This window comes from Lynx rufus, unplaced genomic scaffold (genome assembly GCF_022079265.1).
Source record: "Lynx rufus isolate CCGP_SWC_20201006 ecotype Redwood Valley unplaced genomic scaffold, mLynRuf1.p SCAF_5, whole genome shotgun sequence".
In the NCBI taxonomy this organism is placed as follows: Eukaryota; Metazoa; Chordata; class Mammalia; order Carnivora; family Felidae; genus Lynx; species Lynx rufus.
In genome coordinates, this window is record NW_025814867.1 from 103,213,471 (window position 1) to 103,325,293 (window position 111,823).

Sequence of the window (111,823 nt, forward strand, 5' to 3'; positions counted from 1 at the left end):
GGGTCACAGGGAACAGTGTATGATTACCTCTGCTGGATAAATCGCCCAGGGCAGCTTTCTCAAAAGCAACAAGTGGAGATGAGATACCACCTCACACCTGTCAGAGTGGCTAAAATTAACAACTCAGGAAACAACAGATGTTGGTGAGGATGCAGAGAAAGGGGAACCGTCTTACACTGTTGGTGGGACTGCAAACTGGTGCAGCCACTCTGGAAAACAGTATGGAGTTTCCTCAAAAGGTTAAAAACAGAACTACCCTACAACCCAGCAATTGCACTTTAGGTATTTATCCAAAGGATACAGGAGTGCTGATTCAAAGGAGCACATGCATCTTAATGTTTATAGTGGCACTATAAACAATAATCAAATTATGGAAAGAGCCCAACTGTCCAGAGACTGATGAATGAATGAATAAAGAAGAAGTATACACACACACACACACACACACACACACACACACACAATGGAATATTACCCAGACATTAAGAATGAAATCTTGCCATTTGCAGCAACATGGATGGAATTAGAGTGTATTATGCTAAGTGAAATAAGTCAGTTCAAGAAAGACAAATACCATATGATTTCACTCATATGTGGAATTTAAGAAACAAAACAGGTGAACATAGGGGAAGGGAAGGAAAAATAAAATAAGATAAAAACAGAGAAGGAGGCTAACCATAAGAGACTCTTAACTATGGAGAACAATCTGAGGGTTGCTGGAGGGGAGGTGGGCCGGGGGATGGGCTAAATGGGTGATGGGAATTAAAGGAGGGCACTTGTGATCAGCACTGGGTGTTACATGTAAGTGATGAATCACTAAGTTCTACTCTTCAAACCAATAAAAATAAATAAAAACAACAAACACAAACAAGCAAAAAAGCAGCAAATGGATCAGGTAGAGGCCCAGAGAGTAGATTCTTCTCTAATATGCTAGGCAACTCTGTAGATTTGCAAAATTTTTATAGATTTAAAAATAAAATCCTCCCATTGTTTTTTTGACTGTTATATCCATATACGAGCTACTCAGCCTACACCTTAGAAAAATGGAAACAAAATCATGACTCACCATTTATCAAAGGTATCCCTGGCCTTTTTGACTTTCTGTCCAGTAGAGGACTGAGCTCCTTGAAGAACTTAAGAATCTATGCAATAAATATCAAATAGTTTGATTTAAGTCAACTTTTATTTTTGAATTGAAATTGAATTTCAACACAGACAGACTGAGATGCTTTCCTTTTAGGTTTATACATTGTCAGAAAAAAGACAAAAAAAAATACACCTTTGCTTTGCAGCATATCCTGGAGAGGACCCACGAAATCCTTGCAAGTTCATGGGTGCTATGGCTCACATATTATGGCCCTTCGAAAAGTACAAAAACAAAGAGAAACATCAGAACCACCTCCTGCCCAGCATGACAGGTAAGGAACGGCAGTTTGGAATTGGTGTGGATTTAGATTTTTTGTGAGAATTCTTTTCTGGCCCTACTTGGGAAAAATCTGTTTCTAACATACAGGGCATAATTAGGCTTACTGTATAATCTCTCACTTTTTATATGACATGATAAATACATTATAAAGAAACTGTTCCGTGACAAGCAGCTTTCAAAACACAACAACAAAAAGATGAAAAAAATAATATTAAGCAGATTTTCTTCCCTAGAAAATTCCTATCACACCTAACAGCCGTTTGTTATTATGTTGTTTGGTGGGTTTTTCTCCCCCTATATCTAGAGATGAAAGGAAAAAGCTATTATGGATAAACTGTGATACAATTACTAAAACCCAAAGAACCAGTGTAATGCCTTTATATAAGTACATTTACTTTTGGAGAAATGGGACCAATTTCAAATTTCAGCAGAAGCCTTTGTTTTCACTTTTCATCAGAATCTTGTCCTTTTCCTTATTGAACACAAGGTATCGATTATTAAACAAACGTTTATTCACTTTTCACTGAACACCACCAAAAGCAGAGCCGAAGAGTTTGCCTTTTGTTGGTGACACGAAAGCAGGTGCTGTTATGCAAAATGCACATACAGATAGCTCAGCCTTTTCTGCTCTACCTTATGGAACATTCCTTTATAATTGAGTATGCTTTTAATTCCCCTGATTAGAGTGCAACATTACCCAAATTGAAAGGAGGGAGATTAAATAGTAGCATGTCTGAGCTAGATGAATTATCTGCAGATGAGAATAGAATGACAAGTGATTACCATTCTTTTTTTTATCTTTATTTGCCCAATTATCTTTATTTCTTTAATTATCCTGGATAGAAAATGAGGCCAATAAAATTTTCAAGACAGAAATTTGTATCATTTTAGTATAGCTTATACTGATAAACAGCAGCCAAATAAAATAATCAGGCCACAACAATGTCAACACTGAGAAAGTCAGGTTTATTATATTGCTTTGTTACTATTTAGCATGCTGTCAGAGCCATCTGAGGGATGGTGAATCTGGGGCAATCGTTAAACAAAAGCCTTGACAGAGTTCGAGCTCCATACTTTTGCCTCTCCCTTCCTTCTGGCTCTGATAATACCTCAAGGCTATAAATTCCTGAGAAATGAAACACCAAGTTGCCCAGAAGACAGACAGAAGAATGGAACTCTTCCCACTTCTGCTAATGAAGCATCTGAGGCTTAGAGGTAATTCAGCCACGCCCCATGGACGGTACTGCATTGAACTGGAGCTTCTTGAGGGCAGAGAATGTGAGATTCACTCTTAGTGACCCTAGTGTCTAGAACTGTGCCTGTCACATTGTAGGCAAGTGCTTCAGTTTGGGCTAAAGCGAATACATAGGAACAAATTCTCTTTCTCATTCCATATTATAATACACAGCCCTCTCTTTTGACAGCTTTCCTCCATCAAGAAAGGCTTACTTGGGGCGCCTGGGTGGCGCAGTCGGTTAAGCGTCCGACTTCAGCCAGGTCACGATCTCGCGGTCCGTTGAGTTCGAGCCCCGCGTCAGGCTCTGGGCTGATGGCTCAGAGCCTGGAGCCTGTTTCCGATGCTGTGTCTCCCTCTCTCTCTGCCCCTCCCCCGTTCATGCTCTGTCTCTCTCTGTCCCAAAAAATAAATAAACGTTGAAAAAAAAAAAAAAAGAAAGGCTTACTTAATGTCAACTCTCTAGTATAAAATCGCACTGCTGGAAAATAGGGAACTGCTGGCTAATAGTTGTAAGAAAGTGCATGGTGTGATTTATTTCTACGAGAAGCCCTATTCATTTGGTTTAACATTTCTGCGTAGATCAGATGGTCTTGATATGGGTCTTTGCAGGCAGTGGTAATAACTACATGATCTTGGATAAAATATGAACCTCTTTCACTCTTAAGTTTTTTATTGGCATAGTCCATAGGAGGGCTGGTTTTGAAATAAAATAATGTAAAATCAATCAATTATTGAAGACGTTAATGTGCCGTTGTAGTGCGGAAGGTATGGATGTGTTCTACAACACTCTGGGACAAGAAAAGGTGTATTGCTTTATTCGTGTAAATCAAATTAATCCTGGCTCTATGCCTTTGCTTGTCAAGGCTGTGTGAAATTCAATTCTGACTCTGTTTTTGGAGGATCCTCCGCCTCCCTAGAGGGAGTCTTTCATATTCATATTCCTGCAAATATAAGTGAATGCAAATGTATGTATGTTCGTGTTTCTTCGCCCTGACTTTCTTACACAAAAAGGGGTGTACGTTATGCATTCTTACACACAGTGCTTTTTAAAAATTTCTAACATATGTCCTGAGATGTTTCCACCTCAATGTACAGAACATGTCCTTGTGTCTCTCCGGAACCTTCATGGTGTTCCATTTAGTGGTAGTACCTGAGTTCATTTAACAAGATTCCTATTGTTTTCAAACTTTCGCTATTACAAATAATGCTGCAATCAATATATGCTGTGTGGAAATATCATTTTGTATGTACCAACATATCCACAGAATAAACCCTAAAATAGCAGAGTACTGTGTCAAAGAGCAAAGGAATTTGTAATTTTTGAAAGCATTGCCAAATTCCCTCCGGTGTGTACCAAATCACACTCTTTAGCAGCAGCGTGGAAGAATGCCTGCTTTCAACAGGAAGATTGTAAACTATTGAGTCAATTTAACAGTTACATGAAATCTTTTACTTTTCTGTTTTTTCTTTGTTTTTAAATTTTTTTTAATGTTTATTTATTTTTGAGAGAGAGAGACAGAGCACAAGTGGGGGAGGGGCAGGTAAATTGCTGCGGCTAAGAGAGGTTTTTTTCCTGCTTTCTCCTCTAGGGTTTTGATGGTTTCCTGTCTCACATTCAGGTCCTTTATCCATTTTGAGTTTATTTTTGTGAATGGTGTAAGAAAGTGGTCTAGTTTCATTCTTCTGCATGTTGCTGTCTAGTTCTCCCAGCACCATTTGCTAAACAGACTGTCTTTTTTCCATTGGATGTTCTTTCCTGCTTTGTCAAAGATTAGTTGGCCATACGTTTGTGGGTCTAGTTCTGGGGTTTCTATTCTATTCCATTGGTCTATGTGTCTGTTTTTGTGCCAATACCATGCTGTCTTGATTACATCTTTATAGTAGAGGCTAAAGTCTGGGATTGTGGTGCCTTCCACTTTGGTCTTCTTCTTCAATATTACTTTGGCTATTTGGGGTCTTTTGTGGTTCCATACGAATTTTAGGATTGCTTGTTCTAGCTTCGAGAAGAATACTGGGGCAATTTTGATTGGGATTGCATTGAATGTGTAGATTGCTTTGGGTAGTGTTGACATTTTAACAATGTTTATTCTTCCAATCCATGAGCACAGAATGTTTTTCCATTTCTTTATATGTTTTTCAATTTCCTTCATAAGCTTTCTATAGTTTTCAGCATACAGATCTTTCACATCTTTGGTTAGGTTTATTCCTAGGTATTTTATGATTCTTGGTGCAATTGTGAATGAGATCAGTTTCTTATTTGTCTTTCTGTTGCTTCATTATTGGAGTATAAGAATGCAACTGATTTCTGTACATTGATTTTGTATCCTGCGACTTTGCTGAATTCATGTATCAGTTCTAGCAGACTTTTGGTGGAGTCTATCGGGTTTTCCACGTGTAATATCATGTCATCTGCAAAAAGTGAAAGCTTGACTTCATCTTCCAGACTCATTCTATGAAGCCAGCATTACTTTGATTCCCAAACCAGACAGAGACTACAGGCCAATATCCCTGATGAATATGGATGCAAAAATTCTCAAATCGAATTCAACAGCCTATAAAAAGAATTATTCACCACGATCAAATGGGATTCATTCCTGGGTTGCAGGGCTGGTTCAACATTCGCAAATCAATCAATGTGATACATCACATTAATAAAAGAAAAGATAACCGTATGATCCTGTCAATCGATGCAGAAAAAGCATTTGACAAAATTCAGCAGCCTTTCTTAATAAAAACCCTCGAGAAAGTCGGGATAGAAGGAACATACTTAAACATCATAAAAGCCATTTGTGAAAAGCCCACAGCTAATATCATCCTCAATGGGGAAAAACTGAGAGCTTTCCCCCTGAGATCAGGAGCACGACAGGAATGTCCAGTCTCACCACTGTTGTTTAACGTAGTGTTGGAGGTTCTAGCATCAGCAATCAGACAACAAAAGGAAATCAACGGCTTCTCTCTATTCTTAATCTATCCAGCTAGACAGGGCTTCTCAACCTTGACATTTTGGGTCAGATGACTCTTTGCTTTGGGGCTTGTCCTGTGCACTGTAGGATGGTTGGTAGCATCTCTGGCCTCCACCCACTATGTGCCAGTGACACTGCCCACCCCAGGTTGTATTTCCAATCGCAGTAAGTCTGCACACTTTGTCAAATGTCCCCTGGGAAAGAAAGATTGGGGAGAGGGGAGCAGAACTCTTAGATGCAAACCACTGATCTAGAAGTTTTGCAGTATTGAGCCTTTTTGAAGAATGAACTTTGGTTTTGTTAATTCTATTTTTCCTTTTGGCTGCTCTACTTACCTTTGTGTGTTTTCATTCTGTTTAGACTTATTGATGTTTACTTTCCAACCTTTTATGATTAGTATCGAACCCTTTAGTTTTCATCCTATCTTTCCCCTAACATAAGCATTCTAGGCTCTACATTTACCTACAACCCACGAGTAAGCGGAATTATAGTATGGTTTTAGCTTTCAGTTTTGACTTTAATGATTTCCTCTTGTATCCATGGGTTGTTTAAAAATACGTTTTTATAATTTCCAAATTTATGGATTTTTAAACTTATTTTTTAACAATTAATTTCTAACTCCGTTTAATTCTCAAGGAATATGTCTGTGTAATTCTGATGCTTTGGAGTATATTGAGATTTACTTATGGCTTAGAATGTGGTCAATAATTTCCATAAATGTTCCAAGTGTTGTTGAAAATGACATCCAGTTGCTGAATATAGTCTTCTGTACAAGTCCTTTATCCCCGTTCTTCTCAAACTTTTCTGATCATGTCTTATTGGGGCAAATGAATGAGATTGGTTGAGGACAGATGAGACAGATCTGCGAGGGTGAAGGTCACTGCCAGCTATCCCAAGAACAGAGGCAATTAAGGTCTGGTCTGACTTGTAACCCTTTCACACTATAACAGTTTGCCATAGCACAGCAGCTTATAAGTTTTGCATTAGGTCAATGTCAACTGTGTTTTCCAAATCTTCCAAATCCTTACTGATTCTTTTGTCTATTAATCTATAATTACAGAGAAAGTTTTGTGTAAGTCTATTATTTTTATACTTTCTCCTCGTAGTTCCATAAATGTGTGCTTTATATATGGTATTAGGTACATACAAATCAGAATTCTTACATATTTCTAGTAAATGTCAGCTTCATTAATTACAGTGACCCTTTTAATCTAGTATTGCTTTCTGTTTTCATGTCCATTTGACTAACGTTGATATAACTATGCCAACTTTCTTGTACGTTATTTGCTTATTGTATTTTTTCATCTTCTTATTTTCAATTTTTGTATCCTTATGTTTTAGATATATTACTGGTAGGCAGCACGGAGGTGGATTATTCCTCCATTTTCATAATATTTGTGACATGTTGTTCCTGATAAGTTAGTAGACTCGGTATCTTGTTAAAACAAGAAAAAGTGCAGTCATATGCTGTAACTTCTATCATGCCAGTGATTCTTTTCTGATATGAAATGATGATCTTCCAAGTATTTACGTTGTTTAGAAACACTGAGTTATCAGTTGTAATAATATTACCAGGTCAAGCAAGATAACCAATCAGAATTGCAAGTTTCTTTTGGTATTGTTACGGGGCCTGGCAACAATCTCTAGAGTCTTCAGAGTGTTACAGAACATTTTCTGATACTTCCAAGGACAAATTTATATTAATAGAAGAACAGTACAAGTTGGTAACAGTTATGAATATTCACACAAGTCTCCTTATTACAAAGGAAACAAGATTGATATTCTTGTGAATGTTCTCAATTTAATACCTTATCAAATCAGACTATTTGAACATGTTTTATGATGCAGAAAGCTCTTTCTCTCTGTAGCTTCAGGAGAGGGGATATCTCTTTGTCTCTTTTAGACTTTTTTTGTTCATTGTAAAGACTTCTACTCTTTTTAAGGTGAGGCTCTGTTAACTTCATTACTTACTCAGCATAGAAAGAAAAAACCAGGCTCAAGATCTCATTTTTATTTGTAGAAGTGGAATAAAGGATGAATAGGATTTTATTTATTAACAGTGAAAGAAGGTGCATATAGCATTATCCCCCCACATTCTGATTTTGCAAATGAGGAATGTGTTATTCTTCACTGAACGCAGTGAATGCAAGAATGGCAGAATGGACAGACAATGGTATTTTCTTCTTAATGTAATCAAAGTTTAAAACGTAGGGAGCAGTGGGTACTGCAGCACTCTTGGTGAGAAAGGCAAGTTTCATTGCCCACCAAAGTCCCCTACAACAAGAGACTGCAGACCGGTCTCTTGGTTAGGATCTAACTGTCCCACTTCTCCATTCCTTTCCTCCAACCTGTAGCAGAGGTGAAGTTGGCAGGCTACTTAATTTATATCTCGGCTGGAACCTTATCTCCCAGGGCCTGCTAGGTTGAATGAATTAGGTCAGACTAAAATCAACTGCCTAATTGAAAATACGGCAAGAGATGTCCTTAACAATTTGATAGTGAGATTTAGAGAGTGAATGAAGTATAAATAACCAAGGGATTCATTGTTAGTTTCTTAAAAATAGGTTTTTTAATATTCACTTAAGATATCTCTAAGTCTTGCTGAATATTTTCTTTTAAGTGATCTCCTAAAGGCACCATTTTATTCTTTTGGTTGTGTTTCCTCTGAATTTGTGAATATAATAATTATAACCATGCAAATTTAGTTTCCAAAGTCATATATAAAGTATTATAAATTTTAATGGAGGGGAATAAGTTTATGCATTCATAAGGAATTTCATTATTCACCTTCCTGAAAACTAGCTTTTACAAAACCTCTAAGAATATTCTGAGTGGTGGGCAGTAGATTTAGTCTGTAAGAAAATACAGTGGATCTCATTCTGCCAACCCCACCTCACCCCAAATGGCACCATCTTAACATTCTTTATTACCCTTTGGAAAAAGGTTAACTAAAAAAATGAAACCAAGGTATTTGTAAGAAAATTAGTTAAATTGGGTCCATGCACAAGCAACAGAAAACACAAATAACAACGGCTTAAATCAAACAGAAACTTCTCTCTCACGTGGTAGAAGCAGGAGATCCTTGGTCCAGGGTTGGAGTGTGTTTCACGTGTGAGGGAGTGAGGTTCTTCTTATCTTGTTTCTCTGCCATCCTCAGCCCACGGCTTCTTTCCTGCGATCTAATATGGCTGCGTAAATTCAGCCTCCATATCTTTCTTCCAGCTAGAGGAAATGAGGGCCAAAGAAGGCCACATGGAGCTACAGGAGGAACATTGTTCCTGCAGCTATACATTCAGTGTCAATTGCATGAGACAAAGTTAAACAGGTAAGGAAGACTTTATTCGAGACTATAAGAGTAGAGAAGGGAAACTGAACTTTACTGAACCAAAAATGTGGAGAGATTTGAAAAGCTGGGTGGAGGTAATCTTAGGCCACTTATGTTTACTAATTGACCTTACCCAGAGGTAAAAGTAGACCTCCTGTCTTTATGACAGGAGGTAGTTTTACAAATTGGAGCAAGGTAACCACTGAAATTAGGCCTCTACTCTCCCATGGATACTGGGAATTCGTGGCCCTATCTTCCTTTAATGTTCACATTGCAAAGAGATGGTTCCCAGGTCCTTGAGAAAGAAAGACATTGGGTCATCAAAAGCCCAAGAGGCTTTTAAAGAACTTGCATACATTTCAAAGGAGGCAGAGGAATAATCTGCAATTACAAGTGTTTTAAAGGAAATACTCTAAGAAAAGGGGGTTCAGGGGCCTATAGTGAGGAAGAAATCTGGCTAAAGTTTGTCAAGCCAAGCACATTTAAGATGCCCTGGTGACCCAGTAAACTCAAGATTCTGTACTAAGGATGAATGGAAGAATGGACATTGGAGGACAACTCGCAATCTGCACCAGTTGGCTTAATAGTTTTTTCTCTTTCAGTTTTTTGAAGAAAGACTACAAAAACACAATCATATTTAATTCAATAATTAATCTTATTTGTGGAATTTCATGTGCTATTATGATTTGTATGGTAAAGATTTTGTGGGTGTGGGAGACCCTTTCAGTGTTCTAAAAATTCTTTCTGTAAAGTTGACTTGGATTTGTAGTAAAACATTTGTTAAGTGACCTCCTCTTACATGAGCCACTCTCTCTTCCTTCTATCGACAGACTGACTTTTGACCACAGCATGAAAAATGCTCAGACCAGTAGATACTCTCTTATAACCTGCTGAATTTCTTCCAGCCTCAGCATGGTATGCTTTCCAGGAGTCAGTGGTGTTCCTCTCTAAAGTTGATTGGCCTAGCTATGCTTGTTATTGTAATTACATGAGATAATTAATTGTTACAAATTCTAATGAAATATGGAGGTGGATAGAGCATTTTCTATGATAATTAAGGTCAGGCTTTGTAAAGAATCAGTAAACATGATGGCTTAAAAATCACAGTCAATTTAGATGGTAGCAATACTTATAAAAGTCTTGGAAGAAAGACCAAAAATCTGGAGACATTCTGCACCTAGATTCCATCACAAATGTTTTAAAGTTTTATTCTGCTTTAAGGAAACTTAAACTGGGGTTATAGAGAGTGTTTAACAGTCAGTGAGATTTATACAAAAAAAGATGGCATGAAATTCCCATCACAGACATACTCAAGCAAAAGCTTTGGCCCTATGTCAAAAGGCTAACCAAGAAAAGCTTATTACATTTGAAGTTAAAATGTTTATGGTACATTTTCATTATTCAGTACTTGGATCAATTTTAAAAATTAATCTACTAATTACTGTTTCAATCAATTGGCATGAAAACAGAACGAAATAAAAGCCCTACTAACTGTCATGTTTTATGATGGATACTGACATGTTAAGATAAGTTGTCCATTGCGTCAGAGGTGGCCAAGGATATTACTGATTGAAACACTTACTCCCACTGGGTGTTATATGTAAGTAATGAATCACTAAATTTTACTCCTGAATCATTATTATACTATATGTTAACTAACTTGGATTTAAATAAAATTAAAAAAAAATAATAGATTAAATAAATAAATAAGAAACACTCCATTTGCTTTTCATTTTGGATTCAGCAAAGAATTCTCTAATTTTAAATGAGATAACTTTAACCCCCACAGATAAAATTAGACAAAATTGAGCACAAAATTAGGTTTTAGCCTTAACGCTGATTTTTTTTTTAAGTTCTAAGTTTAGTCTTTTATGAGGTATGAGCGTGACCTTTGTATCCAATATCATCGAAGCAATGACTTCTATCTTTTAAGTCATTTAAAAGCAAGTGACATTAATAAAAATACTTTCCTGGAAAAACACTTTAATATGAACATTTTGTGGTAGATGTCTTAGTGTTTATTGAGAGCAACAGACTGTCATTTAAGTTGACTTCTATTTGAATTCATCCTGAACTAGAGAGGCTCGTTGTGTGTGAAAGCTACTGTAAATTGTCATTATTTTTCAACATTTTAAAGAAATATTTTTTTTTAATTTGTCTTAGTAATAGTTTTGATTTTAAGTTATAGAAACCCAGTCACGGTCTTTTTATTTTAAATAATGGACACCTAGTCTATTTGAAGTAGAGATTATTATGACCAAATAGATAGAGCATAAGGCCAACCCCAAAATAGGGCTCAAAATACTTAGAACCAACTGAAGAGAACACTAAGAGATCACTACTCTACAGAGACAGCTTTGGACTTAGACTATCTGTTCAAATCTTGAATCTACAATTTATTTGTGTAGTATTAGTAAGTTAATCTTCATCAATCTCGGTTTTCCCATATGTAGCATTGAGATTTTAATAACATCAATCTTTTAGGGTTGCATGTGATTAAATTAAGTGCACTTATTAGCCCAGTGTATTTCACTTAGCAAATTTTTAATAAATATTAGTTGCTGTTATGAAGGTTATCTGGTTAGTCTGATTAGTTATGAAGTCTTACACTTCACCCTTTAGAAATTATCATCTTGTGCTTACTCTTGGTTTCTGTCCTCTGTAATTATGCCCCATTTCTACCTTATGGCACGCTTATGGCTCTGCCTTCTGTGATCACTGTTCAATCTGTTGAGTTAGCTGTCTTAATTCAGTTATCTGCCTTTGATCCAGGCAGCCATGATTTCGTAGGTAGTGGAAGGTAGTTTAGGGTGTTTTCCCACAGAACAGGTTAAAGGAACAACAAGCAGCATGAAAAGAGTACCTCTCTTGGCTTTGTATTCTTTCTTGTTCCCTTCTCTAGATTTTGATTTTTCCTGGTTTTAGTGTCTTAATATAAATTGTCTGTTCTGTTAATCAAGTGAAGACAAAACCTCAAAGGAGATTTAGAGCATATTTTAAAACTATTCACCCTACCTTTACTTTGTCAGAAATAAGCCCTTTAATACCAAAGGGAAATGAGTTATTGCTCTTTTTCTTGAGATTCGAATTAAACTTGTTCAAGCTTTAACATTCTCAGTGAAAATCTCAAGAGTTTGGAATTCATCTGTTTTCTAGTCACAAATTTTCTCTTTATTTCCATCTGTACATCTTTTTTTTTTTAGTTGAAATGTGAAAGCTTATAATGAGACTCCCCTGGGATATAAGCCCTGAGAACTGCCACAGGTAAAACATATATGTTCCCTTAATAATTGCATAATGATCAGTAATTCATAACTTATTAATTAACATTTAAAAGACTACAGGTTAGGTTATAGAATACACTAAATCCCACTAAAAATATATTGTAGAATTACACTAAAGTGATATGAGGTACTTGGAGTTTTGCTTCTGGTCAAGATGAAATTACATCTTGATATTCCATGTAGATATTCCATGTAGATATTCCATTGATCGCCAGAACTTAGAAGATGAAGCTTCATGTCAAGAGAAGCCAAGAAGTGGCAATACTGGAGGTGAGAGAACTGTACACAGGGTTCTGAAAATATTCAGAGTCCCCTTTGAGTATTCAGCTGAATATGGATTAGTGCATGCATGTAAGGAAGCTACAAAAAGCCTGGGGGAAAGACCCACCTAAAAAAGATTAGAAAAAACAGTGCCCAGGGCTCACAAGAGACTGGGCAGAGTACCTATTTTCAATAGCCAGAGTTGAACACCTCAAAATTCCTGAGGGCCAGAGTAGCTTTTAATCTATGTTAAAGTTAGTCTACTACTGAGGCAAGACCCTGCTCTGGTCCTATTTAACAAAGTTAGTTAGTTTAAAGTTTGTTTATTTATTTTGAGTTAGAGAAAGAAAGCAGGGGAAAGGTAGAGCGAGAAGGAGAGAGAATCTCAAGCATGCTTTCCACTGTCAGCACAGAGCCCAACGTGGAACTCTACCTCACGAGCTGTGAGATCACGACCTTAGCGGAAATCAATAGTCAGATGCTTAACCAACTGAGCCACCCAGATGCCCCCTGTCTAACAAAGTTCAAAAGCAAGACTCTAAAGGATCAGATTGTATCCAAGTAACATGACCACTTTCCAGAACAAAGCTCAAGAGTATATATGGGATTATAAAATATGAATCTCCAAACAGAATAAAATTCAGAATATCTTCTCCCAGTAAAAAATCACTATGAATTTTTAAAAGTAGGAAAATACAATCCATAATGAGGAAAATCAGTCAGTTGAAACTCAGAATGACAGAGATGATAGAATTAGTAGATAACATTAAAACAGTTGTTATAGCTGCATTCAATACATCCAAGAAGTGAGAAGAAAGGTTAATCATGTTTGATAGAGATGTGAAAAATGAGAAAAAAAAACTCAAACTGAATTTACAGAGATAAAAACTAAATTGTCTGAGATTAAAAAATATCTATCTTAGATTACTGGCAGACAAACATTTTAGAAACAAAGATTAATGACTTTGAAGACATAGCAAAAGAAACTATCCAAAATGAAACTCAGAGAAAAGACTGAAATAAACATATCAGTGAAATGTGGGATAATTTGCAAGTGATTGAAAATGGGTGGGTTAGAGGGCACAGAAACTTGAAAATGGGTGGGTGAGAGGGCACAGAAAAAGTATTTAAAGAAATATTAGTCATTTTTGTCCACATTGGTAAAAACTATAATTACACAGATTCAAGATGCTAAGCAGTCTCCTACTACAAGACACATAAAAACAAACAAAAACTACTCAAAGGAATATTGTTTAAAACTAGTGATAAAGAAAATCTTAAAACAATCAGAGAAAATTAACAAATAACACAGGGACCAAGACAAATATGACACTAGATTATTTCTTTGGAAACAATGTAACTGAGAAAATAGTAAAGCAGTATCTTTAAATTACTGAGAGAAATATATAGCCAACTAAACCTTAAAATTTTTTGCCCAGAGAAAATAGCTCTCAAAAATGAAGGCAAAAAGAGACTTTTTCTGATACATAAAAGCTGGAGGAATTCATCACCAGCAGACCTGTTCTAAAAAAAAAAAAAAAAAAAAAAAGTTTCAGAAAGTCCTTTTAGCTCAAGAATGATGGTATTAGATAGAAGCCTGGCTCTACAAAAGTATTGAAGTGTCCTGGAAATATTAACTACAGAGATAAACATGAAGACGCTTATTATTGCTACCTAAATCTCTGAAAATAAGAATTGACTTTATTAAAGGACATAGCGAGGAGAATTCCTTATTAAAGGAAAAATTAATAACATTGTATAAAATAAATAAAACCCAGAGCACAAAAGCCAGAAGGGCAGAAATGGAAGTACACTGTTTTAAGGTTCTTATACTATACCAAAGTAGTAGTATATCATTTAAGTGTAGACTGTGATAAGTTAAAGATGTTTATTATAAACTCTAAGCAACCACTAAAATAACACAGCACACTTATAACTACTAATCCAACAATAAAGATAAAAAAGAGTCATAAAATATACAAATGTATAGTTGGCTCTTGAACAACATGGCTTTGAACTACATGGTTTGTTTATATGCAGATTTTTAGAAAAATATAAATACAGTATAGTCCTGTAAATGTATTTTCTTTTACTTGTGATTTTCTTAATAATATTTTCTTTTTCATACATACTTTGTCACAAGAATACAGAATATATATATAATACATATAACATACAAAGTAATGTGTTAATCAACTGTTTATGTTTATTGGTAAGGCTTTTGGTCAACAGGAGGCTATTAGTAGTTAAGTTTTTGGAAGGGGGTCAAAAGTTATATGTGGGGTATTTTTTACTATTGAGGAGGTCGTATTCCTAACCCCTGTATTGTTTAAATGTCAACTGTAATATAGAAGAAGTCACAAAAAGAGGAAAAAGATGAATGAAGAATAGATGAGACAAATAGAAAACAGATAATCAAGACTGTTGCTTTGAACCTAACCATACCAATAACTGCATTAAATGAGAATGGTCTAAATACCCCAATTAAATGGCAGAGATTTTCAGATTGGATTAAAAAAGCAAACAAACTACATGCTGCCTATAAAAATGAATTTTAAATATAGAGGACATAGAAAGCTTGAAAAGCTCTATCAACCAAATTAATCTAATTGGCATTTAGACAACATTCTATACAACAAAAATAGACTATGCACTCTTTTCAAGTGCATATCATCATTTACCAAGATAGACTATATTCTGAACATTAAAGAAAAGCTCAATAAACTTAAAAGGATTCAAGTCATATGTTTTCTTACTACGATGGAGTTAAATTAGAAATCAATAAGAAAGAGATCTGGAAACTCTTCAAATACTTGGAAACTAAATAACACACTTCTAAATAACCTATGGATCACAGAAGAAATCAAAGGGAAAGTAGAAATATTTGAAATAAATAAAAATAAAAACACAATATATCAAAATTTATGGGAAATTCATGAAACTAAATGCCTATTCTAGACAAGAAGAAAGTCTCATTACTGAGCTCAGCTTCCACCTTTAAAAGCTAAAAAAAGAACAAATGAAACCCAATAAACAGAAGAAATAATATAATACAGATCAGAGGACCAACCAATGAAACACAAAATATAAAAACAATGGAAAAATTATGTCAACAGTAACTGGTTCTTTGAGGAAATCAATAAAATTGATAAATCTCTAACTGGAGAGATAAGAGGAAAAAAAGAAGCAAATTCCTAGTATCAAAGAGAGGTTAAATCACTAGATTTAAGATATTAAAAGGATAATATGGGAATATTTTTATCAACTTTATGCCATAGATTTAACAATTTAGATGAGAGGGACACATTCCTCAAAAGACACAAATTACCACATTCACTCAACAGGAAATAGATAAACTTGAATAGTCTTTTATCTATTAGGGAATTTGAATTCATAGCTAAAAACCTTCCAAATTATCGGTCATCAAGTATATTTGATGCATAAAACTCAAAATAGAGTGGAATTCAAATGATATAAACTAGAGGCAAAAGATTCAAATATGTCTAGGGGTTAAGTGAATAATGTAGGTGAATGATGTAGGAAAAACTAACTGCCAAAATACAATCAAACTTTATTTTTACTGAACCATGCTATGTACAGAAATGTAACATAAACATATACAATAACAAAGATTTTATTTTATTTTGAAAATTAAATTTAAAGTCAATATATCATTGTTAATTATTATTTCCTATGTTTCTGTGGTTCTCTAAAGTCAGAAACCTGATTCTTTTTTCTTTTGTCCTTAGACACTAACATTTTTTGGATTTTTTATGGCATTATGGACAACTTAAAATATTTTACTTTGGCATTGACATTTAGTTTTTTACCAGTTCATAATAGGAATAGTTATTGACAGAAGCTGTTACTTCCAAATACGGATAGAATTCTTATACAACATGCTCTTCCTTCCTCTCTCTTTACATTGGCGGCTCCTCATTGTTCAGTTCTCAGAATTAAAACGTTCTCTTCAGAGATGCTCTCTCTCTATTATTATTTCTCATTCTTCTATTTTCTTAATAATATTTGTTTTTTACTAGTAGCTATACTTTGTTAAGCTGATACTCATCTTTCCTACTCATCTGTAAGTTCCATGGAGGCAGGGACTCTGTTTCTCTCATTGTACACCAATGTCTAACTTGGTACCTATACACCAGTAGGAGCCCAATAGAATTGAAGAAAGAATGAATAAAATCCATGAAGCTCTGGTCAGAGGGCAGGACTGACAGCTCACATGTACACTTTTCTTGGTCAGTGATGATTTGAAACCCAGTTAAACTCCTATTCCAAATGGAGAAAGATAACAGAAAGTTTTTTAAATAACTTTTTGGAGGGCCTTACAGGAATTTAAATTGGACACATACTTTGAACAAACTCTTGACCTTTTAGAAGTATGTTCTATGGAGACTCACTATGCATACCTTTTAGAGCAGCAATTCCTTTCCTAGGCATGTAGCCTCAAGATGAAGTCAGATAAGTACTTAAACACGTGTGGAGATGCATTCTCATTACAATAATTATATGTAAAAATGAAAAACTCGGAAATTAGCTGAATACACTTTCAAATTATTTAAATAAATTCTAATGTCATCAGTGAATTGCTATGCAGGCATTAAAATTATAATATGTAACTGTATTTAGTTATAGTTTAAAAAAACAAGAAAAATAAACCCCCAATATATTAAGTGAAAAAAGTTTAAATAATATGTATAAAATAATCACTTCCTTTTTGGTATAAAAGAAAGAACAAAACAATGGATGTATGCACATAGGCATGTCCAGAAAAATTTCTAGAAGGGGATATAGAAAGTTGCTCATAGTGATTATCTCTGGCTAGTGAAATATCTAAATTCTTTGTTATAGTTGTTTATTGTTATAAGGGACATGCATTAAATTTATAATAATTTTTAAAAATAATAAAGGTAGTTCCTCTGGGGAAAATACTTTTTAAGAAGATTCTTCTACTTCTATTAGGAATATATTTGATGTCCCGTGGCTTTCAATCAGAAATTTCTTTCAATTAAGGGGTATTTCATATTGATGAGACAGTAAAAATGCCTTTTAAAAAGTGACTTTTACTTTTCTTTCAACATGTTGTAGAATATACTTATGCTTAAAAATTTTTTTTAAATTTTGTTTCACTGAGTATTAAGCATTGTTGGTGAAATTGTGACTTTGTTATTAGGCTCAGTTGGCGAACTTGATTTTGTTTTACATTTTACTACTTAGGCATTTGTTAAGCCAATTCAAATAACTAATTTTCATGGCACTACATTTGGTGTGCATGAACATAAGCTGTGGATAAGAGGTAAGCCACCATCCCACTAGCAAATGATTTAGATTGTCACCCTCCCAAATCATGTTATTTTCTTTAACATTTCCAGTAAGAGCCAGATTACTGAGCTATATCATAGTCCAGCGAGTTTATAGGTTCTCTCTTTGCACGAATCAATCCAAATAGTCTGATGGGGTCATCATGAACATTTTCCTCTACTTCCTGGCTCTCAAATGGGAAGTTGTCTACTGAAGTGGTGTTAGAAAAGATGGCATCTGCAGCACATAACTGGGTTTCTTCGTCCTTGTGTGACAGATCGGTATTCTGTTTCTTGGGCTTTCTGCGCTTCCCCTCAGAGTTGTGATCCACGAAGGAATAGAATACCTGTGCTTCCTCGGTTGTCTAAAAAGAAAGGCATGTTAATTTTTTATCGTTAGCTCATTCTTTAACTTTGATGACTTCTGGGGATTTCTAAGGTCTATGAAAAACAAGCAGCTTGTTTTCTGGGCTCTGGCTACCTTGTTTTGCCAAATTTGGCAGTTAGGATGAAAACAAAAAACAGTAGTCAACTCAAGCCTCAAGACTTTCGAGATGAGATTTTTGTGTGCATATTTTTATTTCTTTCTTAGACACAAAATAGACATGAACATTTTAGATGGACCTTTATGTGCATCTCCCCCTGCCTTTACCTTATGTAGCTCTTGTCCTGTGTTGCTTTTACCAAGTGACAATACTCTAATTTGTTAAACCGGGAACAAGCATGATAGGAAGGAATTTAATGAACCTCAAAATGTACTTTACCCATGTTTAATAACTGGTCATTTGATGGTACCCATAAAAGTCCCCAATTTTTCTACTTTTCAGATTCAGGAGTATAAAGATTCAGAAGTATAAAGATAAGAGTATCCATTTATGTGAGTGGCATCTGGCAAGAATTACATTTTCCAACTTCCCCCTTTAATTTCCTCTTTGCCTTCCTTTCCCCAGATTCCCTTTGAGCTCATTTTAAGTTGTCCTTGGAGTATTCATTTGCATCCAAGAGGTCCTCTCTGGCCTAGACCAGGGTCAATACTAGAATAAGAAAAACAGAAGACTGCAGAAACTTGGGGGAACAAACAGGCTGAAGGCAAAACCTTGAATTTGGTGTTGGAAAGCCTAGGCTTGAATCCCTGCTCTATAACATGATCATGAGACTTTGGGCAATTTTAGAAAACTATTTGAGCCTCAATTTTCTTGCTTATAAATTGAGAGTACCTATCTCACAGGGTTCGGAAGAGATAATATATATGGAAGCTATAATCATTGTCCAAAGATAAGTTGGGGGATTATAGTTATTTGAAGTTGTAGGCTAAAACTGTAGGACAGCCATTGAATAAACCACACATTTCTGTATTAAGGATTCACCTTTAAGAGTAGGCCAAAATTATATAAATTCATGGAGCATGGAGTAAGGAAGCGACACTCAGATTAACAGACCTTTGAATGTATCGGTAAGCATGTCCCTGTTGCACCCATTTTCATGCTAAGAATTACATGTTTTATCTTTGTTACCAGGCGGAAGAGATGGTTCTCTTTGCAACCTCTCTAGTATCTTTGACTTTTTGTTCCTAAAATAGTAATTCCTGGTAAATTGCAATGACTGCCTCACTGGTATCCTGGTTCTAGTCTCTTCCCTTTGCCAGTTAGCCTGTGTGCTATCTTCAGATTGTCTTCTTCAGGTGCAACTTTCATATTTTTCCCATTCTGTCTCCAAAATTTTAGCCTATAAAATCTGAATTTCATATTCTGACATTCAAGGTCTTCCATGTTTGTACTTCACCTTTTTATTTTGATTCTCACTACCTGCCCCCTCCTCAAAAGTGTATTCCAGGGAAAGTGAACAATTTACTGCTTTCTGCACACACCTTGTACTTCTACTTCCTTTGCCTTTGCCCAAACAGAGAATGAGACATCAGTGATGTTCAATAATAACTAAAAGGCACTCAGTGATACAAAGGGATGGATATCTTTTTTGTCTGTCCAGCACTTTGTTCTATCATTTTTCTTTGATAAATTCCCCACTGTCCTTTGGGAAACTCTTTTCCTCTGTCTGGTCCGAGAGAGGCTGTCAATTACAGTGCTGTACCCCACTCCTAGGGCAAGACTAAGCATGTGACCCAGGCTGGAACCAATCATACCACAGAACAGAAGTTGGCAACAGAAGTTGGTCCAAGAATGGACATGTGATTTAAGCAGAGCTAATTATATGGCATCTTTGGGATTTATGTACAGATGTAGGAACAGAAAATGTGTTTTTTCCTTGATACTGGGAGGAAGAAAATCTGGATCTCCCCATGGCTTGCCCAGTCCATGGAAGAGTCCACTGGTAATAGAAGAGAAGGAAGTCATTAACCAAGAGAAGCAGGGAAGAGAAATGGAGAGAGTCCTCATATTCAGTCATCTCAAAAACAAAATACACCCTACATCTCCCAGTTACATGAGGCAGTAATTTCACTTTTATGCTAAAGTCATTTGAATCTGGTTTCTGTACTTTTAACTGAAAGCATTCCAAATAATGTATGTCCAGTCAACAGTTGGTCAACTTTATCAAGCGCTAAAGAATTCAGAAAATGGGAGTCCCAAGAAAGGATCACAGATTGTACATGAAGAGTCACTTCTGGGTGTTCCTGGTTGGTTCAGTTGGTTAAGCATCTGACTCTTGATTTCGGTTCAGGTCATAATAGCGCGGTTCATGAGTTTGTGAGTTTGAGCCCCACATTGGGCTCTGTGTTGACAAGGTGGAGCCTTCTTGGGATTCTGTCTCCCTCTTTCTCTGTTCCTCCCCCACTTGTGCTCTCTGTCTCTAAGTAAATAAATAAACTTTAAAAAAATTAAAAATGATTCACTTGACTTCCAGAGTGTGGTTTCAGATGAGTGGATGGGTGGGAATTATATAGCCAGGAGCAAAAGAATGTGTATCTATAGACACAGCAGAGGAGAGTAAGAATCAGTTTAGGGATTATAGAGAAACACAGGTTGATGGCAAATTTTGTTGGTTTGTTTGTTTTGTTTTTAAATATTGGGATGATTTGTGCATATTAGTAGGTAAATAGTAATGATCCTTTAAAGAAAAAATGGAAAATGGAGACAAATTAAATAATTGAAGATGCAAGATCTTGAAAGGAGAAATGGTCATGAGCATAAATAAGGTATTGGCTTTGGAAAGGAAAGTAGATACTTCTGACGTAGGAGGGAAAGGCAACATCAGTGGGAAACTGTGACATGAAGAGAAGAGGAGCAAGCTCACACTGTGGTCCTCAATGTGTTTTAGGATATGGGAACTGTGTGGACTCTTTTTACTATTAGGTTTCCTGATGATCTCTTCCTAGTTAATGGTAGACTTGGGTATTAAAATTACAACTTCTGAACTGTATACATCATTTTAAAGGGCGAGGAGCTTGTTTCTTTTTCCAACAGACGCTTTATCCGTAATGCTTTCTGCATAATATTGTAGGCTCCTTATGCTTTTGTAATTGACCAAAGTTAACAAAGTAAGTATTGTAGTAGCAAATTGGGTAATGGTTTTGATGATAATGATCATTCTAATAAAATAGAATTGAACAAATATAAAGAAATTATATTTAATTTGTGAAACCAAATTTATGAGAAGGGCATAATAGAATAAAGGCTAACCTCTTTAGAACTGTCTTTAAATATATCATTTACAAAATAGCAGACTGTTAAAGGCATTTTAAACTTGCCACAATTTCCACTTAAGTAAAAGCCAGATGTGGCACAATTCACATGTACTAAATAGCGACTTTTATTAAGAATTTTCTGTTCTTTGGGGGCACCTGGGTGGCTCTGTCAGTTGAGCAGCTGACTCTTGATCCTGCTTCAGGTCATGATCTCCCATTTAATGGGATCAGGCTTCACATCAGGCTCCATGCTGACAGAGGGGAGCCTGTTTGGGATTCTCCCTATCCCTCTCTCTGCCCCTCCCCTGCTCATGCACACACACATTCTCTCTCCCCCAAAATAAATACACTTAAAAAATAATTTTTAGTTCTTTTATAGTTATGGTGCTTTGAATCTCTACATTTATGATGGTGTGGTTATATTTTAACCTTTGAGAGATTTTCTTTTTATTATGGATTTAGCAGATCCTATTATAACATGAAGTTTTTTTTTTAAGTTTATTTATTTTGAGTGAGACAGAAAGCATGAGCTGGGGAGGGGCAGAGAGAGAGGGAGAGAGAGAATCCCAAGCAGGCTCTGCACCGTCAGCATAGCGCCTGACTTGGGGCTCGAACTCACAACGGTGAGATCGTGACCTGAGCCAAAATCAAGAGTCAGGTGCTTAACCAATTGAGCCACCCAGGCACCCCAAAATGCACTTCTTCCTACCTTTTATTAAAAAAAAATTTGCCCTTAATTTAGCATCGGGTAACAGGTTTTGCATCAGAAGATGATTTCACATTTTGCTTAAACCTTACCACATCTTGGTTTCTTAAAAACTCCAAGAATTCTGATTTCTTAACTAATTCATAAAAGGAAAAAGAGAAAAACTCTGTATTAATGGGAGGTTTACAAGATATGACCCATCTTAGGGAGGAGAATACATTCTGTTATATAGGACTAAGTTTAGATCCTCTTTGTATGTAGTATCTGAGCACTTTAGAACATGTTTTTCATCCTTCTCAAGCCTCTGTCAAATGGGAGAAATAATGCTGCTTCCCTCATAAGACTCCAAGAAGATAATGCATGTAAAGCACATATGATAAGGTCTGACACATAATAGCTGCATTGGAAGTGCTGGGCCTATGACAATTTCTAGAGAGTAGCAAGAGAGCACAAAATTGAAGAGACAAAATCTGGGAGGAAAAAGAACTCTTTTAACTGAAATTTATGACATGTCAACAGCATGTAGACTAAGAATTGTGAATGGCTTTTGATGAAGTCAGTGCTATGTCTGAGGAGGTTGAACTGATTGTGGTACAAAAGGGAAAAACAATCCATTTCTTCTTGGGTTTTCATATGTTCCTGCTTACACTTTGTCCTGCCTAACCCTATACAAGCTATGTGAAAATCTCTTGCCATTAGCCCACGCCCATAGAAAATATACTAAAATTTATACTCATTTGCCTTATAAAATAGAAGCATGGTCTTTTATATCCAGCTCATTTATCTTTTAAGTAAAGCCCTCTCTGTTTCTCTTTCCCTCCGTCCTCCCGCCTCTCTCTCCCTATCCCCTCCTCTCCTCCCCTTGCCCCCATAAATTCCTGACATCTAGGTCTTTTGAGCATTATATATGTGCCAACTTTTGTATTTATCTTTGTGATGCACATAATTTTTTTTCAATCTGAAAGAAAAAGCTTCATTGACTAAGAAGAGAACCACTTTTCCTTTCAATCTATTGCCTTTGTAATGGTACACAATTCTGACTTTTCAAGTGTGTTTCCGAGCACTGTTTGCTTTGCCTTTGAGGTTCCCTTTAGAGCTCAGGTCCCAGAATTTGACGTTAATTCAGCCTGTAAAATCTCGGGCTGCTTCAGGTGTGAATCAGCATGTGCTGCTTTTGTGTTCTTGAAACATGTAGCTGTGCTGTGATCTAGGCTGAGCTTGATCCATAATACAGAAAACAAAGCTCACCTGTGCAGGTGCAGTGGCTTTTTGCAGTTCATTTGCAGATCTCTCAGGTCGTGCTTTCATTTGTTCATAACAATTTTCATCCACTGGTTCTGATGAGTTGAAAAGATCATGATTTACAGTGGAAAAATGAAAAATGCTGGTGCCAATAAAAATACACAACCCAAACATCATATAGCTGTAAATGTGAAACCCCCAAGAGTCATTTGATTCGTCATTTTTTGGAGATGCAAAAAAGTAAGGAAGCACAAACCATTTTATGCTTCAGAATGTGGAGAAGTCTTTTGCCCTGCAGCATTACCAATAAGACAAAAGAATGTCACTTAGGATAAGGACTAGATCATATTAATTTATGCCATTTCAGGACATGACAGGCTCAACTTAAACTACCATTTAGCTGTTAGAGATCCCATGTGTTCTATTTAGCCATGATTGCAAGTGGTGCACGGTGGTGGTACAGTATAGTGCACATGCACTGATGATTGAAATTTGGCAATTCTTTCCATAAGTGAGAAGTTTTACTTAAAGGCATTTTATTTATTTTTTATTTTTTTAAGTTTATTTATTTTGGAGTGGTGGGGCAGAGAGGAAGGGAGAGAGAGAATCTCAAGCAGGCACTACACTGTCAGTGCAGAGCATGATGCAAGGCTCAAACTCAGGAGCTGTGAAATTATGACCTGAGTCAAAGTCGGATGCTTAATGGACTGAGCCACCCAGGCACCCCATACTCAGAATCATTTTAAAACCTATGTCCTATTTTTTTATGTTTCTTTAAATTCTTATTTAATTTATTTTTTCAACTTTTTAAAAAATGTTTATTTATTTTTTGAGAGAGAGAGAGAGAGCGCGAGCAGGGGAGGGGCAGAGAGAGAGGGAGACAGAATCCCAGGCAGGTTCCATGCTGTCAGCACACAGCCTGATGTGGGGCTTGAACCCATGAACCATGAGATCATGACCTGAGCCGAAACCAAGAGTTGGACGCTTAACCAACTGAGCCACCCAGGCACCCCTTTAATTTATTTTTTTAATTTATATCCAAGTTAGTTAGCATCTAGTGCAACAATGATTTCAGGAGTAGATTCCTTAATGCCCCTTAGCCCATCCCCCCTCCCACAACCCCTCTAGTAACCCCATTTGTTCTCCATATTTAAGAGTCTCTTATGTTTTTGTCTCTCTCCATGTTTATATATTATTCTTGCTTCCCTTATGCTCATCTGTTTTGTATCTTAAAGTCTTCGTATGAGTGCAGTCATATGATATTTGTCTTTCTCTGACTAATTTCACTTAGCATAATACCCTCCAGTTCCATCCACGTAGTTGCAAATGGCAAGATTTCATTCTTTTTGATTGCCGAGTAATACTCCACTGTATATATACATACACCACGTCTTTATCCATTCATCCATTGATGGACATTTGGGCTCTTTCCTTACTTTGGCTATTGTTGATAGTGCTGCTATAAACGTTGGGGTGCATGTGCCCCTTCGAAATCTATGTCCTATTTTTGAAAAAGAATGTTTAGATTATGACTTTTGTCCAATATATCAGTGACAGTTCAGCCAGGCTGTTTTGAGGGTATGGAACTATGAAATGCTGGTCCTAAGTACTTAGAGTTTTTGTGCAACAGCCAGCAGACCTGTGCTCATTTCATCCTGTAGGGACATGCATAATAAATTATACATCCCTTTCTTTCCCCCCAGATAGGCCTATATGAAAGGGAAAAGAAAGAGAGAAAGAGTGATTTGTAGGATGGCCTGTCACCTGACATAAATGTGGATTGCACCACTTTGATCCCACAGAAAGAAAGATACATTTACTAGTATAATGCAAGTTATCTTATAATCATTCAACCATTTCTGAAAAGCAACACAGAGGAGTGATGTTTCTCAAAGAATGGTCCATGGAAAACATGCATGACAATCACCTGGAGATTTGTCAACTAGCAAATTCCTAAACCATATTCTGGCCCTACTAAATCAGAGCCTGTGGGGTGGCACCTGTGTTCCCTTAGATACAGAAATTGCAGATATGGTGGGCTTTGCACCACCAGAGTACGTAACAATTGAAACCTCAGATATTATAGGTGGGTACCACGATTCTGCAAGGTGAAACAGGAGGGCAAATTATAGGATAGTCCTAAAAAGTCGTTTTGATTTCTCAGAGTCTAGAGACTAGAAGACACTTTACAAAGAAGGGAAAGACAAAGATTAAATAATATCTTGAAGCCTTTAATAGTCTCACATTCCTAACTTTAGGAGAATTGCATGGTGTTTTGATACACAGAGATTCAGAGAGTTTAGTCCATTCCTGGAAATCTCTGTTAACCCCTAACTTTCCTATCAGGAATTAAGTGAAGGACTTGTAGGGCCAGGATGGCGTTAAATACTAGCATTTACACTTATGGCTTCTCTAATCAGAGCTCTGGGATCAGATCATTGTTATCTGTTTTAAGGAGTTTAGTGGCATTTTGTTTTGGAGTGGTTGGGATGTTTCAAGGAATACGGGAAGCTGGGACTTGAAAAGTACTTGTTACCTAAGAACAAAAAAATATAACCCACTCAGTGGCGATGTAGCTCTTTTCTTTCCCCGTTTGCCCTCAACGTAGCCCTAGATTCTCTACTTAACCTGAGCAGATAAAATACAGGAAACCAGAGTACGTGTTCATTGTTCCAGATTATTCAGCGTAGATTTGCTTTTGTAGACAGTGCCAAGCACTGTTTCCCTGAGCTATTTTCTGTTCTAGAAATAGCTTTATTTCATAGAATTGTGTGTGTCAAAATTCATAGTAACAGGGTCTTCCTGTATTCACATTTCTTCCAGAGTAAAACAAAGAGAATATAGAAAAACAGGATGTTGACTTACACTGAGTATTTCAACACAATTTACAATATGTAGCTTTGGAAATATATACTAAATAAAATGCTAAATATTGTTGAATTTATGGTTGCCATTTGGGAAGTTTAAATGTGATTGCAACCAAAAATAAGCCACCTCAAAATGCTGTGGGAGTAAGGGGAGGGATATTAATTTGTAGATAAATATAATTTCTGGAAACATAAAACTTACCTGGGACCACATCATCTAAGTTACCATAAATTGGTGTGTCTTCAATATAATACTCATCCTCCCTATAATAATGAAAAATAATTTATCTTATTAGAATCTACTTTATACACAGTTCTTAACTGGTTTCTCAGCTAAATTCAATATATGATTATATGTTCTTGTTTAACCTCAGCCAACCACGATAGATATATTTATGATGCAAGAGCACATGTGTGCCTGCGTGCCTGTGTGTGTGCTCATTTGAACAGGGTTCGTTTGGACTGTTCAGATAATAACAGCAAATACTTATTTAGCACTTAATGGTTGTCAAATGTTACTGGAGCTGCAAGTTCATTTATTCATTTATTCCATTCTCAAAACAATCTGACCAGATAGGCACTATAGCATTCCATTTAATAGATAAGGAACTTGAGGCACAAAGAAGTCCTATAATGTGAAGGTGAGAAGACTAGTCAGTGTCAGAGCTGTGACTAGAACCTAGGTTATCTATGGTCTTAATTATACATTGTACTGCCTGTTTACGTCCCCAGACTATTACTCTGAATCATCTGCTGAAACTGTGTTTACTAAATACTAATTGACAGTGATGCTTAGGAAATAAAAGGCCGAAGAAATATTGTAGAGTCAGGTTGGAAGGTGTAGCAAAATGATTGATTCACCTATTCTATCCAGATGTTGTGCTAAATGTTTTATATACATTATACCAAAGTTCTAGGGAAATTCTGCAGAAATATTATTTCCCACTTTACAGACGGGAAGTCTGAGAATCAGCTAGATTAACATTATTTTCCCTAGCCTTATGTGTAATGCCAGCAATAAGTACCAATTCTGAAAGCTTTTCTTTATGCCAGTGCTCATTCAACCCTCAGAACAATTCTGAGATGCTTTTTCTTTTTAAATCCCCACTGTGCATACAAGGAATTTGCAACTCCTAGAGTTAAAGTGGCCAAAGACAAGGATAGTAACTCGCAGTGCAGGTCTGGTCCAAAAGCCCCAAATATTATTTGCTCTTGATGTTTGATTAAATTTCCTTACAGCTTCATCTGAGTAATCCTTTTAGGATTAGAGTAGACATCTTACCATTGTCACCAGACAGTGACAAGGGCCCTGGTGACCACCTTTCACAATGGCAGGCTGGCAACAGAGGAACATATCAGGCAGTGAGAGTGGCATTTCATAAAATAGTAGCAACTGCTTTAACTTTGAGATTACATATCATCATGAGCTGGAGGGAACTGCATGAAAAGAAAAAAAGAACACTTAACTGATCTCAAGGCATAACACCTATATTACTCCCTATGCTTCTGAAAGAAGGCACAGTGTATGTAAATAGTAAGTAGGTGTCCTAAAAAAAATCAAATGACACCTGTATGAAATGGTTTGAAAAGTCCAGATGCTGGCATGTTTTTCTCTTATCTGATAACAAAGGAACTCATCTGTAACCTTTCTTTCCATCAGTAATTCAATACAGCTTAATATTGGGATATGGAGTAGTCCCTGTTCATGGTTTTTCTCTGGCTATGCAGAGAATATAATAGCAAAAGGTGAAGAATTTTTAATAAGACAATCCATCCATTTTCCTAGCTTACATAGATAGCAGATACAACCTGCAAATGATAAATCATGTCCAAAAAATGAATATCATTTCATTCCCTATGAATGAAAATAAGATGTGATTTATAATGCAGTGCCCTATGTCTACAGGCAGGTCTCAAATGATTAATCATCCGAAATAAACTATTACAAAGGAACAGTTGCCTAACCAACAAATTAAAAAATATATTTTTACTTGGCAATGCCAAATAGCTCCAGCATATTGAAAATATCTAATAAACTCTAAGCACAAATATTTGGCAGTGTTTTATGTAGAAGATCAACTACTATTAAAAATAGATTAATAAATAAAGTCATATCCTAGAGGCTAGTCCATTGTTCTGAACATGTCTGAAATGGTCCTCTGACCAATAAGCACATTTACTGACACTCCAACGTCTAAAATAATGTTAATGATATCTTTTACTGGGGGCCAAATTTCTACTTTAGCATATATTTTCTATATTCCCTATTTTTAAAGTTTTAATTTCATCATTATTTTATTGTGAAGAAGTCCTTTTAGAAAAGTGGTTGAATACTTTATTATCTAAGTAGATTAAATAAGTAAATTCAGTTTTTAAAAAAATCAGTACTTCCATCTGAGTGACTTTGGACATAAATTCTCTAAGTTTCAATTTCCTTATTTATAAAACAAGTTTATTAAACTATTTAATCACTATTTTTCTTTTCAGCTCTGAAATTCTATGATATGAATGTAGGGTTCCAACATCCAAATAAAAATGGAAGATATTTCTATAAAACTAAATAAAGCTATTTTAAGGGGCCAGAAAGTTGTGAGGTTGCAAAAAGAGCAAGCTTAGGGGTCTATCAGGAATTTTGCTAAGTGTTACCTTGATTTGCTTAGTAGGCATTTCTTCAAATTGTCAGATATATATGTTAGGCTCCATTAGTGTGTAACGTTTTTTAAAGCCATAAGAGGAGATAAAACTACTTTATGGAATGAGTATAGATAGAGAAGAGTTTCATGAGATTATCCCTGAACACTCTGATGTCAAAGGTTCAGGAATCAGCAGAGGAGAAGGAGCCGCTGGTAAGAAGGAAAATCAAAGATGGAGGTGGGGGGGGGGCACCCAGAGCCTAGAGAAGTATGTGTCTCAAGAAGTAGAGAGCATCGATGTATCAAATGCTACAGATGGACTGCATACAATGACACTAACATTTGGCCATGTGGATTTCACTGGTGACCTTGACAAGAGCTGAGTTGGTAGATTACTGAGGGCAGAAAATTGAATAGAGTAGGTTCAGGAAAGAAGAGAAGAGGAGGAGAAGCCAGAAAATGCAGACAGAACATAGATGGAACTTTCATGTTTTGCCGTAAAAGGTGCAGAGCAATGAGGATGTAGCAATCTAGTATTAAGTATCTAGTATCTAGTATCAAGGAAGCTTTTCTTGTTTTCTTTTCTTTTCTTTCCTTTTTTTTTTTTTTTTTTTTTTAATGAGACAATACTCTTTATACATTGAAGGGAATAATACAAAAAGAAGAAGCAATGATACAGGAGGAAAAAGGGAAAGTTGCTGAAGGGATGGGTCCTGAGTACATGCTTACTGAATTTTTACTTTCTTTGCCAGGGACTGTGCCATGGCTGTAGCTGTCTTGAACTTGGGGTGAGAGGACCAAGCATAGACCCCTGGTCCTGGGGAAGAGTATAAACCTTAGCAGTGGCTTTGTACAGTTAGAGACTAAGAAGTGAATCCAGTGGTATTCCCTGTGAAGGGGATGGTCAATGGATTCTCAGAGCAGTGATATCTAATACTAAATTTTTATTCTCTTGCTCAGTGTTCCAATTTTCTTCTAAAATATCCATTCTTTGTAGCCTATTAAAGATACGGCACTTGTATTGCCAGTGCTTTGAGCACTTGAAAAGAAGGATCTTTCACCACGTTTTTGGGGAATGGACAATAGAAAGATCTGCCAGCATGAAGAATTCTAAAGATATGGGGAAAGACACCTAGAGCAGTGACACAGAGTTAAGTGTGACAAAAGGACAATCAAGAATAAGATTTGATTTTGGGGGGGGGGCGCTGGGTGGCTCAGTTGGTTGAGCGTCCGACTTCAGCTCAGGTCATGATCTCACGGCTTGTGAGTTAGAGCCCCACGTCGGGCTCTGTGCTGACAGTTCAGAGCCTGGAGCCTGCATCAGATTCTGTGTCTCCCTCTCTCTCTCTGCCCCTCCCCTGGTCACACTCTGTCTCTCTCTCTCTCTCTCAAAAGTAAATAAAAATATTTAAAAAATTAATAAAGAATAAGACTTTTGAAACCTATCTGTACTTCTCAAGGATTTTTTTTTTATTAAGTTTATTTATTTCTTTGGAAAGAGAGATAGAGACCGCATGAGTAGGGGAGGGGCAAAGAGAGAGGGAGAGAGAGAATCCCAAGCAGGCTTCCTGCTGCCAGTGCAGAGCCCAATGTGGGGCTCAAACTCACGAAATTGTGAGATCAGGAACTGAGCTGAAACCAAGAGTTGGGTGCTTAATGGACTGAGCCACCCAGGCGCCCCTCAAGAATTCTTAGGAAGAAATTCTTAAGAAGGGTTAGAGCATGGCTTACAGTTATTTGTACATTAAAACTAATAAACAGAAGGCTGGAAAATGTGGAGCTATTTTGGTTACAAGTGTGGCAGTGATCACGGTGAGGGCCTCAACTCCCTATCCACTTTGATGTCTGGGAAGGCTACTCAGAAGTTCTCTTGTCACAAGGATCCTCCCTCTTGAGAATGGATGAGGACAGCTAAAACCAGAGGTCTGGTCCCGGGCCCTAGGTTAGTGTATTTAGTAAAGAGGGGAAGTGAATGGAGCCTGCAGAGCCCCAGAAATCCAAGAAGTCATCTTAAGATGGAAGAATGGCTGAGATGAGACCTGTTTTGTCATAAAATCATGTTTCAGTGTCACCCAGAAGCAGACCGTGCAAAAAGCTGCTGAGAATCTGTCCTAAGTTTTTTGCAACAGACTCTGAAACTAAGGAGTCATGATGTGTTTAAAGTAGTCATAAACCTGAACTGATTTCTGAAATTAGAGGGTAAATATATCGTAAACGGGCAGGAATTTTCTTAGACCTTAATTTTCATCTGATAAAGCAGTACCTTTGTTTTTAAATCAATTCTGCTTTGTATGGAAAGCATTATATTATAATCTGTATTTTTCAGATGATACAGCTGAAGTTCACCAATGCTCATTTTCCTAAGACTACAAGCCTAGTAATTACAAGAGTTTGATTCAAATCCAGAATTGTCTAGATCTCAAATCCATGATATACCCACTGTATAATACTTCTAACACAGATCAAAAGACCAGAATTGTGTAGAATTCTATTTTAAAGGAAAAATAAAGTGGACCAGAGGTAAATGCCAGGATGTGTGTATATGACTTTCTGTTAAATATAGATGCTACATTGTCTTTAAAGTGATCACATTTTTGACCTACTAGTGCAGGAAGGGCAGGGATTTGGGGAAGCAGGAAGACAAGATCAGAGAAGCAAAGTTCTTTCCCTTCTAGCATGGCTTCCCACCCAAACCACTGTTGGGTAGGGGTGGAAAGAGGGTGCAATGGGGGAGCCCTAGCCTCAAACCGTCTAAGAACTGAGGAGGCGTCACTAATTTCACTTCTACCTAAGAAAGATAGCTTTTATTTCCGCTTGCTGTTTTCATGCTGAAGTTTTAATGGCTAGAGATAATTTCACATATTTTGTTTTTCCTGGAGCCTCCATGCCCTTCCTACAGTGGTGATTTTGGCTCCCAGACTACATAATCAGAAATAGACAAGCTGTGAAGTACAGACATAAACTTGTGAATTAACATGCCACCCACTTTTCATAGATAAAATCTGCATCACATTTTCAAATTATGCTTAAATTGAGACTTGTTACAATAGATAACAGATTAAATCCATGAGGGAAGGATCTACATCTTTGCATCTTTGCATCTCTTGTCTACCACAATTCCTATTTGTTGAACCAATATTTGTTCAATGTATGAATGAGTAAGTGTTATAAAAGAACCAGCCTCTTTTTCACATTTGCCCTATAGGTAAGGGCCTACTTACTTTGAGATGGGTATTTTACCAATTTTCCCTTCTGACTCTTAGCGTCCTGATCCAAGAGTACCTACCCAGTCTTTAGCAGAATGATCAAATCGCTAGATGTTCTATCACATTGCATCTTAATTACCTCTCAAATGATAATTATCATATAAATCTTCTAAGAGATTAACTTCTATATGGTTATATAGGATTTTCTTTGTCATGTTGTTTGTTGTAACCAAATCAGCAAATCAATCTTGATATGAGATAATGAATTGAAAATTATCTCATGTTATAGAACCAATGTTAAACTGTAAAAATAAAGATTTTCTTCTTTGTGTGAATCTGCCTGCAGCTTAGATCCTGAATCTGCCAGAGATATTTCCACATGGAGAAAAATTTTAAAAAGATCTTTTTAAAGGCTAACAAAAAGCTTATAATCTTATCCTACCCAGTGAGAAAGCTCTGTGTTTGTGAAAGACCTTTCTGCCTTTCAGTCTACTATTTCAGAAAGGTCTTGAAGAGTCCTCTAGGAAATTCTCTATATTTAGATGTTTTTTTTTTTAACCTAAAGGAGAAATTTCCAATCTAATAACACAGTTGGGCCAGAATATACTGTGCAAGAAAATGAAAATTCTTTACTATTGTTTATACCATAAGCCTTTTTTTTATAAGGAAAAATCATACAAATTTCCCTGCAACTAATTCAACAGGTGTTAAAGAGAATAAGTTATATCTATAACCATATATAATTTTAGGGTTGATTTATCACAGTTCCCTATTGATTGACATCACTTTTCAAAGGAGCACACCACGAAGCATCTTCATGTATTTGTGTATGTATGTGTATCTTTTTTTAATTTTTTAAAACATTTATTCATTTTTGAGGGAAAGAGACAGAGTGTGAGCGGGTGAGGGGCAGAGAGAGGGAGGCAAAGAATCTGAGCAGTCAGCCCAGAGTCTGATGCAGGGCTCAAACTCATGGACCATGAGATCATGACCTGAGCCAAAGTGGGATGCTTAAACTGAACCACCCAGGCACCCCTGTATATCTTAAATTTTATTAGGTATTGCTAGATTCCTTTTCCACCCTGGTTTCTTAAGGGCCACACAATTCTATATATAATCAGACTGAATTCTTACAATCTGATTTGAATCATAATTTAGGATATAGCCTTTTGAAATTGACAAGAATTCTGTAGATACCAGGTTAGAGTCTCACTTCGTCCCTTAACCAGCTCTGTTATTGACTCAGGATGAGTAACTAGGGAAAATAATAACAGTATAGTTCTTCATCTTCAGATAGGAGTAAAAATAATTAAAACTCACTTTTCATTTTATTTTTATCCAAATGTGACAACCCCAAGCCAAACCTAAAAGCAATATAACATTTATTACTTCCCCTTATTAGTTGGGAATCATAATATGGAACTTATTTTCTACATACCTGGGAATGTAGTCTTCGGTGCATCTGTACATTTTACCTGAAAGATATTAAAAATAGACAAATTAAAGAAGTTGACATACATTTGTTAAATCTTCTTGAGAATATTGTGAGGGGAGCTTAGCCTCATTGTCCTCAGTATCAGTTAATATCTTAAATCAAGACAGTTGGCCACCACTACCAGATATATGATCTTATCTCATTTGGGCCATTCTTCTCTCTTGGAAATTTGAGGTGGAAACACAACACAGTCTGGAAGTGATATAGAGCCTTCATGTGTGGCCATTTTATGCAGGGGAACACCAAGTGATGAACATGGGGACCTCTACCCCTGCTTTTCCGGTGGGCAATCCAAGGTAGGTGGGGCACACTGTCCCTTCTGTCTTCACATTCCATGAAACAGCTCTGCCTCCTTCTGTCATATTTCCCTCATTGCCCTTGGTGATTTGAATAAGCTTTTCTTCCCTACCAAAAACAAACAAAAAAATATGAAACAAAACAAATCCTAGAAGACTTATGTATTTATTTCTGAAGTGTCTGTTAACACTTCTTGTCACATGAACAGGAACATAAAAATTATGTTCAGGAAGTTGCTCTGGATGTGATTCTATCTCATCCACATGGGCAAATGCAAATAAGGGCAGATGAAGATTCTAAGGAGAAGAGAACTGTAAAAAGTTGGGAACACAGTCTAAAAGTAACCAAAACAGTAGAGTGGGTTTTTAAGAAAAACAGTATACTGGTCTGCAGTGACAATACTGACCAGAGATCTAATGTCGGCTTATAAAAACCATGAAAAAATTATGTGTCAAGTTTCCAAAAGGAACCCACTGTTAAACCTTGAAGATGGTGGCTCAAATGCAAATAAAAGGAAGCATTCTTACTTCAAATTAAATATGTATGTTTAAACTGGAAAAAAATAGTTTTAAGAATTTTTTTGGTGAAAAGCAATAGACTCATAAAGAATTATTGAGAGAAATTAAGGGAAAATTAGGACACAGTGTTAATAATTAAGATTAATATTATGAAGAAGTCTGTATTATCTGTTCATCAGTAAATTTTCTTAGATGTTTAATTGAATGGATATAGCAAATACTGTGATATGTGGTATATTTTGACTGTATGTTATTCAACCTGGCATTAAATAGAAAAATCTTGTGAAAGCTATTTCTATAAAAATGAAGCCCATCATTATCTGAGTGTCTGGCAATATCACAGAGAAAATAGTGACCAAAGGGTGATCTTTCAGTTTTAACACACACAAAAAACACCGTATTGGTAGGGAACTGGCAAAAATATTTTCAAATGACTGAGTAAGTCACCAAACAACTAGGTAGATTATTTTTAGTTAGATTTATGTGTGACAAAGCTAAGTTATTCTTCAGAGAGGTCATTAACTGTTAGAGAAACATTATTGGGACAAATTATTAAAATCATCACGTTGGGAGATGAAATGGACCTGTCACATGTCAGTGTGTTTGGAAGAATTCTGTGAAGGACCAAATGTAGGAACTTTTGCAGAGCATGTGTATGTAGCATCTATGGGGCCAAAAATGATTAGTGTGATCCACTTAGGATATATCTGAAAGCCTCCTCTTCTTCTAGCCCACAGGCAATGCCCTAACGTGACCTGCATATAAAAGATACAGTCATTTCGACTACCTTCAGATTAGTCTTGTGAACATGAACACAGATGGATGTTGAGGAAGGCTAGAGAAGTCTACTGTTGCACAGAGCCACAAGTTAATGGAAACACAAGATCGGAAAGCTTCAGAAACATAAATAATATCAATAAACATAAGAAAAATTAGCTAGTATAGACGAGAATATTGAAAACTGGAAAATACAAAATATGTGTTGAGTTCTTTTTAAATGACAGAAATGTTTATACCCAGGTCGTTAATTATTGTTCATATTTGCCTGGAATTAAAATGCATATACAAGAATTTAGTCAAATGGTAGCCTGATGTAACATAGAAAAATTCAAGGTGAGAAATCAGAAGAGTGGATATGGGTAGCAGTTCTTCAGTGCATTTGCCATGTGCCAACATGCAAATCACTTTTAAAACTCTGATTCTCGGGGCACCTGCGTGGCTCAGTCGGTTGAACATCCGACTCTTGATCTCATCTCAGGTCATCATCTCACAGTTCATGAGTTCAAGCTCCATGTCGGGCTTTGTGTTGTGTCATCACAGATCCTGTTTGGAATTCTCTCTCCCTCTCTGTCTGCCCCTACCCCACTCATGCTCTGTCATTCTCTCTCTCAAAATAAATAAATTAAAAAAAAAAAAAACAACAAAAACCAAACCACTCTTCATTAAAAAAAAAACAACAAAATACCTGTGATTCTCTTTATCCATAAAGTAGAGATAATAATGCCAACAGCATGTGAGTAGATGTAGAAGATAAATGAAATAATTTTTGTTAAAAACATTTTAGAAAATGACAGTTGATTTTCAATATTATACATTCTAAATCCAATCATATAATAAGCCACAACTTGACTGTGCTGATTTGAATTCAATCTCTTCATTAAATGGATTAGCTGAAAACAACTTGGTATAATTAAAATGCAATTTTAATTGCAAGTAAAGCTTGATTTGTAGTGAAATGACCGAATCTCACTTCTGGCAAGAGGATTGTCATCAAGTAAGTGTTAAATTGAAAGAAAAAATTAAAAATAAACAAAGAATTTGAAGGCAAAAATAAAGAGTGACATTACTTAAATAGAATAAGAAAACATAGGCATGGGGTCAAAGGTTACCCCACACAGACTAATAGTTTTAAATGTTTTTTATTTTTATTTTTTTATTTTTATTTTTGAGAGAGAGAGAGAGAGAGAGAGGAGAGGAGGGACAGAGAGAGGGAGACAGAAGATCCAAGCTGACAGCAGAGAGCCCAATGTAGGGCTCAAACTCACAACTCCTGAGGTCATGACCCAGCTGAAGTCAGATGCTTAACTGAATGAGCCACCCAGGAGCTCCCAGACTAATATTTTTAAAAGATAATGTGGATTTTACAGTTGGAGGTGCTTGGAGTATGAATATTGGTACCTGGAAACTATACTGACGTGATGTGTGAAAGGATAGCTCTATGGAAAGAAAATGTTGGATGGATTATCAGTAGAGAAAAGGAAAACTAGGTTTGGACCAAAAAGATTTGTGGGAAAAAGAAAACAGAAGCCACTATATGAAGGATACAATATAACGATGTGATCCTTACATGGAAGGAAAGGAAATTAAAACAATGTGGGGAAAAAAGTAAGTACTGGGTAAAGGACATGATACATCAAGACCAATCATATTGAAGAAGCACCCAGAAATGGTCCTTAAAAAGGTCAAGGACACCACCTTCTCCACTCCTCTTAGAATTTAAATGTGTAATCCGGAGCTGGAGATCTGTACTTGTGTGGTTTTAGTTTTACATCCTTAATATAAGAAGTATGGTAGTATATGATTTCTTTAAATAGGGGAGTGGTAGGGGCGCCTGGGTGGCTCAGTCGGTTGAGCATCCGACTTCGGCTCAGGTCATGATCTCACATTGTGTGAGTTCAAGCCCCAAGTCGGGGTCTGTGCTGACAGCTCAGAGCCTGGGGCCTGCTTCAGATCCTGTGTCTCCCTCTCTCTCTGCCCCTCCCCTCCTCACACACACTCTCTCTCTCTCAAAAATGAATAAACATTAAAAAAAAATAAATAGGGGAGTGGTAATCAAAAGTTTAGAGGTTGGAGCTAAGGAGAAAGGTCAGCAAGCTCAGGCTCCTGAATAGAGTTTGCTCTGTCATGAAGGCTTATAAGTTTAGTTAAAAATAGGGGTGCCTGGGTGGCTCAGTCAGTTAAGTGACCAACTCTTGATTTTGGCTCAGGTCATGATCTCACAGTTCATGAGTCTGAGCCCCACATCTGGCTCTGTGCTGACAGTGTGGAGCCTGCTTGGGATTCTCTCTCTCTCTCTCTCTCTCTCTCTCTCTCTCTCTCTCTCTCTCTTTTCTCTCTCCCCTCCCTCTCTTTCTGTCCCCTCTGCCTCTCTCTCTCTCTCTCTCAAAATAAACTTAAAAAAATGTTTTTAATAAAAATAAATGACATGATTTAAAAGCTACCCAATTATCTCAGTGATATTTAGTCAAATAAAAAACAGTTTTTATGTTGCTATGAAGCAGTTGCATTTGCAAGATTCTGTGTGAGAAGAACTGGGTGAGTTTTCATAATCCGTTCTATGATTCAGATACAGACAACTTGCGGTCAGGTTCATGGTTGAGAGGATGTAAGCAAACATTTGCTTTTATGTTTTCCCCTTTATAGTGTTTACTCTTCCATATGCAATACATAACAAGAAAAAACAGCACATGACTTAAACTCCATAATAGCATTTTTTGATACATTCTTCATGTGAAAATGTGAAAAATGTGCCATAATTTTCAAGCATATAGGAAATATACTGATAGGACTTTGATGTATGAGCAAACTATGAACTTATTTATCCTTCTTCTCAAAACAGAGAAGAAAGGTTGGATAAAGGATATTTTTTGGTTTTAAAGGAAGACAAAGCTAATACATTCCTAGCAGAAAAAGAAATAAATATAATCCTCCCAAAGAACAGACAAAGAATCACATAAAATGTAGGGTTTATTTTGGGAGGAAGGGATAACTCCATTACAAAGCCTCTACCTAGCACTGCTACAGAAAACATCAAGGAGAGGCTTATCATGTCTACCTGATTGAATGTGTAGATACTGTATTGTTGCTGGGGTGGAGATTTTCTTTTGTAAGCTATTTAATACACCAGCAAAACTCATTCACTGACTCTTTGCCTTAGGTGGAGTCATATCTTGCAAGTTTCTTAGCCACAAAGAATAGCACAAAGATGCAAAAATAAAAAGTTCCATGGGGACACGGATACAGAGGCACTGTATTCCCAGACCACGTGGCAGAAAAGCTGGCAAACATAATTGAATCTCCTCTGCTCTGTCTGGCTAGGAGAAACAAAGCCGGAGGAGTCTTTAGCAGGACTGGGAGGAAGTCAGTTGGCAGAACTAATCCCAGAGCCCTCTGGAACCCCTGTGTGAGAAAGCGCTATTTGCTCATGTGGACTAGCAAGGGTGGCAGTTACTACTGATGCTTGGGGGAAACCGTCAGGAGAAGTGGAGATGTTCGGGAGAGGGCTGCAAACAGAAAAAGGGAGGTGGGATGAGAATAAAAGGCATTTTGGCATCAGTGAGCACTGTGCAAAGCTAATTTGAGGTTTGTACGCTAATAAAATGCATGACCCAGGGTTGTGTGCTTACCTACAAAGGGCAGGTTTTGCTCAAATAAAGTAATTTGCAGAAGGCTAATGGTTAGAACTGATTCCATGAGAGCCTGTGGAAAACTCTCTAAAATGAGCCTGTATGTGACTTAAAAGAACACAGCAACAGAGGTTATTGCATAGACGTGTTAGATAATATAGAGGTGGGGCAGGAAGTGACACAGGAGCTGGAGAGGACCTAGAGAATACAGAGTTGGTGGGAGCGGTGAGAAGCCAGAGGAACTAACATTCCCTGAAATAACCAACACTAAAGTTAAGTGGGATAATACATAGTCATAGCAAGCCTTTAACAAATATTTGTGGAAGGAGGGAAGGAAGCACCAGGGCAACCAATAGTGGTGATGTGGGCTATACGCCATGCAGGAATGACCTCCTCAGCCCCCAGCACTGTGCCGAGGTATCTGTATAATTTTGGCAAGAGCCCTATGGTATAGATGATATTCTCCACATTTTGTAGACAAGGGAACTGAGACTATGAGAAGTTATGCTTCTTGTATAAGAGATCTCCCAGGTAAATATTGAAAGCAGGGTTCTAATTCATGACAGATTGACTTCAAAAGCCATGATGCTAAAAACAAATTGAGAGAACTGAAATTGATTTTAAAAATACAACAATAAGTGTAATTTACTATTTCCTGCTTTTAAAAAACTGTTATTTCCTACCATACTGCTTTTAGACAAAGTAATTTATGGCATGCCTGAGGCAGTAAGGGTTTGTACAATTGAAAAGAAAAAAAAATAAAATAAGTCTGTTTTTTTTTTTTAAGGAAAAAGTCTTTCTTTTCTTTTCTTTTCTTTTCTTTTCTTTTCTTTTCTTTTCTTTTCTTTCTAAAAAATTAGTCTACAGTCTTTTAGCAGTGGTCAACTAACCACTATAAGAAAACAACTCTCAAAAGGAGTTCATATGATGGCAAATGGTATGAACACGGATAAATAAATTCCAATGGACAAACCATCAAAACTGAGAACTAAAAAGCCCACTTGTTCCCTGGTCCCACACAGATCTCTGGATGATTGTCACTGGAATCAGTGGAAGAGTGAAATACCAGTTCATGATGGTTATTCTTGCCCTGGCTTCCACCTGCAAACATTTCACCTCTGTGGCTCTACGTTCACCTTTTTCCAACTCAAATGACAATATTATCTGCATTCGTAAAACATTTTAGTGAAGAAATTAAAGTATAGTCATGTTAAGCTATTATAAAAAGAAGAATTCTAATGTTAGCTCATTTTTTTATGAAGAAAACTTTTTTCGAAGATGTTGGATGGTGGGTCATTGATGTATCTGACTTATAAAAGGTATTTGAAAAAATATTTGATAAAAAATTAATTGCTGAAATCATTGCTAATGAAAAAGCATTGCCTGCCTGGAGTTTCAGGCATAGAAATGATAAATAGAGATCCTAAAAGAGTGTTGGCTTTCTGGCCAAGGACATTTGATCAACAGTGTAAAAACAGAATGTGCTCATGGAAACCAATTTGGACAGAGAATTAGACAGACTGGGCCCTTATCCTTGGCTTTGCTATTGAGTAGATGTGTGACCTCAACTATGCCACTTCACTTTCTAGTGCTTCTTATCTTTTTTGAGAGGAGTGACAATAATGTCTTCTTCTTTATATTTTATATTTGTGTTAGCAACACTGAAGACACTCATAAGAGGATCAAGGCCTCTCCCCAGAATCTGACTGTTGTTCTAAATTAGCGCCCTGCAGTTTTTCTGGGTCACATGTTTCTAATGTAATTTTATTAACTTCATCTTATTTTCATCTGTTAAAAAGCATTGACATTTTGTTTTCTATTCATTATTACCACAGAAATGTCCTGCCCCCAATAGAATTTTGGCTCTAGCATATTAAGACCTTTCCCAGAAATAGGTGAACTTGCATAACCATCCATCCATCCATCCATCCATCCACCCAACACGCTTGTGTTGAATGCCAATAGTGTGCAAAGATTGTGCCAATTGCTGCACACTACACTATTTCAGTCATGCCCATGAGGATGAAAACCACATGGTTAAAACTGCTGACCAGCTGTCGAAAGGAAAAGCTGACCCTGGGAGTGTTAGATAATGCCTGTGGGTCAGCCTGTTGCTTTTCTAGTTCTCTCCTGATCCCAATACAGTCCTACTGCACATTAGAGGCTCTGACTTGATGCTGAGGGGTTTGAGTAGGCATGAGTAGAAGCTTGAAAAGTTAGTCTTCACTCTTCCCATCACGTATCAGTGAGAATCTTTATGGCTGCTACAGAATAAATTACAATTTCTCAACTACTGTTGAATTGGAGAAGAAAAACTACATTTTACCAGGACAATTCTTTCTTACTCTGTAACTCAGGGCAGAGATAAAGCAAAGATTGGGAGTCTTTTCATATTCTAATATGATTGTATTTTTAAAGTAAAAAGAAAACTTTAGAGTGGAAAAAAGTATCAGATAGATTTTCTACAGATAAAAATATCCTACTGCATCTCATTTCATAAAATTGTCTTCTTCTGTAGGTTTTCCAGTGACTCAGTCTCCATTCATGCGGGAGTAGATGTGTGGCTATTTCTCAAAATGTCTTACCTTGTCGCTGCTTTTCCACATAGTGGGAAATATTGAAGATCAGTGATACAATCAGAGCTAATCCCAAAAAGGCTAGAATTACCCAGACATAATAGTGGCATCCAGGGTTTTCTGGAAAACAAACAAACAAACATACCTATAATATATTAGCTGCTTACCAATTTGTTTTGAATTGGGTATTCCTACAATTGAAACCATAGTATTTATTCATAATGAAGAACAAATCCTCTGCCAAGAAATTAATTACCATTGAAAGACAAAGGTTTCTTATACATTTCAAATGGGTATTGGTAAGTCCCTGCATTCAGCATGAAGAAAAGGAAGCAAGTTTCCCACATTCTTAGTGTTGATGAAAGACATTTTTAGTGTTGCTGCTAAAATTTGACAACTGGTGACTGATTATAAAAACTTTGGTTCAAAATCAAGAACATCCAGATTCAATCCAAATGGAATTATAATTGTTTTCTTTGAGTACTTGTTGGCCTTGTAGTGGTTGTTGGACTGCCCTCAGTGGTCCTGTGTTTTTGAATAGATCTTTCATTTTCTTTCTTCCTTGCTTTCTTTTCTTTTTCTTTCCTTTTCTTTTTTCTTTCCTTTTTTCTTTCTTTCTTTCTTTCTTTCTTTCTTTCTTTCTTTCTTTCTTTCTTTCCATATTTAGTTTTAAATGAACATAGGCATATATATAATCAAATATATAAAATATATATGCATTTATGATATAGATGTACATATACATATATGCATATGATTTGCATATTGTTTATTTATATACACTTTGCTTTTGTTTGAACTAGTCTGTGGCTCTTTAAACACCAGCAAATCTATTCACTAATGTCTGCTACCTCCTCTCTAATTTTGCACCATGTTATTTAAATGTCCAGAATACCATAAACTCCACAGAGAATAGGACCATTTCTGTCTTCTGCTCTGTAGTATCATATATAATGTACATAATTTACAAACATTTTAAAATAATTAATTAGTAAATGGGAAAAGTTAACTGATGGTGGTGGTGAAATGGGTGGTTTATTTTCTTTAAGGGAATTTTTATGTTTCATAGAGTCTTAGAAAATTGAGAAGACTTGAATAGTCTTTTATCCTCCAATAAACCTACAAATTAATTTGGTTAAAAACACTAAGGTTTGGAAAGGCCTTATTTATTCATTATGAATATAATCCCATAAATATTTATGAGAATTCTACAACACAGTAATCATTAACTATTTAAAATATACTACTAATTCTAGGTATCGCACGATACTGCCTACATTCCTAGAATTGTTTATTTGGTTTTTATGTTTAACTGTTTATGAAAAAAACACAAGTTCATACTAAGTCTAAATTTTAAAAATTCTAGCAATAGCAAAATATAGAATAACATATAAGGTTCTCCACTAGAGCATAAATGGGTCACTAATATTATACTAATTAGCCTTTTAAAAAAACTTAACCAGTGCGTCTGGAGGATTTTTACCATGTTATTATGTTATCTGTAGTGGCGGCATAGAATAACACAGTGCTGTTTTAATATAATTCATCTACCCATTTTTCTAAGATGGATATTCTGATTTTTTAAAACGTTTTTCTCTTACAAACAATAATGCAACAAACTTCATTGGACAGGTATTTAACACATATGTGAGCTTATCTGTAGAAAGAGGCTCCTGGGAATACAATTGCTGGGTTAAAGGGAATTTTTAAGGCATGCTTTCAAAGAAAGATTGTTCTCTACCTCCCATTGATAATAGTCCTTTTCAGGTGGTTAATGTAACCAGAATTGTGAAGAATGAGGCCAATAAGCCGTCTTAGTTCCCAGATGGGTCTCAGTTTCCTTCTTTGCTATATCACAACACAGAGGTTTTAATTTCTGCTTTGTTATCAAATTAATGGTTATATACATGAATTCTGTTATTAAAGACTTCTTTTCTTCTAGTAAAGAAAAAGTCCTAGTTCTAGATTCTTTCACATTTTAAGGTAATTTGAGGGCACACACTATGTTTTCTATCAAGATAGCTCACAATTATCATTTCAGGTTATTCAGTCTAGTACATTCTAATCACTCACCCTTTACAGTCACTGTATTTGGTGACAAACAAATGAACTTTAGTTGTTACCCAGAGGCCAGACTTATATATATCACCCATGTTCAATATTAAAAACTATTAGTGAACTTAGACAAGCAAAAAAAGAAAGCTAAGAATCAACCATAATCCTATTATCAAGAGACAATCACTGTGAATACCTTGGTTCATATACTTCGAATTATTTTTCTCTGTATAGAAATGATTATGGACAGAGACATAAGATTCAATTATACTGAATATACTGTTATCTCCTTTCACCCCAACAATTTATAGTGTGCTTCTTTTCCTATAAATAAAATATGCTTTCATTTCTTTTAGCGGCCTTATATTCCACTGAATGAATTTTCTATAATTTATTTAAACAATCCCTTATCATTAGACATGTAAGTTGCTTGTGATTTTTAGTTATATAAGCAGTGTTGTGATGAATATCTGTAGCTAAAACTATATATCCAACCTTAATTTTTTATTTCAGGTAAAAATTCTTTTTTTTAAATTTATTTATTTTTGAGAGACAGAGAGGGTGAGCGGGGGAGGGTCAGATAGAGAGGGAGAGAGAGAATGTCAAGCAGGCTCCATGCTGTCAGCATGGAGCCCAATGTGGGGCTCAAACTCTCAAACCATGAGATCATGACCTGAGTCAAAACTAAGAGTCAGACACTTAACCAACTGAGCCACCCAGGCACCCCTCAGGTAAAAATTCTTGATTTGTGAGGTCAAAAGATATACACATCTGAAAGGATTTTGATGTCTTGATGGCCCAGGTTTTAATTTTTTTTATGTTTATTACTTATTTTTTGAAAGAGAGACAGAGTGTGAGTGGGAGAGGAGCAGAGAGAGGGAGACACTGAATCTGAAGCAGGCTCCAGGCTCTGAGCTGTCAGCACAGAGCCCGACAAGGGGCCCAAACTCATGAACCCTGAGATCATGACCTGAGCTGAAGTCAGACATTCAACCAACTAAGCCACCCAGATGCCCCGTTGATGGCCCAGGTTTTAAAACACGATATTAAGGGGTGCCTGGGTGGCTCAATCAGTTAAGCATCTGAGCTGGGCTCAGGTCATGATCTTGCTGTTGGTGGGTTTGAGCCCCCTGTCGGACTCCGTGCTGGCAGCTCAGAGCCTGCTTCGGATTCTATGTCTCCCTCTCTCTTTGCCCCTCCCCTGCTTTTGCTCTGTGTCTCTCTCTCAAAAATAAACATTAAAACAAAATTTTTAAGGGGCATCTGCGTGGCTCATTCAGTTAACCAGCAGACTTGGGCCTCAGGTCATGATTTCACGATTCGTCGGTTCAAGCCCCGCATCGGGCTCTGTGCTGACAGCGCAGAGCCTGGAGCCTGCTTCAGATTCTCTGTCTCCCTCTCTCTCTGCCCCTCCCCTGCAGGGCTCTCTCTCTCTCTCTCTCTCTCTCTCTCTCTCTCTCTCTTTCTCTCCTTCTCTCTCTCTCTCAAAAAGAAATAAACATTAAAAAAATTAAAAAAAAATTTAAACACAGTATTAAGAAGACCCTTCTCAGGCTGGTCTGGCCTCTGATCCTATTAGTTAATTGGCCCTGACTTTATGTTTATGGCTCTTTTGGTTCAGCCACACTACATCAACCCCCATCCTCATAGTTACTATCTTCCCACACACTGTCTCATGTCTCCTCCTTCGTGGTTTGTGGAGGAAGTTGTCCCTTTGTCTTTTCTCTGGAGCCTGTGACATGAGTACCTCATGAGAAGGCGCCTGCTCTTATCTCTGCCCTAAGCATAGAGAACATCACACTTTTCTTTCCTTACCATGAACTGTTTCCACAAAATGTTGCTTTAGGTTTTCTAATTTTAGGACTTATCTGCTATACTTTCCCAATAATATGCCCTGCTCCAATCATTCTGAAGCACTTATGATTCTCAATAGATACCATACTCACCATTTCATGTCCTTATGTCTCTGTATATTTGCTCCTTTGCCTGAAATGCCTTTCTCCTCAGCTGTTTGACAGATTCATAGTCATCCTTCAAGACTACCTTTTCTTTGAAGCATTTGCTCTATGCTGTCTGTCCCTCACCAAGTGACATCTTTTACACCCCCCTACGTTTCAACAAATATTGAGATGATCATCTATGTGTAAAAATCTCTTCCTACTTGACTGTGAACTTCCCAAAGGACAGAAAGAACGTCATATTCATCTTGGTCTTCATGCCTCAATTTCCTCATTTTACTTATTTTTGTAGGGATTCAGTGAGTTAAGACATGTAAGGAGATTTGTAGAAGAGTGTTCCTCGCCAGTAAGATGCTCCATAAATGTTAGCTATTGTATCGTTTTCAAAAATTTTTAGTGTAGTTGACACACAAGGTTACATTAGTTTCAGATGTACGTTTCTATACATTATACGGTCACCACAAGTGTATCTACCATCTGTCCCCACACAACACTATTACAATGCCATTGACCGTATTATCTATGTTGTACCTTTTATTCCCATGACTTAGTCAATTCGTAACTGGAAACTATCGTTATTCTTATTCTCATCTCACTACTAGTGAGACTCCTGTTATTATTTCTGTAACCTATTCAGCACAAAGTAGGTTCTCACTAAACATGTGTCAACTGACTAAATAAAAGACAAGTGGAATAAAGACAGACAATGTAATGACTAGGGCCAACAGAAAAGTTCTGATCAAATATGAGGTCTAGGCACACTCACAATCTAGGAAAGACAAGTTGAAGATCATAGTACATTTGTCTCTAGTGCTGTTGAGAAAAGACCTACCTCCCAGCAGCTATGAGATAGATCCTGGTGAAAAGAAGAGTAACACATTAGGCCGCTGTAATCTTGGTGAAAGTACTCATGAACAACATCCTAATTCTCTCTGCCCTGAACCTACAGATTACCAAAAAACCTACAGATTATTATATTTTTTCTAAGAAACTTGATACAAGGAAGTTGGTGCTAACAGCTAGGTATCTAATTAAATTTATGGGGTGTCCACCACTATGAACATAAAATTTTATTTTCTTGTTTAAAAATCAGTCTTTGGGGAGTTTGGTTGGTGTCAGTGAATTCTCTGGGAAAGGAATTTAAACAATACCACTAGTTGAGGTAAGCTGTATGAGCCAGCTACAACCCTAGGAAATATATGCCTGCATAAAACTGGGATGTTAATGACTTAAGAGTCAGGATGAATAGAAATAATCTCCTCACAGAACACACAATAACTTTCAGAAGCATGAAGTGGGATATGCCTTCATTCCTCAACTTTTGCCTTGAAGACCCATCAATATCTTTACTTTTACTTATTAAAAATGCACACTGTCCTACTATGAGAAGAGAAAAATAAGGGTTTTCTTATATGCTGAAAACATGGTTCTACCTTCACAAATCAAGAATGGCCTCATGAAATAGTTGTTTTGTCTGGTTATTGTTAGCAAAAGAATGGGCAAAGTATAACTATTTATAATTATTGTTTTAGGCAAATATTTGTTATTATTTTTTTCAGCCTACTAGTTATATGCCACAATATAGCACAGTTTACCTAAGAACACATATCACAGCTAGTTTATTTTAGAGTTGACCTGAAAGTTGCATTGTTTTAAATGAAGCATTTGATAGATGTATTAACAATTTACCTTTGGCTAAATTGGGTGACTTGTAGTCTTGTGTTAGAAATAGTCCAGGGGATCCTGAGTGGCTGAGTTGGGTAAGTGGCTGACTCTTGATTTCAGCTCAGGTCATGATCTCACAGTTTGAGATCAAGCCATGCATCGGGCTCTGTGCTGACAGCATGGAGCCTACTTGGGATTCTCTCTCTCCCTCTCTTTCTGCTCCTCCCCTGCTCATATGTGTGTGCTCTCTCTCTCAAAATTAATAAATAAACTTAAAAAAAAAAGAAATCATCCAGTCTAATTTTTCCAGAAAAAAAATACAGATGGCCAGCAGACACATGAAAAGATGCTCAACATCACTCATCATCAGGGAAATACAAATCAAAACCATAATGAGATACCACCTCACACCTGTCAGTGGCTAAAATGAACAACACAGGAAACAACAGATGTTGGTGAGGATACAGAGACAGGGGATCCCTCTTACACTGTTGGTAGGAATGCAAACTGGTGCAGCCACTCTGGAAAACAGTATGGAAGTTCCTCAAAAAGTTAAAAATAGAACTACCCTATGACCCAGCAATTGCACTACTAGGTATTTAGAGGTATTTACCCAAAGGACACAAAAATACTAATTGGAAGGGACACATGCACCCCAATGTTTATAGCAGCATCAATAGCCAAATTATGGAAAGAGCCCAAATGTCCATCAACTGATGAATGGATATAAAGAAGATTTGGGGTGTGTGTGTGTGTGTGTGTGTGTGTACTCAGCCATCAAAAAAAGAATGAAATCTTGCCATTTGCAGCGATGTGGATGTAGCTAGAAAGTATTATGCTAAGCGAAATAAGTCAGAGAAAGACAAATACCATATTATTTCATGTATAGGTGAAATTTAAGAAATAAACAGATGAAGATGGGGTGGGGGGAAGAGGGAGGCAAGTCATAAAAGACTCTTAACTACAGAGAACAAACTGGGGGTTGCTGGAGGGGAGATGGGTGGGGGGATGGGCAAAATGGGTGATGAGCATAAAGCAGAGCACTTGTGATGAGCACTGGGTGTTGTATGTAAGTGAAGACTCACTAAATTCTATACCTGAAACTAATATTACAGTGTATGTTAACTAACTTGAATTTAAGTAAAAACTTTAAAGAACATTTACTTTAGAAAATTTGTAATTAAAAAAAGAAGAAGAAGAAGAAATAGTCCAGTCTAGAATTATTGCATCAAATCCTATGACATACATACACTTTGGAACCTTGATCATTCAATCATGCACATGCTGAAAGGATGCAAAACTGATTTTGGAAGGAAATTTTGACCCTGCCTATAGGTTGTCCCTGGATCTACCTCTGAATGAAAGCAGAATGGGCTTTGATGGCTTTCTATTCTGGGAACATGTCCCAGTTATGTTCCCAAAATGTTTTAAGAGAATATCAAAGTGGTTTCCCTCTCAGCTGACAATCTGCCCTAAAATGGCAACAGAATACTGAACTTCAGGTTATAGTCAGAAAATAAAAATTTAAACACTGTCACTCTGTTTGTTCTCTTACATTTTGTACATTTTCTGTCTATGTTATCAGGGCAAAATAAATCTTGTTTTAAGAAAAAGAACCAGCTGTATAAAACTTGCTACTGAATTAATTATAAGAATTTTATGGACTAGAAGATATTTTTTTTTTTCAACGTTTATTTATTTTTGGGACAGAGAGAGACAGAGCATGAACGGGGGAGGGGCAGAGAGAGAGGGAGACACAGAATCGGAAACAGGCTCCAGGCTCTGAGCCATCAGCCCAGAGCCCGACGCGGGGCTCGAACTCCCGGACCGCGAGATCGTGACCTGGCTGAAGTCGGACGCTTAACCGACTGCGCCACCCAGGCGCCCCTAGAAGATATTATTTAATATGTCATTCAGTATCTCAGGTAGAAGAAGCTGAGGATCTCCTCAAGGACTGTCACATTTTTGCTCTTCTAGTTCATGTGAAAATTGCTATTGGCCATCTATCTATATGTATCATTTGATACACAATCTATCTTAAGAAAATCTCTTGGATAATATGATATACTTATTTTTTGTGACTTAATCGTATCCCTTGCTCCTTGTTTTCCTTTGTCTTGATCTATTTGGTTACCCTTTATACTGTGCTATATACGTCTATTACCCCTCTTTCTAGGGGAGAGGCGAGAAAGCAAATAAATAAATAAAAAGAATAATAGATCTCTAGAACTTATCCTTGAGAGAACTAACAATTTACCTTCTATTTAGTGTTTTTTTTTTCTTTCTAGTTCTCATAGCATCTAGTATTTAGTATAGATTCAATAAATGGTCATGGTTTGGGTAAATAAAGTAGAGCACAGTGTAAAAAGGTATACTTCAAGGCAAAACCCTTAATCTTATTTTTATAATTACACTGATTCTAGCTATAAAATATCCTATCATTTGCACAAAATTGTATTTCAATTAGAAGTTTCCCTTTATTCTTTGTAATTAAAAGGAGCACTGAAAAAGTTCTATCAGTCCATTAATTGGGACAAGAAGATAATTTGTTCTCAACTACAAAGAAACAACCAAATCAATGTCATGTGCCTACATTTTACATAAAGGGTTTAAGGAAAGTCCTGGTAATTTTCATAAAATGTGTCAGGAACAGTAAGGCCAAAACACAGGCCAAATTCTGAAGGGTAGGGTATACTTAGCATAGTTTCTGGTTTTCCTATTGATTTGAGGGGTCTGCAATTCCCTATCTAGACTTCTGTTTTCCAAGATTTTTTTCCTTGTGTAATGTGATCTGAGTTTTAAACAGGAAGCTTTTCATTTAGAAGCTTTGTTATTTCATGACATTCTTGATAGCTTTAATAGTTTTTTTTATATTTTAATTTTAAGTAATCTCTATACCCAATGTGGGGCTCAAACTTACAACCCTGAGATCAAGAGTCACATGCTATAATGACTGAGCCAGCCAGGCATCCCAGCTTTCATAATTTTTTGATTGTCAACAAATGCCCCCATTTTGAAAAACAAAAAACATACACAGATGAGAAGGTATTGAGTAGCTACATGGTGGAGATTTTCAACTTGAATGGCAGATCCATATAGATGCGAATACACATGCACACGCACTTTCATACCTCCCTTTATCCATATTCGGTATATCTCCAGATGCATGTGGATATCTGTTCAGTACAGATAATGTTTCTTACAATGCTGGATTCACAAAGTGCTCAAATATTCTTGCCCAACAAATGCAATCTTTACTATTATTATTCCATAATTATAGTTACTTTCATTTAAAAAGCTTTTATCAGTTTAAAAAGAACTCCCACACAATTTGAATTTAGCTATTACACTGTTAAAAAGCCAAAGGCCTCAAGAAGTTATTAGTGAGGCAATGACAGCTAGGAAAACCATAATTTAAGTTTCTATATAGCATTCAACTGCCAAGGGTTAATAGTAGTAGCTTTAATTATAAGACCTCTGACTCCCTTAAAGCCAAGAGTACTTGGCAGGCACTGTATTTAGAATTCACACTTGCGTGTACTCTGGAGGGAAGCCTAGCTAAAGCAAATGTATTGTCTTTCTGCTGACAGATATGACTCCTACAGAAGCCTTTATTTAAACAATTAACAACAGAAAAGCAATACATATAATGCCTTAGTTGTTTCTCCTTCAGGGAGTCTGTAACTGAGACAAGTGCATACGTTTATAGTATATAAGATATGGCTTTTCATGACGGTTTCTCTTTCTTGGCTTGCAAACTCTGTCAGAGCAGTGACCTTCTCCTTTTTGCACCCCATGAATGTGTATATCTACTTTAGACACCCCAGAAAGTTCAAAGAAAAAGTTCTGATATAACAATCCCCATGGATTCTACCTATACAGCAATTTTCTTACCGTGATGATAGTTTGGTGTGGAACTAGATGCATTCTTGATGACTCTTTGTGACACATTGTCAGTATCCACAAATCCCACCCCCCTCCCCCACCACTCACATCACAATCACCCCATCAATAAAAGGCATTAGAGTCATAGATAGAAGCACTGGAAGGGATTCTCAAATCTACTCCCAGGCTTTTGAGTAAATAAAATATTGTTTTTAATGGCAAATTTGAAATCTGTCAACCTTCAATATGTGTCTTTTGTGACCAGAGGGTTATTTGAAAAGTGGGTGGTGTATGTTGAGGAAGGACTATGATGGAGAGAGGGACGACAGCAATATACGGCATTGGAATGTCTGCTTTGAAGTGCAGAGAAAGAATGAGTGTAGTCACTTATGAGCTGTGTGACTTCTTACACATCACTGAACCTCACTAAACCAATTGTAAAGTTGGAGGTCCGATCCCCATCTGTGTGACATCAAGGTCCCTCTTTCTAGTACATCATGGTTGCTCTTCAGCAACACTTACTGAATTTGTTAGAGAGCATACATGTGGAGTGAGGTGGGGGCAGATTTTAAGACCGTGTAATTCCTCCAATACTGGGCTACTTGGCACTTTTATAATTAAACTCTAATTAGGATTGGTCAACTTGAGAAATCCTATTAAGATTGAAGTGTTGCCAAAATCCCTGCTGTTGATGAGTCTTTCTTTTCCTATATTTACTCCTTCATTTTATTTTTGTACTTACTGTTTTCTGTTGGAGAAGCACCTTGGTGATATCCTCGGAAGATGCCCTGGTTGTTGGGAATTTTCATCCAACAAAATTTTAACTACTATGTTACTTTAATGTTTTAAGAAGGCCTGTTAATTTTTTATCTCTTCTTTCTAGTTTGGGAATACTGAGAAAATTAAATGAAATTTAAAATGCCTAGAAATGTGACCAGTAATGATGCTGATGATAATGACAATGATGATGATTATTTTGTTTTTTAATTTTACAAACCCTTGGATTGAGGGTAATGATATTTATTATTAACTAGCAATTTGTGCACATTTATTTCTCAGAGTTATGATTAGTAAGTGACAATCTTTCCCGAATTGACTTTCCTTAAAATCACTGCAAACATTAACTAAATTAAATGATGAAACACATTGTCTTTGACCCATCTTTAATTTAAAGAACATCTCAGTTTAAAAGATGATTCATAAATTAGTCCTACCTAGTCTCTAAAGGAAAGGCTTACTGTCCTCAAAAAAGGAGATTGAGGCTCAAGGGAAAAGAAAACTGAGTAAAAACAATGAAAATTCTTTTTTTGAAAAACACCAATGTGTAACTAAATCGTGGCACACTCTTTAAACCAAGGGTAGCCCACAGGAATTGTTTTTGCCATTTGATTCAGCTAATACTGATTTTATGAGCATGCAGAAACACAGGAGGAATTATGATACTGGCCAATTGATTGATGCAGCGAATATAAAGCATGTAGGTAGAAGAAAAGGAAAGATTTGCATTTTTTCTTTTCATACCTCGTTTTACTTAACCAGGAATAATTTCACTTTTTCACACCTATTTTCTTTTTTAACCTCGCCTGTCTAAATGTAAAACATATTATCAGCTGACTCTCTTCTTTCACATTGTTCTCCCCCTCTCCTTTTAAGATCTGAGTCTTTAACAGCAAACATTTGGTATTTTTATCTCTTCTGTGGAATTGCAGAAGCTCTCAACTGACAATGGAGGAACTCCTATGTTACCTCTAAAGGGAAAATCTAAACTTGGAAATGGTATGAAAGAAATTTTGTCACATCTATCGTAAAATTAGAATTAAGTAATCCTGGAAATAGTTGAATGCCATATTCACTGCCTTTGGCCTTCCCACACTTCCTGAGTTCCCCAACACTATCAGCTCATGGCCACTGTTAATAGTACTGCCATGTCTGTTTTTTCCAGGGCATAGCAAAACTGCAACAATTGATTTTGTTCTTTGCTAATCTATGAACCTGGAAAAAAGTGAAGACAGGTGCGAAAATCGTATGTATCCTACGTAGGTATCATGCGATTAATCAGCTGTGTGATTAATCCAATTAATTGTTTTTAAAATTTGGCAAACCAAATATTGGAAAGCAAATTCACGGATTATATATAATATCTTTACCCTATAAGTGGCTCATACAAATTGATCTTAAAAGTATGATAAAGCACAATAATTAAGCAAAAGATGTATTCGGACAATGCACAAATTGTATGATTATAGTTTAAAAACCCATGTGAAGGTGTTCAACCTTATTTTAATCAAAGTAAGTATTATCAATAGGCTAGCATATTACACTTTTTCAGTAAAGATTTTTTTTTTTAGATGATACCAAACTGTTCAGGAGACACACGCTAGGATCAAAGTTACTTGGTAGCAGTCTTAGAAAAGTATTTTGGTAATAATGAGACTTAAAGTGTTCATAACCTCTTGCTCAGTAATTCCAACTCTAGAATTTCCAAGAAAATAACCTTTAATATAGAAAAAGCTATAGAGATTTTCAACTTTCTGTCATTTTAAATATAATACAACTGGATACAACACAGATGTCAAACAATAAAAAAACAACTAAGGAAGCTGTTATTAACCCAATGAATGTCATAGTCTGCATTCATCTAAAATGATTAGGCAGAAGTTTTCATAAAAAGGGAAGTAGCTACGTTCTAATGTTAGCAAAAAATCTAGACATATGATTTTATGTTCATTATTATTTCATGTAGGAAAAGCAAACCATATAGAATGTATAGAAATAAAAGTAGGAAGGAAATACAACATAATATCTTATAATTTTTAAGGTGATGGGAGCTGTGGAAATTTTTTTCTTTTTCATGTATATTTCATAGTTCTCCCACTTTATATGTGTGGTTTCTTTTACAACAAAAAGATTTTTATTAAAGAAATAAAAAGTATGTAAAACAATGAAAGAGGAATGAACTATCAACATGGAACAGACATCCAGCTAATCGATGGGGATTCAACCCTTGTAATCCATGCTGCAAGCAATCGAATTTTCACTGGCCTTTGCAGAATGGTCAGCTCTCTGATATTGACAATTGGATTAATGTTTGGGAAGGTAATAAAATCCCTAAACTCAAAGGAATTAGAATGTCGTTAGTACTAACCAGCTTTATAACTAAACTAAAGAGGAATACGCATGATCAACAAGTTTCTTTAAAAATAACAGATACTTTAAATGGCATAGTTATCAGTGAACACCAGTGAAAGCTACAACTAGCTTTATATTATAAAACCTCCCATTTTTTTCTTTTAAGAGAAAATAATCAACTTATATTCACTAAAATATTTCAACGTATTTTCTAATTATACTAAAGGCTATCTCACACTTTAAAAATAACATGTAAACTGATTTACTTCCCAAATGTTAAGTGGTTTTTGGATGGGGACATGGAAATTATTTAGTGAATTTATAGGCATAGGAATAGAAAAAAGAATTAAAAATACCGCTTACCTGGCATGCTTCTTTTCTCAGAGAAATCCTTATGTAACCATAAGGCAAATATATGGATTAAAAATGTTCCCACAAACTTCTTTTCCCCAGTAATGTTGCTCTGTTGCTTTAGAAGTAGTGTGCCAGTAAAACTTGTCTTTAACTGTACCTCAGTTTTCTCTCTCTTCTGTGTCTTGAAATCTTTCGTGTGTACTTTGTTCAGTTACAAACAGGAAATGTGGTGATGGAGGCTTCTAGAGTTTTGATCTGAAACCAGTACGCTCTTGAATTTTTGTGTTACGTGACAAGACCAATCTCACAAGCCTCTGCATTCTGGTATTTGGATTTCTATCAATACCTGAATCTAATTTAAAAATAATAATGAAAGCAAAGCCTGGGGGTGGATCTCCCATCTCTTTGGAGAGAATCCAGGGATCTCCTCACAAGTGAGTTCACATGGAAACAAAGTAAAACATCTGACACTAGGGAGGAAACAGTGAGAAGCCCAGGTGTGCACAGCTGTTAGCTGTGTTTTCTTTGAGGCACCATGGAGGAAAAGGGATTGGTGCTTTTTGAACATTGCTATGTTGCAGGCGCCTTCTTTACCTGGTCGCACTGGGAGACCCGGTGCCTGCCTTCTATCCTGACAACCCTCACTGCAACCAGGGTGAGGTAAGTCCCTCTGTCCAATCTAGGGCCGCTTGGCAACAAGCTCCCGCTCTCAGTGCACAACCAGTAATCTGAAGTTCCTAAATGTTGGTGTGTATAAGTATGTTAAGTGGCACTACTTTAGCATGCATATTCCTGAGCCCTACTGAATCAGAATATTTGGAGCAGAGCCCAGGAATCTGCATTTTCACAAGTTCCCCTGGTTACTTTAAAATATAGGTGTTCTGGACAGTGCTCTAAAAATAGCATGTATATGTCAATGGTGTGTTTTATTTTTACCTTTACTCAGATATAGATGATCTCGGCAGGATCTGTGAGTATGGTTTGTATGTGTTTTGGTGTACATATATTTGCTGCATATTGTGTGCCTATGCATATTTGCTCATGGATTCCCCCAGTTTTCTTTAATTATAGAAGAATGATGAGCCTGAATCCAGTTTACTACAAAAGGGGATGTACACAAACTTTAAGAACTTGAAGGAAAACTTAAAAATGAGACCTCTGACGCACAGACTCAGCACAAAATATTAAATGACATGCAGGATATCTTACTCTTGTTGATTTCTCTAAGATTCTTGGGGGCAGGGAGAGTACTGATCTAATCCATCATGAAAACCCCAGCATCGACAGTAATGTCTGGCATGCTGTTAAGTCTCAATAAATATTCTCACAAGGAGGGACTAAATAAAATAATGTTAATCTTCTGCTTTCTCCTTGCTCTATTATAGAAAACAACCTCCAAGTAATCAAAATACAGTGCTTCTTTATTCTTTGAATGGGGTTGACTAAACACAGACTTTTCCACTTCAATCACTTTCCCCCCAAATATTTCTTGTGAACCATTATTGAATCAGAATATGTAAAACGGAAAGAGACCATAGTCTAATCTAAAAAAGCATTTTCAAAATGTGTTTCATAAAACACCAGGCCTTTCAGAAATTTTGGAGAAAAAATGCTCCTTCAACAGATATATTTAGAAGAACTATTATTTTCACCTTCATGGATTCATATTAGTATATTAAAGGCTTAGGTAAGTCTTACAAAAAGTGAGCCTGAGTAACCATTTAACAGAGCTTTTTCTGAAGCTATTTGGCCAGAGAACTTTTTGTTCAGCACTACCCATTAGCAGGGTAACAGGTTGTAGGAAGCAGGCGTGGATACCCACAGACTGAGAGCTCAAGGGAGTAGAAGTCTCAGGTTCATGTAGGGAAGAGAGGACAACAAAGAATTAGAAGGATTCATTCAAGAATTAGGTAGGACACAGGACTGGAAATTTATTCAAAAGAAGAGAGCCCAGCTGTGTGGCAGTTTTGAGGGGTTGAGCTTTGGACCTAAGATGGGATAACTGGTCAGGAGGATAGAAGCCCCAGGCTCAAAAGGGAACTGTGTAGATCACCTAAGCAGGAACATGGAACCATGGGCAAAGTAGATGCCCATTTGTATTAGCTGGGGCCTCCAGAGAAAGAGAGAGAGAAGGGATCTCAATACTGGAGATTTATGTGCAGGCACCCCCTGTTAGAGCAAAAACAGTGCGGAGGGTGGAGAGAAAAGCAGCAAGGATGCCCTGATTGACCATAAAGCACAAATCCAGAAACAAGGGCATTCAGTAATTGGCTTTGGATATGAAGAAGGTCAGCTTTAGGAAGAATAATTCAGGTACAAATGCAGGAATCCTATGGTTAGCCCAGGAGGTGTATATCTCAGGATAGTCCAACAGGGAGATAGATTCAAACCAAGTGAATCAGTTTGTGACAGTACCCAAAGCTGGCTAAGGGCTTCCCTGCCCCAAGTCTGTGACCTTCCACATACCAGTCTGCAGAGATCTGGGGAAGTCAAGAGCAGAGGAGACAGGCAGAGACCAGGAAAGAGTATATCCTACTCCTTCAGGTCAATAAGGCAGCCTGTGATACATGCTGAGTGATTCCTTAATGGCTTAACAGAGTTCATGAACATGATGCATGATTGGCATCTCTAAAATAGTACAACTTAGGTTGATAAATCCAAATCACTGCACTATTTCTAATTATTGTAATATTTTTGAAAAGCAATCTGCATGACAAGGTTCCCCATTCTATAGATTTATAAAATCAGGAGATAGAGCAAGATTGTCCAAGGTCACAATTTGAAATTTGCCAGGGGGGTGGGAAGATAGCTTTTCATTAAATATAGGTGGCTGAGCACATGGAGACATTATGAGAACATAAAAAAGCCTAGGTATGGATTTATGTGTGTTATGAAATACATTAGTGAGTACAATCAGATATTTGAATGATGCCTTCATGAGTCATGTTCAAATAATAAATATATATGAGGCTTCAGTAGTACTTTTTAATGAGTTGGGTTATCAAAATGAAGTTTAGCAGATAGCTGGACTAAGCAGATCTGTCCTGACAAGCTTGAAGCAGTTAAAAATGTAGGAAATGTGAGGGGAAGGTATGTAGTTCTGATGGGCACCTGTCAAGAAGGGAGAATTTTAAGGCCAACAAAATTGAGGTCTTGTTGCCAAAAGAAAATGAAAAGTACGTCAGAATGACAGCTGCCACTCAGAGCTTACACACTCAGAAAAATGGGTCATAGAGTATAGAAAGAAGCCCAGTTTTCAAATCTCTTTTTGGATGATCATCTATATTTTATTTTAATCTTTATCACTTCAGTATATTTATTTATATCTGTATATATACACACAAATATATATTATATACACACACATACATGAATATGTATTTTAAAGTTCAAGGGGTTTCAAACCATTAACAGTAGCTACTAGCAGGGGATTACCTGGGACTTACACTTTACACTTTATAAATTTGTCTACCGTTGAAATTGTTTACAGTAACATGCACTAAATAAAATAGTTGGAATAAAAGACGCCTCCTTATTTTGAAGGCTCTTTGGAATACCTTTGTTTTATGCAAATAGAACTTATCTCTCTGTGTGATTTTTCCTTATTCTGGTAAATCATTCTTTAGCACGACTGAAGCTGGTATGCAAACCACTTTATGAAAAAAGGGGAGGGACCCTTGTCCTTCCAATTATGCTGTTGTAAATTATGAAACTATTCCAAATTAATTATGGTGTTACAATTGCATCTGATTAGACTATACTGATGATTCATATTTTCATTGACTTTACACTGTAAGATCCTCCAGAAAACAATTATTCCAGTGAAAAGTTAAAACAAGTTAAAAAACAATAGAACAATGCGTGGATTTGGCATAAGATTCTCAGCTCTTTTTATTATACTTATCATAACCCCATAGGACCAGAATTCTTGGAAAATCAAAGGCTAAAATAAAAGAGTAAATAAAATTCAGGAACAACCAGTAATGGCTAATAGGAGATACAGTCCATCTTCCTACATGTGAAAGGCTTAAGTATTCAAATTTTCTAGAAGAAAACAATGTGCCCCATTACAAAAATTTCTATGTAATGCCCTGGAGAGAGGGCTATTAGTAAAGTCAGAGCATTCTGAAAAATTTTGTTCTTACTTGAAACACAACCGGCTCAAAGTAAATCCAGGTTATTTACCCAATACAACTTTTATAGCTTTAGTGAGCTAATATACAATTTCTCTTCTCAAGAGGAGGATATACTCAGTATTTCAAAAAATTATTTCATGAGAGAAACATCCTTTTATTTTATTATTTTTTCAAAGCCTTTTGCAAGACTATTGCTCTGAGGTATGTATTTTAGGAAACACTGGATCAAGCAACTTTTCTTCTTGTTTAACTGGCTCTTCTGACCTCCTCCCACATTCAGAGCCCGGCTTACTTGAGGGACACCACAGATAATATCAACTTTACCACCTATATATGAATTTACATGTCTAGAAATGTTTTGCCTGAAATTATAAAGGGCTAAGCCCTTAAAATTCAGATGTCCCAGGACAGATAACACAGTTAGCATCCTCAGAATAACCTTCCCGGTAGGACTAGTTCTAGTGGATCTTCCACCAAATAAGACATATGGTAGACTAAATTTTGATCAAAAGACGAGATTTGAGTTGAAGACATCTCTAGAAGGTAAGCTCTAGTTGGAGGACCCTAAGAGCTAGAAACATAGAATGGGAGCAAGAACACCAAGAAGTGGTGCACCGGTCCGTGTCCTGGCTGGAAACAGATGCAACCACCAAAAGGGTTAATTGAATGAGTTTAATGAAGGAATTGTTGGCAGAGGTGCAACCTGGCCTAATGAGAAGAACAAGAGATGGTGAAACACATCCAGGTTAACAACAGAGAAAGCCATGACAACTCCTAGGCTTGAAGGTATTAGAGAAATACCCACTACTGCAACCTAGTGAAGTAAATAGCTATAAGAAAAGTAAATAGCTGCCTGACAAGAAGTATGGCTTTCGGTTAAAACAAAACAAAACAAAACAGGGGCGCCTGGGTGGCTCAGTCGGTTAAGTGTCCGACTTCAGCTCAGGTCACGATCTCGCGGTCCGTGAGTTCGAGCCCCACATCGGGCTCTGGGCTGATGGCTCAGAGCCTGGAGCCTGCTTCCGATTCTGTGTCTCCCTCTCTCTCTGCCCCACCCCGTTCAGGCTCTGTCTCTCTCTGTCTCAAAAATAAATAAACGTTAAAAAAAAATTAAAAACAAAACAAAACAAAACACACATCCATTGCTGGTCATGACCAAGCAAGAAAGGAGTTGTCGAAAAACATGCTCATTTTTTTCTTCTCTGCCCTCCAATCTCCCACCCATTTTCCTCATTAGTCAAACCCAATGATGTCAGAGAGAAAAGCAGCCCTCATGAAGTAGTCCATAGAAGTCAACCTCCCATGGGTCAAAGAGGAGTGGAGAACAAGAGCATGGATCTGGAGGGATAAATATGTGAATAAGGGGTGCTGAGAATGAACTTAATTTTAGATAGGTATTATCTGTCCTGTCAGACATGGACTTTATAATTTAAAATTTTTTTTTTTTTCAACGTTTATTTATTTTTGGGACAGAGAGAGACACAGCATGAACGGGGGAGGGGCAGAGAGAGAGGGAGACACAGAATCGGAAACAGGCTCCAGGCTCCGAGCCATCAGCCCAGAGCCTGACGCGGGGCTCGAACTCACGGACCGTGAGATCGTGACCTGGCTGAAGTCGGACGCTTAACCGACTGCGCCACCCAGGCGCCCCTAACATGGACTTTATAATTTTATAAGTAGGTTTATTCTCCACAGTACAGAAGTGTAAATAAGAGCAATTAATTTCAAGATTTTCAACTATATTCTTTAGGACAATTTTATTGACCCTAAAATAATACTTGAGATATCCTAAATAATATTAAGTTGGTTCTTCCAAAGTAAAACAAAACTAAGGATAAAAGCAAGTATAAAGGGGGAAAATGCCTAAAACCACCATCTGAAAATTAAGAAATGCTTGTTCCTAGAAAATTACTACAGTTTCAGGTAAGAATGGTAGCAGTCCATGGTCTTCTGGCCTCAGCTGCTCTCTTTTCCTGTCTTCTTCATCCTTTGTTGCTGTGTAGCTTATTGGCCTAAAAATGGCAGAAAAACCAACAGCTTTAAAACCAGGGTGGCAGAATGATTTAGGGTGAGGGGGAGGGGAAGAGAAGAGCAAGGGGAAGGGGAAGGATGGGTGTGAAAGCCTCAACGTTGCTGTCTAAAAGTGGAGCCTCATTTCGGAATGAATGGGGAAAGCCCACAACTTTGCAAGTCCAAGATTGCAGGCCTGGTTTAGGACAATGATCTTCCAGACAAAATTTAACAGTGAAAGCCATAACAGTGCTGAGAGAAACTCTCCACTCATCCCTGCCTGTCACTTAACCATGGACGCATGGTGTTGGGGAGACCTAAGAAGGACCAGAGAAAAATGAAAGCCAAGGTAGATATGAGAGGTACCTACAACTTTGAAGGTGTTCTTCAACACACACATACTTCAAACAAGGAAGCCTTAGAAAATTAACATGTCGCTCAAATCATGGTGGGCCACTCAACTATGCAGACAGGGGAATGGGGGAGTACAAGGAAGGAATGCAAAGAAATGAAAACAAAGCAAAACAAAAAACCTGAGCAGACACATTGTCAGCTTCAGAGGAAGAGAGAATCTGCAATTTAAGTTCAGGCAATTTACTAAAACAAACAAAGAAGGAAACAACAAAACCCCACAATGCAGTGAGCCTTAGAAAAATGAAACAGTGGGGTGCCTGGGTGGCTCAGTGGGTTAAGCGGCCGACTTCGGCTCAGGTCATGATCTTGCGGTCCGTGATTTCGGGCCCCGCGTCGGGCTCTGTGCTGACAGCTCGGAGCCTGGAGCCTGTTTCAGATTCTGTGTCTCCCTCTCTCTGACCCTCCCCCGTTCATGCTCTGTCTCTCTCTGTCTCAAAAATAAATAAACGTTAAAAAAAAATTTTTTTTTAAAAAAAGAAAAGAAAAATGAAACAGAATGCATAAGGGCTATAATATATTATCTAAAATTTTTATTTTCACATAACCATTACAAGATTTACAAGAAATAGAAGAGTGCAAGCCATACTCAAGGGGGAAAAAAAGCAGTCAGTAGAAATTGGCTTTTGGAAACCAAGATGAAAGAACCAAATGGAAATTCTAAAGTTGGAAAGTATAATAACTGAAATTTAAAACTGCACTAGGTGAGCTCAACAGCAGATTTGAAACAGTAGAGGCCTTAATTAAAAGATATATCACAATAGAAATTATCTAATCCAAAGAACAAAAATAAAAGAGATTGAAAAAAAAAAAGGAATAGTCTCAGAGATCTGTAGGACAATTTCAAGAATTCCAGCGTATATTTATTAGGACTCATTCAAAGAGAGGAGAGAAAGGAGAAAATTATTTTAAAATATAATGGCTGAAAACTTCCCATTTTGATGAAAAACATTTATTTCCAGACTCAAGAAGCTCAGTGAACACCAAGTAGATACACACATAAAAGAAAGTGCAACTATACACATTACATTCAAATTCCTGAAAACCAAAGAAAAGAGAAATCCTGAAAGTAACAAAACAACTCATTGTGTAGAAGGGGACAACAACGTGATTAATAGTTAACTTCTTATAAAAAAAAAAAAGTGGAGGCCACAAGAAGAAGGGGTGACATTTTTAATGTGCTGAGAAAAAAAAAAGTCAACCAAGAATTCTATAACCTAGTGAAATTATCATTAAAAGAACAAAAGCAAAATAAAGACAGCCTCAGATGAACAAAAATGGATAGAATCAACTGTTAGCAGACCTGACTTGGAAAAACTAGGGAAGTCCTTCAAGCCAAAGGGAAATGACACCAGATAGTAACTCTGATCTGCAGGAAGGAATGGAGGTCACCAGAAATATGTGAGCAAGTGAAGACTATGTGTGGGCATGTATAATTTTTTTTCTTTTCCTTCCTTAATTTTTTTAACATCAGAACATTATTTAAGCTCATAATTCTAACACAGTATTATTAGGTTTATAATATGCATGAAGGTTTTATGTATGTGACAACAACACAAAGGAGTGGGGAGAGATGAAGTGGAGTTGTGCCAGTAGGCTATATTTCATTGAAATTAAGTCTGTGTTAGCTTTAAGTGAATTGTGAGAGTTAAAGATGAATATTTTAACCCCTAGAGCAACTAACAACAACAACAAATCTCAATACATCTAAAATATTTGGGAATTAAAATAGCATCCAAAAAGTTTTTTTAACACAAAAGATAGTGGAAGAATAGAGGAACAAAAAAGAAATGAGCTAGGTAGAAAACAAATAGCGCAATAGTAGGTATAAATCAACTGTATCAATAATTACATTAAACAGGAATGAGCTGAACACTCCACTCAAAAGGCAGAGGTGGAATGGATAAAAACAAACAAACAAACAAACAAACCCTAAAAACAAGATCTTTCTGTCTACAAAAGAAATACTTAAAATTCAAAGATACAATTACGTGACTATAAAAGGATGGAAAAAAATGCCTGCCTATGGTAATCATAATAGAGTTGGAGTGGCTAGCCTTACATGAGATGAAATAGGCCTCAATACAAAGATTATTACAAGGGATGGTTTTGTTCATAACATTTCATAGTGATAAAAGGTCAATACATCTGAAAGATATAATCATTATAAATACATACTAATAACAACAGAGCCCAAATATGAAGCAAAAACTGACAGAATTTAAGGAGAAATAGAAAATACAACAGCCATAGTTGGAGATTTAGTTACTCCTGTCTCAGCAATTGATAAAAGCAGAGAGAAAATGAATAAGGATATAGACCTTGAAGAACACCATTGACCAAAAGGATCTGACATTTATTTATTTTTTTTAATTTACATCCTCTTAAAGTCCTCATTTGAGTGAAGTCACATGGTATTTGTCTTTCTCTGACTAATTTCACTTAGCATAATACCCTCTAGTTCCATCCACGGAGTTGCAAATGGCAAGATTTCATTCTTTCTGATTGCCGAGTAATACTCCATTGTATACACATACCACATCTTCTTTATCCATTCATCCATTGATGGACATTTGGGCTCTTTCCATACTTTGACTATTGTTGGTAATGCTGCTATAAACATGGGGGTGCATGTGTCCCTTCAAAACAGCACACCTGTATCCCTTGGATAAATACCTAGTAGTGCAATTGCTGGATCATAGGGTAGTTCTATTTTTAATTTTTTGAGGAACCTCCATACTGTTTTCCAGAGTGGCTGCACCAGTTTGCATTCCCACCAGCAGTACAAAAGAGAAGGGATCTGACATTTAAAGAATACTCTCCACATGGCAGCAACAAAATACTTTATTTCCAAGCACCATGGAACAATATTCAGGATAGACTATACGGTATTCCCTAAAGCAAGTCTTCAAAACATTAAAAGGTTTGAAATAACACAAAGTGCTTTTTATCATAACAGAAATAAATTAGAAATATAAAGTAGAAAGGTATTTGAAAATCCCCAAAGATTTGGAAAATAAACCACAGACTTCCAAATAACCGAGGGTCAAAGAAGAACTCCCAAGGGAAATTGTACAATACTTTAAACTGAGTAAAAATAACAATACAATATATCAAAAAGAAGGAGTTGTAGCTAAAGCAATGCTTAGAAGGAAATATAGGTCATAAAATGGTTACATAGTTAAAGATGAAAAATCTAAATCAAAACGTACCTTCTACCTTGACAAGCAAGAAGGCAGAAATCAAACTTAGAGTAGATAGAAGGAAATAATAAAGATCAGAGCAGAAACCAATGGAACAGAAACAGAAAAACATTAGAAAATATCAGTGGAACCCAAAGCTGGTTCTTGGTTAAGACCCATAAAATTGGTACGTGTAAGTACACACCTTACAGGAATTAAAAGGATTATAAGGAAACATAAACAACTTTATATGCCTGCAAATTTAACACTTAGAAGAAATGGATAAATTCCTAGAACGACACAAATTACCAAAACTGACTTGAAAAGTAATGGAAAACCTGAAGATACCTATGCAAAATAAGGAAATTAGTGACTGAAAACAAGAGAGGAGGGAAATTGAAGTGGAGAGTTTACAAAGTTCTCTATTATTTGAATCTTTTACAATGAGAAGGTAGTCCTGAATTGTTTGTGTGATAATAAAAAGGTCTGTTTCTGCTAGCTGAGGTCGTTGTACATTTCAGCCTAAGCAAACTCATAGGACATTGACCCAGCACCAAATGTATTTAGTTTTTAAAAGGCAAACAGGATGCAGTGCAGCACACAGAACAGCAAGCCGTGGTCTTGTACCTCCCAGGCATGGCTTGCAACGTTCCTCACATGCTGCTTAGAGAAAACGCATGGTCATAAGAAATGCAGCTCAAAGTGTGCACACTCCCACAGCTCAGGGAAGCATTCGCTCTGGATCCTTTAAGCTTTTATTCCTGGTAAGGCAGCCTGCTCTCTCAGGTGTGTACTACCAGCTCCATTTCTCTGCGTCAGCTCTGTCTCATCAATACCAATTACTGATTACTTGGTCAAAACAGCGCGGTATGATTTGGTCCTGTACCTATTCCTTGGCCAGATTATTTTTTAATACAGATATGCTCTAGTTAAATTCTTAAAATTGCTTCGGTTAATATTGCAAGGAGGATGGCACATGGGTCAGATCTTCAGACTTTCCTTGAGACTAAAGGAAACGAATGTCAAAGAAACAGCTGTTAACTCCTTTGAAAAGTCTGGACGGATATCACTCAGAGATAAATAACAGATACGTGATAAGATTATAAGTGAATTATTTTCTTTTTTAATGTATTTTTGTTTTTGTGATTTTACAATGAGGAGTAATTCATTTTATATTCAGAAAAGTAAAGCTGTTTCCAAAAAATACATTTGTATAAACAAAACCATATGTCTTTCAATTAGGGACATGAACAGTTGGTGCAAATGGTAAATATTTTCATATTTGCCATTGTTGAAATGACAAAGAATTTCATTGACATGTGGCAGTCTTAAAAATTGCATTTTCACTTTAGTAACTGATTTTTAAAAAAAATTATGTCTTTAAAAAATTCCAAATAAACTTTAAAACTAAAATAGAGTACATGTTTTGAGTACATTTAATTTCCTATTTTGTTTTTGAAGCACGTTGGGTTCTCCAGGAAGGAGGCTCTGAGACGGACATTAGCATGGAGGAGGTTTACTAGCAGAAGATAAGAGGGGAAAGCTGGCTCGGGAAGAGGGAAAGGTCAAGTTGTAATGTGATCTCCACTGAAGCTTTAGCTGGCCTCTAGCTCCGAAGAAAAGAAGACCTTCCAGTGGTGTTCTGAGTCTGGGAAGAACCGAGGGGAGAGAGGGAAAGAGGTAAGAGAACGGGGTGGGGGGGCATGAAGGGGCAGAGGAGTCAGTAGGGCCTCTATAGTCTCATGATGATGGCCCCAGGGAAGGGGGTGAGTCCGTGGTGAGGTGACTGTCTTCAGTCGGAGCGATACCTAAAGGGAGTTGGTAGCTTGAGGCCTGTCTTCTAGCAGTCTTCCTAGCAGCGGGTGAGCAGTGCTTTATTCCTGAAGGGGAATGTGGGCAGTATATTAGAGTGTGCATTACAATTTGTAAATGATGAATGAGTTACACCAAGTGTGTTTTGTAACACAGTCTATATAGCAGACCTTATTAGTTGCCTAGCCAAGATCCAACTTCCCCCTTGCGGTCTCATTTGTTTGAAGCAATGATGTGCCAAGGCCAGGTGAAATAACACGCATGTCTAAACCAATTCTAAGAATCCTGTTCGCTGCTTTCGTAGAGCTTCCACCTGCTCTCCCACGCTCTGCAACAGTTACGTGTGGTCAAATAGCTTGATGTTAATAAGATAATGAGACTCAAGGCAGTGTCTGCTACAAGAATTCTGAAAAATTTGGTTTTTTTCCTTGTTAAAAGGCAAGGATGAAGCTGATATCCCCTTACTACCTCCCGATTCCCTCTTTCTTTTCTTGTACGCAGCTGTGGTACTTGTAGCGGCAGAAGTTAGCTTGCACCTGAGAGAAAAAGGTCAAGAGAATTTTTATGAGTTTGTTCTGACGTTTGTGAGCCACTGAATAAAGCCACAAACCTACTTCTGGGTTTCTTGCTCTTTAAGGAAAATAACCCCTCATTGTTTAAGTAGCTACAATGGTATTCTGTCATTGGTAACACAGCGTAATCTAAACTGAGTTATAAGATAGGATGATGACTCTATTGAAAATATATAATTGATATATCTAAAGTATGTATGTGTGTGTGTTTACCACATCATGGTATGTTTTCAACAAGTTTGAAGACACCAAATACAGTATTTTCCTTCTGGGATTTCATACTGAATATTAGCATGAAAGATATTATTAGCCTTAAGATGTTCTGCCACAGGGGTGCCTGGGTGGCTCAGTCGGTTCAGCGTCAGACTTCAGCTCAGGTCATGATCTCACGGTTCGTGAGCTCCAGCCCCGTGTTGGGCTCTGTGCTGACAGCTCAGGGCCCGGAGCCTGCTTCCGATTCTATGTGTCTCTTTCTCTGCCCCTCCCCTGCTTGTGCTCACTCTCTCAAAAATAAATAAATAAACATTAATATTAAAAAAGTTATTCTGCCATAAATCTATTTCAAAGTTTATGCTTCTTAGACATATTTGACCAAAAAACACCCATTAAAACTTCACCTACTACTGTGGATTGGATTAGGAGACATGTAGCACGTGTTCTGACCCCATGGTTCATTACCCTGTTCCCTATTTCTGTGCTTATTTTCTGCAGTAGTATTCCTAGGAGCACCCAGTTCAAATTGAATTGAGCAAAAGCAGTAAAACATGGTTACTTTTTTTTTCCGCTTATGCCTATGACTGGATTAATCGAGCAAACAGACTAGCTCTGAAATATTGACACATTGAACTGTGTTTTAGGATGTGGTCAAAGCTTAGCAGAGAAACACGTGTAGCAGCACATTTGTAGGTCACAACTAGCCTGCAAACTTTGTTTGCTGGTCACAATTAACATCCTGTGTCTTTGTACACTATTTTTATCTGCCTGCAATCAGTCCCCTTTCACTCCCCGTTAGGCTTGCTTATTGCAGAAACAGACATGATGTGGAGACACTCAACTTATGCTGAAGAAGGAGGTCGTCGTCTATTTTGGCACAGGAAGTAATGGTGGTGGCCACTTCAACAAATGTCCTGAGTTACATTTGCTCTTGCAGCTTCTCACCCTGGCCCCTCTAGAAGGGGCTGTGGGACACTCCCTCCAGAGTCACTCTAGTGGGAATGACTGGGAACTGGCCTTGCTTCTCTTTGACCTAAATGGTACATCTTTTCTTGTAGTGATTCAGTCATCCTTCTTCTGTCTCACAGACACGTCAAACTAAATGTTCCTGAAACTGAACTTTTGATTCCTTCTCCAGCTGCCACATTTTGATAACAGCGCTTTCATCACCCGGAAACCTAGAATTCATCCTTGGCAGACCTTGGCATGTCTCTTACCCTCACATCCAATCTATTTTCATATCCTGACTTGAGAAGAATTATTAATTCATTAATTAATTATTAATTCATCTTTCTGCTGCCCCCTGTAGACGGAGCATCATGATCTCTTGCCTAGACCGCTGCCTCTCCACTTCTACACTGATGACTCTTATGATCTATTGCCCATACATCATCCAGAATAACATTTAAAAAATTGAATTAGACCAAGTCACTCCCTGCTTCATGGGAGCTCTCAATGGCTTTATATTGCCCTCTGAATAAAATTACAAATCTTTACTATGCCCTCAAGCCCCAATTGTCTGGACTGTGCACAGAGTTCCAAGTTCAACGTAACACTTTTCCTCTTGCTCTATAGAGCAGAGCAAATTACAACCCACAGGGCAATCTCCCCATCACCTGTTTTTCCAAATAAAGTTTTGTTAGCACACAGCCATACTCCCTTGTTTATAGACATCTATGGCTGCTTTTGTGTTGCAAAGCAGAGTCGAGTACTTTCCACAGAGAACATATGGTCTGAAAAGCCGAAAATAGTCACTGTTAGACCCATGAGAGAAAAAAATGTGCCAACCCTTCTCTAGAGCCTCACTAGCCTGTTTTTTTTTTTACCCCCTTGATCAAGATAAGCTCCTTATTACCTCCAGCCTTTGCACTGCTTGGAGAGGGTAAAATGTTTCCTTATAAAGCTTCTTTTATCTCCTCCTCAGTGGCTCAGCTCAAATTTAAATATTCAGAACAGCCTTCCTTTAGAACTCTAGCTGAAGTAGGACACTCATCTCCCCAGGTACACTCTACTCTATTATATCCTATTTCCTGTGCAACACATTAGAATGGAAATTATTTTGCTTATGTTTTTGTTTATGGTCTACTTTCCTCCACAAGTCTCTAGGCTCCAGGAAGTCAGGCCCCATGTCCCTCTTCTTCAGTGCTGCTTCCCCAGTATCTAGAGAGTGATTGCACATAGGAAGTGCTCTGCAAATACGTGTTGATTTTAAAAAGTAACCATTATAACCAGCAGTCCTGAATGCCATTCTGTCATTTAGTTGGATATCCGGTATAAATTTCCCACAGGAAATACATGCTTTTCCTTTCACTTCAAAACAGCCTAGAATGCAGGAGAGGATAACAACAAATATTATGATTGCTGTTCCTAGAGGTAGTCCAGTTGCTCTTTGTATTCATTCATTCATGCATTTATTCATTCAACAAATATAGATTGCCATCTGTGGGAAGTGTGGGGCAAGACATGATTTAACAGCCTTGCCTATTAAGCACAAGTATGATTTTCATTGTCTTAATTTGACTAAGAGATTTCAAAAGTCAAAGGAACACCATTCTGAGATTTCCCCAACCCACTACCCTACGCATCCAGAACAACTGCCTCAAAGACTCAGCAAGAATTTTGCTGTTAAGCCCAGGATGAGAGTCGTCAGTTTTGGTCTTACAAGTCCCAGTGGAAACTGCTCTGTAGAACTCAGCATGGATGCATAGATGTGGCTGAATAATTCTGTAAGCTGGGATAAAGTAACTGGTGTTTCCTTTAGTGATTATGTGCCTGGTTAGCTATGGAGAGGTAGGAGCAGTTTGAGATGGAAGGCTTTTCTGGAGACAGGTGATATTGGGTTTGGATGTGGCTCTGTAGTAGAGAGCTGTGGGCAGTGTAGTCACCTGGGTATTTGTGGAGCTAGACAAAATGTCATCTGATAGCTAAGGATAGGGGTGGGGAAAAAAGCAAAAGCTTCATTTTTCTACATTATAACAATTGTTCCATCTCCCACTGCCAATCATTTAATCTCTTCTCTTTAGCTATGGCCAACAGCTTGTAGGTCTTACTTATTTATCTTTGTATCCCTCAAAGTGCCCAGCTCAAAGATTTCACACTATTCTCTTACGTATTTGCTACATTGAATAGCAAGTGTACTTTGAGAGAAGGGATTTTCCCTATGATTTCATCTACAGTGAATACTCCAAAAGAGCTTGCATGGTTTTCACTCGAGTGGGGTTGGTGTTCCATCCTACCAGACCCATTCAGTTTCTGAAACTCTTTGTGAAGTGTATGTGTAAGTACATTTGCAACAGCAGTATTGAAAGATAGGCCTCAGGTCTTTTGGTGTTATGAGATAAAGCTGCCTGATAATTGCCATCTTGTTTGGAAATGGCAAAGGATGGGTTTCAGGATGATTAGCAAGCTGTAATCTCATTAACCTGCCCTTGAAATCAGTTTTACTACAAGCTGCAAGATGGATTTCCTGTGGGAAACCACCACTCTGCCCCTCACCCTCCTCTTGCCACCACTGAGTCTTAACTGGCATCATTTCCAAGAAAGCTCAACAGAGTTAGCAAACAACAACACTAATGATGATGATTTTTAAGCATCTACATTTCTAGACAAAAAGAGGAGAGAAGGAAGGAGCATATAAGTGTTATGTGTACAGTTACTATTCATTTAGTCTTATTGAAGTGCTTTGCATACAGTGGTATAAACTCTTTCCACTTTAGCCTGTTCTCACTATAGAAAGACTTAAATTTTTAAAAAGGCTCTTTTGCCTATTTTCATTTAAATACTTGAGAGCCACCCCTTGCTAATTGTTCTAGTAAATATTCACACACGTTGTTCCTGTTTGTCATCATTCTTCTATCAGTGAAGACTTTTATTAGAAATATCAAAACAAATTGCTAGCAATCAATAATTCTACAATAAGCTCAATATTGCCCCATTATTAATAAAAGCAAAACTATTTGCGTGAAAGAGATCACGGCATAGGGATATCACTTTGCTCATAATCCATGTCCTCATTTGATATAAAAAAGTTGCCAGATTGAAGCACTTAGAACCATCCAGACAATATAAAAGGCTAACAAATCATTTGGAGAATTGTGGCTAAGGGTAAATATTGGCATTTCACAGATGTTTTAGAACGTATTTTCCACGTATTTGAACAACACTGAATTAATTATGTCCAAAAGAAAAATGAGAAAATAGTTTTAGGTAAGCAAATGTAGATAAACTTTTTAAAATTAAACAGCTGTATTAATAGCTCAATGTCAGCTGAGCTATCACGTGGTTAGAGGAAATCAATACTGTTTCTCCCTTACAGGTGAACGCACAAACTCATTGTCTAACAAAACCCTGTGAGGCAAAGTCTCCAACTTATTTAGTGACTCTATTAGTATAAAAAGAACCTGGATTTGTAGGAAAGGATAAATATTATAGAAGTTGTATATAAAGGCCTTTAAATTGTATTGTGTAAACTTCTTAGGGCAGAGACTATTTCTCTTGTATTTTTGTGGTTCTCCATAATGCCTGAAACAATTCCATTAACATGGGAGCTGCCCAGTGTTCATTTGCTAACAGAACGGATTTAGTGCTAAATCAAAGTACTAAACCTAGACAATCCTAAATTATACAGTGACTTATTGTCTCACATTTAAATGTTATAATGGACTTCATTTTGTTACATACTTTTGAATTTTATCTTTCCTGAAATTCAGATGTATAGAAATGGGTAAATTAGTATCAGTTCTTGGTGAACAATAAGCAGATTTTATGGAAGACTGGTTTTTGAATTATATATATATTTAGCACAACAAGCTAAAGAGATGCTGTGATCTTTTTTTAAAAATATTTTCTCTAATGTTTATTTATTTTTTAGAGAGAGAGAGAGAGAGAGAGCACGAGCGAGCGAGCATGAGCGGGAGAGGGGCAGAGAGAGACAGAGGAAGCTGACTCCAGGCTCTGAGCTGTCAGCACAGAACCTGACATGGAGCTGTAAGATCATGACCTGAGCCGAAGTCAACCAACTTAGCCACCTAGGCGCCCTGAGATGCTGTGATCTTTAAGATGCACATTTTAGAGCAACTCCTTTATTTTTTTTTTAATTCAAGAGTATTTTATTTTTAACTTTAATTTTTCATTTAACTCTTTTGCCTTATTTCTCACTCAAATAATTTATTATATGCCTATTTTTTGTAAACTTAATTTTTGAAAACTTTTAGATTTATGGAAGTATGACAAAAATAGCACAGAGGCTTTTCACATGCCTCACACCCAGATTCCCCTATAGTCCTACATTACATTGGTACCTTTGTCACAATTATAAGTGCCTTCATGGTGTATCTTTCTCCAACTCTTACCCTGATCTATTGGTGTCTTTATATTTAAAATGATTTCTCCTAGACCACATATAGTTGGGTATTGCTTCTTAGTCTACCCTGACAGTCTCTGTCTTTTTGTGAGTGCCTTTAAACCATTCACTTTTAAAGTGATTATTGAGATATACGGATTAACATCAGCCAATTTTGGAGCTGTTTCCTACTGATTGCCAGAGATTTCTATTCCTGCCTTCAGTGCTTCAAACTGAATGTTTTGTAAGTATTTTCAATTTCACTCCTCTCTTAGCATGCCAGTTATACTTTTTTAAAATAAAAGTATTGTTTACCCTGGAGTTTGTAATTACATTTTTAACTAAATCTGCCTTTATTTTTTTCAATATATGAAATTTATTGTCAAATTGGTTTCCATACAACACCCAGTGCTCATCCCAAAAGGTGCCCTCCTCAATACCCATCACCCACCCTCCCCTCCCTCCCACCCCCATCAACCCTCAGTTTGTTCTCAGTTTAAATCTGCCTTTAAAAGAACTATTCCACTTCATGTGTAGTGCAGGAAACTTAGAACAAGAATGTTCCCAGTTCCCCTTTCTCACCCCTTGTGACATTACTGTCATCCATTTATTTCCCCATAGTGTTATAAATACCCAATACATTATTACTATCATTGTTCTAAATACTTATGTTTTAGATCAATTAAGAATAAAAAATATTTTGGGCACTGGGTGGCTCAGTAAGTCAAGCATCCAACTCTTGATTTAACAGCTCAAGTCATGGTCTCACAGTTTGTAGAATAGAGCCCCATATCAGGCTCTGCACTGACAACAACATGGAGCCTACTTGGGATTCTCTGTCTTTCTCTCTTTGCCCCTCTCTCTCTCTCAAAATAAATAAACATTTAAAAAAAGAATAAAAATATACTGTATTTTACCTTGGACTACCACTCTTGTGTCTGGGCTGTCCACTCTTCACACACTCACATACACTTACTGCCCTCCTCACCAGTCTTTTTGAGCAGGGGTAAAAATGAGTGGCTTCTGATGTAGGTGAATTAAATAACACTTTTTCTCAGCCCACATGATTCAACCAAAAATGATAAGGAGACATATTTATTTAAGAGTAAAGATAAAGTATAACCAACTACCTTCCCTCCCATTTTCCCACCTCTCCTCTCATGGTAGAATGGTTTCATTGTTTCCTTTAGGAGAACATACAACTCACTGGGCATCCAGGAAATGTTTTTTATTCCTTCTCTAAAACTCTTCCTTTCTTTATGTAAATCCAAGTTTCTGATCCATATGGTTTTCCTTCTGCCTGGAAAAAAGTCTCTTCACATTCCTTGCACAGTAGGTCTGCTGGTGATGAGTTTACCACATATTTATTTGTCTGAGAAAGTCTTCATTTCTCCTTCACTTTTAAAGTATAATTTCACCACATATAGAATTCCAGGTTGAAGGCTTTTGTTCCAACATTTTCAGTATTTCATTATATTTTCCTCTGGCTTGCCTGTTTTCTGACAAGTCTACTGTCATTCTCATCTTTGTTCTTCCATAGGTAAGGTGGGTTTTTGTTTGCTTTCTTCCTCCCGGCTCCTTTTAAGATTTTCAAGTTGGGGGTGCCTGGGTGCTCAGTTGGTTGAGTGACCGACTTCAGCTCAGGTCATGATCTCACGGTTTGTGAGTTCGAGCCCCGCGTCGGGCTCTGTGCTGACAGCTCAGAGCCTGGAGCCTGCTTCAGATTCTGTGTCTCCCTCTCTCTCTGCCCCTCCTCCACTCACGCTCTGTCTCTCTCTGTCTCAAATAAACATTAAAAAAAATTAAAAAAAAAAAGATTTTCAAGTTGTCTTTGGTTCTCTGCAGTCTGACTACCATATAGCTAGGTGTAGTTCTTGATATTTATCATGCTTTGTGTTCTCTGGGCTTCCTGAATTTGTGACTTGGCGTCTGTCATTAATTTTGGAAAATTCTCCATAACATTATTTCTAATATTCAATTCCCCCTTCTCTTTATTCTTGTCTTACAGTTCTTTAACATTTTGTTTCATTTTCTTCCATATTCTCTTTACATACATTTCATCTTGGGAACTTTCTAGTAACCTGTCTTCAGGCACACCAATTGTTTATTCAGCTATGTCAAGTTTTTCTAGCATTTTCTGTTGATTCTTAGAATTTCCATCCTCTGCTTAAATTATCCATCCATCTGTTCTTGCATGTTGTCTACATTTTCCATTAAAACCTTTAACGTATTCACCATAATTATTTTATAATTTTCTAATAATTCCAACATCTTTGTCATATTTGAATCTGGTTCTGATGATTTGTCTTTTTAGGCTGTTTTTTTTTTCCCTTGGCTTTTGTCATGTCTTTTTGAAAGCCAGATGTATTGTATTGGGAAATAGAAACTCAGCTAAATAAGCCTTCAATGTGAGGATTTATGTGAACTCAACTAGGAGTTGGGTGTTATTTAATGTTTTCTGTAGCTGACAGAGCATCCGATTTCTCTAGTGTCCCCACTTTCTGTCTCCCATCTTGACTCCAGTTTCCCTAAGTACTCCACTTCCAATGGAATCTGCGTCTCCTAGGTCTTTCAGCCGTAATCTACTGCCGTTCTTTTGGAGCCCTGTTGGTGTGGTGGTAAGGTGTTGGTGAGGGGCATTCTATAACCCTCGAATTAAGTCTCAGCCTTTCAGTGAGCTGCATCTCTGGCTTGTGACTTTCACATGTGATTCTTCTTGTATAGCTCTCCCTACCCAAGCCCCTGCCACCTTCCTTAGGTGAGGCAGGGGGGCTAGATGGGACTGGAGTGAGAGGAATGTCTTTCTGCCAGAGTTCTGGAACCGGTTCTGCTAAAGGTTTTTGTTTTGTTTTGTTTTTTGGTTTTGTCCCCATGAAAAGTAGACTTTTGTTAGGAGGAAGATTCTAGACAGGTGTATTTCACGCAAATTATTCTTCTACTCTCCTTGCCAAAGCCAAAAGGGTTATCTTTCTCCGATCTTTACTATAAGAACATGTTGGGGTCCCTGGATGTAAAGTACACAAAAGTGTGTTTAGGAGTACCCACTAAAACTTAGACCATCAGGAGTTACTCGCTCTCATATTAATCCATAGTCAACTTCTAGCAATCCATTAAAACTGCCATTTAAATATTTCTATCACTTTATGCCATTAGTGGCCTCTACTCTAGGTAAGCAAATTTTACCGTGACGCTGGATTTACCCCTCTCCAGATTTCAGGGCAGTGTTTTGTACTGTAAACTCAGTTCACCGATGGCTCCAAGAAAAGGTGTTGATTTTCTTGGCAGCTTGGAGTAATGACCTCCAAGCTCTTTAAATGTTGAAGCTGAAACCTGAATTTAACTTTCACTGGCTGTCTTTGGCAGATGAAAGTTTCATACTTAAATCTTAAAATATTTGTGCTGTTTTTCTTGACAATACATCAACGGCCATTGATTTAGATTTTTATCACCAGCAATAAAAAGGCCACAGAACCATTTTACATCTCATGCTGTATGTTTTACATCTACAGGGCTTCCTTTCATTTGCTGAAAATGCCTGGTTTTATGTCCTTCAGCCACAAATCTTAAATGTACAAATGGACATAAATTATATCAGATAGCTTTTTTAAATGTATGTATATATGGTTTTCTAATGTTATATTCTTTACCTTTTATTGTATAATGCATAGTCAAAAGAGTGTACAAAGCACACATGTACAATTTAGAGAATGATTATAAAATCATTACCCTTGTAGTGACCCACATTAAGAAATATAATATTGCTAGTTTAAAGCTTCCAATATATTGCTAAATAGCAATAGAAATAATGTTCTATTACTTGTTCATAACTTGCCTTGTTCCTAACTTTACTGGGAAAGCCTCTAGAGTTTCTCCATTAAATAAAATTATTACTATAAGTACCAAAGTATATGCTTTTCATCATTTTTACTATTTTGTTGAGAGTTTTTATCAGCAATGGATGTCCATCTTTTTTTTTTCAAAGATCTTTCAATATGTTTGGAGATAGTGAAATGATTTTTCCCTATGATCTATTAATATGGTAAATTAACAAATTCCTTAATATTGAGTGATGCTTGTATTCTGGAGATAAGTCATATGTGGTCATGATGCCTTTTTCTTTTAATATGCTGATAAATAGAATGAATTGGCCTTTTAGAGAGGTAATTAAGTAAAATGAGGAATTGCGGAAAATGAGGTCATATGAATGGCCCCTAATCCAATATGACTGGTGTCTTTATGAGAAGAGATTAGGACAGAGACATACACTGAAGGGACACTATGTAAAGACAGGAAGAGGACAGCCGTTTGCAAACTAAGGGGTGGGGGGGGGGCTCAGAAGAAATCAGCTGTGCCAACACCTTGACCTCTAGCTCCAAAAATGTGATGAAATAAATTTCTGTTATTTAAACCCCCCAGACTGACACGTTGTTTCAGAAGCCCTAGACACTGGTACATGACAGTGTTCACTTCAGTGCTTGTAAACAAGGTCAGGAAAATCACCGTGGGGTGATGACCAGGATTCTGAAGAACAAGGATTTCAGGCAACTGGTAACAGAAATTTGGATATGTACATTTTTATGGAGAAGTCAATTTCCTGTGTCATATGATGGGCTAACGGAGTTGCTCATTTTTTATCCATCAATCATTCTCTTTTAATCCTTCAAAGAAGTATTTTTCAGCCAAGAAGGATGACTAATGATAGTACCATTTTTAAATCCAACCCTGTAAATGAAGTAAGAGTTCCAAATAATCCATTTTCTCTATTGTCAAAACTCTTATGTAACTGTTCAATGTTTTCCGGTTTGAATTTGTTTTGTCTTATGCCCCTATACCTTCGCAGTGCACTGAAGTTATGTATTGAAGGTTCGGCTTTGAAAAATCATCTGCTGAATAAGCTAAATTTGTGAGTGACTACTTATCCCTAAAGTGAGAAATAAATTCATGTACCTTTCCTAGTTTTACCCTTTGCCATGGTGACTTTTTAGTTCATTAATGAAGAAAAAAATACCAATTCATCCTTCAGTTTAAAAACTCCAATCACTAACTTTTCCTGGCCAAGAAAACATATATCTTTGTGAAAAAATACTTTAAAAAATTCACATGTAAGTCTTTTAAATTTATGATTTTTATACCTCTGTAGAACATAGAAAGGCAGACTTTGAGGCAAAGTATGTTGCTTCCACATTCGGGATTCTCAGTAGCCATGTGAACATCCACTTGGGGAGTTTTGCCCCTTATATATTTAACTCCAACGTTCCTCACATCTGCAAGTATGTTCCACCCAACAGCAAGCTCAATGAATCTCCTGCTGAAATTTTCATCCATTATTTTATCAAGTACGTTATAAATTAACCTGACTTCAGATGCTACTGGTATAAATGTAGTGAACAAAAACAATACAGTGACCATATCATTACTGTCTGTATTGTCATCCAGCCGAATGGTGAAGGCTCAAGTTAAACTTTATCTCTCAGCTACTTGTTCGAATCCAACCTTATCCGTAGCACAGTGCCTTACCAGATTTATACTCTTATACAAGGTCCACCTTGCAAAGTAATCCCAAAACTGATGTTAAGGGAAAATGTCGGGCAATTTTATTCTCTTGTTTTTGCATTTTACAGTATGACTCCTCATCAAGGTTTCTTGTTTTCTTTTTAGTTTCAAAATGTAGGTATTTTAGTAATGAACAAATGATTAATTCATGAGCTTTCACATATTAATCCTTTCTTAAGGATTCTAAGGATTTTGTGTTTTGAATTACCTCCTAAGTACTCCTTGGCTCTAAATAAATGGATGTTATTAATGGTATTGATAGAGGGACATTAAATGGGACTACAGTTGTGTTCATTTAGGGGAAGTATCAAGAGTTGGGGAAGGGAGGAGTTTGGGAGGATCGAATGCAGAAAGAGAGAGACCTGAAGGGAGGAGATACTTTGGGTTAAAGATGTAGAGGAGAGAGTGACAGTGAAAGATTTTTAAAGATGCTTGCTTTGCTTTAAAATAGACTTTTCTAAAGGGTGCCTCGGTGGTTCAGTCAGTTGAGTGACTGACTCTTGATTTTGGCTCAGGTCATGATCTTGACGTTTGTGAGATCAAACCCTGAGGTGGGCTCTGCGCTGACAAGTGTGGAGCCTGCTTGGGATGCTCTCTGCCCCTCACCAACTCACACTGTCTCTGTCTCTCAAAATAAATAACTAAACTTAAAAAATGGCCTTTAAAAAAATAAAGTAAAATAGTCTTTCCCTCTTGCATGGTCCACTGAGAGACTGATTAAATTATTAAATCTTTTAAATTACCTTTTAGCTGTCAAAGACAGACAATGTGGGCTTCAGGATTGGATCGATTTATACTGGATTGATTTTTAAATATCACCTCAGAAGGGACCACTTCATGCTATTATTTCTTAGGGCTTTTTCCATACAAGAATGGAAAATGACAAGGAACAAACTCTTCCCAAGGGTATGATTTGGCTACGGCTGGTTCTTCACCAGCTTGTTTCCCTTTGACTACATCAAACTACCAACCCCTTACCATTGCATGAGGTGGTTCCATTAGACTTTGTTTCTGAAAAGCCTTCCCAGAGCAAGTTAGGAAGAATTCATCACCTGTAGGCCCTCCAAATACTTCTTAGATGAATCAATTAATTTAAATTTATACACATTTGCCTTTTGCTCTCACGCTCCCCTGTTCATTTTCTTTTTGTATTATAGGAGTTTCTTGGTAGAATTTTTCATGAGAATTCCCATCTGTCACCACCATTGTAGAAGCGGGAGGTGCGTAGGTAAAGGGGGTGCTCATACCTGGGGGCTGAGTGAGACATGGAGCAGATTATGTAAACAAGTATATTGCCTGCTCACAGTGACAAGTTGCTTCTCAGAGGCCTTTCCAAAACCAGTGTGCTGAATGTGGCTAGTAAGTCTTCTGGAGACATTCCCCCACCCCTATTCCAGTTTCATAGTGACCGGGTGACAGGAAGGATCTAAGCCTAGCACCTAGACAGACAGACCACTCTCTGCTCCATTGTCTCAGGGGGCAGCAATGCTGTTGGGTCAGCTGACTCTCAGCTGCACAGGACAGCTCCCAGAAAGCGAGTGTGGGTGGGAGCACCTCAAACCACACAGGCACATGAGGTGGAGGCTGTCTGCGCCCACGCACCTGAGTGGTTGTCTGGAAGCTGTATTTTAGTCAGTAGGGGAATAACACTATGTTTTGTGGCTGGGCCTGTATTTACCCTCTCCTTGTCAACCTCACTCTTGAAATGTCTTGAACCCCCTACGTTCTCCACTCAGTTGCTTTTAACTTTGCTCTCTGATACCATTTCCTTCACAGATGGGAAGTGATAGAGCACTTCAGGTAAGTGTACTTTTTTTTTTTTTTTTAAGTAGTCTTTACACCCAACATGGGGCTTGAACTTACAACCCCGAGCAAGAGTTGCATGCTCTACTGACTGAGCCAGCCAGGCACTCCCAAGTATATTTTAAGAGCAATTAAATCATCTCCATAAAATGGTTCTGCTGTGGGATCAAAGGGCTAGCCACTGAGAAGACCGTCTTCTCCCCAGTTGTGCCTCAGCTGTGTTAATGAATCTTCACAGATGAGAGAATGTTCTTATTGCTGTCCCTGCTCTACACTGATAAAGGGGGTTCTACCTTCATTGCCATACTGTTCTTCAACAGTTGTTCTCTGAGCACCCATAGCCACCCTGAATTGGGGTAAATACTGGGAATACAAAGATGAGATTGCTGCTGCCTTTATAATCTATCAGAAAGCAGATGTGGAAATAATCAGTTGTACCCGAAAGCACAATGAAATAAGCCCAGGACAAAGGTATATGTAAGATGTTGTGCTTAATCCTTGTGACAAGAAGATCCCACTGAGAAACTAGTATTTGAGGAAGGACTTAAAAATGAGTTGATGGAGGGGCACCTGGGTAGCTCAGTTGGTTAAGCATCCAACCCTTTGATTTTTGCTCTGGGCACAATCTCATGGTTCATGAGTTCAAGCCTCACATGGGGCTCTGATTTATTGGGCTCTGCACTGAGTGCAGTGTCTGCTTGGAATTCTGTCTCTCTCCCTCTCTCTCTGCCCCTCCCCCACTTGTGTGCACTCTCTCTTTCTCAGAATAAAGAAAAATTAAGAAACTTCTAAAAAATCAAAAAATGAGGGGCACCTGGGTGGCTCAGTCAGTTAAGCCTCCAACTTCGGCTCAGGTCATGATCTCACAGTTCATGAGTTGGAACCCCACATCGGGCTCTGTGCTAAAAGCTCAGAGCCTGGAGCCTACCTCAAATTCTGCGTCTCCCTCTCTCTCTGGCCCTCCCCCTGCTCACAATCTGTCTCTCAAAAACAAATAAACATTTAAAAAACATGGTATATTTTTATGCTAGGTTAATCACTATGTAAAACTTTCATCACTATTTTATCTTCTTGATGGATTGCATTTTTATGAATATAACTTAAATTAGCCATCTTTGGTTTAGCATTTTCGGCTTAAAATTCCACTTTGTCTAATTTATTAAATTACTTTCATTAAATGAAGTAACTGAATATTTAATAATTGGATCCTAGTCTTCTGCCTGGGCCTTGAGGAATAATGTGATGAGAAGTGAGCCCAATCTTTGATCTGATCCTTGAGAGTGTTGTTCAGTGAAGACATGGTTTTGTTAATTAGGAACTAGGGAAATAGAAGATGGGGAAACCTGTAAAAGTCCTGAGTCCTGGATATATACCAGAGCCAATATAATTAATGACATTCACTTCTCTTTCATGCTTCTTTGAAACCCAAACCCACTTCTCTACCTCTCCAAAAGTTAGGAGATATCAGGCCCTGTAGAGTTGAGCTGTGGGCAAGGATAAACCATTAACACTTCCTGAATGCCCGGTGAGCTGCATGTTCTCCCAAAGGAAATGATGTTCCTTCAGTGAAACCATTCTACCATGAGACCAGAGGTGGGAAAATGGAAGAGAAGGTGGTTGGTTACACTTTATCTTTGTTCTTAAATAAATATGCCTCCTTATCATTTTTGGTTAAATCACATGGGCTAAGAAGAAGTATTATTTAATTAAACTACATCAGAAGCCACTCATTTTTACTCCTGCCCAAAAGGACTGGTGAGGAAGACAATACAGACTGAGTGTATGAGGAGTGGACAGCCCAGACAAAAGAGTGGTACTTGAAGGGGCCCAAAATAAGAGACTGGAGACGCCACAAAGTGCACACAGAGAAAGAGGCAGTGTTAAGCATCTGCCAGGCCCAAGGAGGACAAAGCTTTCTTAGGGCAGTTCTAGATGTCAACATTCTGTACCCCTTCTCCTTTCTCTCTACCTGCACTACTACTCTGGGGGGGGGGGGTTAGGTATATAGCTGCTAGCAGGCAGAAGCAAAGTAGAGGAGAAGATACAGAAGCTAGAAAAGAACTATTCCCAAAGAACTGTGCTTGAAGAGCTGTATCCAGAGCTGAGGAGTCTTATCCTCCCTTGAATTTGATATCATGACAAGATCTGGATTGGGAGCTGATGGGACATGGGAGTAATTATATTTTGCCTGTGAGAATGACGTGAATTGTGTCGAGATAGAAGACTGTGACAAATTGTATTTTCCAAAGATGGATATAATAAAATCTGTCTTCCTACTATCCACTTCTTCTTTGCTCTGTTTAATCAGCATGTTCTTCTGTGTTGTGACCTTGCCATTTACCATAAGTTTCCACCTTATTGAATCTGGTTTGACCTCAGTGACTTGTTTGATTATAATAGGAAGTGGTGGAAGTGATCTTATGCATGTTCAAGACTAGTCATAGGAAGCCTTGCAGCTTCCTCCTGAGCCTCTTAGAATACTTTCTCCTGTGAAACTCTATTTCTAAATCCAGCCACCATTCTGAGAAAAAGGCAAGCTCATGAAGAAGAACATGCAGTGTTGCAGTTAACAGCTCCATCTAAGCCCCCAGTCAATGGCTAGCAATGTAAGCAAGCCCTGTTGAGAACCTAGCCCAGTTCAATCTTTGATGCCAACATCTGGCTGCAATTGCATGAGCAACCCCAAATGAGAGCCATGTAGCTGAACCCATACAGCATATTGAGCCATGAAAGATGATAATAAAGGTAGCTTGTATTCTCTGGTAGGCCTAGTGCTGACTTTGTGGCCCAACAGACAATGAAACTGTCACAAATTTAATCTGCTTTTTTCTTCCTTTTCTGAGCATACAGGTGCCAAAAATAAAAATGTTTGTTCTTTATCTATCCCTTTCCTCCCACCTTCCTTTCTTAGAAACTTGATTTCTGCCATTCAAAGATTGTTTTAACTATCTGTGGTTTCTACTTACCTTTAGATTCTTGCTTAATTTCCCTGTTTCTAAGAATTCATTGAAGAAATATGTTTGTTTTAATAAACTCTTCCATCATGTAGCTTTGCAAAACTCAAGAATTGAGCCCCACAAACTCACTTTTCAGTAGTATAAGTATAAAGGGAGAATACTTAGCTAAAATCTGAGTGAATCTGTCCTCATATTTTATGTCCTGAATATCAAGAATTTAGAGAAGACTTACAATTGAGAAATTGTAAAATTCAAAATTTTCAATATATATAAGCAATTGTTGCATGTCAGCATTGGTTTTACTGAAAAAAAAACAACTGAGAAAAGTGGGATGGAGATTAAAATTTTTCATTCAGCAAATATTGTAAAGGGTATTTTCCATTTTGCCTTAGACTCCCGGTCAATCCACAATCAATCATGGCTGAATCCTTGGTAAAGATTCAGTCCATTCACACAATTTCTGGTGACATTTTATAATGAGCAACACACAGGCCTAATTTGATGAGAAGGATGCTTCCCTGACAAAAATGAAATATATTGATAAATTGAACATTTCACCCACTTCTTAAAAAAATCATCTGGGCAAAGTGTTCAGTCTCATTTAGTGAGTTATGTGATGAACAAGTTATGTGCAGTTTCCCAAATGTAGGGTGAGGTTTAAACAACAGATGGAAAAATTGAAAAAAAAAAAAAAAAAAGGAACAACTGATTTAGGGAATGACACCAGAGACTAAGGTGTAACGTCAAAGCAAGTGCTTTCATGAGGAAATACAAAAAGACTATACTGAAGTGTTCTCATGAAGACATATGAAAAAACTTGGTTCCTTAAACTTCCCAAGAAATATTCTATGAGTAGAAATTATTTAAGTTGAATTACTGCCTCCTAACCACATTCATAATGTATAATGTCCACTATTTTTTGATAGAATAACCACAAACATAAAATTTAATCAATTATAAATGATATACTTATGCATATACCATTAATCATTTGTGGATTTAATTTAATATAGAATACTGTAGTAGTTGCCTCACCTTTAATCTTACTCAAAAATCCCTTCTTTATTTTTGTAGTAAAAAGTATAGAAATTGGGTGGTTTTGAAAATCTTCTTTGAAGAGCTGCTGATTAGCATTTTTGGATAATAGAAACCATATGAATTTTGCAACAAAATCTGGTTGGATATATTTCATGGGGGGGGTAAATCACAGAGCTTTTTGAAACTAAGTTCCCTCATTTAAAAAATGAGAATGAGGCCTAGCTACTATGAAAAATTAATTGAAGTGCATAACATGCTCCAAGTTGTAAATCACCAACCCCCTTTACTCATCTGGGTTAGATGTCTGTCTCTCTGTGCCCTTTTTCAGTACCCTGCAACCAACTCATTGTATAGTATCCCACTTGTCTGATGAGTTATCAACTCATGTAACTTATGGGTAGGGGCAGTGTCTTGCCTGACATTGTGTGTCCAGTGCCTGAGCCAAACAAGACTCTCAGCTAATGAATGAATGAATGAAGCATTCAAAGCTGGCTCACTTTTCTCTGAATTTATGTATTGTGTATTAAACAGTACAGGTATTACAGAATATTTCCGTCATCACAGACAGTTAGTAACCAAACCTAGTTTTGGATGAAGAAATGATTTTTTTTACAGGAACAGTGCAAGAATTACATGTTCTGTTTGTTTAAATATGTTACAATTATCTTCTGAGAATGCTGTCCACCTATCTTAATGTGATTTACTTAAATACTTCACAGTATGCAAATATTACGTGTTTATCATAAGTAATAATAAATCATCTTTGTGGTGAGTGTTAGAGAGGCTTTCTATGTTTATAAAGAGTGATGTGACCAAACCAAGATCTAGAACAAGTTGACTTGTAGTACAAACATGGTGGTAAATGTGACCGAGTGCTGAGGGAGCTCCAGCTGATCCAAAAACTCTATTTGTGAATAATTTTAAATCAAGAGGAAAATTGGCCTATATCCTTTTTTTTTCAAAATTCTGTGATTTCGTAAATTGTTAAATGTTTTAATAACAATCCTCAAGGGGACTGTGTGATATTCAGCTAAGTGAGAGATGCAGAAATGGTGATGTCCCAGTTATGGAAAGAGATTCCAAAATATTTTGGCGGGTGGGGAAGAGACAGACACTGAACTTTATATTCAAATGTTGTGCTAATGGTAATTCCTTTGAAGCAGTCAGAAAAGGCTTTCACACAGATGAAAGCATATGAGATCACTTGAAACTAATCTGGAATCTCTTGTAGTTTCTGAGGCTATTGCTTCCAGAGTAGGTTCTCTAACCCCCATCTCTTTTTCAGTACCTATATCTCAACACAAGACCTGCCCTGGTTGAAATTTGGAAGACAATAGTTATTTAGCATAAATAGTTCATTATTTTATTTTCTAAGACTTGAAATAGCAAAGAAAGAATGTGTATATCAGCAAATAAAACATTCTTCTAATTAGTTCCCACCTCAAGCAATGTTGTTCCCCTTTTGATATGCAGTTTGTCTGCTATTTTCACTGTTCTACTTCTGCATTCAAAATAAACTTTTATATAATTTTATTAAAGTAGGGAACCATAAACATGGTGGAGTAGGAGGATCCTGAGCTCACCTCATCCCATGCACACACCAAGGCAACAGCTACACCTGTACAACTTATCTGAAAATGACCTGAAGACTGGCAGAAAACATCTTCTACAGCTAGTCATAGAGAGAATGCCACATTGAAAAGGGTAGGAGGTGTGGAGATGTTGTTGGGAACCAAACCCTGGGTGTCACTAATCACAAACAGAAGGGACATTGAAAGCATAGAGGAGTGAGGGGATCATACCCCACACTGGATACCACCCAACCTAGGGACCTGCACTAAGAAGACAAGTCCCCATAAACCTGGCTCTGAAAACCAGTAGAGCTTAACTCCAGGAGCTTTCAGCAGGACTTAACTCTGGGAGAGCAGGAGGATGATAAGAAAACCGAGTTCCTGCCCTTTAAAGAGCCGGCATACCAAATAGCTAAGCCCACGACACAGCACATAAGTAGCAGTTTGAAAAGCACCTAGCATATATGTATATAGTGAGCTATTGACTAATCTTAGAATGTGTGCTGGAGGGGCAGGGATCTGCAGGAGATTTCTCCAGGAGCAAAAGTGCTGGCAGGTGCCATTTCCCCCTCCCCCAGCCCAGATAGCCAAACACTAGCAGGAGCCAGCACTAACAATCTCCACCTATCTTGCTAGCATCATGTGCCCTGCCCCCACATGATGTACCCACACCACCCAACCCACCCACCTCTTCAAGCATCCCACCAAAGCAGCTCCTGTTCCACCACACCTGGCAGACATCCCTGACTGGGACCAGCACCACTCCAAAGTAACTCCTGCCCCAAGTGAAAGGGAGATAACACACACACCAATGCATCTATAGTTCCCACAGCTGGGCCTCTTAACTGGCTGTGCAGGGAGCAAGCCCTGCCCTTCAATGCACATAAAACTGTAGCACACAGGCTAATTCAGACAGCAAGGCTGACTGCTATCCCTGCCCACCAACCTGCAACCAGCTGCAACCACTCTTCTCAACAATGCAGAGAGAAAACCCTGCCCAGTGTGCCCACAGCAGGCAAAGCAGTCACAGCTCAGCCACAACAGGAAGACACACACAGTTCACAGAGGGAACACCCTGTAGTACTTGGTCCTGGTGACCAGGGGGGTTGCACTACAGGGTACCACATGACTTCTTCTACATAAGACCATTATTTATTTTCAAGATTAGGAGACATAGCTGACTTGCCTAATACATAGAAACAAACACAGAGAGTTAGAAAAAATGAGGAGACAGAGGAATATGTTCCAAATGAAAGAACAAAACAAAACCACAGTAAAAAAGCTAAATGAAACAGAAATAAGCAATATTCCTGATAAAGGGTTCAAAGTAATGGTCATAAAAATACTCACTAAACTTGAGGAAAGAATAGATAGACTCAATGAGTACCTCAGCGAAGACATAGAAAATATAAAAAAGAGCAGCCAGAGCTGAAGAATTCAATAGCTGAAATGAAAAAACTATACTGAGAGCAAATCAACAGATTAGAAAATGTGAAAGAATGGATCAGCAATTGGAAGACAGGGTAATCGAAAGCAACCAAGCTGAACAGCAAAAAGAAAAAAAAAATAATAAAAAATGAGAATAGGTTAAGGGAACTCTGTAACATCATCAAGCACAAAACATTCACATTATAGGGATCCCAGAAGGAGAAAAGAGAGAAGGGGGAAGAAACTTACTTGAAGAAATAATACTGAAAATTTCCCTAATCTGAAGAAGGAAACAGACACACAGATCCCAGGAATCACAGAGAGCTCCTAACAAGATTAACCCAAGGAGGTCAGTACCAACACACATAATAATCAAAATGGCAAAAAATAATAATAGAGTTTTAAAATCATCAAAAGGAAACAGTTAAATGCAAGGGGAATCCCATAAGGTTGTCAGCTAATTTTTCAGGAAAAACTTCATAGGCCAGAAGAGAGTGGCAGGGTATATTCAAAGTACTGAAAAGAAAAAAAAAACCCTACAATCCAGGATATTCTATCCAGCAAGGTTGTCATTCAAAACTGAAGGAGAGATACAGAGTTTTCCAAACAAACAGAAGTTAAAGGATTTTATTACCATGAAACGAGCCTTACCAAAAAAAAAAAAAAAAGTTAAAGTGAATTATTTAAGTGCAAAGAAAGGGCCAAACTAAAAGTAAGAAAATTATAAAAGGAAAAAATTCACAAATCAAATCAAACATGTAGTAAAGGTAGTAGATTAATCACTGATAAAGCCAGTGTATTTAGAATGTAAAAGTAATAAAATCAATTATATCTACAAAATTAGTCAAGAGATACACAAAATGAAAATATGTAAAATATTACATCATATACATAAAACATGGAGAAGGGAGTAAAAATTTAGTGCTTTTAGTATGTATTCAAATTTAAGTGACCATCAGCTTAATATAGACTGCTATACACATAGGATATTATGTATGAAACCAGTGGTGAGCACAAATCAAAAACCTGTAATAGATACACAAAAATAGAGAAAGAAATTCAAGTGTAACACTAAAGAAAGCCATCAAACCACAAGTGAAGAGAGCAAGTGAAGAAGAAAGGAAGAGAGAAGCCCTAGAAAAAACAACCAGAAAACAATAAATAAAATGGCAATAAGTATATACCTATCAATGATGATTTTAAATGTAAATGGACTAAATGTTCTAGTCAAAAGAAATAGGATGACTGAATGGTTTAAAAAAGAAGAGTTATCTATACACTGCCTACAAGAAACTTGCTTCAGACCTAAATACACATACAGACAAAAAGTAAAATAATGGAAAAAGATATTCCATGCAAATGGAAGCAAAAAAAAAAAAGCTACAGTAGCAGTAATTATATCAGACAAAATAGATTTTAAAACAAAGACTATAACAAGAGACAAAGGGCACTATATAATGATAAAGAGATCAATCCAAAAAGAGGATATAATAATTGTAAATACCTATGCAACATAACAGCACCTAAATATATGCAGCAAATATTAACAGACATAAAGATAGAAATAGATCAAATATATATCAATATATTGATATTGGAATTCTTATCCAAAATAAAGAACTTATACAACTCAATACCAAAAGAAACAGTCATATAAGAACCTAAACAGACATTTTTCCAAAGAAGACATACGAGTGGCCAAAAGACACAAGCAAAGATGTTTAACATCACTCATCATCAAGGAAATACAAATCAAAACCACAATGACATACTTCCTCACACTGGTGAGAATGGATAGTATCAAAAAGATAAGAAAGAGGGGTGCCTGAGTGGCTCAATCAAGCGTCCAGCTCTTGATTTCAGCTCAGGTCATGATCTCACTGTCATGAGTTCAAGCCCCACATTGGACTCTGCACTGACAGTATGGAGCCTGCTTGGGATTCTCTCTCCTCCTCTCTCTCTGTCCCTCCCCACTTACACTCTCTTTCTCTCTCAAAATAAATAAACTTTAAAAAATCATAAGAAATAACAGGTATTGGCAAAGATATATAGAAAAAAGCAAACTGTGTACTGTTGGTGGGAATGTAAAATGGTGCGGCCACTGTGAAAAGCAGTATGTAGTTTGTTTAAAAATTGAATTCTGGGTATTTACCCAAGAAAACAAAAACGCTAATTTGAAAAGATATATGTACCCCTATGTTTATTGCAGTATCATGTATAACAGTTAAGATACTGGAGTCCATGGTTAGAAGAATGGATAAAGAAGACACAGCTGTGTGTGTGTGTGTGTGTGTGTGTGTGTGTGTGTGTGTGTGTAATGGAATATTAGTCATAAAAAGGATGAGATATTACCACTTGTCAGAACGCGGATGGGCCTGGAGGGTATTATGCTGAGTGAAATAAGAGAAAGACAAATACCATAGGATTTCACTTATATATGGAATCTAAGAAACAAAACAAATGAATAAGCCAAAAAAGCAGAATCAGACCCACAGATACAGAGAACAAACTGGTTGTTGTTATAGGGGAGGGGGTTGGGGATGGGCATATGGGTTAAGGGGCGTGGAAGGTACAGACTTCCAGTGATGAAATGAATAAGTCACAGGATGAAAGGTACAGCACAGGGAATACAGTCAATGATATAGTAATAGTGTTATATGGTGACAGGTTGTAACTACACTTGTGGTGAACATAACATATAGAGCTGTTGAATCACTATGTTATACACTTGAAACTAATGTAACATTCTATGTCAACTCTACTTCAGTAAAAAAAGGACCCCTTTTTTTTAAAAAAATTTATGTTTATCTTTGAGAGAGAGACAGAGAGCGAGCTGGGAAGAGGCAGAGAGAGAGGGAGACACAGAATCCAAAGCAGGCCCCAGGCTCTGAGCTGTCAGCACAGAGCTGGACCCGGGGCTTAAACTCAGACTGAGATCATGACATGAGCCAAAGTTGGATGTTTAACTGAGCCACCCAGGTGTCCCAAAAAGGGCCCCTTTTAAACATCTTTTCACTTCCAAGATAGTTGTCATATTTTCCAGTACCCATTAAGAAACACTTTTCATATTTATTTATCAAAATAAATATTTATTGAGTGAATATTATTAATGGGCCAGGATCTGGGCCACCAATAAAATAAACATATTCTCTGCCCTCATGGGGATTACAGTCTAGTTGGGGAGGAAAACATTAAACAACAATTCATAGAAATAACTGTATATTTACCATTTGTTGAAGGTTAAGATGAAAACAGAAAAATCTCCCCTGTGGAAGTGACATTTATGTGACTTGAAGGTGAGTAGAACGGACTCTGACTGGGAAGGTAAGTGCAAAGATCCCCCCCACAGGGAGGCTTCCAAACTTACGTGGGCCTAGTTGGGGGGCGGGGTTGGGAAATAATTTGATGGAACTAGATTTTACCTGCAAAAGCAAAAGGCCTATTTGGTTATTCCTAGAGTACTCAAAAGAGCGGCAGAATCTGCCCGACATTTCATCCAGGAATGGAGAACAAGTAGGTGCAGAAATGCAGGTTTGAAGGTCCAGGGGAAAAAGAACAGAAATTCATAATAATTTTATCCTACCAAGGCCTGCTCATTCACTAAAAGAATTAGGAAAGGATTTGTTGGTTACAGATTTGCATTTAGGAAGCATTCCCTGGGTACCATCTGGGGAATGAAGTAGAGGGAGCAAGGACACTTTCAGGGAGACCCTTGGGGGATCAAGGACCCTGGAGAAAGATGACAGAAGTCTGGAGGAGGGTTGACAGCAGGAGGGTTGAAAAGAAGTGCAAACATGTGAGATGTAAATATAAATACATAAAAACCAAAAACTGCTTATTAATTCAGTAACACTCTCAAGGGTTTGTGTTTATTATGCCAGCATCCTTCCACATTGGAAAAATAATAAAGCATTTTGTGCTATTTTGAGTCCTCTGAGCTGCAGCTGCCAAGGTGGGATTCAATACCCTGGGATTTTTATTAGGGGGAAGGCTCAAGGAAAGGAAATAGGGAGGCCAGGCACTTGGGGGAGTTGTGACTTGCAATGCAAGTCCCACCCTGGCGGTGAGGGGAGAGTTCCAGCGGCTCCCCCACCATTTAGCAGGACTCTAGTGCTGGTTACTTTATATAGCAGTTGCTCTTTTAAACTGCAGCTTTTCTTCTGTGCCTCTGGACAGACAAATTTGCTCATGGTCTCTCAGTACTATTTCTCCCCATCGCAGCTGGCAACACTGAATGTGGGGGTTCCCTTCATTACCTTGTCTTCATCTCTCTTGCTCTTCTCTATGTGGTCTCTCTATTGTTGTGCAGAAGATGTTCAATCAGCCCTCAGTTCTTTAGGAGGAATTTCTCTATAAATAGGTGTAGATTTTGCATGTCTGTGGAGGAGGTGAGTTTAGGGACTTCCTATACCTCTATCTTGGACCAGAACACAAAAGGAGTCCTTAGAAAGAAAGGAAGGAAGGAAGGGAGGAAGGAAGGAAGGAAGGAAGGAAGGAAAAGAAAAAGAAAGAAAAAGAAAAAGAGAAAGAAGAAGAAAAAGAAAAAGAAAGAGAAAAAAAGAAAAAGAAAAAAAATTTCTTGGAAAACCTGTGTTAGCTCCTTAAAATGATGACACCAAGACCAAGCATGGGCTTTTATATATTATTTCTCCCCCCAAAATAGGCTCGAGTGTAGGATTCATGTGAAAGATTTTGGCAACTAGAAAATCATAATATGAAATAGAAAGAGACAGCATCAGGAATGTTGGATAGAATTCTGTTTTCTCAAGTAGCGTCCTTGATTTAAACAATAACCATTCCTCAAGAAGAAAACTCAGAGAAAAGAATAGTGTGTCTTTTGTACTCTAGCAAATGCTTTGTGAAGAAAATGGAAATTGAGGACCAAGAAATGCAAACCTGAAACGAGCATTTTCCTCTGGGGTAAATTAAGTGGTCGGAGGGAAAACTCTAGATGGGATAGTCTTATTTTACCTGAGCTTATGTGGTGCTTCAAGAGGAGATGGAAATCTGGATGTGAATGTGAAATATCCTACAGTTAAATGTGGACGACTAACTTCATTTTTACAAAGTATCAGGCAGACAGAGCTCTTTAGCCAAAATTTGCATCCTTTGCATTATTAGACCTTCTTCCTTTGCTCCCAATTATGCTTCTACCCCTCACTTTGTCTCAGGATCTACTCAACTCCTGACTTCCTGGGTTCTGACTCCTGCTCTAAATGCCATGCATGCCTTTGACCTTAATGAAAATTTTCTCCAAAAACAAAGGTTGCATTCACTTATCAGGTTTTCCAGCTCTTGATCCACATATTGCCCAGACCTCTAATCCTAGCACCAGACCTCCAGGCCAGACCCCACAAAGAGCAAGTAGACAGGGCTCCACACCAACAAAAAATAACAGCCCCCAAATATGCTGGGCCCCTGCCAGATTTGTGTAAGCATAACTTATCATCTTGCTGGCGGAAGAGTGAGATAAATGAGAACTCAGAGGGCCAAAAACACTAAAGCCTGTCAGGACTGAAGAAAGCTCAGACATCATGGAGCCTTGGCCCAAACTTGATGCCAAAAGGGAGTGCTGGGGTTACACCCCAGATGCCTCGGTTGGCATCAGAAAACTCCAGAAAGATCCAGTGGTTTGAATTCTTCCCTTAATTCTGAGCCAGAAATTCTTAATTCCAAGGTGGAAGTATAGCAGAAAGAAGGAGGAGACCTCAGAGCAGAACTAACTCCTGGACTCTGATTTATGGGCATAACTGCCAGGTTTGGGCATGTGACAATAGGTCATCATTCTTATATTTGCTGATGCAGCTTTGAAGCCTCATTCCCAGTTCAGGGCTCTTGACCAGAGCTCAGTATGGAAGACACAAAATAATACTGGGGACTGATTGTAGAGGAATATGTCAGTGAGTATGACATTCATGAGGGTTATGCTTGGGGGAGACAAACTGCAAAATATTGAATATTGAAATTAGATGTTTTCAGGTTTCTTTTCACCAATCCCCACATGCTCCTGCTTAGTATTATAATAAATATCCATTACCCAGGAGGAAGAGGAGAGAGTCAGCAGCCATCACCAGACATCTGGCTTTGGAAGCAGTTTTGCTGAAGAGAACACAACCTGTGCCACTGAATCCAAACAGCATTCATTCTTGGTGGTCGCGAGCATCCTTGCATCCAGAGAAAGGAATCACTTTGCTATTTTTTATGGTTTAATTATATTATTGCATAAAACATTTTGGCTGTATAACTTTCTGGACTTCCCTGTTTTACAACCAATAATCCCGCTGAAATGTGAAATGTACCTAAAATTAACAAAGACAGTGTCTCATCCCACATCTCTGATTTCATTTAGGCTTGAAGAAGTAGTCCAACATCACACAGAGTACAAAGCACGGGAACAGAGAGACCTAGGTTTGCTCCCAGCTCTGTGCCGCAAAGTCACTCATTGGTGACCTGAAGTAAGCCACAATAGTTGTCTCAGTCTTAGACTGTGTTGTTCTTTGAATGATGCCATAGAATTAGATCATCTCCAAGGGCCCTGGTAGCTCTAACACTCTACTGCTGAACTCACGCTGACATCTGAGACAGACTCATGAGACTTATCTTCAAGTTTTCATTCCTATAATGATATGTGGATGACTAGGGGCTGAAATATTGGGAAGATATCATGGAAACTTTCTCATATAGACATCAGAAAAAATAGTCAACAGATTTTTGTACCATTTCTGTTTAATATTCCTTATTTCTCTGGATAAGAAATAAAGGTTTTGAGAATATCTTCAAAAATATTATGGCACTCTCCTTCTCCTCCACCCCTGGAGGTTCCACTGGGTAAGAAAGTTCTGAAAGACATGTGGGAATTTGGCCAAGCACTCCCTTCTGCAGCACTCACAGGAAGGAGGATCCAAGGATTTGCTGACATCCAGCTAGGGGTCCATTTGGAGCCATCTACAGATACTCTAGAGACCTTGTGCTCTTTCAATGAGGAAAAGCCACACATATAAAAAGCCATACTCGCTACCTATTTCCTTACCCACTGCAAACCACCACAGTCTCTTCTCATCAGTCTTTCTTCCAAAACATAAACTATACTGTGACAGCCATAATGCTTCTATTTACATTTCTGAGGCAATATTTTTAAGATCCTTGAAAGCTAGATTGACAACCATAGCCAGCCTATGACTTCATTTTTTAAAATTAAAGGTTATATTGCTGTTTCACATCTATTTCTGAGTAGCAATTCACCCCAAAACTCAGTGCTTGAAGCAACAATTTATTATTTCTCATGCTTCTGTGGGCTGAGGTTTTTCTGCTAGACTCACCTGGGCCCACCTATTTTGCTGCATTCAGCTGGAGAGAGTCTCTGACTTCTTTGCTGATGTCTGGCAGTTGGCCCTGGCTATTGACTGGGGGACCTTGGTTCTCCTCGGTGAGGTTTCTTATCTTCTAGTAGGCTAGACTGGTTTCCTTACATGGTGGTTTTGGGGCAGCACTTCAAGGGAACAAAGTGGAAGCCACAGGCTTCTTATGGCCTAACCTCAGAAGTTGTACATTATTTCTGGTGCATCCATTGGTCAAAGCAAGTCACAAGTCCAGATCAGAGTTAGGAGGTGGGGAAATAGACCATCTCTTGTTAGGAGGCACAGCGAAGTCAAAGAGACATGTATGTAGGAATTGCTGCTTTTTTCACCTCCATCTGCCACAGGCAACTTTTAAAATGAGGCAAACCATCAGAGACTCTTAAATACAGAGAACTGAGGGTTGATGGAGGTGGGGAAAATGGGTGATGGGAATTGAGGAGGGCACTTGTTGGGATGAGCACTGGGTGTTTTATATAAGTTGTGAATCACTGGATTCTACTCCTGAAACCAAGACTACACTGTATGTTATCTAATGTGAGAATAAAACATTAAAAGAATAATAATAAAATCATAAAAATAAAGTGATTTTAAATAGTAAAACAGTACAATCATGGAAAAAGCAGAATGTATCAATAATTACAAGAAATAAAATCACTCTTAATCCCTCCATCCCAGGAGAATGATTATTAATATAAGTGCATGTATGCCTAACATTTTTGTATACATCTTTACATCAGGTCAAAAAATACATACTGTTTTGTTCCCTGATTTTTATAACCCAACAGTATGTCCTAAGCATTTCCTCATAATGTGCCTAATATATCATATTTAATGGGCCATAATTTATTTATGTATTGTATATATTTTTACTACTATAAATAATCATGTAGTGAACTTTTTCATATAAATCTTTGTCCACATCTCTGATTATTTCTTTTTTTTTTTTTTAACATTTATTTATTTTTGAGAGACAGAGACAGAGCATGAGCAGGGAAGGGGCAGAGAGAGAGGGAGACACAGAATCCAAAGCAGATTCCAGGCTCTGAGCTGTCAGCACAGAGCCTGATGTGGGGCTCAAACTCACAAACTGCGAGTTCATGACCTGAGCCGAAGTTGGACCCTTAACCGACTGAGCCACCCAGGTGCCCCTATTTATTTCTTTAAGGTTAAGTCCATAAAGTAGAATTGCTAGGTCAAAAGAAATATATATTTAAAATTTTTGAGATATTTTGCTAAATGACCTCCCATAAAAAAGTTAATATTCTGTTCTCAGCAGAGAAATATAAGAAATCCCTGTTTCTCCCTTTTCCTTAACCCTTCTGAGTCTGAGAGGTAAATACTGACACTCATAATTATATCAATTTGTATATCATTGTCAGTAATGTTAAACATTTTTCCCATTTTTACCAGCCATCTGTATTCTCTCACCAACCCAGTCTATTGCTTGTCTCTCTCTAGGAATATCAAGAAAAAAAATGGAGAAGAAGGAGTCTTAATGGAACGTGTTCCCCTTAATTATCATTATATCAGGGGCGCCTGGGTGGCGCAGTCGGTTAGCGTCCGACTTCAGCCAGGTCACGATCTCGCGGTCCGTGAGTTCGAGCCCCGCGTCGGGCTCTGGGCTGATGGCTCAGAGCCTGGGGCCTGCTTCCGATTCTGTGTCTCCCCCTCTCTCTGCCCCTCCCCCGTTCATGCTCTGTCTCTCTCTGTCTTAAAAATAAATAAACGTTGGAAAAAAAAATTAAAAAAAAATTATCATTATATCAGTCTCTTTTCCCTATAGGTAAGTAGTTTACTACAAATGTGAGCACTTAAAAGTGATAAAATAATTATGTCTCATGAGTCAAGAGACCAGGTCTGGTGGGGAAGGGAAGGGGAGGGGAGGAGAGGGGAGGGGAGAAAAGGGGAGGGGAGGAGAGGAAAGGAAGGTAAAGGGGAAAGGCAGAGAGAGAAGAAAGGGAAAAAAAGATATGTGCTCAAGGTACACAGAGGTGAAGAAAAAAAAGTTAGAATTAATTTAATGAACAGAGATGGATCAGAGAGGTTTAGAAAATCAATATTGGCTGGATGTCAGTGTAGAACTAAATGAGGAGAACATGGAGTATAAGAACCAGGGAGATTGGGCAACCCATTACTGCATTTGGGATATGCCAGGGTTGACCCTTTTCCACCAAAACTCAGTGGTTATCCTTAAAAAATTAACAAAAGATCCTGAACCCTCGTGACATATTTCAACAGCATGTTATATTTCAATAGCCCAAGAAAGTCTAGTTTGGTCCTCAACTTGAAGTGAAATAGAACCACATAAAAAGGTAGAATAAATTTGTAGGCCAACATTCATCCATTCATTTATTCAACCAGCCAACCAACAACCATTGACATCTGCCATATGCCAGATACTGTTTGGGCACCGAAGATATAGAGAAGCATTAAGTAATGATTCTTGCTCCCAAGCAACTTAAAATCTAGTAAGGCATCAGATGTTAGGGAAGAGAAACAACTTGGAAGGGAAGAGACACCTAATGATATCTAATTATTTAGACTATGAACTTATGATGTATCCACAGTGAGAGCCTTACACTTTAACATTTGTGTCATTAAGCTTGTCTCACCACTAAGAATAAGCCAGAAAACATGGCTTTTTTCTCAAAGCTAAAGGATTATTTAAGTCCTGAAATCTCATTCTAAACACAAGACTCTAAGGAGTTTGAACTTCAAAGTCAGTGTGTTGGAGTCTCAATACTTTCAGGAGCCTCTTTGTCCCCTTTATAAATTTCCTTTCCTTCTCCCAGTGACGAGTTCAAATTCCAGAAATCTCAAAAGTAGAGTGGATCAGTAAATAACCAGATGTTTCCCAATCCCATGTTCAATTCCTGGGTACAGGAAGATGATTTACCAGTTAGACTTAATTTAGAGATTATGATAGGAATTAGACAGAGCCTGGTATCAGGAAATGCTCTCAATATAGACATTTATTATAGGTGGCCAAATGAATAGAATGCAAAAACCAGAAACCTGGTAAGGCTCTGGAAAGCCATATTTATTGTGTATGTCATGTCTGTCAGCTGCTTACCATATATCACCAATTACCATGCAGCACAACCACAATCATGTCATTAAAATATATGTAAATCTATTTTTAATAAGATTTTATCTGTCTATCTACATACACATGTATATAGAGAGAGACATGCTCAGGCTTCTCAGTTTGTCCCGGATCAGCTCAGCGACCCTCTTACAACTTTAAAAAATTAAAGGGTACATGGTTCCTAAACTTCAGGAGTTATGGTGGATCTTGCCTCACCCTACATGCCATTTCACCGGCAGACAATCTGAGGTTCTTTCACAAAAGCATTGATTGGAGAGTCAAATGGCTGAGCATGTACTCTTAGAATTATAGCAGGAGTAATACTACCAAGAGATCTTTCTTTTTTAAAAAAAAATTTTAAATTTTATTTATTTATTTATTTATTTATTTATTTATTTATTTATTTTGAGAGAGAGAGAGAGAGAGAGAGAGAGCAGGGAAGAGACAGAGAGAGAATCCCAAGCAGGCTCCACACTGTCAGCACAGAGTCGCTGATGCAAGGCTTGAACTCACCAACTAGGAGATCATGACCTGAGCAGAAACCAAGAGTCAGATACTTAACCAACTGAGCCACCCAGGCACCCCACCAAAAGACTTTTCAGTAGCCCTCTACCTTTTACTGCCTCCTCTTGGGTGGTTGGCAGTTTCCACAGGTCTCTTTTCTTTTACAGGGGCTCCTGTCAGTCTCCCCCTGGACCCACCCCCTTCCTGAATCAAAACGCTGGAATCTTCTATTGCTTCTCTTTAGCTAGCATGCAGAGACAGGGAAATAAAATAACAAGTGGAGAAGAGAGCAAACTAGGATAGCCTCCATGACAGGTGATCCCAGGGTGAATCTAATAATGCAGACTTGACCTTGACCTATGTCACCTTTAAACCACTTCACCAAAACTCGGTCTACTTCCAGGTCTGTGCCTCCTCTAATTTCCACCATGCTTACCTTCTTTCTTTTCATTACCTCTTCTCTATTCTCTCCTCCAGATTCTCTTCTTTTATTATCTCCTCCCCAGTGTCCCTTTCTGCAATCATCTCCACCTCGTATTTCTCACCTCTGCTTTTGTCCATACCCAACAGTTAAGTCTGTTAGCCTAGCATTACCGCAAGTAACTTAACAACAAATGCCAACAACATGCTATTGTTTATCAGACATTTCCAGCATCCAAAGGACCTGGATGGCCCAATTATTGGTCCTTTGGACAAATAAATTCAGTAAGCCACTCTGGGATACTCTTTTTGGACACTGGAATGCAACTTTTTTTCTTATAACTGACTTGAACCTGATTAGAACCTTGATTAGTGAAGAGACTTTATGCTTTCACAGCTAATTGAAAGAATCAAATCATCAAGTTTTATAGAACCAGTTTTTTTCTCTGCTTGATGGTGCAGAACTCTACAGTCTTAATCAGGTACCTATGTAACACGTGAGCAGATTCCAAAGATAATTTTTGAGGGATGTATTGCCCTATCTCCAAGCAAACCCATCACTAATCTCTATTCAGGGTGGGTCAGCCTCTCAATTTTTTAAACTTTTTATTTAAACTCCAGTTACTTAACATACAGTCAAATATTAGTTTCAAGTGTACAATTTAGTGATTCAATACATACAATATCCGGTGCTCATCACAACCAATGCACTCTTTAATCTCTATCACCTATTTAACCCATCCCCCCACCCACCTCGCCTCTGGTGACCATCAGTTTGTTCTCTATAGTTAAGAGTCTGTTTCTTGTTTTGCCTCTCATTTTTCCCTATGCTCATTTGTTTTGTTTCTTAAATTCCACATATAAGTGAAATCATATGGTATTTGTCTTTCTCTGATTGATTTATTTCACTTAGTATTATGCTCTCCAGCTCCATCCATGTTGTTGCAAATGGCAAGATTTCATTTTTTTTTTATGGCTGGATAATATATATTCTTTATCTATTCATCTGTCTATGGATGCTTGGGTGGCCTCTGTAATTTGACTATTGTGGATAATGCTGCTATAAATATTGGGGTGCATATATCCCTCTGAATTAGTGTATTTGTATTCTTGGGGTAAATATCTAGTAATGCAATTGCTGGATCATAGGGTAGTTCTATTTCTAACTTTTTGAGGAACCTCCATACTGTTTTCCAGAGTCAGCCTCTAGATTTTTATCCACATTTCAGTTTTTACATCTAAAATCAACCTGAATGGTTTTTCATGTACTGTCTAAAGTATATGAATCCATAAGATGAAATAGCAACACTTCCATGCCTCATCAGAGAACCAACTCTAGCCAAAAATAGAGCTAGAAACTTGTGTTTGAGAGACCTGCAGACTTCCTGTGGTTATTGGTTTTTCTGGTCTCCTACTATTTTATTCAGATGCACCATGAGTTTTTAAAAGTTAAACATACATTCAAATGCAATTTATAAACTGTAAACATGTCCAAGTAAGTTTATTATAAATCACTAAAAACAGAAAATGTTAAAGAATGAGAAAAACTTAATAAAAAGAGAAGCTCTATTATTTACTTCTTATTAATTTATTCTCCTCTTTCATTTCTAATTATATTTATTTAGGTCTTCTCTCTCTCTCTCTCTCTCTCTCTGATGTGTCAAGCTTATCAATATTGTTTATTTTTTCAAAAAACCAGCTCTTAATTTCATCAATCATTTTTTTAAATTTTTTTTGTCTCTATTTCATTTATTTCTATTCTTATCTTTGTTCTTCCTTCTACTAACCTAGGGGTTTGTTATATGTCTTCATTTCAATTTTTTTTTTTTAATTTTTTTTTTCCAACGTTTATTTATTTTTGGGACAGAGAGAGACAGAGCATGAACGGGGGAGGGGCAGAGAGAGAGGGAGACACAGAATCGGAAAAGGCTCCAGGCTCTGAGCCATCAGCCCAGAGCCCGACGCGGGGCTCGAACTCACGGACCGCGAGATCGTGACCTGGCTGAAGTCGGACGCTTAACCGACTGCGCCACCCAGGCGCCCCACATTTCAATTTTTAAAATAAGTTCATAACACTTCAGAAACATTCAAATTTGCCTTTGTATTTAAAACTCCTATCTTGCTCTGTATTCCTGCAGTTAAACAGTATAATCTAAGTAAGCAATGATAGCCCAGTGATTGTAAAGAAAAATTAGCAGATTTAAATTACATCTATTTGGTCACTCTATATGATTACATGGGGTTTAATTGCATTTAAAATTTTAAATTCAGGGCACCTGGGTGGCTTAGTCAGCTGAGTGTCCAACAGGTCCTGATCTCATGATTTGTGAGTTTGAGGGCATGCATTAAGGCTCTTTCTGCCCCTTCCCTGCTCATTCCCTTTCCCCCTCTCTCTCTCAAAAATAATAAACATTGGGGCGCCTGGGTGGCTCAGTCGGTTAAGCGTCCGACTTCAGCCAGGTCACGATCTCGCGGTCCGTGAGTTCGAGCCCCGCGTCGGGCTCTGGGCTGATGGCTCAGAGCCTGGAGCCTGTTTCCGATTCTGTGTCTCCCTCTCTCTCTGCCCCTCCCCCGTTCATGCTCTGTCTCTCTCTGTCCCAAAAATAAATAAACGTTGAAAAAAAAATTAAAAAAAAAATAAACATTAAAAATTTTTTTTAATTTAAAAAGTGAATATAAACTGAGTGGTATAATATTTTTTGTCTGATAGTGCACAAAAATACTATGTTGAATATAAACAGTAGCTTTAAAATTGACATTTGGTCTTTTTCATAGTTTTTGTTGGTTTTAAAACCAAAGAATGAATCAAGAAATAATGATTATTACTGATCATTACATAGTTGTTACTAGAAATAATTTTGTTATGTAGAGAAGAGGAGTGTTAGAGTGATCCCCTCCAGGTGTCAAATATGCTAGGCATGCCACTAACTACAAGTGTTGCCCAAAGGGCACGGTCACTGTCTCTGTTGCCCAGGCTCACTGTAAACCAATCACATTCTCTTGTGATCCTGTTCTCGTTTCTTTCCTTGCCATTCTTAACAAACCCAGTAGTCAATGCAGTTCAACTCATCTTTAATCCATGTTCTTCTGGTCATCTACTTCCCAGTCTATCACTTTCTTTACCTGGCTCCTTTAAAGAAGTTTTCACTTCTCTTCTTAAACTGTCTATGCTATTATTTTCATCTGTGGATTGATAAGTCTCAAATTTATATCTTCAACTCTCACCTTTCCCCCAGACCCCAGAAGTATATACCTAACTCCCTTGCCACCGCTCCACCTGGATGTCTAATAGGCATATTAAATTGACCATGATCAAATATGATTTAATGTTCTTGCCATTATCCATGCTTTCCCCAGGGGTCCCCATTTTAGTAAATGGCATCACTCTTCAACAAGTCATTCAGAATATAACCTTGACCTTTCACTACTCTATTCCTCCTTTGCCCCACACCCAGTGCATCAGTAAACCCTAAGAGGCTCCACCTGCTATATATAACCAAAGTCTACCCAGCTCTCACTCCTTCCTTTACTGCCTTCTGAGATCTGGAACTCTACAAGAGCTTGCTATTTGATTTCCTTGCTTACCTATTTTCTTCCACAGCAGTGGCCTTAGTAAGATTTATAAAATATAAGTGATCTTATATAAATAAGTCATATCATCCCTAAGCAAAATGCTCCAGTAATTTCCCATCAAATTTGGAATAAACCCAGAGCCCTTATGTTGGTTGATAAGTGCTCTATAATCAGCCTGGCCCCAGTTGTGTTTTTGACCACTTTTCTCACTTCTCTTTCCTTTACTCACTTTGCTCTCTTCAGACACACTGCTTTTGTTGTATTCCTTCAACACACCAACCACCCACCCCCTGCCTTAGGCTCTTTATACTTGCTGGCCCTTAGCCCAAAACATTTATCCCAGCTTTTTCTATGGCTTACCCCACACGTCTGCAGCTCATTGCTTATAAGTCATCTTTTCTGAGGTGTCTTCGCTGAACACATTGCATTATATACAACACAGAAGCACATCCAATTGCCTTGCTTCATTTCTTTCCTTCAGGGAATTTTTCAATATCTGACATATTGTATAGTTATCTTACACCTTAGTATAGTCTCAAGAGGGCAAAAACCTTGCCTGCATTGCCCACTGCTGAGTCACCAGAACTAGAATTAGTATAGAGAAGCTCTATAGTTGTTGAATTAACAAATGAACTAATCTACCCAACTTTTATACCAAATCCAAGCCTGTGCTCTTTTGTGTTCTGTATTATTCCTTTATTTCCTCAACTCTTATCAGTGAATTAAGGAAGCATCCTTGCCTTTTTGCTGGCACCATTGAGCCCCATCCTCAAAGTTTCCTGAGAGAGATATGTAGAAGTAGCTGTTCCTCAGGGGGCATCTTTAGGGAAAGGGACAGTGAGGCTGGTCACAGCAGAAGTAGATCCAGGCTTTCCCACCTGACAGCCTCCAATAGTGGTCATCCAACAGCCATTCTCTGCTACTTCATCTAGCTTTTGAATCATGGGATTCAATCCTGGTGACCATGTGCTCCACTGTGGATACTGTATCATATATAGGTCCAATGGTCTAAAATAAGAGATTGTAGAGGTCTACTTAATTTCTCAGCCACTAATGATGTAAAAGGAGGTCATATGACCCAGAACTGAACAATGAAATACAAGGGGAAATCTGCTTGAGTTTCTAGGGGAAAATTTGCTTCCAAAACAGAAAGGCAAAGCCTCCAAAAGAGAATGGTTTTACCCCGGCCTCCCTTCCTGTGGGGAATAAGCTTAGGAATTCCCTGAGCTTGCACCAATGGGTTAACAAGGCATAAAGAAATAGAAAGCCACAGGATGAATGCGTCCAAGATTAGGTAAACAAGATTAGGTAAACAGGGCAAAGGCCCTCAGTATAGGACAAAGGTATAGGAATAGGAAATCTCAGGATGAAAACATCCAAGGTTAGGTAAACAAGATCAGGTTTTCAGGGCAGAAGTGCCACCCAATTTAGTACAATAGCAGAAAGTTGCTTTCACAGGAAGGAAGGAAGGAAGGGAGGAAAGAAGGAAGGAAGGAAGGACAAAAACAGGTAAACAGGACTCCCCTTGGCAGAGAACCAGAACAAAGGCAGCTGTTGTTTATCATGGATGCACTGAAGTTTATCACAGTTGTGTGTCACACTCAAGCAAGCAGTTCTTTGAAAGTGTACTGGGGAGTGTGTTTGTTTGTCTGTGCTTTCTTATGTGTTGAGGGGTGCCTAAGTCAGTTACCATAAAGTATAAACATCCTTTCCTGGCCAGTCTTTGTAGACCTCTTCTGAACTCATCTGTGAGTTAATTTGCTCTGCAGCCACCCTCCCTAGTTCTTCAAACAGCTTGGAGAGATCAGAGTCGTCCATACTGGCACTGATTTTCTCCTATCTGTTCTCTCTTGAGACTGTTCACGTGTTCCCTTCCTTCTCGACTATACTGGAACTCAGAGATCTCAGCTTTCTATCTTTCCTCCCAGCCCCAGGACATTGCTGTTCTACAGGATGAAGCTTACGTCTTACTTCCTTCTCATTCTCATCCTCCTTCTCCAGCTGATGATCCCAAGGTATGCTCAGTGTTCCTTGGACTCCATCATGGATACAAAGATAAAGGAAGCTCTCACTGGCTTAGGTAACTGACTGAGGGCAGAGAGTGGGAGAGAACCCCTGATCATGCCACCTATTCCTAAACCTAACTTCTTCTTGGTCCCATCCCTAGATCCCAGCTTCTATTAAGTCCACTCAAGCTTAATCTTCCTGCCCAGGGCTTTTTCTACTCCCATATCATTTTTGGACTGCTGGCTAAAATTTGAGGTTTCTCTGATGATAATGAGCTTGATGGTGATGGTAATGAAGAGGAATATAATTATAATTTGTGTACACTCATTACAAACGAGGTATAGTGCAAAAATTTACATAGATAACCTCAATTTTCACTTTATGAAATAAGTACAACTATTACTTTCATTTTATAAATGAGAAAACTGAACTTTTTTTTTTTAATTTTTTTTTTTCAACGTTTATTTATTTTTGGGACAGAGAGAGACAGAGCATGAACGGGGGAGGGGCAGAGAGAGAGGGAGACACAGAATCGGAAACAGGCTCCAGGCTCTGAGCCATCAGCCCAGAGCCCGACGCGGGGCTCGAACTCACGGACCGCGAGATCGTGACCTGGCTGAAGTCGGACGCTTAACCGACTGCACCACCCAGGCGCCCCGAGAAAACTGAACTTTAAAACCTAGTGAGTAGCATGATTATGGACATAGTGACACTTCTGAGGTAAAAGGAGATTTGGAAGGGGACTATCGGAGACAGCTATCATGGGCAGTACCCCTTCTTCTCTCCTGTTCAGAATTAAATCCTGCCCCAGTAGGGGCGCCTGGGTGGCTCAGTCGGTTAAGCATCCGACTTAGACTCAGATCATGATCTCGGGGTCCATGAGTTCGAGCCCCGCGTCGGGCTGTGTGCTGACCACTCAGAGCCTGGAGCCTGTTTCAGATTCTGTGTCTCCCTCTCTCTCTGACCCTCCCCCGTTCATGCTCTGTCTCTCTCTGTCTCAAGAATAAATAAACGTTAAAAAAAATTAAAAAAAAATAAATCCTGCCCCAGCAAAGAAGATTTCATGTACCAGTATCTTTAGCTCAGGCAGACTGTCTTCCTGCCCTGCAGGTAAGTAACTTCATGAGGAGGAATGGTGAGTAAGATGCCCTGTGCCCACCCCATCCATCCCCCAGCACCTATACCTTTCCTTGCCTCATGATTGTATTAACCTGGAGGTGAGTTGTAACCTCTGGTTCCCAGTGATCTCTTACCCATTCTTATTTCCCTTAATGATGCTACTGAGGGCTCTTGGGTTTATGTCTCTCCCCTTCCCACCTCCCTTTCATGAGCTCACATTATCAGTGCTCCCTCCCCTCCTTGTCCTGTTATGATCTGTTACCTACCATTCCCCCTGTCCTTCATCTCCCTTTCCCAATCTATTCCCTTCTCTGGTGAGTAGGGCCAGCATACAGGTAAATATATCATGAATCTAAGGAAAGAAATGCCCAGGCCCCTCATTTTCACAGACCTCTTCCATGGCCATATACCTAAGTTTGTTTTAGTGATTTTTAAATTTTTTTCCTTAAAGAGGGCTCTCAAAATCAAATTAGTTTGCAGTCCCACAAAACTTAGATCTACCCCTGGGCTGCACAGATGAAAAATGGTAAGTGTACACCTCCCTCTTCTCAAAATCCAAGGGTTCTGACATCTGTGTTTCATGTGTCCATATAGGAATGGTTGTCACCAGCTGTGCTTGTGGCTATGGCTGTGGTTCCTGGGATATCCAGGGAGAAACCACATGCCACTGCCAGTGCAGCACTATAGACTGGACCACTTCCCGCTGCTGCCACCTGACCTGAGGGGGAGGAGGATGAGAACCCAACTGTGTGACCATCACAGTAATGAAACTACACATCAAACAGGAAACCTGACTCAAACTGTCCCTTTCATTTGTTACAGCCTGCTTCTTGGGTAGTAAAGACAACTCTTTGCATCTCTCTGTGTTTGTATTTTTGATATTACTGCCCTGGGCTTAGAATTCCTCCAGCCAGAAAATTTCTCCAGGGTCCCAATTACTCCATCTCAGCAAGGATTAGTAAAAATATGGGGAGACTGGGAAATTTGAGATTAATATTCCAGCCTCCTAGTTCCCTCATTGTTTAACAAAAGGACAATGATTATGCCAGACATTTTGCTTGGCACAGAGAAAGTAAATAACATGCATGCTCCTATGAGGCTCACTGAATAGAAGAGTGGGTTCCAAACTAAGTGCAGGCAGATTTTCCAAGGTGGAGGCAGGTAAGGATGGTTTTAAAAGAATAAATTTCTAGATTTCTGGCTTGTGTATATACTGTTTCCTAAACTTATGTGTCAGAGATCTATTTTGATCAAAGTGATGAATTTGCCATTGTCTTTCTCCCCCATAACAAAACAAAAATACAGCATTTATCTGCCATTGAACCTTACCATAATTCATCATCCTGGAATATAAATATCTGCAGAATGGAATGGTCCAAAATACTGGCACCAATATTGAGTGATCCAGTGACTGGGTAACAAGTCCTTTCACAAGTTGCAGGACTTTCAGTGTTTGACACAATATTGAAAGAGGGTATCATCCAGTTATTGATAGGTAGACCACCAAAAATAATTTTAATAATAAGCTTCAGTATGACTTTTAACAAGTAACTCAAAAGGAATTCAAACAAATTGAATATTACTACAATAAAAATTTTCCCTTCCTACATACTTAATTATGAAATTATCTCAAAGCTTATAAATATGAAAAGAAAAAGAAATATATTGGCTCTAAATTTCATCTCTCTAGGATTATTTATTCATGGATAAATAAATTACTGAAAGAAAAAACAGCTCCATTTCTCTCATTTAAGAAATACATTTCTAAAATATACCATTGGTGTTTATTACTTTTCAAAATTTGTTATAAATGTTTGTTCAATTGTGTGCTATTAATCAGTGTAATAATAACTTAATACCCCTACTTATGGCAAGTAGAATGAGTCTTTTAAAATATAAATGAAAATTAGGTCAAATTTTTGCCCAAATTACACATTCTAGTGACTTCTCATTACACAGAAAATAAGATCCCAAATGTTTATCATGGCCAACATTATCTGCATATAGCCATTGGCTATATTTCCAACTTCATTTTGGATCCTTCACCCTGGCCACATCTGAGTTCTTGGTGTTCCTATAAGCAATGGTCACCCTCCCTCCTTAGGCCTTTCCACTTCATGTCCCTCCTTTGCCATAGTTACGTGGTTCTTTACACACAAGGTCAATCTATTTCAGAGAAGCTTTCCAGAATGCTCTATATCTTGTCCTTTATTTTTTTGTTGTTTTTTAAATATTTTTTAATGTTTATTTATTTTTGAGACAGAGGGAGACAGAGCATGAATGGGGGAGGGTCAGAGAGAGAGGGAGATACAAAATCCGAAGCAGGCTCTAGGCTCCGAGCTGTCAGCACAGAGCCTGACATGGGGCTTGAACTCACAGCCCGTGAGATCATGACCTGAGCCGAAGTCAGAAGCTCAACCAACTGAGCCACCCAGGCATCCCTGTCCTTTTTTTTTTTTTTTTTTAATGCTTTCTAGTCCTGGCTTCAAAACATGTATTCATCTGTGTATATTATCTTCCCCCTTGAAACATGTAATCCATGAAAGATGACATTTTGTCTAACTTGGATATCACTGAATCCACATTGCTTAGAACAGAACCTGGCCCATGGAGGAGTTGCAATGGACAAACAAATTAGCCTACTATCAAGTTTGAGTCAGCTCCCTTTCTTGCTTTCTATCCAGCTTCCTGTACCTCAGCACTGGTCACTGAGGGACAGACATTGTTTCATTGGCCCCTGGGTCTCATGCTCAAGGTGCCTGTAGAAGAAATATCAGAGGGTATGTCTTCTAAAGAAAAAGTCAGAGAATGAAGGTGGAAGTCAGAGAGTTTAGCAACAGTAGAAGCAGAAGTGGATTTTGTTGTACTGGCTGATATGGTTGCCCACTGAGTAGCCAATTTCCCCTTCCTATGTGTGAACATCATCCTGGTTTCATTCAGAATGGTAATGTTCCCAGTCCTGAAGGATAAATTATTGTTTAAGTCAATAATGAAACTTCTACTCCTCTTGGCCAAGTATTCTCTTTCCTAGACCCCTTTGCATGGGGTGGAGTTGGGGAATGTGACCCATATCCATCCAAGAAGACAGAAGAGAACTCTTCTTGGGTCTTTTGAAAAAGAGTTTGCTTCCTAGATGAAAAACAGAGACTCAAAAATGTCCATGACAATTTTGTTGCTTTGGATTTGGGTGTGAGGTGAGATCTGGAGCTGTGACCATGAAGTTAGTCAACCATCTTGTGATCTTTGAGGAGAAACCACAAGGATGGTAAAGAAGAAAGAGGGAAATAATCTGAAGCTGCCAGAACAGAGAATCTGAACAAAGTGTAGAATCTCATTTCTTCATAAGTAAATAATCGACATTTGTATTCATTCATTTTTATGAGAATTTATTGAGTTCTGTGATTGGCAGTGGGATTCAGTGGTAGCTAAAATAGGCAAAAATTACTGCATTCATGGAGGTTCCTTTCCAATTCTAAGCTTCTACCAGTTGGGATTTTTGTTAGTGTCCCATGGATGGAATTAGTCAAGGATAATGTAATAGTGTCTGAGTAGATGACAACTAGAGTCCTAAGATCACATCTTTCTGTCTCTTCCTGTTGAAGGAATGAACAAAAGGTCTATAATGAGAGATGTCAACAAACTTGGCAATTCCTGACAAGCCAGTGGCCAGGCTTGTGGGACTGCCAAAAAGAGTGGGGTGGGGAAAAGAGAAAGATGGAAAGACTTCCCCAGCAGAGAATCAGAGAAAAGGCAGCTGGTTGTTCTCCGGACACAATGGAGATTTTTTCAGCTTCTTCCTGAAAGCTTGACCCTTTCCAGCTGCCTTTACTGCCTCTGTTTGTTGGTGGAGGGGAGGGAATACCCTCATCACATGCTGCCATGTTGAAAAACATCCTTGCCCTCCCAACCTTGGCAGCCCTTCCTTAAACCTGGCTGTGTGAGCCTGATGCATAGCTCTCTTCCCTGACATCTCTGCCTCTCCCTAGTCCAGCTGCTTCCCTACAGTGCTTTCCCACCTCTCCCCTCTAGACCCCCAAATTTTTTTCATCTGCTCTCCAATTTTTTCTCATGGCAGGATGCTGTCTTCTGTCAGGATGAAGCCTTCTGCTTACCTGCTCCTCATCCCGCCTTCCAACTCATGAGCTCAGGTGTTCTCAGTGCTGCTGATGCTTCAGCATATGAAAAGGTAAGAGCAGCTCTGGGTGAGCTGGCTGACTTATAATGGAGGTAGCAATGGGGGTGGGGGCAGTTATATCCCAAATTCTCAATCCTGCTATTTGACTCTACTCCATTTCCTAGCCCATCTCCAGATGGCAACTTCTAACTGGAAGATTCATCCCCAAACTCCCTACCTTCTCCATGCCTAATGGGTTCTTAGAGCTGCTAGTGACTCAGTGATGAAGCCTACATCTAACATTCTTTAGCACTTAGCATGTGCTAGGCACTGTTAGGCATTCTGTTATTATTTTATTAACTGCTCGCTACAACTTTATGAGGTAATACTGCTATTTCCATTATACAGAAGAGAAAACTGAGGCTTAGACAAGCTCTGTAATTTATCCAGTAGTACACAACTATTAAGTGGCTCAATCCTGGATACACTGACTCCTTTGCATAAACAGAAGGGTGATGTGGGATTGGGGGTGGGGGGCTAGCCAGTGTGCATCCTGTCCTAGCTCTTTGTCTCTCCTACATAACGTAAACCCTCAAACTGCATGAAATAGCTCTTTTGTAGCAGCATCACTAATGAAAAAACCTGTCCTGCCTCTCATGTAAGTAATTACATGAAGATGGGAGTGCTTGCTCATCCCATGCCCTTTCTCATACCTGCACTCAGGCTGCCAACACATTACTGTACCAGCAGATTATCTCCAAACTCATTATTATAATGTCACTGGGTTGGATCATAATGCCTATATCCATCATTTTCATCCATCCCTCCCAAGGGATGATTTCTTTCCACTTCTTTCCGTCTTCTTTAACTGCCCCACTCCAATCTTTTCTTTCATCCAGTACCCTGCCATATCACTTCCTTCCTCTTCTGCGTCTTCCATTTCCCCCTTCCAATCTAACCCCATGACGTTTCTGCCCCACCCAAAGGGAGGAGGCAAAAGATAATTGGGGAAGGCTTGCTCCTGTGCCCAAGCCTGTGGCTCCTGGGATGTCTGCTCCAGCAGTGCAATCCTGTAGGGTGTACACTGCCCATTGCTGCCTCCTCATCTAAGTGAAGAAGGTGAGATCTGAGTCTGGGGACCATGAAGGCAATAAAACCATGACCCCCACCAGGAAACCTCCACCTCCTTTCCTTCAAGCCATGACTTCTCAAGTCCCCTTTACCTGTAACATCCCTGCTTTACCAATAGTAAAGATAGTCCCTTCCTCTCTCTGTGTTTGTGTCTTTGGTGTTATTAGCCTCTGCTGAGGTTCTGTGAGAGGGCAGAGACCACGGAATGGGTAGTGGAGGAAAGACGCTGTAGCTGTCAACCACAGCCTGTGACCCAGCTACAGAGGCAGAGAAATTAGAAGTTATGTTTTACATTAGTTAATTGTTTCTTGTCTTCCTTTTTTCTCCTCGTTAAGTTTTATGGAGAACCCTGGGTGGTAGCTAATGTTTTTGGTTTTAGTTTCTATTGGGGAAAAGAATATATAGCTAGGTTCCTTCCACACTGGGTCATTGTGTTTTACCAAAGCCAGAGTTACTGTCAGGGGGTTAATTTCTATGTTGTTCTCTCTCCTGGTTTCAGGATCTGTTCCTTCTCCTGACATTTCATTGGATTCTCCTCAGTTACTCAGCTTGGGTGTGCATCTATCTCCTGTTACAATTCTGACAGATATAATTACCAGTAATAAATCTGTCCCTCCTCCACCCTTTTATACCTAAGGGAGTACAAGGCATTTAGAACCTTCATAGAACTTACATATTCTAGATAATCATATATTTTAGCCCTGACTGCTCGCTCTGTTGATGAAAGCTCATGCTGATGGCTTCATTTATATTGCACTGCCACAAACTAAGCCCAGGCCCTTAGTTTTTTTTAGGAGAGTTAGCACATACTGACATGCCACTATTTACAAAGCACTATGACAGGAGTTTTACACACAGTATATCGTTTAAATGTCACAAGAATGGCAGATGCACTGTACGCATTACTCAGGCCAAATATGTTGGGATGATCCCTGATACCTCTCTATTCCTTATCTGACACATGGGGGTACTCAGCAAATGTTTTGAATGGGTCAATAAACATTTCTGTGGTAAAGGTATTATCTACATTTTGCAGTAGCAACTGAGGCTGAGGGCCACTGAGAAATCTGCCCAAAGTAACACAGCTGGGAAGTCAGAGTTGAGAGACTCTAATCCTGTTCTGTGTGATTCTGAAGCTGCCTCTCCCCTACGCCAGGCTGTGTCCCAACATGGACCTCCATATTAGCCTCTGCTCTTTCTAATCCTGCCCTACCTGCTGCAACCCACTGTGCCCATCTGCACAAGGTTCTCTCCTGAAATCATCTCTTTTCAAATCACTCAAAAAAATTTCACTGCCCCCCACCCATTCCATTGCCTGTGGACCAAGCTTACCATCCTCAGCTTTGCTCCAGTGTCCCCCACAAGCAACTCCAGTCTACTCTTCCAACCTTATTTGCTGCTGCTGGTCCTCTGAGGACCTTCATTCTACTCAAATGTGTCTATTCCTGGTAGCCCTAATCCACTCTCTGTACTTCTTTTTCCTCTATACCTTTGTATAATCCATTTCCTCTACCCCAACTACCACCCCACTGCCACAGCCCACTTTTCCATCCCCCCAAACCCAACCCAAGTCTATAGAAAGCCTACCTGTCCTTGAAGGCCAGGAGCAAAAACCTCATCCCTACTGAAGCTGTTTATGACCAACCTCAGCCCACAATGACCACGACTTCCTCTTGTTTCCAATATCTGTCTACACCTTCATTTTGCACTTGTGGATTGCCTCCTATAATTGTTGATTATCTCTTTGTGTATTATATCTCATTTCTCCTACTATATTTTGAGTTTTATGCACAGCAAATACCATGTCATATCCATCTTTCCGAGTGCTTAGGATAGAATTTTACACAGTATAGGAGTTTCATACCTGTTCTTATATATCATTGCATGCTCTTGAATTTGAATGAAGTACAAACAAGATCCTAGACTGACTACTCTATTTTAGTGTTTTATTTCAGAGATAGGAAGCACATACTGTGTACAGAGCATTGGCTTTAATTAGACAGATGGACCTTCACATCTCGTCTTTTTTTCAAAACCTACTC

The 111,823-nt window shown here is 37.9% G+C and overlaps 2 protein-coding genes and 1 long non-coding RNA gene across 4 annotated transcripts; 2 read left to right on the forward strand and 1 right to left on the reverse strand.

The window, feature by feature from the left end:
- Positions 1–16,047: 16,047 nt before the first annotated feature.
- Positions 16,048–54,663, reverse strand: LOC124526272 (T-cell receptor-associated transmembrane adapter 1). 2 transcript variants are annotated; one of them, XM_047099146.1, is made up of 6 exons: positions 54,450–54,662; positions 41,404–41,514; positions 33,541–33,577; positions 26,466–26,527; positions 23,403–23,491; positions 16,048–18,173 (listed from the first exon to the last, which is right to left on the reverse strand). In XM_047099146.1, exons 1-6 carry the CDS (start codon positions 54,454–54,456, stop codon positions 17,892–17,894), a joined length of 588 nt encoding a protein of 195 aa, XP_046955102.1. In that variant the 5' UTR covers positions 54,457–54,662; the 3' UTR covers positions 16,048–17,891. The 2 variants fall into 2 exon arrangements, with proteins under 2 accessions (XP_046955102.1, XP_046955104.1); XM_047099148.1 differs by lacking the exon at positions 41,404–41,514 and having other exon boundaries at positions 54,450–54,663.
- Positions 54,664–55,036: 373 nt separating this feature from the next.
- LOC124527041 (uncharacterized) lies at positions 55,037–95,337 on the forward strand. The gene is made up of 5 exons (XR_006965791.1): positions 55,037–55,100; positions 65,641–65,859; positions 89,707–89,763; positions 92,509–92,922; positions 95,284–95,337. It is a non-coding gene; the product is annotated as an uncharacterized LOC124527041 (long non-coding RNA).
- Positions 95,338–103,357: 8,020 nt separating this feature from the next.
- On the forward strand, positions 103,358–105,363 carry RETNLB (resistin like beta). Its single transcript, XM_047100445.1, has 3 exons — positions 103,358–103,490; positions 104,468–104,527; positions 105,131–105,363. The coding sequence occupies exons 1-3, from the start codon at positions 103,364–103,366 to the stop codon at positions 105,256–105,258; spliced, it is 315 nt and encodes a 104-aa protein (XP_046956401.1). The 5' UTR covers positions 103,358–103,363; the 3' UTR covers positions 105,259–105,363.
- The last annotated feature ends 6,460 nt before the right edge of the window (positions 105,364–111,823 follow it).

Bases quoted from the DNA above. Each gene is read 5' to 3' on its own strand.
- LOC124526272 (XM_047099146.1), bottom strand. The intron at 33,578-41,403 runs GTAAGACATTTT...AATATCTTTCAG, and splicing joins TGTGGAAAAGCAGCGACAAG to GTAAAATGTACAGATGCACC. The intron at 23,492-26,465 runs GTAAGTTTTATG...TCAACTCATCAG, and splicing joins CTTAGATGATGTGGTCCCAG to AACCAGTGGATGAAAATTGT.
- RETNLB (XM_047100445.1), top strand. From the start codon at position 103,364: ATGAAGCTTACGTCTTACTTCCTTCTCATTCTCATCCTCCTTCTCCAG. The intron at 103,491-104,467 runs GTAACTGACTGA...ATCCTGCCCCAG, and splicing joins GGAAGCTCTCACTGGCTTAG to CAAAGAAGATTTCATGTACC. The intron at 104,528-105,130 runs GTAAGTAACTTC...GTGTCCATATAG, and splicing joins ACTGTCTTCCTGCCCTGCAG to GAATGGTTGTCACCAGCTGT.